The sequence below is a fragment of the Salmo salar genome, chromosome 14 (assembly GCF_965601325.2).
Source record: "Salmo salar chromosome 14, fSalSal1, whole genome shotgun sequence".
Lineage (NCBI taxonomy): Eukaryota > Metazoa > Chordata > Actinopteri > Salmoniformes > Salmonidae > Salmo > Salmo salar.
The window spans coordinates 32,263,287-32,395,468 of record NC_138304.1 but is presented as its reverse complement, the minus strand read 5'-3'; the positions used below and the strand labels follow the sequence as shown (position 1 = coordinate 32,395,468).

At 43.3% G+C, this 132,182-nt stretch overlaps 3 protein-coding genes across 5 annotated transcripts in view; 1 reads left to right on the top strand and 2 right to left on the bottom strand.

Annotated features, from left to right (window-relative positions):
- Positions 1-549, bottom strand: part of dhx30 (DEAH (Asp-Glu-Ala-His) box helicase 30) — an 11,112-nt gene extending 10,563 nt beyond the window's left edge. Inside the window, exons 1-2 of the mRNA XM_014140179.3 lie at positions 343-549; positions 1-86 (exon numbers count right to left, since the gene is read on the bottom strand). The exon at positions 1-86 is cut by the window's left edge and continues 42 nt beyond it. Coding sequence (XP_013995654.2) covers positions 1-86; positions 343-511 — 255 coding nt within the window. The 5' untranslated portion in view covers positions 512-549. The remainder of the gene's footprint in view (positions 87-342) is intronic.
- A 10,124-nt stretch (positions 550-10,673) lies between these two features.
- On the bottom strand, positions 10,674-32,718 carry wrnip1 (WRN helicase interacting protein 1). 2 transcript variants are annotated; one of them, XM_014140181.3, is made up of 7 exons: positions 31,815-32,714; positions 21,252-21,446; positions 18,826-19,076; positions 16,513-16,736; positions 12,585-12,740; positions 12,145-12,224; positions 10,674-11,886 (listed from the first exon to the last, which is right to left on the bottom strand). In XM_014140181.3, exons 1-7 carry the CDS (start codon positions 32,457-32,459, stop codon positions 11,605-11,607), a joined length of 1,833 nt encoding a protein of 610 aa, XP_013995656.3. In that variant the 5' UTR covers positions 32,460-32,714; the 3' UTR covers positions 10,674-11,604. The 2 variants fall into 2 exon arrangements, with proteins under 2 accessions (XP_013995656.3, XP_013995657.3); XM_014140182.3 differs by having other exon boundaries at positions 11,634-11,886; positions 12,589-12,740; positions 31,815-32,718.
- A 25,008-nt stretch (positions 32,719-57,726) lies between these two features.
- On the top strand, positions 57,727-80,042 carry mylk4a (myosin light chain kinase family, member 4a). Of its 2 annotated transcripts, none has more exons than XM_014140184.3 (14): positions 57,727-59,429; positions 63,151-63,244; positions 63,742-64,303; positions 65,969-66,348; positions 66,897-67,002; positions 67,843-67,936; positions 68,334-68,443; positions 69,598-69,739; positions 69,915-69,985; positions 70,126-70,254; positions 70,578-70,730; positions 72,977-73,055; positions 73,226-73,283; positions 73,594-80,042. In XM_014140184.3, exons 1-13 carry the CDS (start codon positions 58,833-58,835, stop codon positions 73,280-73,282), a joined length of 2,574 nt encoding a protein of 857 aa, XP_013995659.1. In that variant the 5' UTR covers positions 57,727-58,832; the 3' UTR covers position 73,283; positions 73,594-80,042. The 2 variants fall into 2 exon arrangements, with proteins under 2 accessions (XP_013995659.1, XP_082817028.1); XM_082960902.1 differs by lacking the exon at positions 57,727-59,429 and adding an exon at positions 59,468-62,966.
- Positions 80,043-132,182: the final 52,140 nt, after the last annotated feature.

The following is a 132,182-nucleotide window of genomic DNA, read 5'->3' as shown; positions in this document are numbered from 1 at the left end:
GGAGAGGTCAGACACCCCAAGCGACCGGGATATGGTGGTAAACAGCAGGTTCTTCGGTTCAGGGAACTCTTTCAGCAGCTCACTACCTGATATGATGAAAGACGGAGGTCAACTACTCAGCTAGCTATCTTGATAACTTAGCAAGATATCATTGTCATACAACTTCAAATAGAGACATGTAGATAACTAGCTAATGACAATGTAAGCAACTTTTCGGTCAATAAGCTACCTAGCTAGCTAGCTTTTAATGACGATTACTCCTGAACGCATGTCTCAAGGTGCTTTGCTCCGGCTTGGACCTGGCACCAGAGTCGACTCAATTCAACAGCATTTCTCACTCACCCCGTCTTGTCTGGCCCGCTGACGCTGCAGTGTCCTGATAGCTCTTGGCTTTTGTCTTGTACCACCGGACCCGATTGTAATTTTGTCCAATTGTGTTCCCTGTATCCAAAGATTTCCCAAGGTTACACAACGCTCTGAGTCGCACGAGTACTGAACCAGGCAGCGCCATGTTTAAAATACAAACGCCGGCTGCTTCGCACTTCCTTAGTGACAACACGAAATAGGTAATGACACGTGCATACACTGCCACCAATCGGCGTGGAGTGGAAAGGTGCCACTCCACAATACGTTACTGCTGTAAAGTGGCATTTTACAAACAAAAAAGAATCATTAAGAAAGTACAGTTAGTTTCTATTCATTCATTAACTCATTCATTTATTTGACCAGACAAGTTCTTAGAAGACCCCCTTAAAACTACTTGTCTATAATAGGCCTTAAATGACCATTGTCTTAAATGCCCACATGGCAATTATTATTACAGTTAGAAAATTACTGTATGATGCCAATCAGTCTTCAATGTGATGCCACCTGTCAGAAACTGATAAGCAGCTGGAGAGTGGATGGTCTGATCCCAGCCAGGGGTGGCAGGTAGCCTAGTGGTTAGCGCATTGGGCCAGTAACCAAAAGGTTTCTAGATTGAATTCCTGAGCTGCCACAGTAAAAATCTGTCATTCTGCCCCTGAACAAGGCAGTTCCTAGGCAGCTCACTGTTCCTAGGCCATCATTGTAAATAAGAATTTGTTCTTAACTGACTTGCCTAGTTAAATAAAGGTTAAATATAAATAAAAAGGCCTAGTGATTAGAGGTTGTTGTGGGTATATAATGGTCTATGAGTTCAGACAATATACCATTGACTGATGGAACTCTCTTGTTTTGGTAGTATTAGTCACTGCAGGTGATTAAGCATTAGAAGTATATTTTTAAACTGTTCGTTCAAAAAGATGTAACAGAAAATGTAACAGAATCCGCGAGCTGACAAGGTAAAAATCTGTCATTCTGCCCCTGAACAAGGCAGTTAACCCACTGTTCCTAGGCCGTCATTGAAAATAAGAATTTGTTCTTAACTGACTTGCCTAGTTAAATAAAGGTAAAATAAAAATACACATTTTTAAAAAAGTGAAAAAAAGAGTAACTGAAATGTTAGAATCCTATGTGATTTACAAAACATGGATTTTTAGCTCATAAGATACGGAATAGTGGAGTGTCTCATTACCTAAGCAAAATCTATTTGTGTGATGCTCTTTTTGAAAGACCACTTACTGCCAGTCGATATTGTAGTCTCAGGCTGTGGCATTATGTTTGTGGGAGGGGGGACAAACTGAAATGGTCTACCCACACAGACAGTGTGGTGAAGAAGGTGCAACAGTGCCTCTTCAACCTCAGGAGGCTGAAGAAATTTGGCTCGTCACCTAAAACCCACAAACTTCTACAGATGCACAATTGAGAGCAACCTGTCAGGCTGTATCACTGCCTGGTACAGCAACTGCACCGCCCACAACCATAGGGCTCTCTAGAGGGTGGTGTGGTCTGCACAACGCATCACCGGTGGCAAACTACCTGCCCTCCAGGACACCTACAGCATCCGATGTCACAGGAAGGCCAAAAAGATCATCAAGGACAACAACCACCCAAGCCACTGCCTGTTCACCCCGTTACCATCCAGAAGGCGAGGTCAGTACAGTTGCATGAAAGCTGGGACCGAGAGACTGAAAAACAGCTTCTATCTCAAGGTCAACAGACTGCTAAACAGCCATCAGTAACACAGAGAGGCTGCTGCCTACATACAGACTTGAAATCATTGGATCACTAGTCACTATATTAATGCCACTTTAATAATGATGTTTACATATCTTGCACTACTTATCCCTGATGTATATACTGTATTTTATACCATCTATTGCATTTCGTCTATGACGGTTGGTCTTGGCCCATCCATGTATTTATATGTACATATTCTTTTCCATCCCTTTACTTAGATTTGTGTGTATTAGGTAGTTGTTGTGAAATTGTTAGATTCCTTGTTAGATATTACTGCACGGTCGGAACTAGAAGCACAAGCATTTCACTACACTTGCATTAACATCTGCTAACCATATGTATGTGACCAATCAAATTTGATTTGGATTTGATTTGAAGTGCTGTACTTATCAGAGCTCAGGATAAGACCCAGATGCAGACAGCTAGAATTACAGATGTTTATTGACCAAATAGGGGGCTGGCAAAAGACAGGTCAAGGGCAGGCAGAGGTCTGTAATCCAGGGCAGAGTCAGTAAGGTACAGAACGTCAGGCAGGCTCCGGGTCAGGGCAGGCAGAGGTTCGTAACTGGGTCTGAGTCAGGCAGGTACAGAACAGCAGGTAGCTTCGGGGTCAGGGCAGGAAAACTGGTTAGAACCGGGGAAACTAGGAAACTTGAGAAAACAGGAAGACGGGAAAGCATGCCGCTAAGACCTGACAAGACGAACTTGCAACAGACAAACAGAGAATACAGGTATAAATGCACAGGGGATAATGGGGAAGATGGGCGACATCTGGAGGGGGGTGGAGACAAGCACAAATACAGGGTAAACCAATCAGGGTGTGACAGTACTTGTTGAACGTCATTCCCTATAAGTGTGCTGAAAGTCTGTTGTCAATTTGTTTAATGTAAAATAGCATTGTATATGGCCAAACATAATTTTTTCCAAACGTTTTCTAAGGGTTGGTAACAGGATGATTGGTCAGCTATTTCAAATCAAATCAAATCAAACATTATTTGCCACATGTGCCGAATACAACAAGTGTAGACTTTACCGTGAAATGCTTACTTACAATCCCTTAACCAACAGTGCAGTTCAAGAAGAATAAAATATTTACCAAATAGGCTAAAATAAAAAAGTAATAATAAAAGTAACACAAGAAGAATAACAATAACGAGGCAATATACAGGGGGCACCGGTACCGAGTCAGTGTGCAGGGGTACAGGCTAGTTGAGGTTATATGTACATGTAGGTGGGGGCGAAGTGACTATGCATAGGTAACAAACAAACGAGTAGCAGCAGTGTACAAAAGGGAGGGGGGTCAATGTATATTGTCCGGTGGCAATTTTTATGAATGGTTCAGCAGTTTAATGGCTTGGGGATAGAAGCTGTTGAGGAGCCTTTTGGTCTTAGAGTTGACGCTCCGGTACTGCATGCCGTGCGGTAGCAGAGAAAACAGTCTATAACTTGGGTGACTGGAGTCTCTGACAATTTTATGGGCTTTCCTCTGACACCGCCTATTATATAGGTCCTGGATGGCAGGAAGCTTGGCCCCAGTGATGTACTGGGCCATTCGCTCTACCCTCTGTAGCACCTTACGGTCAGATGCCGAGCAGTTGCCATACCAAGCGGTGATGCAACTGGTCAGAATGCTCTCAATGGTGCAACTGTAGAACCTTTTGAGGACCTGAGGACCCATGCCGAATCTTTTCAGTCTCCTGAAAGGAAAATATTTTGTTGTGCGCTCTTCACGACTGTCTTGGTATGTTTGGACCATGATAGTTTGTTGGTGATGTGAACACCAAGGAACTTGAAACTCTCGACACGCTCCACTACAGCCCCGCCAATGTTAATGGGGGCCTGTTCGGCCAACTTTTGCTGTAGTCCACGATCAGTTCCTATTTGAGTCAGTAAAGGGGGCTTTACTATTCTTGGGTATCAGAATTACTTTTGCTTCCCTCCAGGCCTGAGGGCACACACTTTCTAGTAGGCTTAGATTGAAGATATGGCAAATAGGAGTGACATTATCGTCCGCTATTATCCTCAGTAATTTTCCATCTAAGTTATCATACCCTGGTGGCTTGTCATTGTTGATAGAAAGCAATCATTTTTTCACCACTTCCACACATACTTTATGGAATTCAAAATTACAAGGCTTGTCTTTCATAATTTGGTCATACTTGGATGTGTAGTGTCAACATTTGTTGCTAGCATGTCATGCCTAAGTTTGCTAATCTTGCCAATGTAGTTGACATTATTAGTGGGTTTTGTGATGAATGAGCCATCTGATTCAATGAATGATGGAGCCGAGTTTGTCTTTTGCCCAAAATGTAATTTAAGGTGCTCCAAAGCTTTTTTACTATCATTCTTTATATAATTTATAGTATAGTTTCTTTTTCAGACTTATTTGCCATACCTTTTGTCTCATCCCTCTCAACCACACACATTTTCAATTCCTCATCAATCCAAGGGGATTTAACCGTTTTTACAGCCATTTTCTTAATGGGTGTATGCTTATTAGTAACTGGAATAAGCAATTTCCTAAATGTGTCAAGTGCAGCGTCTGCTTGCTCCTCATTACACAGCACAGACCAGCAAATATTATTTACATCATCAACATAGAATTCACTACAAAACTTATTGTATGACCTCTTACACACTATATTAGGCCCAGCCTTTGGAACTTTGGTTTTCCTAGATATGGCTACTATATTGTGATCACTACATCCAATGGATTTGGAGACTGCTTTAAAGCACATTTCTGCAGCATTAGTAAATATGTGATCAATACATGTTGATGATTTAATACCTGTGCTGTTTGTATCTACCCTGGTAGGTTGACTGATAACCTGAACCAGGTTGCAGGCACTGGTTACAGTTTGAAGCTTTTTCTTGAACAGGAAGCTTGATGAAAGATATTGAAATCACCCAGAATATATACCTCTCTGTTGATATCACATGTATACACACTGACCGTTAGCACTTTGTGGTCTATAGCAGCTTCCCACAATAATGGGCTTTAGGTGAGGCAGATTAACCTGTAGCCATATTACTTCAACAGTATTTAACATGAGATATTCTCTAAGCTTTACAGGAATGTAATTCTAAATATAGACCACAACACCGCCTCCATTGGCATTTCCGTCTTTTCTGAAGATATTATAACCATGTATTGCTACAGCTGTATCATCAAAGGTATTATCTAAGTGAGTTTCAGAAACAGTCAGAATAAGAATGTATTCTGTTACTAGCAAGCTGTTGACTTCATGAACCTTGTTTCTGAGGCTACATATATTAATGTGGGCTATTTTTAGCACTTTCTAGGATGCTTGATTGTTTTTATTGCTTTACTGGGAAACTTATCAGATGTATACATGCTCATGTTATTTACAGTTGAAGTCGGAAGTTTACATACACCAAATAGATTTAAACTCAGTTTTTCACTATTCCTGACATTTAATCAGAGTAAGAATTCCCTGTTTTAGGTCTGGTAGGATCACCACTTTATTTTAAGAATGTGAAATGTCAGAATAATACTAGAGAGAATGATTTATTTCAGCTTTTATTTCTTTCATCACATTCCCAGTGGGTCAGAAATGTACATACACCCAATTAGTATTTGGTAGCATTGCCTTTAAATTGTTTAACTTGGGTCAAATGTTTCGGGTAGCCTTCCACAAGCTTCCCACAATAAGTTGGGTGAATATTGGCCCATTCCTCTTGACAGAGCTGGTATAACTGAGTCAGGTTTGTAGGCCTCCTTGCTCGCACACGCCTTTTCAGTTCTGCCCACACATTATCTATAGGATTGAGGTCAGGGCTTTGTGATGGTCTCTCCAATACCTTGACTTTGTTGTCCTTAAGCCATTTTGCCACAACTTTGGAAGTATGCTTGGGGTATGTTGTCCATTTGGAAGACCCATTTGCGACCAAGCTTTATCTTCCTGACTGATGTCTTGAGATGTTGCCTCAATATATACACATAATTTTCTTTCCTCATGATGCCATCTATTTTGTGAAGTGCACCAGTCCCTCCTGCAGTAAAGCACCCCCACAACAGGATGCTGCCACCCATGTGCTTCACGGTTGGGATGGTGTTCTTCAGCTTGCAAGCATCCTCCAAACATAACGATGGTCATTATGGCTAAACAGTTCTATTTTTGTTTCATCAGACCAGAGGACATTTCTCCAAAAAGTACGATCTTTGTCCCCATGTGCAATTGCAAACTGTAGTCTGGCTTTTTTTATGCCGTTTTTGGAGCAGGGGCTTCTTCCTTGCTGAGCGGCCTTTCAGGTTATGTTGATATAGGACTTGTTTACCTGTGGACATAGATAATTTTGGACCTGTTTCCTCCAGCATCTTCACAAGGTCCTTTGCTGTATTTCTGGGATTGATTCGCTCTTTTCGCACCAAAGTACGTTAATCTCTAGGAGACAGAACGTGTCTCCTTCCTGAGCGGTATGACGGCTGCGTGGTCCCATGGGGTTTATACTTGCATACTATTGTTTGTATAGATGAACGTGGTACCGTCAGGCGTTTGGAAATTGCTCCCAAGTATGAACCAGACATGTGGAGGTCTACAGTTGTTTTTCAGAGGTCTTGGCTGATTTCTTTTGATTTTCCCATAATGTCAAGCAAAGAGGCACTGAGTTTGAAGGTAGGCCTTGAAATACATACAATTGACTCAAATGATGTCAATTAGGCTATCAGAAGCTTCTAAAAGCCATGACATAATTTTCTGGAATTTTCCAAGCTGTTTAAAGGCACAGTCAACTTAGTGTATGTAAACTTCTGACCCACTGGTATTGTGATACAGTGAATTATAAGTGAAATAATCTGTCTGTAAACAAAAATTACTTGTGTCATGCACAAAGTAGATGTCCTAACCGACTTGCCAAAACTATAGTTTGTTAACAAGAAATTTGTGGAGTGGTTGAAAAATGAGTTTTAATGACTCCAATCTAACTGTATGTAAACTTCTGACTTCAACTGTATATTTGAGTTTAATATGCAGGGTGAGCTGAACACAGTGGACTTTCTACTAGGGCACACCGCCTCAGTGCCAACAGAATAACTCTGGTCATAGGCACATGATTAATGCATACAATAGCTGTAGGATCAGCAGAGGCCTTCAGGGCAGTTAGAGAGACACAAATTATGTTACTTACATTGTGTCATCCAACACCCCTGGGATAATGTACATTTGTTGAAGCATTATGACAACTCAGCGACACAATGGTAGGGATTAACTGAGTTTGTCTTGGGTCATTGATAAGTCATTATCTCAATGCAGCCTTGAAATGCGTGGAGTAGTCCAGGAGTTAAGATGATTTGGATGGACTCCGTGATTCCTGTAGACCATCTTCTGTTTCCAAAGCTGTCGAAGTTATCTATAAAAGTAATTCCAATAGAGCTACAGTAATCTTTTAGCCAGGTGTGTATTGCTAGTAACCTGTTGGATATTTCACACCTGCAGCCCAATGATTGTATAGGACCTGAAATAACTGGCAGATTTTTGGAATCCTTCAGTGCTAAAACCAGTTATTTAAAATCAATTTTCAGAAGTTTCAAGCTAGCCCTCCTGATGCCGTTTGACCCCACATGGACCACGACAGCATCAGCTCCCGGCATCTGTCGTAGAATGATCGGAAGCAGCCTTGTAATGTCCTGTACTCGTGCTCCAGGATAGCACAGGGTTTTTGCCTCGGAAACCAAGATGTTTCTTACAATAGAACTGCCGATGACGACAGCATGTTACTGTTTACAGCCATGTTTGGGTTTGCCACTTATTCTTAAGTTTCTCTGGAGTCGTTCTTCCCCACATGTGGACTTAGGCTCATCACGGATAACTGGGTCATGACAGCTTCCCACTCCATTACGTGAGTCCAGCATTAAACATGCCATTAAATTGGCTGTAGGATTTATATCAAATATAGTAACATACTAGGCATCCGAGGAGTAAACCGAAACAGATTGAACACCCATATATATCCTGGTGGTATATGAAACCCTTCCAAAGACTGTTTCCATATTGTTCTCCTAATGTTCCTGAAGGTACACTCTTGCATACCCACCAATCTCAAGGTCACAGCATAAGAAACACTAACACTGATACTCTTTCTGTACCTCAGCCAGGATGTGGCACTGTAAGACTATAGGCTTGCACGTCAAAGGGGGAAAAGCAACAAGACAGTTAGCTACACTGAACAAAAATATAAATGTAACATCCAACAATTTCAAAGATTTTATATAAGGAAATCAGTCAATTGAAATAAATTCATTAGGTCCTATCTATGGTTTGCACATGACTGGGAATACAGATATGCATCTGTTGGTCACAGATACCTTTTAAAAAAAGGTAGGGTCCTGGATCATGAAACCAGTCAGTATCTGGTGTTACTATTGCCTCATACAGTGCGACACATCTCCTTCGCATAGAGTTGATCAGGCTATTGACTGTGGACTGTGGAATGTTGTCCCACTCCTCTTCAATGGCGGTACAAAGTTGCTGGATATTGGCAGGAACTAGAACAAGCTGTTGTACAAGTCGATCCAGAGCATCCCAAACATGCTCAATGGTTGACATGTCTGGCGAGTATGCAGGCCATGGGAGAACTGGGACACGTTCAGCTTCCAGGAATTGTGAACAGATTCTTGCGACACGGGCCTGTGCATTATCATGCTGAAACATGAGGGGATGGCGGTGGATGAATGGCACGACAATGGGCCTCAGGATCTCGTCACAGTATCTCTGTGCATTCAAATTGCCATCGATAAAATGCAATTGTGTTTATTGTCCGTAGCTTATGCCTGCCCATAACATAACCCCACGGCCACGATGGGACACTCTCTTCACAACATTGACATCATCAAACCGCTCGCCCACACAACGCCATACACGCTGTCTGCCCGGTACAGTTGAAATGGGGATTCATCCGTGAAGAGCACACATCTCCAGCAGCCATCGAAGGTGAGCATTTGCCCACAGAAGTCAGCTACGACGTCGAACTGCAGTTAGGTCAAGACCCTGTTGAGGATGACGAGCAGGCAGATGATCTTCCCTGAGAAGGCTTCTGGCAATTTGTGCAGAAATTGTTTGGTTGTGCAAACCCCCAGTTTCATCAGCTGTCCGGGTGGCTGGTCTCAGACGATTCCGCAGGTGAAGAAGTGGGATGTGGCGGTCCTGGCCTGACGTGGTTACATGTGGTCTGCGGTTATGAGGCCAGTTGGACGTACTGCCAAATTCTCTAAAACGACTTTGGAGGGCAGCTTATGGTAGAAAAATGTACATTAAATTCTCTGGCAACAGCTTTGATGGACATTCCTGCATTCAGCATGCCAATTGCACACTCCCTCAAAACATATGTGGCATTGTGTTGTGTGACAAAACTGCACATTTTAGAGTGGCCTTTTATTGTCCCCAGCACCAGGTGCACCTGTGTAATGATCATGTTGTTTAATCAACTTCTTGATATGCCACACCTGGATGGATTATCTTGGCAAAGGAGAAATGCTCACTAACAGGGATGTAGACACATTTGTGCACATTTTATAGAAATACGCTTTTTGTACATATGAAACATTTCTGGGATCTTTTATTTCAGCTCATGAAACATGGGACCCAACACTTTACATGTTGCATTTATATTTTTGTTCAGTGTAGAAACTAACTATAATTCCAAATACAATATGATTTCTAGATTTCTTTCTCATCTGTGTGCTTCTATCTGTTCTGATGCAGGTTGCACATGTACAGACTGATCCTGGTAGAGCATGACATGAAGACAGAGGAAGGCTATGAGCAGTCCATCGTAGTGGAAAAGATGATCCACCATCCTGACTGGAATGATAACCGTCTTCTGTGGGTAAGAAAGAGCCATACAAGGACCCCATGATTTGCTCAGGCATACAGTATAGTGCAAACTGGTTCTATTAAAAATAGGTCTGTAAACTTTTTTAGAGACATCACCAGTGTGTCATTGGGAAGAGTAACTAACCTGAGTCACTTTCATAGACATACAGCTGAATAAGTAATGGCAGACAGTGTTAACATAATGGAGACACACGTGATCATATACAAATGTAAGCAAACTTTGAAATTGTTTAAGTCAAACATTCTAGATGTTATTATCTCAACTATTAACAATGTACAGCACATTTGTGTGATTTATGTATGCAGTAGCATCAGACATACTTCAGATTATTTTCAATGTGGCTACTTGCATCTTTCCATCTCCTCCACCCTGGTCTTCTTGTGTCTCCCCAGGGTTACTCAGGTGGGCTCCTGAACTGTCAGGGTAGAGATGGTAGGTGGTACATCCAGGGGGGTTACCAGCTTTGTGAATGGTAAAGGCTGCAACACCGCCCAAAAACCTACTGTCTTCACCCACGGTGGTTCATTCATTCCCTGGATCAGTCAGGTGAGTTATGACTCAATTTATGAGGCCTCAGGCCTAGGCTGTGTAGCTGCTGAATAAGATCACAGTTGAAATAATGGCACCTGAGACCTTGTAGGGATTAAGTGACTGTACTGTGGTTCAGCAGAACTGGTGCAACACATGGATGGTTAAGTGAGTTGGTGTAAAACAAGTGGTACTGCATGACATTACCTTTAATGTAATTATCTTTCATTTGCAGACAATGGCTCAAAATGGAAAAAACCTCCCATATACACTGAGTGTACAAAACATTAGGAACATGCTCTTTCCATGACAGACTGACCAGGTGAGACCAGGTGAAAGCTATAATCCCTTATTCATGTCACTTGTTAAATCCACTTCAATCAGTGTAGATGGAGTGGAAACAAGTTAAATAAAAAATGTTAAGCCTTGAGACAATTGAGACTGATAGATTGGGCATGTGTGCTATTCAGAGGGACCTTTGGGCAAAATAAACAATTTAAGTGCCTTTGAACGGGGTATGGTAGTAGGTGCCAGGAGCACCGGTTTGAGTCTGTCAAGAACTGCAACGCTGCGGTGTTGTTCACGCTCAACAGTTTCCTGTGTGTATCAAGAATGGTCCAGCACCCAAAGGAAATCCAGACAACTTGACAACTGTGGGAAGCATTGAAGTCAACATCACAGGGCCAGCATCCCTGTGGAATGCTTTCAACACCTTGTAGAGTCCATGCCCTTATGAATTGAGGCTGTTCTGAGGGCAAAAGGGGGTGCAACTCAATATTAGGAAGGTGTTCCTAATGTTGTGTACACTCAGTGAAAGTCCTAGATGATAAAATTAATTATAATAAAAAAGGTGCTAATTACTGTCCCTCTGTTTATTTATAACAGTCTATTGAACAAAATATATCAACATAATGGTAACAATCTACAATACAAGATTACATTTATTTAACAAAGTGATAACATCATTGAACTCAAAATTGGTCTTATGCATAAGTGTTCTATTCGTGTTAGATCCAGCAGCATTTTCAGAGGTCCTCATAGCACAAAAATTGATCTTTAGCATTATAACCCTCACAGTAACCTTGACCTCAGATGCCAGAGGTCATGGGTCAACCTCAAAGGTTATAGGTCAGAGGGGTTCCAGGTGAAGAAGTTCATTCCCCGGAGCTCCTCAGGCAGGTAGTCCTGCTCCACAGGGGCACTGAAGGCAGGGTTGTACTTGTAGCCCTGAGCGTAGCCCAGGTCCTTCATGAGCTTGGTGGGGGCGTTGCGAAGGTGCAGGGGAACAGAGGGTAGGGGGCCCTTATGGTTCCTCAGACTGGCCTTCACGTTACCGTACGCCTTGTAGATTTCTACCGACTTAGGAGCCCTGGCCAGGTACACCACACACTGAGCCAAGATCACCTGAGGGTGGGAGGGAAGGAAGGAGCGAGGGGAGGAAAGGGAGTAGAGAGAGAGAATTACCTTTATTAGTGTTTTGATATGGCCAAATATCAAAAGGCATTCCGGATACCAGGGTCAGAAAATAAGGAGTTCCTCAGGTAAAATCCAATGTCTCTCTTTATTGTATCCACAACTTAACAAAGTGCTGATATTTAACAGAGGCAGATGTAAGGACAACTCTTGGTTGCCCTTTGTGACAAGATTTAAGTCTTCTCTCACCTCACACTCTGGCATCCCGATGAAGTGGCAGGCCTGGAAGGCAGATACAGCCTGAGGAAGGGCGGAGGGATCTGCCATACCTGAACAAAAGGGACAGGACATCCAGTCAGAACACACCATAACCTTGTCTAGGCCTTTGAGTTGTAAGGGAAGACTCCTTCCATGGCTCTGACAGGTGCAGACCAACAGAAAATAGACTCCGCATACAACTGTCAGGGCCAAAAGAAGATTCCTCTGGGGTGATACCAAAGACGCTAGATCATGTTTGTTGACATAATAGTTTGGTATAGGTAATTAGTGCTTGACCAACATGTTTTTTTAAAAAGCACATCCTCCTCCTTACAGTGTTTTCTGAGGTTGCGCCAATGCAATGGTTTATGTAACTGGGTCAATAACTGATTAAAACAATGGCTTAATGTAAACAGAGACGTAGCACACACCCACGTCTTCACTAGAGAAGCGGACTAGTCTGCGAGCCACGTACAGGGGGTCCTCTCCTCCCTCCAGCATGCGGCCCAGCCAGTAGAGGGAAGCGTTCTCGTGGGAGCCCCTCATTGATTTGTGCAGCGCTGAGATGCAGTTATAGTGCTCCTCACCTTTATGTATCAAACACAACACAAAGTAGGGTTGGATGGGTGGGAAAATAACCATATAGATCTAGAGAGAAATAGAAATCCATAGAAATACACTATATACAAAAGTATGTGGACACCCCTTCAAATTAGTGGATTCGGCTATTTCAGCCACACCCGTTGCTGACATGTGTATAAAATCGAACACAAATACATGCAATCTCCATAGACAAAAATGGGCAGTAGAATGGCCTTACTGAAGAACTCAGTGACTTTCAACGTGGCACCGTCATATTAATGCCCATGATTTTGAAATGAGATGTTCGCCGAGTTGGTGTCCACATACTTTTGGTCATGTAGTGTACATATAATACACAACACAAGACAAAAGGAGGGGAGGGAAGGAGTTAAGGTGGGGATGAAGAAAAATAAGGGATCCATAAAGATATAAATAATACTAATGACTGTCTTGTTTTAGTTACACTAACTCCAAGGCCATATGATGTTTCTTATAATGTTTCTCCTTGGACTGGCAGGCCTGGGTTCAAATACTATTATGAGTTTTCTGGGCACAATGTAAACAATGAAATAGTCCTAAAAGTACAAACCTTTGCCCCACCTGGCGAAATTCAATCAAATGCTCAAAGTAGCCTATTTGTAAGAACAAAAAAAAAAGTACTTTTTTCTGATCCCTAGTGATTTATGGGAGGGGTGTGTGTTGCCAGGCTGTCCCTACGGTTTTCCATCCATCTCCCTCCAGTCCACACCCATTCCATCCATCTGAATCAGAGATAGTTGCTACTCAGTGACATGAGGCCTAAATTGGCCAGAGCTTCACTGGCGGCTTTCCAAGGCAAAGAACAATACACAAACGTTACTGGTTAACTGTGGAGGGCTTAGAAACAAATCCAGACCAATGCCTGCTTGACACAAGTCATTTGTTTATAATTTCATAGATAAAAAAAAAAAAAGCTTAATCAAAATATCTTTCACACTAACAAAACTTAAAAGAGCAGCATCAGATTCAGTTCACACAACAGAATAGTGATGGAAGTCTACATGTCATCTCTTGTGGACAGATTCTCATGAACATGAAACAACGAGAATCTGTCAAGGCTCACGTAGAATGTGACCACAAGCAGCAGTAGTTCCTGGTTTGGGGTTTTCGGCATTGATTATTTCGAGAAATCAGGATTGGGCAAAGGCTTAGGTGGGTTGTCAAGCCTGTGTGAGGATAATAATGGTTTCCACCAGATTTGGCGAGTGAGGAGACTTTGCTTCCTTCCTTTACACAAAAGGTAATCACAATTGTTATCGGCATTCCCTTCCAAATGTAAAACAGGAAATGACAAACTTTTGCGAAATAATTTTACTTCCGGGTAACTGAGATTAGTTTACATGCAATGACGTGAATGAATTTCATCACTGTTTTTTAATGACAAAACATCAAATAGAGTAAATGTAGAGTTAGGCCTGTAGCTGGTAAAACCATCTACCCTGGATGTCTAGCTAGTTGACATAACAGTTAAGAGGCTGCTGAGCTGGGTCTAGGCTATACTTCTGTTGCTGCTGTATAGTTGATGTACATTAATCATTTCTGGGGCATCTTCAGAGGAAATTCTGGTTAGATTTTAATTTGGCTAGCTCCTTTAACCCCATAGGCTTAATTAGGTTCTGGATTCTTTTCGGAGGCCCCCGTCTCCCCAGACCAATTAACCCACCATTGCGGTGATGTTCTAGCCTGGTCCTGTCTGTTTGACTCGTCTTAGCATCATTGTATGGCATGACAATGACCATATGAGTTGGCAAGACAGCACTAAACCGGTCTGGGACAAGGCTAGTGAGGGTCTATCCCTTGCTTCCAGTGGGCCCCATGGCGTGGCAATGTCCTATTATGAGACAGCCGTCCTAATTTGAACCAATGTCTCATTTGTCACTCAGGTGGTCCCTCTTTCACCTCTCTCCACGATGGATAACTCCTCCACCTCAACGCTCCATATCCCAGTCCACCTCCTGAGGCATTGGCCCACCTCCTGAGGCATTGGCCCACCTCCTGAGGCATTGGCCCACCTCCTGAGGCATTGGCCCACCTCCTGAGGCATTGGCCCACCTCCTGAGGCATTGGCCCACCTCCTGAGGCATTGGCCCACCTCCTGAGGCATTGGCCCACCTCCTGAGGCATTATTGTGTTGCCATAGCTATTTTGGATAAGGCTTGGAGGCCTCTGATAAGAGAATTATCTAATAAAGGTAAATTAATCAATAAACCATGATGAATTATTAGTCATACAGCATGTGTAATGAATAATCAATGTAATGATCAATGTAGGGATCGATTAGTCTGATTAGTTCCGGAAAGTCCAGGAACCACTGGAGAGGGAAAGAAATGTGTGTATGTAATTAGTATAGAGAGCTAGAGAAGCAGATGGTCAAGGGAGTAAAACTTCAGAGAGTTCCTAACCTTGAAGGAAAGGAACAGGCTGAGCCAGAAGGTGATAAACAGTGTGAGAAGTTTATGGGGGTTGCAGGTCACCAACAGATTGTGTGTAAATGCATGTGTGTAAGTAAGCAAGAACTATATAATGACTGTTTTGTTATCCTGACGCCAGAACGTTCTCATGAATAAAGCTACAGAAACCTTTTGCAGAAAGCTGAGTCCTTGCCTAATTATTTTAACCCATTGTCTTACAAACCTTGGGCATTAGTCAAGGCGAATTGATTATTATCATCGAGATATAAAATTCTTATAACAGCCTCCTCCAGCACGGTCTATGGCATGTTTGAAGTGGTTGATCCATTTACTAGTAAAATCATGAGGAGTTTGACAGGGAAGTGTTGAGAGGGAAAATACCAGGAATTTTGAGAAGAATCCTCTACCTATCCTCCACTGAGCTTGACAGAAAAAGTAAAGCTGAGAACCAGAGGTTAAAAGAGACTGGGATCAAGTCCCTTCACCTTCACTTTTCAGACACTAATGCACATAATATAAGAGTTATGGCGGGTACTATATACTCTACGAGCACACCAAGGAGTCTATCAATCTCCTAAGTGTCCTCTGACTAACATATTCTGGATATTCATTGATTCCAGTAAGATGACACTGACAACAACCAGTCCATGCTTCTAAAGCGTCAATCAAGGGCAGTGAGCCACAATAGCACTTGGCAGGCTGGCACCACGGTGACATCACTTGTACAGTCACTGTCTGAGGGTTTTAACCTAATTAGCGCTAGCCGTCTGGCCCGAGTCAGCTAACGTAGGGCATATTGAAAGAGTCTACTGTACGTGTTAGAGGGCAAAGTGTTCTTTGGCTGGATCTGCCTGCATATCTCAGACTCAGAGCAAAGGGAAAGTTAGCTCTACCAATAGGACCAGCACATTCACCATTTCACAAGAGACCTCTGAAATACACCTAAACTATTCACAGGTCCATTCCCATGAGCTGACAGACAGACTGCTTGGGTTGTTATCTCTGGGCAGCTGCTGTGGAGCCAACCAGACAGGATCTCACCCCTCTGGAATTATCCAATTGAATCATGACAAGTAACATCATTTGTCATCTAAATATTTAAATGTCTGTCAGTCCAGTGGGGGGCAGTGTAACAGAACAACCTAGAAAAATGTCAAATGTCCACGGACTACAGCTGAATCAACCATGTTATGGTTCAACCATTGAGGAGCATCAAGATGATCAGTATGCTGGAGTTTCAATTTAGTGCACAGTTTTTCTCCATGCACCTGTTAGTATGATAGGTGTGCGACTCCTATACTCTTTTCTATTGAACCATTGGACTCACCTGCTTTGTCGTAGAGGATATGGGACCTCTGAAGGCCCTCCTTCACATGCTCCTCCTGCACCACAATGTCCTGTGGGGTACTGCCAGATCCTGATTGGCCAGGACGGGCTGCACCCACCCGGGCCTGGACAGCCAGCTGGAGCCCGTTGAGCCCCGCCCGGGCGTCGCCGTCACACAGGTGGGCTATGGTGTCCAGAGCCTTCTGCTCAATATACACTTTTGGTCTACAAAACATGAAAACAGAAACACATTCAATTCTAACAAATAAGAACGCGGCCCCTGGTCCCCGGGGCGATGCAAACACCCTCCACCAGCTCCAAGTGGGTCAGGACATGTAAACGTCGCGTTACCGATACCGACTCCCTTAATACTGATCCACATAACTCAAACCTAACCCACCATGCCAGGGGCTTGACATCTGAAAAACGCATCATTCTTGAGGAGAATTTCAGTTTATTGAGTGGCCTCCAGAAACCTAATCATAACAAAATCTATCCATTTGGCATCTATTCTAGTCTACATGTGTAATCCTCTATCAAGTTGTTGTATGAAGTTCATCTTTCTAATTTCTAATCATTTGAGGTACCGGTAGGGCTGTTACGGTGACCGTATTACCGCCACATGGGCGGTCATGAGTCATGAAGGCAGTCAAATTCCATTTGACCGTTTATTCACGGTAATTAGGCTTCTTCAAGCTCTGATGCTGCTGATGGTCATTAGTAGCCTACCAAACTTGCTAACCGCCTGGTACTCAGCACTCTATTGTCCATCTAATTACTCTGAGATCATTGCAAATTTTTATCAAAAATCTAATCAAACACTTCATGAGGGCCCATGAGGTCATTTTGTGCAACTTTTCTATAGGCTATGCAATTACATAAGAAAAACAGAGTGATGGCCTCTTAAAAAGAGGAGCATCCCTTCAGCTTTCTATACGCTAGGCTTACTATATTTATTTCTCAACTTTTTCTCAGCAATTGCTTCTCTTTACAACAGGAGTATAGACTAACTGGCTGGCATGAAAATGAACCAGGGGAAAAGCGTCCTCCATTTGCTATTTAAGTGCATAGATCTATCTCGAGACAGGTGCATGATAATGGTCCATTCTAAATCAAAACAAATGTCACACATATATTAAAAGAGCATTTCACTCCATGGCTTGCACCTGTACCAAGATCTGGAAGGCCAGGAAACGACTGGGGGGAAGCCAGCTTTTCATTTTCTTGTTTTCGCTTCTTTATTTGTATGTTTATTTTTTTTTAAATAAACATACAAATAAAGAAGCGAAAACCTGTACCAGATCTTGGTACAGGTGCAAGCCATGGAGTGAAATGCTCTTTGGTTGTGTACAGATCTCTACGCTCAGGTGGACCAACCCTTTCTATTACATCACATCTTTACATCCTACCTTGTTTTGATATATTCATTTTCTGTGAGTGATATAGGGCTCTGTCAAATTTATCAAACTATACATTTGTTCCAAGGAACATTTTAGATCAGACATTTTCCACACTGCATCAGCAAAAAATGTACCCTCTGTACAAATATAACATTAATGTTAACTCAATCACCACCACCACTCAATCACACCCATGTTGACCACGAAGGCTCTCTGCCATGAATCTGGTACACTGTTAAAACTGAGCCGTCACCTGCTGCCAGCAGTTAACAGCTGTCTCACTTAAACAGGCTAGGCTATACCGACACACTCCCCTCCATCTCTGTCAACAGAGAGAGAGAAATAGAGAGGAGAGAAAGGACAGAAAGGAGATAAGAGAGAGGGAGGAGAAAAATGAGACAGAGCGCGCAAGAGAGGAGAGAAAAGAGAGAAAGAGGAGAGAAAAAGAGGAGAAAAAGGAGAGAGAGAGAGCGAGCGAGAGGTTACTAGTTAATTTAACAGACAAGATCTGCTTAGAATTCCGTGGCATTATAGTATATTATTTTATAATATGAAGAATACAATTGAACAAAGCTGAATAAAATAGAAAGGATATTATCTCCAAGAGAGAAAGGAGAGCGAGCGAGTGAGAGAGAGGAGAGAAAGGAGAGAGAAAAAGAGAAAGAGGGAGGAGAAAGAGAGAGGGAGGAGAAAAAGGGAGAGAGAGAGAACACAGCTGTCTGCCTATAGTCAGCCCTGCCAGGACATAAATGACCTAAAGAAAAACATTTTAAGGCGGGCACAGAGGGGAGAGAGGACGTCCCCCTCAACCAATCAGGGTTCAGGAATCCCAGACTTAAGGATGACGTGTCTCCACAGCACATTTGGTGATAACAAGGGGCTCATTCCCAGAGGAGGGGGTATCAGCTACTTACTCTGATCCAAGCTCGGTTGGGTTTAACTCGTCTTGATCTATGCGGTCGTTGAGATCTTCTCCCAGTACACTGATCCCCAGCGTAGCGACGGCCCTGAGCAGGATCAACCCCATTGCCTCCACAGATAGCTTGTCCAGAACCAGGACCCTGCACCGGCTAAGCAGAGCCGCGTTCACCTGGAACGAAGGGTTCTCCGTGGTCGCCCCGATCAGAGTCACCGTCCCACACTCCACATGAGGGAGGAAGGTATCCTACATACAGACAGACAACAAGAGACATAGAAAGAGAGCGAAGAGAGACATGGGAGGAAAAGAGAAGAAGGTGTTGAGCATCCCAAAAGTGGTTCAATATCAAGGGTGAGTCACAGGGCTTTGATTACCTGTGCATGAAATACCATTGGCACTATCCCTCATTGTACAATGGTTTAATAGGGTAGCTGTGTAAAAACATTATAGCGTACATGGTTAAAAGACATATCTATCTCACGCATGCGCTATGATGGCTATGTTTTCCCTCTAAGCACCTCTTTAGCCCGAGCACAGTGTAGAGGGTCGGCCCTGGCTCTAACTGCCTGTTAATTGTTATCAGAATTTACACAGACAGGATAAAAGGGTCGTTCTGTGCCAGTGAGAACCATCCTTCATATTATACTACACAAAATGAAGACAGTAGCTGATAAGGATATTTATTGCTATTTTCAGAGTGATACTTGGTTACTATGTTATTGTTACTATAGTTTGTTAAACTTTGTAGGTATATTAAAACAACTGTGGCATGCTGTACGAAGCAATTATTTTGGGTCTGATTTTCTATCAACACCCATCTGTCCATTATAGTGCTGAGCGATTAGTTCTTTTTAAAGGTCGGTTCGGTTTCTGTTTTAAACATGAACTGCACCATGCATTATGTGGGTTGAATGCTGTAACAACACAGAATAAGATAATTAATACAAGCCCCATGATGGTAGTCACTGTTCATTACTGCTTATCACTTACTAACCATCATCACTCACATTACTTTAAGAAAATATTTCAGTTGTGTATAATACATTTGATGACTTTATTTCATTCCAAGTCATCATCTCATCTCTATATAGCTGCTGCCTATGCTGTCTGACAAAATCACTATCTCAGTAGTTCTTACTAAAGGTATACTTTTGACTGCTAAATACCAACTATAAATCACTTAGATCATGTATTTTCAAGTAGAGATACCTTGCGAAGCAACTACTCTCCATCTCTCTTGATCGAGCGCTCTTATGTCTCTCCGTCTCCGTATCTGCCACACACAGACCGGACAAGTAGTTGGCTCAATGCATTATGCTCATTGTAGTTAATTACCACGTTTTCTGTGCTAAACTATGTCGAATATTGGCCTGTTGGGAACTACAACTACATCGCACAGTTCAGGCTGGATCTGATTTATCTCCTGAAAAACAGAACGAAATGGAATTCATATATTTGAACCAAAGTTGGTAAATTAGTTGTCAAAAAAACAAAAATAACTGAAATTTCGGTTAATCGTTCAGCACTAGTCCATTATGTTACATTTATAACTAAATATGTTTTAGTCGATATGTACTGGTCAGGGATGTGGACCACAGATGCAGATTAAGTACAAACCATTGTTACTATTATTATTATTATTATTATTATTACAATGGTGTGTGGGTACTGTTACACAATGGTGTGTGGGTACTGTTACACAATGGTGTGTGGGTACTGTTACACAATGGTGTGTGGGTACTGTTACACAATGGTGTGTGGGTACTGTTACACAATGGTGTGTGGGTACTGTTACACAATGGTGTGTGGGTACTGTTACACAATGGTGTGGAGTTGTGAAAGAAAAGAATGGCCACTAACATTCAACATCAATCTGAGGCGTCATCTTGGCTAGTTAGGTGATATGATACCATATACTAATAGTAGATGTATACAAACAATCTCTCTCTCAAATGGCTTCAGGGAATCTGATTGCGATGCTACACTAAAAATCTATGAATCTTTCCATGAATCTGTGGTAGATACAAAGAGGGTGGATAATGGGTATTGTCTCTAAGGGAATGGAGTCTTTATTTTGGGATCATGGGATGGACATTCCTATACTAGTGTGGTTGAGACCACGCAGACAGGCTAGCATGATAGCCAATCATACGTGTACAGAGACTTCTGACAAATGTGTGGCTGTAGCTAGGCAAGGGCTACTAAATCATTTGGCCTATAACTCCATGGAGTACACTACTCGTTATGAAAAATGTGATAAGACAAATGATGAGTGAAATTAGACCTACACATTTTCATAAAAATAAATGTCATCATTGGAATTTGTATCTTGGAGTGATACCCTTTACCCGTTGTCATTACTATTGGCTGAAACCTGAGCCCAATTCTTCTTATTGGCTGGAGCACTTTGGTTGTTATTACCTGTTGTGACTTGTTGAAGCGATGGATCTCATCTATAAAGAGGATGGTCTTCCTCTTCATCAGTTTTAACTCATTCTGGGCCTGCTTAATGACCTCTCGCACCTCATTGGTGGATGTGCTGGTGGCAGAGAGAGAAACAAAGCGGGCCGTGCCCCTCTTCTTACTGCCGCTGGCTATGATGTGGGCCAGGGTGGTCTGGAAGGAAGGACAGAGATACATAAACGTAAGAGTTCATAGTGACACCATATCTAATTCTTAGAGATTCTTAGAATTGTGTTCCATCTGAAGAAAGCGAGTACCTGTGAATACTTGTCTCGTTCAAAATATGATTACTACTAATGATGAAGATAGATACATAACACGATTCCCTCTTATGTGTGGGACCTTATGTGGAAAGTATTTTTCCTCATTAAATCCTTGAGAATGCAGGCAGGCACCTAAAATCATGCATCTACTGATCCCCCTGCGTGCCACTGTCACAGCATTTTCGTCTGTATTTTATATTCCTATAATGCATTTTCCAGTCCCTATAATCCACAGATAGAACCAAGTCCCCTGGTCCCTGCCTAGAAGACAGATTCATACATCTAGCCTCCACTGTAAATCCTGGAGTCCAGCTCCATAAATCTTATGAAACCTGACCCATGACACCAGGGGGCTGACAAAGAGAGTCAGCGAGAAAGGGAAAGTGTTAAGAGGCATGGTGTTATGGTGGCCAGTCAAGTGAGAGGTAGGTGGCCATTATGGCATTAACAGTGCAGATAACGCAAGACTCCAGCCAGTCACTATACAGTATATTTACATTACATTTACATTTAAGTCATTTAGCAGACGCTCTTATCCAGAGCGACTTACAAAATGGTGCATTCACCTTATGATATCCAGTGGAACAACCACTTTACAATAGTGCATCTAAATCTTTTAAGGGGGGGGGGGGGGGGGTTAGAAGGATTACTTTATCCTATCCTAGGTATTCCTTAAAGAGGTGGGGTTTCAGGTGTCTCCGGAAGGTGGTGATTGACTCCGCTGTCCTGGCGTCGTGAGGGAGCTTGTTCCACCATTGGGGTGCCAGAGCAGCGAACAGTTTTGACTGGGCTGAGCGGGAACTGTGCTTCCTCAGAGGTAGGGGGGCCAGCAGGCCAGTGGTGGATGAACGCAGTGCCCTTGTTTGGGTGTAGGGCCTAATGTATATCTCGGCCTAATGGGAGAATTTCAAGCAGTTCCAATTATGTGACTGCCATCCATGGGCATTGCAATAATCACATTAACTCAGTCAATCGTCATCAAAAAAACTGCAGAAATGACCTTATCTTTAGGCTTAACGTTATGTAGGCACTGGGCATAGGCCCTATTGTTACACATTCCAAGGCTGCTGCAAGGTCTTCCCTGCCCACAGGGGTCTTGTGTTCTTGAGCAATGACGACCTCAGGGGGATGGTTGGTTGAAATCAATATTTGTCTGCTTTATGGATTATTTTTCAAACAAGCTGCAACTGAGCAACACTAATTGGTCTGGTCTAAAAAAAAATGACGCTGATATGAGAAGTTGTTGTTGCTGCTACCAGTCCCATTTCTTCTTCGGGGAAGTTTACCTGTGGTTGGCATCCAATAAATGTTGCATTACCGTCACCTACTAGACTAGAATACAAGTCCCTTAAACTTTGCTTAAAGAAAACATTTTTAAAATACCCTACCATCTAACACTACACTCACAAAAAAAAAAAATCTTAACATAATCACTAGTTAACTACACACGGTTGATGATATTACTAGTTTATCTAGCTTGTCCTGCGTTGCATATAATCGATGCGGTGTTAATTTATCATTGACTCATAGCCTACTTTGCCAAACGGTTATTTAACAAGCGCATTCGCGAAAAAAGCACTGTCATTGCACCAATGTGTACCTAACCATAAACATCAACGCTTTTCTTAAAATCAATACACAAGTATATATTTTTAAACCTGCATATTTATTTAATATTGCCTGCTAACATGAATTTCTTTAAACTAGGGAAATTGTGTCACTTCTCTTGCGTTCTGTGCAACAGAGTCAGGCTATATGCAGCAGTTTAGGCCGCCTGGTTCGTTGCGAACTGTGTGAAGACCAAATTCGCCAAACGGGGGATGACTTAACAAAAGCGCATTTGCGAAAAAAATCACAATCGTTGCAGGAATGTACCTAACCATAAACATCAATGCCTTTCTTAAAATCAATACACAGAAGTATATTTTTTTAAACCTGCATATTTAGTTAAAAGAAATCCAGGTTAGCAGGCAATAATAAACTAGGGAAATTGTGTCACTTCTCTTGCGTTCATTACACGCAGAGTCAGGGTATATGCAACAGTTTGGGCCGCTTGGCTCGTTGCGAACTAATTTGCCAGACTTTTACGTAATTATGACATAACACTGAAGGTTGTACAATGTAACAGGAATATTTAGACTTATGGATGCCACCCGTTAGATAAAATACGGAATGGTTCCGTATTTCACTGAAAGAATAAACGTTTTGTTTTCAAAATGATAGTTTACGGATTTGACCATATTAATGACCTAAGGCTCGTATTTCTGTGTGTTATGTTATAATTAAGTCTATGATTTGATATTTGACAGAGCAGTCTGACTGAGCGGTGGTAGGCAGCAGCAGGCTCGTAAGCATTCATTCAAACAGCACTTTCGTGCGTTTGCCAAAAGCTCTTCTCTGTGCTTCAAGCATTGAGCCGTTTGACTTCAAGCCTATCAACTCCCGAGATTCGTCAAACGGGTGATGATTTAACAAGCGCATTCGCGAAAAAAAGCACTGTCGTTGCACGTTTTCGAGCAGCTCTATGCTGTGCTTCAAGCATTGAGCTGTTTATGACTTCAAGCCTATCAACTCCCGAGATTAGGCTGGTGTAACCGATGTGAAATGGCTAGCTAGTTAGCGGGGTGCGCGCTAATAGCTTTTCAATCGGTGATGTCACTCGCTCTGAGACCTTGAAGTAGTTGTTCCCCTTGCTCTGCAAGGGCCGCGGCTTTTGTGGAGCGATGGGTAACGATGCTTCGAGGGTGGTTGTTGTCGATGTGTTCCTGGTTCGAGCCCAGGTAGGGGTCGAGGAGAGGGACGGAAGCTATACTGTCACACTGGCAATACTAAAGTGCCTATAAAAACATCCAATAGTCAAAGGTATATGAAATACAAATGGTATAGAGAAATAGTCCTATAATAACTACAACCTAAAACGTCTTACATGGGAATATTGAAGACTCATGTCAAAAGGAACAACCAGCTTTCATATGTTCTCATGTTCTGAGCAAGGAACTTAAACGTTAGCTTTTTTACATGGCACATATTGCACTTTTACTTTCTTCTCCAACACTTTGTTTGTGCATTATTTAAACCAAATTGAACATGTTTCATTATTTATTTGAGGCATTATATTAAGTTAAAATAAAAGTGTTCATTCAATATTGTTGTAATTGTCATTATTACAAATAAATAAATAAAACAATTGGCCGATTAATCGGTATCGGCCACCCACGGTACACACTATCAACAGCCATTGAAATAGCATGGCGCGAAATACAAAACAGCAACAATCTCATAATTTCATTTTCTCAAACAATCAACTATTTTACACCATTTTAAAGTTAAACTTCTCGTTAATCTAACCACATTGTCCGATTTCAAAAAGGCTTTACGCCGAAAGCATAAAATTAGATTATGTTAGGACATAAACTTCACAAGAAAAACCACACAGCCATTTTCCAAGCAAGGACATGCATCACAAAAAACAAGAATACAGCTAAAATATTAACTAACCTTTGATGATCTTCATCAGATGGCACTCATAGGACTTCATGTTACACAATACATGTATGTTTTGCTCGATAAAGTTCATATTTATATCCAAAAACCCCATTTTACATTGGCGCGTGATGTTCAGAAAATTTATTCTCACCAAAACTCCCGGTGAATGAGCACATCAATTTACAAAAATACTCATCATAAACATTGATAAAATTTACAACAGTTATTGAAAGAATTATAGATACACTACTCCTTAATGCAACCGCTGTGTCAGATTTTAAAATAGCTTTACAGAGAAAGCAAATTTTTCAATATTCTGAGCACATAGCTCAACCATCAAAGCAAGCTATACAGATACCCGCCAAGTTCTGGAGTCAACTAAACTCAGAATTAGTATTAGAAATATTCTCTTACCTTTGCTGATCTTCGTCAGAATGCACTCCCAGGACTCCTACTTCCACAAGAAATGTTATTTTTGTTCGAAATACTCCATATTTATGTCCAAATACCTCCGTTTTGTTTGTGCGTTCAGATCACTATCCAAAGGCATAACGCGCGAGCGTAAATCCAGACACGAAAAGTCAAATAGTTCCATTACCGTTCGTAGAAACATGTCAAACATTGTTTACAATCAATCCTTAGGGTCTTTTTTAACATAAAACTTCGATAATATTCCAACCGGACAATAGCGTATTCATTACAGAGGAAAAAGAAGGAGCGGCGCGCCAAGAATGCCCACGCAGTAAACAACTCACTGGTCCCAGGGAGTCCACTCATTGACTGAGCTCCTATTTTCTGCCCAGTAACAGGAGAAGGATGAAACACGTTTCTAAAGGCTGTTGACACCCAATGGAAGCCTTAGGAAGTGCAACGTGACCCCACAGACACTGTAGTTTCGATAGGGATTCAAAAGAAGAACTACAATTCTCAGATTTCCCACTTCCTGGTTGGATTATTCTCAGGTTTTTGCCTGCCATATGAGTTCTGTTATAGTCACAGACATCATTCAAACAGTTTTAGAAACTTCAGAGTGTTTTCTATCCAAATCGACTAATAATATGCAAATATTTGACTCGGCCCGAGTATTAGGCAGTTTACTCTGGGCACACCTTTCATCCGAAAATGAAAATACTGCCCCCTATACCTTAAAAAGTTAAACCAAATTGAACATGTTTCAATATTTATTTGAGGCTAAATTGATTTTATTGATGTATTATATTAAGTTAAAATAAGTGTTCATTCAGTATTGTTGTAATTGTCATTATTACAAAAAAAACAAATGTAAAAAAAAATGAATTACATTTTTTTTTTTTTAAACAAACAAAAAAATCGGTATCGGCTTTTTTTGGTCCTCCAATAAATCGGTATCGGCATTGAAAAATCATAATTGGCCAACCTCTAGTAAGAATGCTGTTCATCGATTACAGCCCAGCATTTAACACCATAGTACCCTCCAAACTCGTCGTTAAGCTCGAGACCCTGGGTCTCGACCCCGCCCTGTGCAAATGGGTCCTGGAGGTGGTCCCCAGGTGGTGAGGGTAGGTAACAACATCTCCACCCCGCTGATCCTCAACACTGGGGCCCAACAAGGATGTGTTCTTAGCCCTCTCCTGTACTCCCTGTTCACCCACGACTGCGTGGCCATGCACTCCTCAACTCAATCATCAAGTTTGCAGACGACACTAGTGGTAGGCTTGATTACCAACTACAACGAGACGGCCTACAGGGAGCAGGTGAGGGCCCTCGGAGTGTGGTGTCAGGAAAATAACCTCACACTCAACGTCAACAAAACAAAGGAGATGATCGTGGACTTCAGGAAACAGCAGAGGTGGAAAGTTTTAAGTTCCTCGGCGTACACATTACGGACAAATTGAAATGGTCCACCCACACAGACAGCGTGGTGAAGAAGGCGCAGCAGCGCCTCTTCAACCTCAGGAGGCTGAAGAAATTTGGCTTGTCACCAAAAACGCTCAAACTTTTACAGATGCACAATCGAGAGCATCCTGTCGGGCTGTATCACAGCCTGGTACGGCAACTGCTCCACCCACAACCCTAAGGCTCTCCAGAGGGTATTGAGGTCTGCACAACGCATTACCGGGGGCAAACTACCTGCCCTTCAGGACACCTACACCACCCGATGCCACAGGAAGGCCAAAAAGATCAAGGACAACAACCACCCGAGCCACTGCCTGTTCACCCCACTATCATCCAGAAGGCGAGGTCAGTACATCAAAGCGGGGACCAAGAGACTGAAAAACAGCTTCTATCTCAAGGACATCAGACTGTTAAAGGACATCAGACTGCCAAAATTGAGTGGCTGCTGCCAACATACTGACTCAACTCTAGCCACTTTAATAATGGCAAAATCGATGTAATAAATGTATCACTAGCCACTTTAAACAATGCCACTTTATATAATGTTTACATACCCTACATTACTCATCTCAAATGTATAATACTGTACTCTATATCATCTACTGCATCTTGCCTATGCCGTTTGGCCATCACTCATTCATATATTTTTATGTACATATTCTTATTCATTCCTTTACACTTGTGTTTGTATAAGGTAGTTGTTGTGAAATTGTTAGATTCCTTGTTAGATTTTACTACGGAACTAGAAGCACAAGCATTTCGCTACACTCACATTAACATCTGCTAACCATGTGTATGTGACAAATAAAATTTGAATTGATGTGTGTCTGACTCTCCTACCTTGGCCTGCTGTAACTATACAGTGGGGGAAAAAGTATTTGATCCCCTGCTGATTTTGTACGTTTGCCCACTGACAAAGAAATGATCAGTCTATAATTTTAATGGAAGGTTTATTTGAACAGTGAGAGACAGAATAACAACAAAAATATCCAGAAAAACGCATGTCAGAAATGTTATAAATTGATTTGCATTTTAACCTGTTATGGCTAGGGGGCAGTATTTTCACGGCCGGATAAAAAACGTACCCGATTTAATCTGATTATTACTCCTGCCCAGAAACTAGAATATGCATATAATTATTAGCTTTGGATAGAAAACACTCCAAAGTTTCTAAAACTGTTTGAATGGTGTCTGTGAGTATAACAGAACTCATTTGGCAGGCCAAAACCTGAGAAGATTCCTTACAGGAAGTGCCCTGTCTGACCATTTCTTGCCCTTCTTGATTATCTCTATCCATTACAGGGGATCTCTGCTGTTACGTGACACTTCCTACGGCTCCCATGGGCTCTCAGAAGGTGGCAAAAAGCTGAATCGTGGCTTTGCAGGCTCTGGCTGAAAAAAAGTAGCGCGTTTGGATAGTGGCTGGTCACAGTACTGTGAGACTCAGGCTCGTGCACGAGGGGATCCCATGCTTTATTTTCTCTCTCTTTCTACGTATACACGCTTTCCCGGTCGGAATATTATCGCTTTTTTTATGAGAAAAATGGCATAAAAATGGATTTTAAACAGCGGTTGACATGCTTCGAAGTACGGTAATGGAATATTTAGAAATCTTTTGTCACGAAATGCGTCGTGCTCGTGACCCTTATTTACACTTCGGATAGTGTCTTGAACGCACGAACAAAACGCCGCTATTTGGATATAACAATGGATTATTTTGAACCAAACCAACATTTGTTATTGAAGTAGCAGTCCTGGGAGTGCATTCTGATGAAGAACACCAAAGGTAATCAAACTTTTCTAATAGTAAATCGGAGTTTGGTCAGGGCTAAACTTGGTGGGTGTCTAAATAGCTAGCCGTGATGGCTGGGCTATCTACTTAGAATATTGCAAAATGTGCTTTCACCGAAAAGCTATTTTAAAATCGGACACCTCGATTGCACAAAGGAGTTCTGTATCTATAACTTTTAAAATAATTGTTATGTTTTTTTGTGAACGTTTATCGTGAGTATTTTAGTAAATTCACCGGAGGTTTGCGGTGGGTATGCTAGTTCTGAACGTCACATGCTAATGTAAAAAGCTGTTTTTTGATATAAATATGAACTTGATTGAACAAAACATGCATGTATTGTATAACATAATGTCCTAGGTGTGTCATCTGATGAAGATCATCAAAGGTTAGTGCTGCATTTAGCTGTGGTTTTGTTTTTTGTGACATTATATGCTAGCTTGAAAAATGGGTGTCTGATTATTTCTGGCTGGGTACTCTGCTGACATAATCTAATGTTTTGCTTTCGCTGTAAAGCCTTTTTGAAATCGGACAGTGTGGTTAGATAAAGGAGAGTCTTGTCTTTAAAATGCTGTAAAATAGTCATATGTTTGAAAAATTGAAGTTTTTGTATTTTTGAGGAATTTGTAATTCGCGCCACGCCTATCATTGGATATTGGAGCAGGTGTTCCGCTAGCGGAACGTCTAGATGTAAGATTAATGAGGGAAATAAGTATTTGACCCCCTCTCAATCAGAAAGATTTCTGGCTCCCAGGTGTCTTTTATACAGGTAACGAGCTGAGATTAGGAGCACACTCTTAAAGGGAGTGCTCCTAACCACAGCTTGTTACCTGTAAAAAAGACACCTGTCCACAGAAGCAATCAATCAATCAGATTCCAAACTCTCCACCATGGCCAAGACCAAAGAGCTCTCCAATGATGTCAGGGACAAGATTGTAGACCTACACAAGGCTGGAATGGGCTACAAGACCATCGCCAAGCAGCTTGGTGAGAAGGTGACAACATTTGGTGCGATTATTCGCAAATGGAAGAAACACAAAAGAACTGTCAATAATATCCCTCGGCCTGGGGCTCCATGCAAGATCTCACCTCGTGGAGTTGCAATGATCATGAGAACGGTGAGGAATCAGCCCAGAACTACACGGGAGGATCTTGTCAATGATCTCAAGGCAGCTGGGACCATAGTCACCAAGAAAACAATTGGTAACACACTACGCCGTGAAGGACTGAAATCCTGCAGCGCCCGCAAGGTCCCCCTGCTCAAGAAAGCACATATACATGCCCGTCTGAAGTTTGCCAATGAACATCTGAATGATTCAGAGGACAACTGGTGAAAGTGTTGTGGTCAGATGAGACCAAAATGGAGCTCTTTGACATCAACTCAACTCGCCGTGTTTGGAGGAGGAGGAATGCTGCCTATGACCCCAAGAACACCACCCCCACCATCAAACATGGAGGTGGAAACATTATGCTTTGGGGGGGTTTTTCTGCTAAGGGGACAGGACAACTTCACCGCATCAAAGGGACGATGGACAGGGCCATGTACCATCAAATCTTGGGTGAGAACCTCCTTCCCTCAGCCAGGGCATTGAAAATGGGTCGTGGATGGGTATTCCAGCATGACAATGACCCAAAACACACGGCCAAGGCAACAAAGGACTGGCTCAAGAAGAAGCACATTAAGGTCCTGGAGTGGCCTAGCCAGTCTCCAGACCTTAATCCCATAGAAAATCTGTGGAGGGAGCTGAAGGTTCGAGTTGCCAAACGTCAGCCTCGAAACCTTAATGACTTGGAGAAGATCTGCAAAGAGGAGTGGGACAAAATCCCTCCTGAGATGTGTGCAAACCTGGTGGCCAACTACAAGAAACGTCTGACCTCTGTGATTGCCAAGAAGGGTTTTGCCTCCAAGTACTAAGTCATGTTTTGCAGAGGGGTCAAATACTTATTTCCCTCATTAAAATGCAAATCATTTTATAACATTTTTGACATGCGGTTTTCTGGATTTTTTTGTTGTTATTCTGTCTCTCACTGTTCAAAAAAACTACTATTAAAATTATAGACTGATCATTTCTTTGTAAGTGGGCAAACGTACAAAATCAGCAGGGGATCAAATACTTTTTTCCCCCACTGTATGTGTGAGTGAGATGTTAGTAAAATTCCTGAACTAAGAGTTTTCATCATTCTAGATTGCAGCCGGTAGCAACATGAAGAAGCGCTGTGATGTGCGTGGACCCAAGAAGGACAGGAAGACACAGTACACATGCATCAAGTGCAAGAAATACATTTGCAACACACACACAGTAAAACTCTGTCCTTCATGTGGTGTGTAGACCAGCCTTAATTTGTGTTAAAAAAAAATCTAATTTTATTTTAAAAAGAATAATAGCGCTTTTATTGATACATTTTATCTAGCATAAGTAAATGGCAAATATTAACTATGCTGTCTATATTTATTTTACATTTAACCTTTAACTAGGCAAGTCAGTTAAGAACAAATTATAATTTCCAATGACGGTGTATTGCTTGTAATTGATACAAGTCAACATCTAAGTATTAAGTATTTTTACATTCATTGTTATTTCTGTATTGTTTACAAACCCAATAATGTTTTGGGTCCATCAGACCAGCGAACATTGGGTGAATAACAAAAACATGAACACCACACAAGGGTTAAATCTATTCAGTCCTACTTCAGGCCAACAGCCTGAAAGTATGAGCCACCACCACTTAACACACCCTGTAACTCTTCTGACATCAAACCTCGCACATCCAAATACCTCTCTGCAGCTGCCACCACAACCTCTATTTTCTGCGATTTATGTCCATCCCTGCAGGACAGTTGATAACCATTGTTATAAATGTCAAAAATACAGTCTTACTGAAACATATCACTTATTGGTTTATCCCTTTGTACTGGTACAGATCTACTACTCACACCACTCCTCTCAGGATCCCTCCCCCTTGACCCATCTTCCTCTACTTTCTTCACTGCCTCTGCATATGACAATTTCTGCTCGTCAGTCACACACTTCATCACTCACGTGTTACTTTCGTTTACAACATGGAAATACAATCTAGATGATATGTTTACAAAGTAGAACACCACACCTTCCCACATCCAGGTGGTCCCCATAGGATCAACGACGGTATCTCCTGAGAATCCAACAGCGACCTGAGAAGGGTGTGTTCTCCGACTACTTTGTTTTGGCCGAAATATTCCTCCAGCGTGGTTGGTCGCAGTTTCTCCGCCAGCGGCTTATCGATATTCAGTAGCGCGCGCACAGGCGTTGTATCACGCGGGGTCTTTATCAGTGTGTTCGATACAGGGGGGTCGATGCCAAACTGTCCCATCGCCTGACCTGCCCCCATCTCGTCCGGTGAATGACGTTTCATTCCTTTGTTGACAGCAGTGCTGGCAATCGGTTTATTCGATAAAAATGTATTTCGTTCACTTTGAAGTGGACCCTTATTTCTGTTGGTCTGAAACATACTGAAAACCGGAGAGGGCGGCGTGGTACCTTTCCTCGCCTCCGACGAGTCTGTCGTGTTGACTGTTGGACTCGACGCTTCGCTAGAAATGCGAGGTTTCTTGAGAGGTGGTCCGTTCTCGTCTTTACTGGTTGATGTCGGACAACTGTCATTATTTAACAAACATCTGTCCAGATGGGCATTGATTTCTGACGCCGCGAAATCCTTAAAACAAACGGGACATTGTACTGGCTCCGCAACGCTACCTGCAACTTCGCTCGCCATGTTTTCTTTCCCGCTAAACTTGACCTCACCACGTGACCATAACACCGAAACTTTATAAAAAAGATAATCTTTTACATTTATTGTAGCAGTTAAAAAAGATCACTTAAGATTTGTGTTCACTTGCAGCATGTGAGCCATTTCTGTCTGCCTAGGACGGGGTCAGAACTTATTTTAAGCATTATGGGATTTGTAGTTTATGGTCTGCAGATAGTGGGCTTCTGGGCTACAGTCGTTAAATCAATTAAGCCACTTCAGTTTTACAAACAAAGATGCAATGGAACAGGTGACAGATGGAATAAATTAATTCTCATTTTCTCCGTTATCCAAATCTATATCAACATCTCTTGCCAGGAGTAACATAGCCTACATACATGTCTGACTGTCTGTATTTCCTCTCTTCAGCTCAGACAAGACACCCAGCAGCCATGAGAGACAGGCACCAGAGGTCCCCCTGCAGAGGAGGACAGAGAGGGCCCACCATAGTTGGGGTCTGCCAGCGCGCTGAAAGCCAGAACAACGTAGCCAAGCTGGCCTTCTTCTACTACCTGGAGACGGCGGAGACCAGGATGGCTCATAATAATGTCTAGAACAGAGCGAATGGAATGGCATCAGCTATTTGGAATGGCATCATCTGTTTGGAATGGCATCATCTGTTTGGAATGGCATCAGCTGTTTGGATTGGCATCAGCTATTTGGAATGGCATCAGCTGTTTGGAATGGCATCAGCTGTTTGGAATGGCATCAGCTATTTGAATGGCATCAGCTATTTGGATAGCATCAGCTATTTGGAATGGCATCAGCTGTTTGAATGGCATCAGCTATTTTGAATGGCATCAGCTGTTTGGAATGGCATCAGCTATTTGAATGGCATCAGCTATTTGATACCATTCCACTGATTCTGGTCCAGCCATTACCAGGAGCCCATCCCCCCCCCCCCCCCCCCCCCCCCCCCAATTAAGGTGTCACCAACCTCCTGTGTTAGGCATATTATACACTGACTGTACAAAACATGAGTAACACCTTCCTTATATTGAGTTGCACCCCTTTTGCTCTCAGAGCAGCCTCAATTAGTTGGGGCATGGATTCTACAAGGTGTCGAAAGCATCCCACAGGGATGCTGGCCCATGTTGACTCCAATGCTTCCCACAGTTGTGTCAAGTTGGCTGGATTTCCTTTGGGTGGTGGACCATTATTGAAACACATGGGAAACTGTTGAGCGTGAAAAACCAGCAGTGTTGCAGTTCTTGACACTCAAACCGGTGTGGCTGGCATCTACTACCATACCCCGTTCAAAGGCACTTCAATCTTTTGTCTTGCCCATTCACCCTCTGAATGCCACACACACAATCCATGTCTCAATTGTAAAATCCTTCTTTTACCCTGTCTCCTCCCCTTCATCTACACAGATTTGAAGTGGATTTAACAAGTGACATCAATAAGGGATCATAGCTGTCACCTGGATTAACCTGGTCAGTATATGATATGGAAAGAGCAGGTGTTCCTAATGTTTTTTACACTCCGTGTATATGGCAGAATTTAATGCATCCTTTTCCTTTGTCACGCCTATGAAGTTTATGGTTGACTGGTACCATCTAGTGTCATAGTCCCTTCACTGCAGCAATCTACTGTGTCACCAAGAGGGGGCTTTAACACATCCCCCCCAAAAAGAACAGAACCAAGATGCAGTCAGTGTTTTAGCCACAGGGTGCCATCTCTCTCCACTTTGAAAAAGGAGCCAATAGTTTGACTCCATACTCTGCTGTACGGTTTAGTTCGGACTTGATAAGAAACCATTATGCAGTATCCCAAAATAGAATAATATACCTGTTACATAGAATGAATTTGTGCACTATACTGCATTCTATAAGTAGTCAAAGATCAGTGGTATGGTTCACAAGCTTATAGTATAAACGCATTTTCGAGCAGTTCCTCAATTTCACCAGACAGCAACAACTTGAATGAGTTTTTATTAAAAAAAAGATTTAACCTTTATTTAACCAGGTAGGCCAGTTGAGAACAAGTTCTCATATACAACTGCGACCTGGCCAAGATAAAGCAAAGCAGTGCGACAAAAACAACAACACAGAGTTACACATGGGATAAGCAAATGTACAGTCAATAACACAATAGAAAAATCTATGTACAGTGTGTGCAAATGTAGTAAGACTAGGGAGGTAAGGCAATAAATAGGCCATAGTGGCGAAATAATTACAATTTAGCATTAACACTGGAGTAATAGATGTGCAGATGATGTGCAAGTAGAGATACTGGGGTGCAAAAGAGCAACAACAAAAAAAGAACAATATGGGGATGAGGTAGTTGGGTGTGCTATTTACAGATGGGCTGCGTACAGGTACAGTGATCGGTAAGCAGCTCTGACAGCTGATGCTTAAAGTTAGTGAGGGAGATATAAGTCTCCAGCTTCAGTGATTTTTGCAGTTCGTTCAGTCATTGGCAGCAGAGAACTGGAAGGAAAGACGGCCAAAGGAGGTGTTGGCTTTGGGGATGACCAGTGAAATATACCTGCTGGAGTGTGTGCTACGGGTGGGTGTAACTTTGGTGACCAGTGAGCTGAGATAAGGCGGGGCTTTACCTAGCAAAGACTTATAGATGACCTGGAGCCAGTGGGTTTGGCGACGAATATGTAGCGAGGGCCAGCCAACGAGAGCATACAGGTCACAGTAGTGGGTAGTATATGGGGCTTTGGTGACGAAATGGATGGCACTGTGATAGACTGCATCCAATTTGCTGAGTTGATTGTTGGAGGCTACTTTGTAAATTACATCGCCAAAGTCAAGGATCGGTAGGATAGTCAGTTTTACAAGGGTATGTTTGGCATCATGAGTAAAATAGGAAGCCGATTCTAGATTTAATTTTGGATTGGAGATGCTTAATGTGAGTCTGGAAGGAGAGTTTACAGTCTAACCAGACACCTAGGTATTTGTACTTGTCCACATATTCTAAGTCAGAACCGTCCAGAGAAGTGATGCTAGGCGGGCGGCAATCGGTTGAAGAGCATGCATTTAGTTTTACTAGCATTTAAGAGCAGTTGGAGGCCACGGAAGGAGTATTTGAAGCTCATTTGGAGGTTTATTAACACGGTGTCCAAGTGCAGTTGATGGGGGTAGGCTGCTATTCACCAGACCAGTGAACTCTTTTGGCCTGTGGCGAATGCAAGGGAATCCAGGGTCCTTTCCAGACATGCCATACATTGCCACGGTTGTTTTGGTATCTCTGCTATCATGCTACCCCCCAGTGTCAGGCTGGCAGCGTTAGCCAGATGATGTGGTGCCAGCCTCCATGAACCGTGTCCTTTCACAGCCAAAATGTATCATTGTTGAGCAGCAAAGCCAACACCTCCTTTGGCCGTCTTTCCTTCCTGGGTTTTGAGGAAATCACTTTATAGAGAGATTTAACATTTTAAATACAGCTGCCTGACACTAACAGACACCCCAGGAGGGAAATAATAATAATTTATATACAGGGAATTTTGTAATGAAATGCTTAGTGTACATTACAAATTCTCAGCCATTGGTGCGTATTGAAAGCAAATCTAATGATGTGAAGAACATGAATACAGCCCAACTAAAGTCCCCTGATAATTGTTCATTGAAGTGTAAAGGTCATGGTCCAATCAAAACACGTGAATTGCAGTGTGACATTTACAACAGTTATCCAATAGCGCTAGCTATTAACACCCGGACCCAAGTCTCCAAATTTGCAGGCTAGCTACAGAACCCCAATAATCTCAGATTTGTTTACTTGTATGTCATGTTTTGCCGCAGCTCTTGTTAGTTTTACGAGTTACTGTGATGTTTGTTGACATGTTTTTATCCATTAATAATTCCCTTGCTATTATCATCACCTCTACTATGGCAACCAGTGATTTTTACCCTTGCAAACCAAGATCATTCTCATGTCTGCTGACATACTTAGCACCCAAACAGGCAACTTGTACACACATGCCAAAGAGAGCTGACTGTCTGATCAGAAAGTATACTATGGTGAAAGGGAGAGAGAGAGTGAGGGAGAAGTAGAGAGAGGCGGGGTGTCGAGAGAAGGAGAGAGAGGCGGGGTGTCGAGAGAAGTAGAGAGAGGCGGGGTGTCGAGAGAAGGAGAGAGAGGCGGGGTGTCAAGAGAAGGAGAAAGAGGCGGGTGTCGAGAGAAGGAGAGAGAGGCGGGGTGTCGAGAGAAGGAGAGAGAGCGATGGAGAGAGAGAGAGAACGACCTCTCAGCAGGTGTGTCTCTTAGACACCCTTTGCTGTCACCTGTCACTCTTTTGTCAGTGGGTCAAACCCTCCTGTCCTTTTGGCAACATGGAGCTGAAGGGTGGGGGTTGACAGAGTTGGAGCGGTGGAGCAGAGGTAACGGTGTAGTAATGTTTGGGCATTGCTAACCCTCTCTCGCTCTCTCCTAATCAGTGTACTGCTGCCATCTCGCTTAACCTTCCTCTCTGAAGCCTCTGAATTCTCTCTCTTCGAGAGGCTCCCGTTGGTCACTGAGATTAAATACAGAGTGGAGACTGGAAAGAAGAGAGTGAAGAAAGGAAAGGGTAAAAGCAGGTGGAAGTAGAGGAGTGCAGCCATGGAGAGATTCTTCAAGGGCAGGGACATTTGGCTAGTGAGCAGTATGTGTCTGATGGCTTCATACCTCTGGCACAGGCTCTGGGATTTACTCTGCTACAGGAGGACGGCTAAAGAATCCATTCCCTCTAATGTGCAGGTAGAGAAGAAGGCTTTTTGATGTCTTGTAGATAAGAGAAGTGTGGAGTCTGCTTTATGAAAGTGGTTGTTGTGAAAATGCAACTTGTTGCTATTTCACAAAGCACTGGAAAGCATGCAGCACCTGGGTCATGTGACCTACAGATGCAGGATCTTAATTTGATATCACTATTGTTCGTAAGAATTTTCCTGCGCCGCGGGAAATGTAGATGAGCTTTGTGATTTATATAAATTCACTGAAAACCCGCACTAACACACGGTTATATTAACAGTATTGTACTTTTCCCTGGTCAAATTAAAATCCTACATATTTAGGACTTTAGCTAGAAAGGCATGGCTTTGGAATGTTGCTTTTACACTGTTTCAGTTTGTTCATTTCAGCAGGGCATGCTTTTACTGTAGCTTTAAAACAGTATGAAACCCCCAACAGTTCTGGCACAGATATGATGTTCCATTGCATACATGTTTGAAGTAGAACATAGCCCACCGGTACCTGTCAGCACCATAGTAAGATATGAGAAGGCCTTAGGCATTGGAACCTTACACTTTACACGTAATATGACCACATGTTGTTTCACCAGCTTATATTTCCACTGAAAAACTTTCCAGAAATTCTGTGACAGTTGTAGATGCCCCAGCATTTCTCACTTTCAACACTAACTTAAGTGTATTAAAAATATTTAAGGGGACAAGACAAGCATGTTTTTGTATCATGTAGGCCCACACACTGAGAAGGAAACGTAATTCTGTGTCCATTAATTTTGCCCGGAATGGTAAGAGCTTCAAGTTGATATGGACCCATGATGGAATGATGTAATGGAACATGATCTGTGGTGTCCCGGCTATGTAAGATGCAACTGAAGTATATGGAGGATAGCCCCTCAACTGGCTGTAGAGTATAAGAGTTATGTCTTTGACATTATGGACATAAACATAATGGTAAATGAGGATTTGGAAGAGAAAAAGACCATTGAAAAGAGAGAAGCCTACAGTTATATCTCTGTCTCTCTCTTTCTCTCTGACAAGGCAGCTAGAGTAGTACAGTACAGTTTTGTAGTGGTTGTTAGCACCTGGTATCACGTTTAATATCAAATCACATTTTATTGGTCGCAGAGATGAACTACTAGTAGCGTCATTAGGAACGTAAAAAAATAAATAATCACAGGACACTGTGTGAGAGTACAAAGATGCCTGCTGAAATAATTCTGAAATGTTTATACAGCCATCCCTTCTGTTTATTGACGTAATGAGACACTTGGACACTTGTTGTATCCTTGTTTGCCTCCTCATCTCCTCACAGTTGTTACCATGGTAAACGCAAGGCCACAAATCAGCAGTGTGTTGTGTTCACTCCAGGAAAACAATGGAGGGGGGTTTAAAAATCACACGTGGCCATGTAGTTAGAGTGGAGCCTGTCAAATGGCAGTTGTGTGGGTATGAAGCCTTTGAGATCACCCACTTTGCATCAAACACAGTGCCGCAAACACTGGCACCCTCATAGATATCATCCTAACCAACGTGCCCTCTAAATACACCTCTGCTGTTTTCAACCAAGATCTCAGCGATCACTGCCTCATTGCCTGCACCCGTAATGGGTCAGCGGTCAAACGACCTCCACTCATCACTGTCAAACGCTCCCTGAAACATTTCAACGAGCAAGCCTTTCTAATCGACCTGGCCCTGGTATCCTGGAAGGATATTGACCTCATCCCGTCAGTAGAGGATGCCTGGTTATTTTTTAAAAATGCCTTCCTCTCCAACTTAATTAAGCATGCCCCTTTCAAGAAATTTAGAACCAGGAACAGATATAGCCCTTGGTTCTCCCCAGACCTGACTGCCCTTAACCAACACAAAAATATCCTGTGGCGTTCTGCATTAGCATCGAACTGCCCCCGCGATATGCAACTTTTTAGGGAAGTTAGAAACCAATACACACAGGCAGTTAGAAACGCCAAGGCTACAGGGTTCAATTCTTGGGCCAACTCTTTTCTCTGTATACATAAATGATGTCGCTCTTGCTGCTGGTGAATCTCTGATCCACCTCTACGCAGACGACACCATTCTGTACACTTCTGGCCCTTCTTTGGACACTGTGTTAACAACCCTCCAGACGAGCTTCAATGCCATTCAACTCTCCTTCCGTGGTCTCCAACTGCTCCTAAACACAAGTAAAACTAAATGCATGCTCTTCAACCGATCGCTGCCTGCACCTGCCCGCCTGTCCAGCATCACTTCTCTGGACGGTTCTAACTTAGAATTTGTGGACAACTACAAATACCTAGGTGTCTGGTTAGACTGTAAACTCTCCTTCCAGACTCACATCAATCATCTCCAATCCAAAGTGAAATCTCGAATTGGCTTCCTATTTCGCAACAAAGCATCCTTCACTCATGCTGCCAAACATACCCTCGTAAAACTGACCATCCTACCAATCCTCGACTTCGGCGATGTCATTTACAAAATAGCTTCCAATACCCTACTCAACAAGCTGGATGCAGTCTATCACAGTGCCATCCGTTTTGTCACCAAAGCCCCATATACTACCCACCACTGCGACCTGTACGCTCTCGATGGCTGGCCTTCGCTTCATAATCGTTGCCAAACACATTGGCTCCAGGTCATCTACAAGACCCTGCTAGGTAAAGTCCCCCCTTATCTCCGCTCACTGGTCACCATAGCAGCACCCACCTGTAGCACGCGCTCCAGCAGGTATATCTCTCTGGTCACCCCTAAAGCCAACTCCTCCTTTGGTCGTCTCTCCTTCCAGTTCTCTGCTGCCAATGACTGGAACGAACTACAAAAATCTCTGAAACTGGAAACACTTATCTCCCTCACTAGCTTTAAGCACCAGTTGTCAGAGCAGCTCACAGATCACTGCACCTGTACATAGCCCATCTATAATTTAGCCCAAACTACTACCTCTTCCCCTACTGTATCTATTTATTTTATTTATTTTGCTCCTTTGCACCATATTATTTATATTTTATCTCTGAACTTTCTTCAAACTACAAATCTACCATTCCAGTGTTTTTCTTGCTATACTTTATTTACTTTGCCACCATGGCATTTTTTTGCCTTTACCTCCCTTATCTCACATCATTTGCTCACATTGTATATAATCTTATTTTTTTTTCTTTTTTTTTTTCTACTGCATCATTGATTGTATGTTGTTTTACTCCAGGTGTAACTCTGTGTTTTTGTATGTTGTCGAACTGCTTTGCTTTATCTTGGCCAGGTCGCAATTGTAAATGAGAACTTGTTCTCAACTTGCCTACCTGGTTAAATAAAGGTGAAATAAAATAAATAAATAAAATCAGTGGGGGGAAAAAGGAAGCTGTGCTCTGAGGGGGAACCAGGAATAGAGTTTGTATTTTATTATTGCATCAGGTGTTGTGATACAGTGCAGACAGAGGAGTGTGAACTCTTGTGGCAGCAGGGAATGGGTTTCCTCTTTAATCACCCTATCATAATCACAATACCCTCTACTGCCTGGCAGTTACCATCTGTAAATAAACATTTGCATTTGTTCTTAACTGACTTGCCTAGTTAAATAATGATTACATTTTTAAAAAAAGTTAAAATGTTTTACCATCCAGCCACCAAACATAACTCTCCAGGGAATGTCATTGTATTTAGTTCCTCTGTACTGTGGAACTAAATACAATGACATTCCCTGGATAGTTATTTTGAAATGGCCAGGGTAGACATTCCTATCTTTCCTTGAAATTGGCCTATACTCCCAGATCAATCTCCCTGCTTCTCTCTGTTGTCCTAATCACGTCTCTGATACCGCTGGTAACCATCACAGCTCTACTGGCTGGGTGTATTGTGTCCTGGAACATTTTGTGCCTCAGCTAAATGTCACATTCAATTACTGAGCTCAACACATTGGACGGGGCTGATTGAATGTGTGGTAGTAGTGTTGAAGAGTAATGTGAGCCGAGAAGCCCAGCAGTGAATGGGTTTTAAGCCACCTCACTGTACAATAGGCCATTAATGTAGGAGTATGTTGGCTACTACAGAAGTCATGATACATGATTCCATAGTAATCACCAGTTGAATAGTTTTTCATTGATAAAAACATTTCATTGAAATGACGTGGAAACAACATTGATTCAACCAGTGTGTGCCCAGTGGGAGGGCTCTGTCCATGTTATGTCATTGCAGCATCTGTCTTTTGTAACTGTGTACTACATCTCATTGGTCTGTACTGTTGTGCACCGGCTGTTTTTGACAGTGTCTCACTGTGTTTCTGTAACAACAAAGGAGTAGGTGGCCTCCTTCAAAGCATTTTTTATGTAACTGAAGAAAACCAATGACAATAGATTTAGTGTAGCCTATCGTTACCCCAGAATATTATCTCATTATCAGTCTGTGTCCTATAGTATCATAAATAGTTCAGACTCTGAACTTAGATAGCATTGAGGCTCCATAATTGCACACAGGTGAAACTTCATTGTTTTCAAATAACTGCATCCACCGATTAATCATTCTTAATCTAGGCGCTGATTTAGTTGAAGTTGATCAATGATGCAGCCAATCAGTAAAGCTTCAAAGACAAGATGGAGATCTATCACCTTCTCCTGTTGCCCTCTCTGGCGTGGTATCTGGAAGATCTGCAGCACTATTAATACATGTGGCTAAGCTTCCCATATGGAACTCAGAACATCCAGTCGACTCGCTTGTTACAAATGAACAGTGTCTGCGTTTACACGGGCAGATGTATTCTGACCTTTTTTTCACTAATTGGTCAATCAGATAGGCTCTGAAAAAGATCTGATGTGAAAAGATCTGACGGGATTGGTCAAAAGACCAATTAGTGTAAAAAATATGAGAATTGGGCTGCCTGTGTAAACGCAGCCAGTACGGCGTCCTCTATGGCAGATGCTTTACATTTCAGACTGGCCACTATCTTCTAATCATGCCAGTGAGTAGTATTTCATTCATTGCGCTCTGTGCCCTTTTTTGATAGTTTGGCTGATAAACACAAAAACAGAGTTTTTCCCTATATGATCTAGCAATATTAAGACATTTGGCGTACCCTAACTTCTATTCCATCACTAATGAGGACTGCCCTGACTCATCAAAACCATATGATGTCCTTGGGCCAATCAGAAATGAGTCTCCCTTTAGGTTAGCTAAGAGCGCCACCTGCTGTCAAGTGTTAAGGAATACAGAATTTGATCAAGCAGAATGTGGCACTTCTAAATCACGACCATTTACTTTGGCATTGCATGATGAAATAGTAATGACGTCATAATAACCTCATAACACGTAATATGTCTTCTTGCACAATCAAAAAAAATTAAATGTCCTAGCAATACATATTTAGCATAAAACATAAAACGTGTTTATTGAATTTAAATTATTTATTTTACACTAAATTCTGCTCAATTTTATACTCATCTTGTCTTGGAGACACTGGCCTAGTGTTTCACCCCACTATGTTTACAGATTTTAGTCGAGAGAACGAGCGAACACTGGGGTGTCGGGAGAGGGAACAGAGGGGACGTCTCAGCTGTTAACAGGTGTTACGTTTCTTGGCTGCCAGGCACATTTCTGCCCCTTACTTTCCAAGAGACAGGAATGAGAGAGAGTCGGCAGGCTGGATGGTGTGACGGGGGGACAGGGCCATGGGAGAGGAGGGGGCTAGGTGTCCAACCACAGGCCCCCCCAGCAGGCAGCACACGACCCTGGAGCGTCCCAGGACAGTGTGTTCTGGGTGAGGGAGGCAGAGGTCCATTTATAACGGTGAAGTTTGTCGCCTTGCCAAACAAACGCCCCTCTAATACCACACAGGTCGCTAAACCACACAGTATAGAGACTGTTTATCCTGCTAAGTATAGCGCCTGGTTAAAATTAACTGTATTTATGCAGACATTAGCATTATATAGATTTAGATGCACTATTGTAAAGTGGTTGTTCCACTGGATATCATAAGGTGAATGCACCAATTTGTAAGTCGCTCTGGATAAGAGCGTCTGCTAAATGACTTAAATGTAAATGTAAATATAGATTGTGAGTGTGCATGCAGATGTGTGTGTGTGTGTGTGCCACTGCTTTCACGCTTGCCCTAGTAGTGTCATGATATAAGTGCTACAGTTCTTGCTAATACTCACTACTATTAAGGAGTGTAATGTGATTTAGCAATATCAGTTGAAAGTTCTTTCCTTTCTGCATCTAACAATAGAGACAATCTGTGTCTTTTGAGTAATTGGGATGTGAATAAGAATATGTAGGAATGACAGTTTGCCTTTGCAGATTCTATTTATGTGATAAGCCTTCAGGGTATATCTATTTACCCCAATACTGTCTTGCAGCTGACATAGAGAACTGTTTGTTCTTAGTCTGTGGACCAAGTGAATAGGTGTTCCAAATCTACAGGGTCAATCAGGACACTTGCGCACACGCTTGCGCTCACACACACTCACTCACTGACTCACTCACACACACACACACGCAAACACACACAAGCACACACACCCTTGTGTGCTTGTGTTGTAAATGCTCCCCACATAGCTCCTACATTTGGCAGACATTGAGAAGGTGGGGCGGGACTTGAGTTTGGGCTCTCTGACGGCTATTTCTCTAGTTTCAATGTAAAGTGTCAGTGAGATGAACTTGATCTCTGGTTTATGTAATCAGCCCCACTACTGAAGCCTGTTACTCCTCCAGCCCTCACCCACAGTTAAATGGCCTTACAGTGCCCCTGGCCTAGAGTGATATGAAGCGCTATTACTGTGAAGCCATATTGACTTTAGGGGTAGATCTGAACACTGTTCTCCATATCTGGGAAAGCTTTCACAGTTTTTCTCAGTGTTTTGTGGTGCGCTACTTCGAGATGCAGTTTATCTCATGCTCCTCCTAGACCTGTATTGGAGGACAGACATATTTGGGTAAATAATATCCACTGTATATTCTTCAGAGCTCTATATTCTCAGATGTACTATTGAGTGCCACTGTTGATCAACCACAGTGTTAAATTTAATTAGTCAGTAGTGTGAGTATTTGAATATCCGAAGTTGATTTATGAGCAATGTGTGTGCTGTGCAATAATCCTCTGAGGGAGCCTTGACTTTCCTTTCCCCTTGCTCACTTGCCGGCCAGCTCAATGGAAATGTTTTACTCCATGAAAGTGTTGCATGCGTAAGGTAAGGTAACCCTCTATGCTTCTCAAAGTGACACTAGCTGAGCCGAATGACCTACATTGTCGAAATTCATCTGTTGGCGTCCAAGGACAGGTGCGAGTCCTGCAAATGCGAGGCCGGCTAATCTGGATGTCTCCTTAGCTGTATCATTTCTGAATCTAGGACGGGCTTGGAGGGCATTAGTTGGCACACGTGTTAATGATACAACAATCATTTAAAGTGTCCTCTTTGTTGAATTGAAGTTGCATGGTTAAAAATATATTATCTATCTACCACTGAACAAAACTATAACTATAAATTCACCATGTTGTGCACAAATTTGCTTACATCCCTTTTAGTGAGCATTTCTCCTTTGCCAAGATAATCCATCCACCTGACAGGTGTGGCATATCAAGAAGCTGATTAAACAGCATGATCATTACACAGGTGCACCTTCTGCTGAGAACAACACAATTCCATAGATGTCTAACGTCATTTTAGAGAATTTGGCACGTCCAACCGGCCTCACAAACACAGACCACGTGTATGGCGTCGTGTGGGTGAGCGGTTTCCTGATGTCAGCATTGTGAACAGAGTGCCCAATGGGGGTTAGGGTATGGGCAGGCATAAGCTACGGACAATGAACACAACTGCATCACCTTATGTTTCAGCATGATAATGTCACATGTCGAAAGGATCTGTGCACAATTCTTGGAAGCTGAAAATGTCCCAGTTCTTCCATGGCCTGCATACTCAACAGACGTCACCCATTGAGAATGTTAGGGATGCTCTGGATCGACGTGTACAACAACGTGTTCCACTTCCCGCCAATATCCAGCAACTTCGCACAGCCATTGAAGAGGAGTGGGACAACATTCCACAGGCCACACTCAATAGCCTGATCAACTCTATGCGAAGGAGATGTCGTGCTGCATGAGGCAAAAGGTGGTCACACCAGATACTGACTGGTTTCATGATCCAGGACCCTACCTTTTTTAAAAGGTATCTGTGACCAACAGATGCATATCTGTATTCCCAGTCATGTGAAATCCATAGATTAGGGCCTAATGAATTTATTTCAATTGACTGATTTCCTTATTTGTTTTATTTTTGTATTTTTTTATTTAACCTTTATTTAAATAGGCAACTCAGTTCTTATCACTAAATTCTTATTTACAATGACGGCCTACCAAAAGGCAAAAGGCCTCCTGTGGGGACGGGGGCCTGGGATAAAAAATAAAAAATAAATACAACATAAATATAAGACAAAACACACATCACAACAAGAGAGACAGAACACCACATAAAGAGAGACCTAAGACAACAACATAGCAAGGCAGCAACACATGACAACACAGCAAGGTAGCAACACAACAACAACATGGTAGAAACACAACATGGTACAAACATTATTGGTCACAGACAATAGCACAAAGGGCAAGAAGGTAGAGACAACGATACATCACACAAAGCAGCCACAACTGTCAGTAAGAGTGTCCATGATTGAGTCTTTGAATGAAGAGATTGAGATAAAACTGTCCTGTTTGAGTGTTTGTTGCAGCTCGTTTCAGTCAATAGCTGCAGCGAACTGAAAAGACGAGCGACCCAGGGATGTGTGTGCTTTGGGGACCTTTAACAGAATGTGACTGGCAGAACGGGTGTTGTATGTGGAGGATGAGGGCTGCAGTAGATATCTCAGATGGGGGGAGTGAGGCCTAAGAGGGTTTTATAAATAAGCATCAACCAGTGGGTCTTGCGACGGGTATACAGAGATGACCAGTTTACAGAGGAGTATAGAGTGCAGTGATGTGTCCTATAAGGAGCATTGGTGGCAAATCTGATGGCCGAATGGTAAAGAACATCTAGCCGCTCGAGAGCACCCTTACCTGCCGATCTATAAATTATGTCTCCATAATCTAGCATGGGTAGGATGGTCATCTGAATCAGGGTTAGTTTGGCAGCTGGGGTGAAAGGGGAACGATTACGATAGAGGAAACCAAGTCTAGATTTAACTTTCGCCTGCAGCTTTGATATGTGCTGAGAGAAGTACAGTGCACCGTCTAGCCATACTCCCAAGTACTTCAATGACGTGACTACCTCAAGCTCTAAACCCTCAGAGGTAGTAATAACACCTGTGGGAAGAGGGGCATTCTTCTTACCAAACCACATGACCTTTGATTTGGAGGTGTTCAGAACAAGGTTAAGGGTAGAGAAAGATGGTTGGACACTAAGAAAGCTTTGTTGTCGAGCATTTAACACAAAATCCAGGGAGGGGCCAGCTGAGTATAATACTGTATCATCTGCATATAAATGGATGAGAGAGCTTCCTACTGCCTGAGCTATGTTGTTGATGTAAATTGAGAAAAGCGTGGGGCCTAGGATCGAGCCTTGGAGTACTCCTTTGGTGACAGGCAGTGGCTGAGACAGCAGATGTTCTGACTTTATACACTACACTCTTTGAGAGAGGTAGTTAGCAAACCAGGCCAAAGAACCCTCAGAGACACCAATACTCCTTAGCCGGCCCACAAGAATGGAATGGTCTACCGTATCAAAAGCTTTGGCCAAGTCAATAAAAATAGCAGCACAATATTGCTTAACGTCACGACTTCCGCCGAAGTTGGTCCGTCTCCTTGCTCGGGCGGTGTTCGGCAGTCGACGTCACCGGCCTTCTAGCCATCGCCGATCCACTAATTTTCCATTTGTTTTGTCTTTGTTTTACACACCTGGTTCTAATTCCCCAATTACTTGTTCATTATTTAACCCTCTGTTCCCCCATGGTTTTTGTGAGTGATTGTTTGTATGTATACGGTCCGTTATTGTGGGCTAGTTTATTGTGTTGTGTTTATTGATTCCTTGAGTAAATTACGTTCCTTACTCATATCTGCTGTCCCTACGCCTGACGCCTCCACACCAGCTACACACAGGCCGGTTACACTTAGAATCAAGGGCAATGGTGACATCATTGAGGACCTTTTAAGGTTGCAGTGACACATCCATAACCTGAGCTGAAACCAGATTGCATACCCGAGAGAATACTATAGACATCAAGAAAGCCAGTCAGTTGATTATTGACAAGTTTTTTCAACACTTTTGATAAACGGGGCAAAATAGAATTAGGTCTATAACAGGTAGGATCAGCTTGATCTCTCCCTTAACATAAAGGACAAACCGTGGCTGCCTTCCAAGCAATGGGAACCTCCCCAGAAAGGAGAAACAGGTAAAAAAAAAGGTTGGAGATAGGCTTGACGATGATAGGGGCAGCAACCTTAAAGAGGAAAGGGTCTAAACCATCTGATCCAGATGTTTTTTGGGGGTCAAGTTTAAGGAGCTCCTTTAGCAGCTCGGACTCAGTGACTGCCTGCAGGAAGAAACTTTGTAGCTGTGCAGGGGAAAAAGAGAGAGAATCATCGGTGATAGTCCCATTAGAAGGGGTGGGAGATGAGGAAATGTTGGACGGGCAAGGAGGCATGGCTGAGTCAAATAGGAATCCTGACTTAATGAAAAGGTGATTAAAGTGCCCAGCCATGTGCTTCTTGTCAATAAAAACCACATCCTCAACATTAAGGAACATGGTCAGCTGTGAGGAGGAGGGTTTATTCGCCAGATCTTTAACCGTTTTCCAGAACTTCTTGGGGTTAGACCCACAGAGAGAGAACTACTCCTTAAAGTTACAAACTTTAGCCTTCCGGATAGCCTGAGTGCACTTATTTCTCATTTGCCTGAACGATAGCCAGTCAGCCTGAGTATGCGTGTGCCGAGCCTTTCGCCAAATTAAATTCTTGAGGTGGAGTAACTCTGCAAGATCACTGTCGAACCAGGGGCTGAACCTGTTTTTAATTGTAATTTTCTTTATGGGGGCATGTTTGTTAACAATACCACAGAAAATATAAAAAAAAGAAGGTCCAAGTATCTTCAACAGAGATCAAGCTGATTCTGTACCATTTCACAGAGGCCAGTTCATGAAGGAAGGCTTGCTCATTAAAGTTTTTTAGCAAGCGTCTATGACAAATCAGGAAATGTCGTTTCAATAAGCAGCCATTACAGACACGGGCTGTAAAACAGTGATCGCTAAGGTCATTACAGAAAACACCAGACTGATATCTATTAGGATTATTTGTGAGAATAACATCGAGGAGAGTAGCCTTTTATGGGTGTTTGGAGTCATACTTTGTGGGATTGGTAATAATCTGAGAAAGATTTAGGGAGTCCCATTGCTTTAGGACTTGGTCAGGTGGTTTAAGCATGTCCCAGTTTAGGTCTTACCTAGCAGGACAAATTCAGGCTTAGTGTAAGGGGCCAGGAGAGAGCTTAGGGCAGGTAGGGTACAGGCCGGTGCTGATGGAGGACGATAGCACCCAGCAACAGACAACAAAGAGCTTTGAAAGTTTAATGCTTAAAACCAGCAAATCAAATTGTTTGGGGACAGACTTGGTGGAGACAACCGAGCACTGAAGGTGATCCTTGGTAAAGATTACCACTCCCCCACCTTTGGAAGATCTGTCTTGACGAAAAAGGATATAACCAGAAAGGTTGACATCAGTATTCAAAACGCTCTTCCTTAACCATGTCTAAGTAATGACCAACACATCTGGATTGGAGCTGTGAACCCACACTTTCAATTGATCCATTTTTGGGAATAAGCTTCCAGTGTTAACGTGCAGAAAACCAAGGCTTTTAGGAGAGCAGAAATCAGTGAAGCAGATATCAGAGCACAAGTCAGAATTGGGGCTTACAACAGTAGATGGGCCAGGGTGTACATGCACATCAACAGTAATACAATCATTGAATGGCATAGGACAGGGGGAGCTCTGCAGTGCTGATTTATGACATCTGAATGTGCATCAGATGGCAACAATATCATATTGTACAGCTTTCTCATCAGGTAACAAGAATCCAAAGCCGGTGAGAGGTGGTTAGAATAGGATGGGAGGCCAAAAGTCAGTGTAACCAATAGTGAGTCAGAGTCCTGAGTGTGGGAACAAACATAGTCTGTCCCACGGTTGGGTAAAGAAAGTATGCAGGAGTCATGAGGCAAAATAGCAAAATGCACAAGAAAGAAAAAATATATATAACAACTTGGGACTAGTCATTGTAAGTTCAGAGTCACTCGCCCCAACAGTGCGTGTGTGCTAGAGGCGAGCGAAAGCTCGAGAGGGGTGAGTGTGGTGGAGTTACCTGTACCAGACAGGGGGAGATTCGGCCAGGGCAGACGGTGAACAGATCGCAAGGTGGAATACAAGCAGCAGTGCAGCAGGCAATGTGAGTAGGTGTCACACCCACTTGGGAGAAGCTTTTATTTCTGGAGGCAGATTTCTTGTAGAAAATGCCAGTGGATGGTCTTTGAACATCAGGAGGGGGCTTCAGAGGATGCTTCAAAGGCTCCTGCCACTTGTTGGGCCCAAAGGCCACGACACCTTTTACTTCACACATTAGTGCTAATTGAATTTGTATCTGGTCTGTCCTTGCAAGCCTGGGAGCCTTAACTCAGCATTCAGTCCCCATAAAGTCAAATATATCATTGTAATGTACTTTATTTTTCTTTTTTTTCCTTTTCTTTTTCTTCTTTGCTTTCAAAATAGCATCAGACCAAACACTACTCACACAGTTCCAGGTTGGATGGTGTCGTCAGGTATCTGCTTATATGAACTGTAACTCAGGAAAATCTTTGAAAATGTTGCATATTGCGTTCAGTATATATATGAATAACATAATATGTTTATCTATAGAGAGAGTATTTTTCCCGTAGCCATTGCCTGCAGTCAAATCGCCCTCTAGTGGCCTCATGGGTGTTATGCTTTTGATATTTTTCATAATTGATCAACATTATTTAAAAAGAAAAAATCTGAAAATCTGGTGATTCTTTGTCAAACTCTTCTGAGATGTATAAAGTGTAATATTGGGATGCAAACTTAAAATTGAATACATTTCAGCTATATGTCTGATATGGTACAGAGGTGTCTTATTTTTGTTAAGACCATAATCATGTGTGTGAGGTGTATACTTTTGTTTCAAAGTAGATTTGTTTAAGACTTACCAAGAAACACAGAATCATATCATTTGTTTTGGTACTGCTCATATGAAGCACGTTTTTGGTCACAGGTCCAGGAATGATTGAAGAATTGCAACATTTACCTGGAGATAACTCTGCAGATAGCACTACTGGGTGATTTGAAAAGTCATAGTCAATCGATCAATAATACAATAATACTTTTAGCAAAACATTTTATCTTTAATTTACAATCTGTAGAAACTATGAGAATAGAAAGGTTCAGAATTTTTGTAAAACATCGCAGCACAGTTGAAAAATATATGGCAAGTAGAAATCCAATATGGATGGTGTTAAGAGAGAGATGGGAGAGGTTGAGGGGAGCTGAAGGGTGGGACTAATAACAACAAGATAACTAATGTAAAATATACTGTGTCCGTAAAATACATATACAGTAGGTTCAGAACTTTGGTGAAACAGCACAGTTGAAAAATATATGGCAAATAGACATTTTTGGTGTGGGAAGTGTGTGTGATGGTGTGGGAAGAATCTGACTTGATGTGTTAGTCAGAGGAGAGACACAGTATTATCATGGCTGTCACCCTTCTCCAAGACTGGATGGTCTTCAGAAATAGATGGGAGGGTTTGAGGGTAGCTGAAGGATAGAAGTAAAAGCAAACAAAGGATAACTATAGTTAAATAGATTGTGTCTGTAAAATTGACAGTGCATGTCAGGGCAAAAACCAAGCCATGATGGCAAAGGAATTGTCCGTAGAGCTCCGAGACAAGATTGTGTCGAGGCACAGATCTGGAGAAGGGTACCAAAAATGTCTGCAGCATTGAAGTTCCCCAAGATCATAGTGGCCTCCAACATTCTTAAATGGAAGAAGTTTCAAGTTTCAAGGTTCTTCCTAGAGCTGGCCGCCCAGCCAGTCTGAGCAATTGGGGGAGAAGGGCCTTCGTCAGGGAGTTGACCAAGAAACTAATGGTCACTCTGACAAAGCTCCAGAGTTCCTCTGTGGAGATGGGAGAACCTTCCAGAAGGACAACCATCTCTACAGCACTCCACCAATCAGGCCTTTATGGTAGAGTGGCCAGATGGAAGCCACTTCTCAGTAAAAGGCACATGACACCATGCTTGGAGTTTTCCAAAAAACACCTAAAGGACTCTGACCATGAGAAACAAGATTCTCTGGTCTGATGAAACCAAGATTGAACTTTTTGGCCTGAATGCCAAGCGTCAAGTCTGGAGGAAACCTGGCACCATCCCTACGTTGAAGCATGGTGTTGGCAGCGTCATGCTGTGGGGAGGTTTTTCAGCGGCAGGGACTGGGAGACTAGTCAGGATCAAGGGAAAGATGACCGGAGCAAAGTACAGAGAGATCATTGATGAAAACCTGCTCCAAAGTCCTCAGGACCTCAGACTGGGGCGAAGGTTCACCTTCCAACAGGACAACGACCCTAAGCACACAGCCAAGACAACACAGGAGTGGCTTCGGGACAAATATCTGAATGTCCTTGAGTGGCCCAGCCAGAGCTAGGACTTGAACCCGGTTGAACATCTTTGGAGAGACCTGAAAATAGCTTTGCAGCAACGCTCCCCGTCCCACCTGACAGAGTTTGAAAGGATCTGCAGAGAAGAATGGGAGGAACTCCCCAAATACAGGTGTGCCATGCATCACACACAAGAATACTCTATGCTGTAATTGCTGCCAAAGGTGCTTCAACATAGTACTGTGTAAAGGGTCTGAATACTTATGTAAATGTGATATTTCAGTTTTTTGATTGTAATAAATCTGCAAAAAACTCTAAACCTGTTTTTGCTTTGTCTTTATGGCTTATTATGTGTAGATTGATGAGGGGAAAAAACTATATAAACTATTGTAGAATAAGGCTGTAACGTAACAAAATGTGGAAAAAGTCAAAGGGTGTCACGGTTGTCGTAGGAAGAGGCGGACTAAAATGCAGCGTATGTGTCCTTCCACGTTTTATTTCAGCGCGAAACCATGTGATACATAAACAATAAACTGAACTAACAAAAACAACAAACCGTGACGCAGAGGTGAAACATACACTACTCAAAGATAATCTCCCACAAACCCAGGTGGAAAAAAACCCTACCTAAGTATGATCTCCAATTAGAGACAACGAGGACCAGCTGCCTCTAATTGGAGATCATCCCAAACAAAACCAACATAGAAATACAAAACTAGAACATGAACATAGAAATACAAAACATAAAAAAACACCCCCTGTCACGCCCTGACCTATTCTACCTTAGAAGATAACATCTTACTATGGTCAGGACTTGACAAAGAGTCTGAATACTTTCCGAAGGCACTGTAAGCTGGAAGTAGAAGCCTAAGTGTTGTTGTTCATTAGTTTACTCCAATTAGGGGAGGGGGGGGGGGGGGGGGGGTAGAGTTAGTGGAAAATAAAAAAGGAAAACATATTGTAAAAATATGTATGTATATTTGTGTGTGTGTGTATATATATTTAAAAAAAAACATGTTTTTAAATTGAACCTTTATTTAACTAGGCAAGTCAGGTAAGAACAAATTCTTATTTACAATTACGGCCTACCGGGGAACAGTGGGTTAACTGCCTTGTTTAGGGGCAGAACGACAGATGTGTACCTTGTCAGCTCGGGAATTCGATCCAGCAACCTTTCGGTTACTGGCCCAACGCTCTAACCACTAGGCTACCTGCCGCCCCAACTCATATGTGTATGAGTGTATATACAGTACCAGTCAAAAGTTTGGACACACCTACTCATTCCAGGGTTTTTCTATATTTTTACTATTTTCTAACATTGTAGAATAATAGTGAAGACTTCAAAACTATGAAATAACACATATGGAATCATGTAGTAAACAAAAAAGTGTTAAACAAACCAAAATATATTTTATATTTGAGATTCTTCAAAGTAGCCACCCTTTGCCTTGATGACAGCTTTGCGCACTCTTGGCATTCTCTCAGTCAGCTACTTGAGGTAGTCAGCTGGAATTCATTTCAAGTAACAGGTTTGCCTTGTTAAAAGTTAATTTGTGGAATATCTTTCCTTCTTAATGGGTTTGAGCCAATCAGTTGTGTTGTGACAAGGTAGGGGTGGTATACAGAAGGTAGCCCTATTTGGTAAATGACCAAGTCCATATTATGGCAAGAACAGCTCAAATAAGCAAAGAGAAAAGACAGTCCATCATTACTTTAAGACATGAAAATCAGTCAATCTTGAACATTTCAAGAACTTTGAAAGTTTCTTCACTTGCAAAAATCATCAAGCACTATGATGAAACCGCCTCAGAGTTACCTCTGCTGCAGAGGATAAGTTCATTAGAGTTACCATCCTCAGATTGCAGCCAAAAAAAATGCTTCACAGAGTTCAATTATCAGACATATCTCAACATCAACTCTTCACTGTGTGAATCAGGCCTTCATGGTCAAATTGTTGCAAAGAAACCACTACTAAAAGACACCAATAATTAGAAGAGACTTGCTTGGGCCAAGAAACACTCACAATGGACATTAGACCATTGGAGATCTGTCCTTAAGTCTGATGAGTCCAAATTTGACCGCCATATCTTTGTGAGATGCAGAGTAGTTGAACGGATGATCTCTGCATCTGTGGTTCCCACCGTGAAGCATGGAGGAGGAGGAGGGATAGTGTGGGGGTGCTTTGCTGGTGAAATTGTCCGTGATTAATTTAGAATTCAAGACACTCTTTACCAGCATGGCTACCACAGCATTCTGCAGCGATAGGCCATCCCATCTGGTTTACGCTGAGTGGGACTATCATTTGTTTTTCAACAGATCACTGACCCAAAACAGACCTCCAGGCTGTGTAAGGGCTATTTAACCATGGAGAGTGATGGAGTGCTGCCTCAGATGACCTGGCCTCCACAATCACCTGACCTCAACCCAATTGAGATGGTTTGGGATAAGTTGGACCGCAGAGTGAAGGAAAGGCAGTCAACAAGTGCTCAGCATATGTGGGAACTTCTTCAAGACTGTTGGAAAAGCATTCCTCATGAAGCTGGTTGAGAGAATGCCAAGAGTGTGCAAAGCTGTCATCAAGGAAAAGGGTGGCTACTTTGAAGAATCTAAAATACAAAATATATTTGGATTTGTTTAACACTTTTTTGGTTACTACATGATTCCATATGTGTTATTTCATAGTTTTGATGTCTTCAATATTATTTTACAATGTAGAAAATAGTAAAAATAAAGACAAACCCTTGAATGAGTCGGTGTGTCCAAACTTTTGACTGGTACTGTATATATTTCAAAAGATATACACTGCTCAAAAAAATAAAGGGAACACTAAAATAACACATCCTAGATCTGAATGAAGGAAATAATCTTATTAAATACTTTTTTCTTTACATGGTTGAATGTGCTGACAACAAAATCACACAAAAATAATCAATGGAAATCGAATTTATCAACCCATGGAGGTCTGGATTTGGAGTCACACTCAAAATTAAAGTGGAAAACAACACTACAGGCTGATCCAACTTTGATGTAATGTCCTTAAAACAAGTCTTACTGAGGCTCAGTAGTGTGTGTGGCCTCCACGTGCCTGTATGACCTCCCTACAACGCCTGGGCATGCTCCTGATGAGGTGGCGGATGGTCTCCTGAGGGATCTCCTCCCAGACCTGGACTAAAGCATCCGCCAACTCCTGGACAGTCTGTGGTGCAACGTGGCGTTGGTGGATGGAGCGAGACATGATGTCCCAGATGTGCTCAATTGGATTCCGGTCTGGGGAACGGGCGGGCCAGTCCACAGCATCAATGCCTTCCTCTTGCAGGAACTGCTGACACACTCCAGCCACATGAGGTCTAGCATTGTCTTGCATTAGGAGGAACCCAGGGCCAACCGCACCAGCACATGGTCTCACAAGGGGTCTGAGGATCTCATCTCGGTACCTAATGGCAGTCAGGCTACCTCTGGCGAGCACATGGCTACCTCTGGCGGGCACTGTGCGGCCCCCCAAAGAAATGCCACCCCACACCATGACTGACCCACCGCCAAACCGGTCATGCTGGAGGATGTTGCAGGCAGCAGAACGTTCTCCACGGCGTCTCCAGACTCTGTCACGTCTGTCACATGTGCTCAGTGTGAACCTGCTTTCATCTGTGAAGAGCACAGGGCGCCAGTGGCGAATTTGCCAATCTTGGTGTTCTCTGGCAAATGCCAAACGTCCTGCACGGTGTTGGGCTGTAAGCACAACCCCCACCTGTGGACGTCGGGCCCTCATACCACCCTCATGGAGTCTGTTTCTGACCGTTTGAGCAGACACATGCACATTTGTGGCCTGCTGGAGGTCATTTTGCAGGGCTCTGGCAGTGCTCCTCCTGCTCCTCCTTGCACAAAGGCGGAGGTAGCGGTCTTGCTGCTGGGTTGTTGCCCTCCTACGGCCTCCTCCACGTCTCCTGATGTACTGGCCTGTCTCCTGGTAGCGCCTCCATGCTCTGGACACTACGCTGACAGATACAGCAAACCTTCTTGCCACAGCTCGCATTGATGTGCCATCCTGGATGAGCTGCACTACCTGAGCCACTTGTGTGGGTTGTAGACGCCGTCTCATGCTACCACTAGAGTGAAAGCACCACCAGCATTCAAAAGTGACCAAAACATCAGCCAGGAAGCATAGGAACTGAGAAGTGGTCTGTGGTCACCACCTGCAGAACCACTCCTTTATTGGGGGTGTCTTGCTCATTGCCTATAATTTCCACCTGTTGTCTATTCCATTTGCACAACAGCATGTGAAATTTATTGTCAATCAGTGTTGCTTCCTAAGTGGACAGTTTGATTTCACAGAAGTGTGATTGACTTGGAGTTACATTGTGTTGTTTAAGTGTTCCCTTTTCTTTTTTGAGCAGTATATATGGAGGATTGGATATGATCCAGACAATTATATTGGTGGAAGCTACAATCTATCTGCAATATTATAGCTGATATACCCCATACATTTTTTTATAATTAAATAAACACTCTGTGACCCTGATTTAGCCCAGTGCAGTAAAAGGTTAAATGTATGCCTTTTGTATTATAGTTTATGACAGTTTTGTATGCTAACATATTCTGTGTACAGTACATGACAAAATGTATCCAAAAAGGCTTTGGAAAACCCTTTTCTGCAAACATCTAGGCCAAACTAAATGATACTATTCCCTTTTTCAGGTTCAATAAGCAGTGATTGTGACTTTGTATTGATGACGTGCATATGTCTGTTTTTACATTTTCTTTCCGTTGATGCAAAGTACATACCGTATATCCCAGATGGACCACTTCATCAAGCATGTTTTGATAGGTTTATAGGGTACACTGTTGAGGGGTCCAATTACCAGGCCCTATGTTAAAATGTATCCTTAACTGTCTTATCTCTGTATGAGTAGGCTAAGTGTGTGTGATGGTGTGGGAAGGATCTGACTTGATGTGTTAGTCAGAGGAGAGACACAGTGTTATCATGGCTGTCACCCTTCTCCTATTTAAGCACAGAGGCTAAAGACCTTAAGCTCTTTCTCAGCCAGGGGACTACAGGCTACAATCTGAACCTTTTTCTTGCTCCCTCACTGGGTGGGCGCTAGTTATTGCCGTTTTGCAGCCAGCAAAGAGCTTTCCGTAGCAATATACAGTGCATATTCAGACCCCTTGTCTTTTTTCACATTTTGTTACGTTACAGCCTTATTCTAAAATGTATGAAATATTTTTTTCCCTCATCAGGTAGCCTCGTGGTTAGAGCATTGGGCCAATAACTGAAAGGTTCCTGGATAAAATCCCTGAGCTGACAAGGTAAAAATCTATCGTTCTGCCCCTGAACAAGGCCGTTAACCCACTGTTCCCCCATAGGCCGTCATTGTAAATAAGAATGTGTTCTTAATTGACTTGCCTAGTTAAATAAAAGTAAAACATTTTTAAAATAAATCAATCTTTACACAATAACTTTTTGTAATTTTTGCAAATGTATCATTATTTTTTTTAACCCTATTTACATAAGTATTCAGACCCTTTGCTATGAGACTTGAAATTGAGCTCAGGTGCATCCTTTTTCCATTGATCATCCTTGAGAGCACACAGCCAAGACAACACAGGAGTGGCTACGGGAAAAGTCTCTGAATGTCCTTGATTGGCCCAGCCAGAGCCCGGACTTGAACCCAATCAAACATCTCTGGAGAGACCTGAAATAGCTGTGGAGAGACGCTCCCCATCCAACCTGACAGAGCTTGAGAGGATCTGCAGAGAATGGGAGAAACTCTCCAAATACAGCTGTGCCAGGCTTGTAGCATCATACCCAAGAAGGCTAGAGGCTGTAATCGCTGCCAAAGGTGCTTCAACAAAGCTCTGAGTTATAAATTTTCTATGCATTTGCAAAAATTTATAAAAACTGTTTTTGCTTTGTCATTATGGGGTATTGTGTGTAGATTAAGGAACTTAAAAAAATCTATTTTAGAATAAGGCTGTAACGTAATAAAATGTGGAAAAAGTCTGAATACTTTCTGAATGCTCTGTACGACTGATTGTCTTACATACTGAGACTCAATACTCACATGCAGTTATTTCCCTGATGTTATCACAATCATACTTTTTCCAGCCTCTTGTAAACACTGCGAAGCTGTTAATTACTATGCCAGTCATTAATAAGGATCTAATTTAAAAAAGTTCCCTTTTTGCAAACACAGCTGTTCTGTGTGAGTGGCACTTTTGACATGATTGTTGGATATTTTGAGTTGACGTAAAAATGTCCCTGACCACTTATAAATAAAACATGTCAGTGACCCCCCTCTCCATCTGTAAGCACCTGTTCAGGCTAATCATGGTGAAACCACCAAGTGAGACTGAAAAGTCTATAACCATTTACATGCAAATAAAGTAAAAAACTTAACAAAGTGTCTAGCGTTGTTCCAGACAACTTTCCACTCTGCCTCAGAGAGAGAAACTGTGTACACTGGCCATTTTGACACTTGGCAGGTGGGCCAGAGACTGGCTACGGTGGTGGGCTTAACATTTAAAGGCGCTCAGATGTCTGACAGCCCCTCCAGAGCCAAACTGCTGCCCCTCACGGCCTCTCACAGCCCCCCGCCCCCCTGGCCGGTCCCCTGCTGACGTTGGCTGTGCCGTTTACATTTAGGTAGACAGGCTTATTCCATTCTTAATACCACCTCCAGTAAGAAGAGCAGAGGTGTCAAGCAGTAGGTGAGAGACAAGGACAATCTCACGACTGGATGACTGTTAAGTCAGAATTCTAAAGGTGTTTCCACGAGTTACACTGACAGTTACTGGCTGTATGTTTTTACTCTTTATGGATTTGAATTTAGTTAGTTTGATTTTCTTAATTTTTGCTGTTGATAAATTTGCGTTTTATTCACATATCCGTCGTTAAATCAGCTTGTCTGTACAGTTGAAGAGGAGCACATAGGGATAAGGCTGGCTGCGTTTTTCAAAAAAGTTGTCCCATCTGTCACTCGGACGTTGGTCATCAACCTTTCTGTGACCCTTTTTCTGTCTCGATTGGGTATCCTAACGGGATTCGGTCATGAGTTCAAAGATAGTGAACTCTAACTCAACCCCTGGAAAGCCAAGCACAATGGATAACCTAACTGACTGCACTGGTGCCGGCTTGGACCTCATTCAGAATCGCATTGAGTCTCTGAGCAGTAAGATGGACAGGCTCATCAACATCCAGGAGAAGGTCCTCAATCGGCTGGACGGAATAACCCAGGACATCGATGGTATCGAGAGGGACGTGGAAACTCTGAAGGTGGACAACGAGGAGATCCATATACCTGCAAGAGCCCTAACTCTTCCCCTGGCTCAAACCCAGGGTACAGGTGTGGTGGGCGAGGTGAGAGAGATGTGTCATGAGATGAGCTCCATCATGATGGCGTTGGACCAGCGCTCAGAGAAGCAGGCTGAGAAGCTGGACGGGATGGAGAATCTGGTCCTCAGCATCCAGCAGGTCATCAGATTCATCGGGGAGACGGTGAAGAGCTCCCGGGTTATGGAGATGATGTTTATGCGTCCTGCAGCACGCAAGGCCTCCAAGTCCAAAGACAGTAAGGGCAAGGTGGACGTTAAGAGGCAATCATCTGCAGAAAAGAGCGAGAGCTCAATTACTAAGAAGACCGACAAGGTGAGACTGGAAGCTCAAACTGCACTAACCAAAGAGGTGTGTTTGTGCAGGTCTATGTAGACTTTATTAAGGGTTCTTTATTAAGCCACTTTATGAACTCTTTACTCAACAACACTCTGGATTATGTTCATGTGAATGTAATAATAAAACACTTGTGTTCAGGTGTTAATTTAGAATGGATTGATGTTATGGATGTTTTGATGGGCAACGTAGGTTAGATGAATTGCTAGGTTCACTGTTTCCTCATGCTCCTGCAAATTACATGTCCTTCAAAAATGTGCACATTGTATTCAGGCTCGGAGATAAGGTGCTCCATGTTTCCATGTTTGGTTTTGATTTGGTTTAGTTTTATGACGTTGGCACTGCAGAGGAAAATGATCAGAGCAGCAAAGCTGGCTAGTCAAGTGGAGATCTGTTTCCTAAGGAAGGATTGTGGCTTGGCTCATGCTATTTTTCCTCATGAAGTGGTAGAAGATGTGTCAAAGCAATATGACTTTGGGACATAGCGATCTCCACTGCTTGTATAGTGCCATGCAGAGCACGCCATATTGTATGGAAGGAGCCAAAGCTTTGACACTTATACCCAGTGTTGAAATTGGTGGGGAACATTCCACCACCTCATGATCAAGTACAGTGGTATATGAAAAACAACATCTGTTTACAATGCTCAACAAAAAGGACTCAAATTTGCCCCCACCTTTCACCACTTACAGTAATACACTTATTTCCCTGCTCATACTGTACATTAGCCTACATTCTACCATACATTGTCCCACATTCTCTTCTACATTCCTCTTTGGCCTATAATGTGGCCACTGGCATCTGGGGTGCTGAGGGTAAGAACACCCTGGAGGGGGGGTTCTCCCCCCTCTCTCTTTCTCTCTGTCACTCTCACTATCTCTGTCTCTCCCTCTCTTGTTTTCTGTATGTCTTTCTCTCTATTGCAGTATCTCTCTCTCACCCTCTCAGTCCTGTAGTGGCATGTTGTGAAGTCCCAGCGTGGATATACTGTAGACGTACTATGGTTTCAGTGATGTGTATTGAGTTCTGTTACCTATATGTGCATTACAATTCAGAGCATCCCCCATGTACATTATTTACATCCATTGTTTCAGATAAAGCTATTCATAACTCTTTATTAGCAATCCAGCCATGGTAACTGTGTCAAACAGCCATTGATTTAAAGGGTCTAGTAAATGATTGTTCTTCACACTGCGTGCTACATTTGAGGCTGGCACAGAGGCTGGAACAGAGGCTGGCACAGAGAATGGCACAGAGAATGGCACAGAGGCTGGAACAGAGGCTGGCACAGAGGCTGGCACTGCTTCAGATGTGTGTGGCTCAAAATAAGCAGGAGATGATTGACCTGTATAGGACAGTGTGTTTTTAATGGTGGAGTGGTTGTACCCTGAAGATGCTTTATTCAGGTGATCGGTCTTACTTGGGATGGAGGATTGGGCCAGTAAAATAAAATATCTTAATTAATTTGAACAGTTTCTCACAGAAGTTAAATAATCCTGCAGCAACAGGAATGTAAATTATTATGTGGATTATAATTCAAGGACATTTTTGTAGGGGTTGAGTCTGAAATTCTAAAGTGGAAATTAAAAACATTTTAAGCCTAATTAAACCTTGCATGTACTATACATTTGCACTTCTTGCTACGCAGGAAAGTTCTCTGTGACAACAGAGTGATCAAATTAAGATATTACATCAGTATGTACTGGCAAGCATGTGAAACTAGTTAACGACTCAATGATCTTAGGGAAGTAACTAGAAGCATTTGGTACTGGACTGATTAGGTTACAGAAAGAGAATAATTTGAATCATAATGTCAACTGTCCAGTGTACTGGGTTAAGTAGTCCAAGCACAATGAGCAGCACTGTTAATGTTGTAGAAGGTTAACTTAAACCGAAATCCTCTAGGCTTAAGTCCCAGTCACTTCCTTCCAAGTTCAACAAGCACTTCAAGTTGTTGATTCAATGTGACCAGCAGTAACACACTGAGAGTGGTCTTAGACACAGAGACACTGAAGGTCAATGGCTAGTACTGTTTGGTATTAAAGCCTTAAGCGGGACTTATATGTACCTCAAAGCCAGTTATCATCCCTTTCCATTACTGGCATTAGTGTGGATGCCAGATTGGTATCTGTTTTCATGCCCAGGGTCTATTACCTGCAAGCAGAGACCAACTCATATAGATGGTGAATGAGATACATTGTAGTGTAAGAGTTTCCACATGTCATGGTGTATAGTAGTGTAGAGTATGTGTACTAGGAAATTAGGAAAGCGGTTCTGTAAATAGGTACTGGTGCAGTATCTGATAATTGTAATGTATTCAGACCATTATTTGGTGAGTTATAAGAGTCCATAAGAGCTTATTCATATTTCAACACAGTTCTAGCACAAAACCTCAAACTACGATACAGACTTGACATTTTCAGCTTGATTTGAGGTTAGAACTCGAACAGCAACTAAGTGGTCATATAAGTCCACACGTAAGGGCGTACATACCTCTGTGATTGTCTATTGGCTACTGTATGACTCAGATCACCAGGAATTCTCGTTGTCGTCAGAGCTCTCGGCAGGCGGTGGCTCCAGCCTCCGGCCGTCTCCATTCACCTCTAAGGTGTGAGATGACTGTCTACCACAGACATTTGTCAATGTGGTCCCCCACACACACACCACACAAACCACACACATATCGTACCACTGTAGAAATCCCCATCCTCAAAATATCTCCTCTGCCTTACTACTGAGCAGTGCTTACCTCACAACCAATAACACATCTTCAGACATTTTTTAAGATGTTGACCTGCTCATTAAAGGACTGGAGTGTTTACTATAGTACTGGGTAGCCCCTCGGGTTCGAAGTCTGTTTGAGAAGACTTGTTTAGTTGGTTGCGGGCAATTTCTCCGCTCAGGGTCAGTATTGCATTCCATCGCTCACTGTGACAAGTGATAAACTATAAATTCACAGCCTCGCACATATGTACCAACCTATCTATACATCTGCTGTGGACAATCAACATCATGCTTTGACTGAAACAAGTTTGGCTTTGTAGTTTGTATTAATACAGTACCAGGATGCTAACTTGAATAAAACAACTAATCAGGCTAGGCTATATGTTTTGATGGTTACATTAATGCTTCTTTCATCTTCAACATCACATTCAGTCATTCATTTTATTAATTTCACATATTGTAACAAGTGTTTTCATTTTTCATACTGTCAAATGGTCAAGATCATTTGTAACCTACCTCTCTCACTATCACTCACCTTCCTCCTTACCCTCTCTAACAGTGTCATAATCCATCTCATGTTGCGTACCATTCACCATTGTCCAACTAGCATTGCGATGTCTGTCTCCTTAACAGAAAACTACCTCTACTAAAGCCACTAAAGGGACTCAAGGGATGATAACCACTAAATGTGAACCCAAACCTAGTCGACCGGAGACTACTCACAGTCACAAGACAACAAAGCTCCATGGACCAAAGCATTTTCTCACAATCCGCAAACTCTGCGGAAACTTTGTACGTGTAAACTTGCTCACAGAAAACATGTTTATCATGAAGTTTCTGTGCAGTAAATATTGTAATGACATAGCGGTAGCGGTTTCAGGGAAATATACATATTTTACCTAGTTTTGAAGAATGTTGAAATGTAGACCAAATGCAGAACGTGATGATCTTATCTTTCGTTCTTCCCTTCCTTTAGTCAAAAGATCACAAGGGGAAGGATGGGAAGGAGAAGTCGAGTCTGAGCACAAAGGGTCTGAAAACACAGAAGAAGAAACCCCCAGATACAGCAGGTGTTCACATCACAGTACATTAAAATGTGTCAACAATAGCTCACACCTATACAACACACCCACAGTGACCTTTACCAGTCAAAACAAACTAACTCACACACAGCAGCACTCACAACATGTAACATGTGAGATGTAAACAACATGTGTTCTGAAAGCTTAGAGAGTGGGAGAATAAAATAGTATCATTCAAAGAAGTCTATCTTGGAGCCACACAAAAGGTAACCAACCGGCTAGTCACAACAGTCTTCCTGTCAGACGTAAACAACAGTATTGCACTAACAAGTACATCATGAAACCAAAACATCAAAGAGAATAAAAAAGATCAGACTGACACTTCAGACAACCACCTGCCATCATCTTAGGAGGATACTAGGAGTGTGTTGACATTCTGAGATATTGTGCAATCATCTGATTATAGTTACTAAAGTGAAAATCATGCAGGTGGTTGAATTAATTATAACTGTATCCCCTTGGCCATTCTGTTTGTTCCAATGCAGACACCATCTCCCTGAGGAAGCAGGTGTTGCTGCTAAAGGAGGTTCAGAAGCTCAACAGGGAGAATGCAGAGAGATCATCATCAGGTCACCAGCAGCAGCTTACCCCTGATGACGTCTTGGACCTGGAGGCTGGATCTGGAAGGGCCTCAGAGGAGTTGGGGTCATCACAGACTGGGTCCCTCAGCCCGAACCTGCTTGACTTGATCCTCGAGGGCCCCAAGGCCCCTGTGACCGAAGAGGTGTCATTATCTGAGAAGGAGAGGGAGGCAGCAGGAGATGGTCTAAAAGTGGAGGAGAGGAAGGAGGAAGAGGAGGCCATAAAAAAACAAGAGAAGGAAGACCACCTCATTGAATCCAAGTTCAAGGAAGAGGAGCGAGAGGAAGAGCTGTTGAAAATCACAGAGCAGCCTGAGGAGGTTAGAGGAGCAGAGGAGAGAGAGGGGAACAAAAAGGAGGAGGACAGTGCAGGCCCATCAGAAGTTGCTGATATGTCAGTTAAGGATCTCCCTTCTCTCCCACCCTCCCCTGAAGCTCCAGGAGAGACTGGCTCTATTCCAGAGAGGTAGAGTATCCCATCTACCCTCCTCAATCCCTTCCTATTTATTTTATTTTATGTATTTCTTTGTTTTGTTCTCTGTCTCTCACTCTCTGTTCCTCTCATTCTCTCTCTTTATTTCTCTATCTACTTCAGTACCATTCACTCTGTGATCCCTGTCTTTCAAATACACACACTAATTTCTAAAATAAACTTTTCAGGAACATGTCTTTCAAAGATAATTCGTAAAAATCCAAATAACTTCATAGATCTTCATTGTAAAGGGTGTAAACACTGTTTCCCATGCTTGTTCAATGAACCATAAACAATTAATGAACACACACCTGTGGAGACACTAACAGCTTACAGACGGTAGGCAATTAAGGCCACAGTTATGAAAACTTAGGACACTAAAGAGGCCTTTCTACTGACTCTGAAAAACACCAAAAGAAAGATGCCCAGGGTCCCTGCTCATCTGTGTGAACGTGCCTTAGGCATGCTGCAAGGAGGCATGAGGACTGCAGATGTGGCCAGGGGAAACATTGCAATGTCAATACTGTGAGACACCTAAGACAGCACTACAGGGAGACAGGATGACCAGCTGATCGTTCTCGCAGTGGCAGACCACATGTAACAACACCTGCACAGGATCGGAACACCCAAACATCACACCTGCAGGACAGGTTCAGGATGGCAACAACAACTGCCCGAGTTATACCAGGAACACAGAATCCCTCCATCAGTGCTCAGACTGTCCACAATAGGCTGAGAGAGGCTAGACTGGGCGCTTGTAGGCCTGTTGTAAGGCAGGTCCTCACCAGACATCACTGGCAACAAAGTCGCCTATGGGCACAAACCCACCGTCGCTGCACCAGACAGGACTGGCAAAAAGTGCTCTTCATTGATGAGTCGCGGTTTTGTCTCACCAGGGGGGGATGGTCGGATTTGCGTTTATTGTCAAAGGAATGAGCGTTACACCAAGGCCTGTACTCTGGAGCGGGATCAATTTGGAGGTGGAGGGTCCGTCATGGTCTGGGGCGGTGTGTCACAGTATCATCGGACTGAGCTTGTTGTCATTGCAGGCAATCTCAACGCTGTGCGTTACAGGGAAGACATCCTCCTCCCTTATGTGGTACCCTTCCTGCAGGCTCATCCTGACATGACCCTCCAGCATGACAATGCCACCAGCCATACTGCTCGTTCTGTGCGTGATTTCCTGCAAGACAGGAAGGTCAGTGTTCTGCCATGGCCAGCGACGAGCCCGGATTTCAATCCCATTGAGCACGTCTGGGACTTGTTGGATCGAAGGATGAGGGCAAGGGCCATTCCCCCCAGAATTGTCTGAGAACTTGCAGGTGCCTTGGTGGAAGAGTGTGGTAACATCTCACAGCAAGAACTGGCAAATCTGGTGCAGTCCATGAGGAGGTGATGCACTGCAGTACTTAATGCAGCTGGTGGCCACACCAGATACTGACTGTTACTTTTGATTTTGACCCCCCCTTTGTTCAGGGACACATTATTCAATTTCTGTTAGTCACATGTCTGTGGAACTTGTTCAGTTTATGTCTCAGTGGTTGAATCTTGTTATGTTCATACAAATATTTACACATGATAAGTTTGCTGAAAATAAACGCAGTTGACAGTGAGAGGACATTTCTTTTTTTTTGCTGAGTTTATGTTTGTCTGTTCCAGTTGTGAAGTCCACAACAAAAGTGTCTCCTCTCAGTTTCTGGAGGCAGCAGAACAGGACCAGATGGAAGAGGGCAGCACCAGCAGTAAGCGTCGGGTGACGGAGGAAGACCTGGGAGTGCTGGGAGTGGAGGACCACAAGAAGAGTCGGGTGGAGGGAGGAGCAGGCGAGGAATATGTGAGGCAGGGGGAGAAGGAGCAGGGGGAGAGGCAGGAGGAGGTAGAGGACGGAGAAAGACCAGATGATGAGGACGAGGGATGGGGCATCTTCAAGGCAGATGGGGTGGATATCCGTGTGGAGCTAAAGGAGAGGATGGAAAAAGAGAAGAAGCCAGATCAGTCTACAGAAGTCAGGCAGTCTACTGGGGAACAGTTCTTCATTGGTGAGGACCAGCATTTTTATTGGGTACTGTGGCTTTAAGTCTGGGGGAAAGGTGAAAAGTACTGAGGGAGGAACTTGAAATGCGCATGCTCAACTCAACGATTCCATAAATTACACATTAATCTCAGTGGAAAACTGGAGATACGCAAACAAATATTAGGATTTGGGCCTGATATGAAGTCCAATAGATTTTTGATATGGTGGCTATTCTTTCTCTTTTTGTAGAAAATATTCATAATCTTATTGAATTAGGGTATAAAAAGCATGCTTTCTAGGAGTAACAAAGTACGAGAGTACTGTAGTCTGCATAACCAACATTGTATCTCCTTTCTCATGTTTACCACAGTGTGTTAGTTAGCACAGGATGATAACTTGATTATGAGGTACCATTACTAGAGCCATGTGCTAACTGATTAACAATACAGCTTCTATTTCCCCTCCATGCTACTGTCTGCCAGGGCTCACTTGAAAAATAGATGTCAATCTCTATGTGACTTCCATGGTTAAATGGTTAAAAATGAAATAATGTTGTATCATATCTCCTTTAAGATAAAAGCTCTCCACCTCCGGCTCCATTTAACCATCGGATAGTGTCAGCCAAACCGAACCAGATCAGCAACTTCTACACCATCAACAGAGCAGAGGTTCTCGGAGGGTAAGTGTACCTATCCTGTTCCTAGTGATACATAATGATTTGAACCACAAGGTAAAGTTTGAAATGACTTTTCAACTGTTTAACTTCAAATTCAAGAACAATTGTATCCATCCGCAATAACAGGATTGTGAGGTTCCAAAGAGTAACATAAAATAGTGCCTGCTTAAGCCGATCGCTCCCCAGAGAGAACAGGCCATCAACGACTCCTCTCCGTCGAGCTCTTTTCTACATTGTACTGAGTTATTATAAATTTGTCAATTATTAGTCGATTCTCCATTGTCTTTTGGAACCAAACCCACAGAACAAATTATATCTGACCTAAATCATAGACAGAGAGGAACAGAGGTCCTCAACAATGTTGAGTTGCGTAACCGTACCCTCCTCTCCTCTCCTCTCCCCTGGTTCATAACTCCAGAGTCAGGGCAGTTATTTTTACTGAAGGCCTTTGGGGTATGTGAAATCATACCCCCACTGCCAGCTGTGAGCTAATCGCTAAGTGTTAATCCACATTTTCAAAGAGAGGGCCCTTACTCTCATTTAATGAAATAAAGGAGAAATGAACAATACAATACCTTCACAAAGTGATATTACTTTCCTGTATTGGAAGAGAACTGATTTTGTATCCGAGGACATACTGATGAAATAGTTTTGATAGTTCAAGTAGTTCATCTTCATTCAGGGGACATATTATCTGGATGAGTAACATTATAGGATTTGTGACTTACAGGTGATCGTTTTGCCAACTCTTAGTCAGAGGGAGAGGGAGTAAGGTTACGTTATAAAAAAGAAAATGATTCAGAAACTGAAGACACCTTACTTATTTTTCCGTCTCTCTCTTAGGGGTCGTTTTGGCCAGGTGCACAAATGCATGGAAAACTCCTCGGGTCTCACCCTGGCTGCCAAGATCATCAAAGCCCGGAGTCAGAAAGAGAAGGTACTAATTCTTAATGAGTAAATGTACTTGGAATATAAACTGAATAAACTTGTTAAGGTTTAAAAATGTATCTTCGAAGGCTATGTGCATTTTGCATGCATATAAAAACCTCTACACACCTTGCAGCTTCCTTGAAAAATTAAGTTATTTTGAAATACTTTTTGAGTGCGAACTTCCGGTATTTAAAAAAAATCAAAATGTGGAATTAGACATCTGAACATAACACTCTAAAAACCTTTTCACTCTACAGAAGTGGATGGATGGGGAATATGTTTCTTACTCATTTTCTGATAAATTTAAAATTTGACCCAGAAAAGAGGAGCGGTACACTGCTTGCTAGCTGCAAGCGAACATCTGACACCTCTCATTGTGTGGTTGGTGTGTGTTTGGCATGTAGGAGGTGGTGAAGAATGAGATCACGGTCATGAACCAGCTGGACCATGCCAACCTGATCCAGCTCTACGCTGCCTACGAGTCCAGGAATGACATCATCCTGGTGCTGGAATAGTACGTTCCCTCCACAGAACTAAATAAAACATATCAGCATTATATTGTACACTATATATACAAAAGTACCTGCCCCAATCTATAGTGCCAACTGTAAAGTTTGGTGGAGGAGGAATAATGGTCTGGGGCTAGATAGCTGCATTTGCTAGCTAAGTAAGTGAAGCTTAAAGTGCTTGTCCTTCATTTTGGAAGAAATTGTTTTGTTAAAAACTGTTCAACTATTCCCTTTCTCTCTCTTTGAGTCAACTACTCACCACATTTTATACACTGCAGTGCTAGCTAGCTGTAGCTTATGCTTTCAGTACTAGATGCAAGAGCTCTGATAGGCTGGAGGACGTCCTCCGGAAGTAGTTAGTGTGTAAGTCTATGGAAGGGGGTGAGAACCATCAGCCTCCTAGGTTTTGTATTGAAGTCAATGTACCCAGAGGAGGACGGAAGCTAGCTGTCCTCTGGCTACACCATGGTGCTACCCTACAGAGTGCTGTTGAGGCTACTGTAGACCTTGGCAAAGTAGTGTTTTAATCAGTTATTTGGTCATGTGATTATATTTAGTATAGTTTTATCTAAAAATAATAACTATTTAAATGTTTTACAATTACATTTTTTATGAAATTCACTGAGGAGGATGGTCCTCCCCTTCCTCCTCTGAAGAGCCTCCACTGGTGGAAAGCCTTCCCACGAGAGTGGAGGCTGTTATAGCAGCAATGGAGGGACCAACTCCATATTAATGCCCATGATTTTGGAATGAGATCTTCGACAAGCAGGTGTCAACATACTTTTTGTCATGTAGTGTATGTCTATGGTTCTCTGCCTCGATGTCTGTTCCACAATGTTTTCTCAACCCAAATCTTTAAGCTTAAATTCATTTGACATCATTTTTATGCCACGATGACACAGTAGATAGAGAATACATGATAGGTCAGTGCACTGTCTTGTAATATCTTTAAGTCAATGGATTTTAAGGAAACTTGAATGAAATTAAATGACAGTGAATGTGTTCAGGAAAGTACAGCAGCATTTTGAGTCTACTGATTCAGACCATGGTACATACAGGCTTTACTTCCTAGCAACCCCAAGCTCAAGTCCTGTTTTTGGCCAATTTGCTTTATACGTTTCTGCAGCATCCTAATGTGTTTTTGTGTGTGTGATTGTAGTGTGGATGGAGGGGAGCTCTTTGACAGAATCATCGATGAGAACTACACTCTGATGGAGCTGGACACGGTGCTGTTCATCAGGCAGATCTGTGAGGGCCTGCAGCACATGCACAAGATGTACATCCTCCATCTGGACCTCAAGGTAGACTACCACACTGTGTTTGATATATATACGTATGTGTTCAGATCAGTGTTAATGTGCCAGAGTTCATTGTTTTCCATAGCCACTGATGTTATTGATAGCATATCAGATTGTACACAACAGGTAACAATGGTTTCTATATACTTCTGTCTTGCTATTGTTTCACCTTTTTCAGCCAGAGAATATTCTATGTGTGAGCAGAGTCACGAATAAAATTAAGATCATCGACTTTGGACTTGCCAGAAAGTAGGTTTCATATTCACATGAATCGTCCATTTGAATTAGCATAATTGTATATCATATATGATGTATCAATGCATGCAGCATTAAACTATTGTATTTGTATTGATAGATTTCCAATAAAAATAAACATGTATTCCCCCTAGATACAAGCCCAGAGAGAAGTTACGAATAAATTTCGGCACCCCAGAGTTCCTGGCCCCAGAAGTTGTCAACTACGACTTTGTGTCATTCAACACCGACATGTGGAGCCTGGGAGTCATTACATATATGCTGTAAGTACACATTCACACTCATTTATTTATTTAACCTTAATTTAACTAGCTAAGACAGTTATGAACAAATTCTTATTTACAATGACGGCCTACCCTTGCCAAACCCTAACCCGGAAGACGCTGGGCCAATTGTGCGCTGCCCTATGGGACTCCCAATCATGGCCGGTGGTGATACAGCCTGGAATTGAACCAGGGTCTGAAGTGATGCCTCTAGCACTGAGATGCAGTGACTTTAGATCGCTGCGCCACTCGGGAGCCAAAACATGTACGCGTGTACACACACACACACACAAACAATAAAGACTCTTCCTTTTCTTCCACAGGCTAAGCGGTCTGTGTCCCTTCCTAGGTGACGATGACAATGAGACTTTGAATAACATTCTGGCCTGCCAGTGGAACTTTGAAGAGGCAGAATTTACAGACATCTCAGAGGAGGCCAAAGACTTCATCTCCAAACTCCTCATCATCAATAAAAGGTATCATACATCTGTTTGATTTCACAATACTGTGCATTCGGAAAGTCTTCATGCCCCTTGACTTTTTCCACATTTTGTTACGTTACAGCCTTATTCTAAAACAGTTAAAATTGTTTTTCCCCCCATCAATCTACACACAATACCCCATCATGACAAAACAAAAACAGTTTTTTTTTTACATTTTTGCTAATGTATTAAAAATAAAAAAACATATATCACATTGAATGGAGCTGAAGGTTGGGACTAATAACAACAAATAATAACAAGATAACTAATGTAATACATACTGTGTCCGTAAAACGTATATGGGTTAAGAACTTTTGTGAAAGAGCACAGTTTGAAAGATATGGCAAATAGAAATCAAACCGGATGGACATCAGAAATAAATGGGAGAGGTTGAGGGTAGAGGAAAGACAGGAGTAAAAACAAACAAAATAGAACTATTGTAAAATAGACTGTGTCCATAAAATGTATAAGCTGGAAGTAGAAGCCTAAGCATTGTTGTTTACTAGTTTACTCCAATTAGAGGTAGGGTTAGAAACTAATATATATATATACACACACACACACAGTACCAGTCAAAAGTGTGGACACACCTATTTGAGTACATTTACATTTTAGTCATTTAGCAGACACTCTTATCCAGAGCCACTTACAGTAGTGAATGCATACATTTCATACATTTTTTTTACGTACTGGTCCCCCGTGGGAATCGAACCCACAACCCTGGTGTTGCAAACACCATGCTCTACCAACTGAGCCACACGAGACAAGTAGATGTGTCCAAACTTTTGACTGGTACTGTGTATGTGTGAATATATATATATGTATATATACAAAACAGTATATGGGGGATTGGAAGTGATGCAGACAATTACATAGATGCAAGCTACAATCGATCTGCAATATTAAAGCTGATCTATCCCCTAAAAAACATATATATAAAAATTCAAATGTTTAATCACATTTACATAAGTATTCAGACCCATTACTCAGTACTTTGTTGACGCACCTTTGGCAGCGATTACAGCCTCGAGTCTTCTTGGGTATGAAGCTACAAGCTTGGCACATCTGTGTTTGGGGATTTTCTCCCATTCTTCTCTGCAGATCCTCTCAAGCTCTGTCAGGTTGGATGGGGAGTGTCGCTGCACTGCTATTTTAAGGTCTCTCCAGAGATGTTTGATCGGGTTCAAGTCCGGCCTCTGGCTGAGCCACTCAAGGACAATCAGAGATTTGTCCCGATGCCATTCCTGCGTTGCCTTAGCTGTGTGCTTAGGGTCATTGTCCTGTTGGAAGGTGAACCTTCGCCCCAGTCTGAAGTCCTGAGCACTCTGGAGAAGGTTTTTATAAGCGGCTGTCATGTGCCTTTTACTGAGGAGTGGCTTCCGTCTGGCCACTCTACCATAAAGGGCTGATTGCAGAGATGGTTGTCTTTCTGGAAGGTTCTCCCATTGCCACAGAGGAACTCTGCAGCTCTGTCAGAGTGGCCATCGGGTTCTTGCTCACCTCCCTGACCAAGGCCCTTCTCCCCCGATTGCTCAGTTTGGCGGGGTGGCCAGCTCTTGGAAGAGCCTTGGTGGTTCCAAACTTCTTCCATTTAAGAATGATGGAGGTCACTGTGGTCTTGGGGACCTTCAATGCTGCAGAAATCTTTCAGTACCCTTCCCCAGATCTTTGCCTCAACACAATCCTGTCTCGGAGCTCTACGGACAATTCCTTTGACCTCATGGCTTGGTTTTTGCTCTGACATGCACTGTCAGCTGCGTCTTTATATAGACATGTATGTACATTTCCAAATCATGTTCAATCAATTTAAATTTACCACAGGTGGACTCTAATCAAGTTGTAGAAACATCTCAAGGATGATCAATGGAAACAGGATGCACCTGAGCTCAATTTCGAGTCTCATAGCAAAGGGTCTGGATATTTATGTAAGTAAGGTGTTCTGTTTTTTCATTTTAAAACATTTGCCAAAATCTCGACAAAACCTGTTTTCACTTTGTCATTATGGGGTATTGTTTGTAGATTGATGAGGAAAACAATTATTTAATATATTTTAGAACAAGACTGTAATGTAACAAAATGTGGAAAAAGTCAAGGGGTCTGAATACTTTCTTGAGGCACAGTATATTGCACCACGTATACTGTATATTTTGCAATAAAAATCCAAAATAAATTTTTCTTCTATGACATTTTACATCTGTTTGTACATATCTCACTGTGTGTTTGTGTGTGTTTTTCTGCAGTTGGAGGATAGGTGCCTCTGAAGCGTTGAGACATCCTTGGCTCTCTGACGCAGTCCTCCATCATCGTCTTCATGAAAAGGTACAGGGCACCCACTCACTTCTTATAGAGAAGATAGGATGCTATCACAGTTCTTATGTTGTTGCTACCATATTATGAAGTGGTGTAGTTCAACTGATTGGTTTGCTCTCGTTTGGAAGTTTTTTTTTATTGTTATTGACTTAACTTTGTGTTTTGCCTCTGTTTTACAGAAGAACATGTGTAACCGCTCACGCAGATCTTCATGCGTACCCACCACAGATAGTTGAGGTAAGTTTCTAACCCTTCCTCATAAAACCTCACACATTTTCTCCACTAAGACAGAGTCCTACTGCATATTTGAACATTTGTGCAAATACCTCATATAATCAAAGGGGATGTTTTACCTAAAAAATAGTGTTATATCCCACGTTAGGATTCAGCTCTCAATCTCAACAAAACAGTAATGTCCTCCTGGAGACCACCAGGTGTCGGCTCGTTTCAATTTTTGCCCATGAGAAGAAAGTCAGATCAGATTTAGCCCAGAAATGTTGACATTGTTGAAACTGAACTGTTTCCTATCCCGTTATGTTTTGAGCAGCATGATGACTTGACGGAGCCAGCGGTGACTACTTGGACCAAGCCTGATGTACACCTGTAGAACTACCAGAGCTTACCTGTATGAACACATTTAAACTGTTAAAACCCCGTAGGTGGAGGAGTGTGTCATGTGGTATTGCAAAACCAAGAGACAGACAAGGCAGTTCAGCACTCAGAGGATTTACTAACTGGTAAAAAAATAAGACCAATAATCAAAATCAACAGCTGGCCCTTGATGGCAATAACTGAATGTAATCGTATTCTTCCCCAGTGATTTATTTTCTCCCAGGGCAGAGAGAGCTTCTAACCGTCGTCATTGGGTGCTGACTGGTCCAATGGTTAGGCGTGTCCTCCTCACTGCCCTCTCTCTCCCTCTCTGAACACCACTACCTCTCCGTGTTCTGCCGCCCTAATTGCAGCCAGTGGTTCAAGATGTGCAGCTGCAGTCAATTAAGTCTCTGTGGAGAGATGCCACACCTTATAATGAGTTGTTTATCCACCAAGTGGGGCCAAAAGCCGGCCTTTCCCACCCCTAAACCCCTTGGATGCTCACACACCGCCCACCCCTGCTTCAACTCGTGGTTTGTACAGGCCAATGCCCCGATAGAGTCAACTCTTGGCCAGGCATCTAATCCAAGGCCATGGAGGTACACACCTGGACCTCCAGGGTCATACAACAAAGGTTGATGTTCGTCATCTCCATGGTTCACCCTCTTCATGGGTCAGGTTCTCGGCCACCTTCTGGGGCACACACGATAACTGGTTATTGAGAGAGGGAAGGTTCTCACCTCCATGCGTCTGTGCCTCCTCACCAGCTTTCCCGTTCTCCTTTGAATGACAACACGTGTCCCTCTTAACCGGCTCGCCTTTTTCCACTTGGGCCTCAGGGTTTCTGCAAAGTCTTGGGTTATCATCACAGAAATGTTCAGAAATGTTTGTTTTACCTCAGTTTTACCTCAAGCCCCTTTTCTTTCACAGAGCCTTTCTTTTGGTCACCTCCAGTCCTTCTTGCAAAACCATGCTTCTTCAACATTTTCAGAATAGAGCACCCCGACAGCATGCCACCTGCTTCAGCTCTGGTCAAAGGACATTTGAAGGTCCATGCCAGGAGTTTGAGGTTTCTCCATTTCTGAACATCCCTTTTCATTGTCACTTTCATTGGTCATACTCACCACCACGTCTTGGACCTTTACCTCATGGGCCTGGGGCTCGCTGTCCCCTGGTGGTGTACCTGATGGTATTTGACCAGTTTCTGTGGAGTTGTAAGACTCTCCCTGAGGCCCCCTGGTAACCAAGAGCTTGGCAAAGTCTTGGGTTACCATATAACCATCATCCATCTTAACGAACTTGCCTGACCATGGTAGGCCCTCTGACTCCCAGGCCCACTTTCCAACTCTCCACCACTCCTGGGGAGACACAGTAACATAGTTGGTTTGTCAGGCTTACCCATGTCTTGTAGCTCTTCCATTCCCATTTGACTGGGTGGATGACTGGCAGAGCTCCATTGCCTCCTTGGCCTCTTCCTGTCTTTAATGGGGATTCTTATTCTCTGGCTGTGCCTTTTTCTTCTGCGTCGTCTCAGAGGTTTGACCTGAGGGTGAGCCAGTTGCCTCAACCGACCTGTTGGGTTCTTTGTCTCACTGCCTTCTGTGCAAGTGCTCCACCTGCTGGCAGTTCTGTCTTCTGGGTTTTGGAAAGAATACTCACGTCAACCATGGTTAGACTCTTCAGACTTTTTAAACCTCTCCACTTCTGAATGACAATCCAACCTTCCTTCAGACCTCTTAACTCATGACGAAACTTCACTCACCAGAGTATTGGGCTGCTTCCCTCTTGGCTGGTAGTGCCCTTCTACAGGCTCACCCCAGTCCCCGATGGGGTCTCCCCACCAGTTTTGGATTTTTGGAGCACTGGAACTTTCCCTGGTCTCTGCTGGATCCTTTGGACCGCCATCTCCCTGTCACCACTTCACCATCAGGGGACCTTGAAACCTCTTCTGGGGAAAACAAAGTGGGAGAGTCATCAGCGGAATGTATTTGGACTGACATTCTTGTTGGCGTGGTTGTCCTGGGAACCCTCTGTGTAACCATGCTCCGGTCCAGGTTTTCTTTTTTGGGGTTCCTTTAATCTTCTCTGGCCATGGGTTCTGGAAATACAGACTGTTTTCTCTTTGGTCAAGGGGCTGTTCAGTGGTGTGGGTAAACAACTCACACGAAGGAGCAAACATGTCCCCTGAAATGGGGAGTGGGGTTTGATCCCACCAGAGCGCAGTCTCCGCCCCGAGTCCTAGGACTTGCCTCAGCAGATGGCTGTGTTGCTGCTTTTCACGCAGTTGCACCTCAAGGCTACTTAGCCTCTCCTGCTCCTCTTTAAGCAACCAGGAGTCCTGCTCCCACTTGGTCCTCAAGGCCATATTAGATGTCTCCAGCCTGTGAACGACATCCTGCATTTTCTGAACCTCATTGCATTTTCCACTTATGATTGCAATTCAGAGGCTTTACCTGCCAGGGACATCTTCTCCTCCATCAATGCCACCATTCTCTGCTTGGCTTCCATCGCTGACTTCTTTGCCATCTCTTCATTACTTTTCAATTCACTTATGAGGCTCTTCACTGCCTCCTGCTCAAGCCTTCTTGCTGCCTGCTCCGCTTCCAGGCCTGCACATTGTTCCTCTTCATTGCTTCTCAATTACCTGCTCGGTCTGCTTGCTCTTACTGCTTGTCCAGCACCTTTGTGGAAAGCCCTGTTCCTTTTGAACTGGGGTGCAGCTTTTCTTCCAACAGGGCCAACATCTCATCCTGGGCTTCCCCTTGTCGCTCTGCCCTCTGCCGGCAGATCTCTAAATTCTGGGCGCTGGTTACCTGCTCCCTGTGCTCCTTTTCTGCACACTCGTGAGCTACCTCAGAGACCTCCAGGACCCTCTTCAGCTGCTGCATTCCTGCCTCTAATTCTTCTCGCCTGAGCTTTTCCTCTGAGCCGAGCATTACTTTTCATGAGCTTTTCGGCTTGCTCATTGGCAGCGTGAACTGCCTCTTTAAGATCAATGTTCTCGATTCAGAACAGTGACCTCTTCTTCCCAGTCACTACAACATCCTGGAACTTAGTCTTTACCTTCTCACCTCTTCCCCTTGGTCCCTGCACTTCTCCTGCAGGCTGAGGACCATACTTGATTCTCTTTCAGTTGACTTGTCAGCCAGGTTACCCTCTTCTTGTTGCTGAAAGTCTCCTCTTGCAAGGTGGCCAGCTGCCTTGACTTCTCATGGAGCCGTTTGAGGCCATGATGCTCTTCTTGTAGGACGGCGCACAGGCACCCCAGACGCTCCTTCAGGGCCTCTTTGCTGGTCCTCTCTTCTTCAAACTGCCTCTTGAAGGCTTCCTTGGCCTGGTCAGCATCTAGTAGGGAGGCCCTCGTGCCCGTGCTGCCCATGCTCTGCTAACAGGCATCTGCTCACTTCTTCCTTTGCCTTCCCCCTTGAAGTATCAGCTGGCACTTCTTTGTTACGGCCACAGGTGGCGGTACTTACGTCTGGCTGAGCACTGTTCAATCTTCTAGCAAAATGTTTCATGTCACTGATAGCTGCAGTGATTTCTGGATCCACAAGCAGACCCTTTATTTAACTAGGCAAGTCAGTTAGGAACAAATTCTTATTTAGAATGATTTCCTACCCCGGCCAAACCCAGACGACGCTGGGCCAATTGTGTACCGCCCTATGGGACTCCCAATCACAGGCAGATGTGATACAGCATGGATTTGAACCAGGGACTCTAGTGATGCCTCTTGCATTGAGATGCAGTGCCTTAGACCGCTGCGCCACCTGGGAGCCAAGAGTTCTTTATAGCCGGTGAGAAACTCAAGACTACCTTCAGAGCTCTTACATTTTAGTGCTCCCTTGTGTGGTGCTTTGTCCCCTCCGTCACCAACCACTTCAAGGTTGAGGGACTTTACATCCACTCTTCTGCCAGCAGCATTTTCTCTTGTAAAAACCGACTTAAAAAACCCTGTCCTCTCAGCCTACAGGGCACCATAACTTGTCTAGCTGGTTGTCTCAGGTTGCACTACCACACGGGGATACCCACATTCTCCACCAGTGTAACAACTCCGTAGGTGGAGGAGTGTGTCACATGTGTGGTAGTGCAAAACCAAGAGACAGACAAGGCAATTCAGCACTCAAAGAGGATTTATTAAATAAATAAAGGGTTCACAGGTAGCTTGGGGAATCTTCATGTCCCAAAAGAATGTTCTCACAAAGAAATGAGGCCAATAATCAAAATCAACAACTGGCCCTTATGTCAGCAACTGAACATAAACGTAAGTCACTGGGGAAGATAATCTTTTACCCCAGGGCAGAGAGAACATCAAACCTTCGGCATTGGGTGCAAACTGGTCCAATATTTGCGATAAAACTTTGGTGTGTCCTCCTCACGGCTCTCTCTCCCTCTCTGAATGCCGCTGCCTCCCCGTGTTCTGCCGCCCTAATTGCAGCCAGCTGTACAAGATGTTCAGCTGCAGTCAATTAAGTCTCTGTGGAGAGATTCCACACCTTGTAATGAGTTGTTTAGCCACCAGGTGGGGCCAAAAGCTGGCCTTTCCCACCCCTACACACCTCGGATGCTCACAAAACCTACACCTATTGAACTACACCTGTAGAACTACCAGAGCTGTGTGATGAATGGACAATACACGTTACCTTACTTTTACAAAGTAAAAGTACTATTCCCACAGTTTAGTGTGAAAGCGTAGAGCCCTTCAAGACTGGAGGGTGTAGTGAAAGATATTTTGCTAGATATGTGAATTTAATCTACAATGCAAGACAGTATAACATAACACCAACACCTAACTGCCCTGATCTTGTAAATACTTTGGGGATTTTGTCAGACAAACTAGCTGAACTTTATCCGAAGTGTGTTTGTTTCCCTGCTCATACAGTTTTACTGCTCTCTTCCTTCATGTGTGAATCCATTTTGATTCACACATCAGTTATCCACAATGCACCTCAAAGTATATGCTGTGATGTGATCTCTTTTTCATTTCATTTTCTGCTAATGTAAAAGGGTTCCATGTTGAGTACTGTACCCCACTTTTCCTCCGAATGTGAGTGTATTCATGCAAACCGAGGGATTATCCCATTTAACTTTTTATTTTATTTCACCTTAATTTTGACTGATTTTGACTTTAACTTGACTGATAGATAGACCAATGTCATATGTTTGTTGTTTGTTTTGTGTTCTCGTGACATTTGGTGTAAATAGATAAAATATGCAGATGTTTGCTTAAACCCTTTAATGCGGACCTGGAGTACTTAACACTTTTTCAGTGGCATTAGTCTGGGAAGGCATGGTTATCCTGTTTTCATTTTCTTAAAATCATTTGATCTGTTCTTTTAATTGCTGTTGATATATTCTATATTGTATTTTTGGAAAAGCTGTGCTTTCTCTAAAGAAAGAGTTGTACGAATGGAAATGGTTGTGAACAATGTTTTGTAACAAGATGATTGGCAAAGTAAAAAAATGCCTCCCAGAATCAGGGTCTGCATCTAAGGGTTAAGTTTCAGAGACAGCTCGTTTTGATTTCACAATTCACACACACACACACACACACACACACACACACACACACACACACACACACACACACAAGCAATTGGTGTGGTCTGTTTTCAAGCTCTAGTATGTCCACTTTATAGTGTTATTTATTTAAATCAGAATAATTCATCAAACTAATCATAGCATTGAAGGAAAAATACCATGTTAGAAGTTACATGTTCTTATGTCTATAGTCATGTCCTACAATATACTTGTTCATGTGTGTATTAAAAATACATTTTTACTTTAAATTAAAATAATCCAAGTCTTATCAGTTTTTTCTTTGTTTTAATTGGAAACCTTTGTTTAAGATTAAGCAGGTCATTTTTATTTGGCCTTTTTTGTTAATTTTATTTAATGAAAGCATGTTTTTGGCTTGCATGTGCTCAGTAAAACCAATATAGTACATATATGACACATGATACAACATTATTTCAATGTGTAGGGTTGTGCTTAAATGTTTGCATTGTTAATATTGTTGTTTGTTAATGCTTGTCTGCATGTTATCATATTGTAATTAAATAAAAACGACTTTATTACCTTCCATGAAGGTTGTCTATTGGAAAGTATAATACCTATTAGAATGACATATTGTTAGTATTTGAATGTTTTAAACTTTTTATCATTTCCTCTATGGTATATATATTTTCTCAGGTTTACAGTTGTATAGACAGTGAAATTGCTTTCTCTTGTCCATTGAACATTGATCATCATTGTTTTGAAGGTCAGAGTAGAATAGATTCTGTAAAAAACTTTTCTATAAAAAACAATGTCCTTTTTCTGATCCAAGCATTTTGAATTGGATATGCATTTGGGAGTGTTGTCGCATTAAAAATGAAATAAATATTACAGAGAAGGGAAAAACACCTTTATTATCACAAGTGTCTTTTCATTGAAATTATCTGTAAAGCAAAATTGTGCTGTATTGCCAATGTTAAATTAGAATACATCTTTAGATCTAAATTCCGTCACTCAGTGTTGGTGGTTTCCTGACTGTGGCTCCTGTAGCTCAAGGCTCAACCAATCCCTATAGGTTTCTGATAATGTTGCCCATATGTCCAGCGCAGGGCAGTGAAACTAGGAAAGAAATCAGTATCCAACTCACAATTTCAATATATACTGAACAAAAATATAAAAGCAACATGCAACAATTTCAACGATTTTACTGAGTTACATGTCAAATGAGGAAATCAATCAATTGAAATAAATTAATTAGGCCCTAATCTACGGATTTCCCAAGATTTGGCAGGGGCACAGCCATGGGTGGGCTTGGGAGGGCATAGGCCTACCCACTTGGGAGCCAGGCCCAGCCAATCAGAATGAGTTTTACCCCAATAAAGGGCTTTATTACAGACAGAAACGATGGCGCCGGAGGGGAGGGCTGTCGTCTTATCGGCTCTTAACCGACCATGCTATTTTGTTAGTTTTTTGCGTTGTTCATAACTTGATTTGTACATAATGTTGCTGCTACCATTTCTTATGCCTGAAAAGAGCTTCTGGACATCAGAACTGTGATTGCTCACCTCAAACTGGACGAAGAGTTCTTCAATGAGTCGGACGGGAGGGATATACTACTACAGACACCCGACCAGGCCCAGATCCCCGTGATTTGCTGGAGAAGGAAACTGAGATTTAGTGGAAAAAGATCAGGGTTCCTTGCGAGGATCAGGCAACGAGTGAAAGCACGTATATACTACCAACGGGACATTAAAATCGTATGTTTCACCGAGTTGTGGCTGAACGACGACATTAAGAACATACAGATGGCGGGTTATACACTCCATCGGCAGGACAGAACAGCAGCCTCTGGTAAGACACGATGTGGGGGCCTATGCATATATGTGAACAACAGCTGGTGGACGATATCTAAGGAAGTCTCAAGGTTTTTCTCGCCTGAGGTAGAGTATCTCATGATAAGCTATAGACCACTCTATCTACCTAGAGAGTTTTCATCTGTATTTGTTATAGCTGTCTACATACCACCACAGACCGATGCTGGTACTAAAACCGAGCTCAATAAGCTGTATACCGCCATAAGCAAACAGGAAAACGCTCATCCAGAGGCGACGTTCCTAGTGGCTGGGGACTTTAATGCAGGGAAACTTAAATCAGTTTTACCTCATTTCTATCAGCATGTTAAATGTGCAACCAGAATGAAAAACAATTCTAGACCACCTGTACTCCACACACAGAGACGCGTAAAAATCTCTCCCTCGTCCTCCATTTGGCAAATCTGACCATAATTCTATCCTCTTGATTCCTGCTTACGAGCATAAATGAAAGCAGGAAGAACCAGTGACTCGGCCTAAAAAAAAATGGTCAGGTGAAGTAGATGCTAAACTACAGGACTCCTTTGCTAGCACAGACTGGAATATGTTACGGGATTCTTCCGATGGCATTGAGGAGTACACCACATCAGTCACTGGCTTTATCAATAAGGTCATTGAGGACGTTCTCCCCACAGTGACTGTACATACCCCAACCAGAAGCCATGGATTACAGGCAACATTCGCACTCAGCTAAAGGGTAGAGCTGCCGCTTTCAAGGAGTGGGACTCTAACCCGGAAGCTTATAATTAATCTCGCTATGCCCTCCAAAGAAACATCAAACAGGCAAAGTGTCAATACAGGACTAAGATCAAATCGTACAACACCGAATCCGATGCTCGTCGGATGTGGCAGGGCTTGCAAACTATTACAGACTACAAAGGGAAGCACAGCAGAGAGCTGCTGAGTGACACGAGCCTACCAGACGAGCTAAATTACTTCTATGCTCGCTTCGAGGCAAGTAACACTGAAACATGCATGAGAGCACCAGATGTTCCGGATAACTGTTTGATCAGGCGCTCTGCAGCCGATGTGAGTAAGACCTTCAAACAGGTTAACATTCACAAGGCCGCAGGGCCAGAGGGATTACCAGGACATGTACTCCGAGCGTGCGCTGACCAACTGGCAAGTGTCTTCACTGACATTTTTCATCTCTCCCTGTCCGAGTCTGTAATACTGACATGTTTCAAGCAAACCACCAAAGTCCCTGTGCCCAAGAACACTAAGGTAACCTGCCTAAATGACTACCAACCCATAGCACTCACATCTGTAGCCATGAAATGCTTTGAAAGGCTAGTCATGGCTCACATCAACACCATTATCCCAGAAACACTAGACCCACTCCAATTTGCATACCGCACCAACAGATCCACAGATGATGCAATCTCTATTGCACTCCACACTGCCCTTTCACATCTGGACAAAAGGAACACCTATGTGAGAATGCTATTAATTGACTACGGCTTAGTGTTCAACACCATAGTGCCCTCAAAGCTCATCACTAAGCTAAGGACCCTGGACTAAACACCTCCCTTTGCAACTGGATCCTGGACTTCCTGACGGGCCGCCCCCAGGTGGTAAGGGTAGGTAATAACACCTCTGCCACGCTGATCCTCAACACGGGGGCACCACAGGGGTGCGTGCTCAGCACAACTCCTGTACTCCCTGTTCACTCATGACTGCACGGACAGGCACGACTCCAACACCATCATTAAGTTTGCATATGACACAACAGTGGTAGGCCTGATCACCGACAACGATGAGACAGCCTATAGGGAGGAGGTCAGAAATCTGACCATGTGGTGCAAGGACAACAACCTCTCCCTCAACGTGATCAAGATAAAGGAGATAATTGTGGACTACAGGAAAAGGAGGACCGAGCACGCCCCCATTCTCATTGACGGGGCTGTAGTGGAGCAGGTTGAGAGTTTCAAGTTCCCTGGTGTCCACATCAGCAACAAACTAACATGGTCCAAGCACACCAAGACAGTCGTGAAGAGGGCACGAGAAAACCTATTCCCCCCAGGAGACTGAAAAGATTTGGCATAGGTCCTCAAATCCATAAAAGGTTTTACAGCTGCACCATCGAGAGCATCCTGACTGGTTGCATCACTGCCTGGTATGGCAAATGCTCGGCCTCCGACAGCAAGGCACTACAGAGGGTAATACATATGGTCCAGTACATCACCGGGGCCAAGCTTCCTGCCATTAAGGACCTCTATACCAGGCGGTGTCAGAGGAAGGCCCCTAAAAATTGTCAAGGACTCCAGCCACCCTAGTTATAGACTGTTCTCTCTGCTACTGCACGGCAATCAGTACTGGAGCGCCAAGTCTAGGTCCAAGAGGCTCCTAAATAGCTTCTACCCACAAGCCATAAGACTCCTGAACAGCTAATCAAATTGCTACCCAGACTATTTGCAGACCAACGCTTTACATGTTGCATTTATATTTTTGTTCGGTATCCCTCAAATTCAAATCTGGACATGGAAGTCACTTCCACTGCTTTTTAAAATTATTCCCCTCTAATCAAGCACTGATTAGGCCTGGGACACCAGGTAAGTGCAATTAATTATCAGATAAAACAGAAAACCAGCAGTACTTTGGACCTCGTAGGGTAAGATTTGAATACCCCTTATTTAGACCATTGAAATGGTACAGCATAGGCCTACTCTGTCATGCTCATCAGGCTCTCATCAACAAAAGCAATCTTGAAAAGTTGCAGCAGGTACCTTAAAATCCAGGTCTGATGGTATAGGTTTGTTTACCCATTAGGGTCTCCTTTGTTTAATGGGTTTTCAATAGACATTTCTTCATGGCATGGCTATCGTTGCTATAGCATGTATCATATATCAAAGGCAACAATATGCCTTCATTCTTTAGTTCAGATTATGCGGCTAGGATTGCTATTTGGCTACAATTACATTCCATTGTGTGGTAACACTTTATAATAACTTTCATGAATAAGCATTAACAAATTATATATAAACCATTAATAAACACTGTAGATATTTTATTATTTATAAGGAATTAACATGCATGCAAGCGCACACACACACACACACACACACACACACACACACACACACACACAGATTAAAGCATAGAAGATTCCTGGAGCCTAATTAAAAGCAACTGAGGAAGCCACTGTGTGATACAGTTTGTTCACCTGAAAAAATAAACAGAGGACTAGAGTGTGTGGGGTGGGGTGGTGGAAGGGGTTTAGTTGAGCTATGCTGGGAAAATGCGGGAATCAGGGATTTTTAACAGGGGTCAGAGGAAGGGCTTAGAAACACAGAATGAACAGAAAGAGAGAGGGAAAGAGAAAGAGAGGTGTGTGTGTGTGTGTGTGTGTGTGTGTGTGTGTGTGTGTGTGTGTGTGTGTGTGTGTGTGTGTGTGTGTGTGTGTGTGTGTGTGTGTGTGTGAACGCACCAGGACAGGAATTTGTGTTGTAAACGTCCACTTGATGTTTTATTTTCAGTACAGTTCTAGCCTTTTAAATATGTATGGTAATGTTTTTACTGTAATGAAAAACACACACACAAGGGTGTGTGCATGCGTGTGTGTGTGACTATACAGCCTACAGAAATTGCCTCTAGGTTGGTCTGGAGGTCAAAGGAGTTCTTATGGTATCTCAGATCTCCTTTCCCGATCGGCTGCTACTTAATCTAATCCACATAACTACCTTATCCCCTCCGTCTAGTTTTGCTATCTCTCCCTCTCCATTTTCCCACAATCAGGATTTAAATTGAGCTTATAACAACCGTGCCTCTGTAGGGCTAGACTTGGCACTTAGATCAGTGTTATGTGCTATGCTCTTCGTCTCGGCCGGCCTGTAACACACAAGTAGACTTAATCAAAGGACAACAATCAACCCTGTCCGCTCCAACACTTAGCCTGCTAGCCCGGCCAGCTCTGATTGGCTCGTCGGTCCCGATGATGTCATGAGAAACATGATTGAATCAAGCGGACAGCCAAGGCGAGAGAAACGTTAGCGTCTAGTTAACTGGGGCTGTGTTCAATTGTTGTTATTAATTGATTAGTCTGGTCTGGCCTGTGTTTATACTTCCTGTATGAGGCATTCCCAAGGCTGGCTGCTGTCTGGACAGTGGGAAATATGCTGATAATGGCAACCGTTGTTGGATTCATACTCTGGTAGCTAAGAAAGAAAAGGTAGAGCCTTTTGTTATTGGTTATTGTCACGCCCTGACCATAGAGAGCCCTTGGTTCTCTATGGTATAGTTTGTCAGGGCGTGACTAGGGGGTGTTCTAGGTTTATTATTTCTATGTTGGTGTGCTTGGTATGGTTCCCAATTAGAGGCAGCTGGTAATCGTTACCTCTAATTGGGGATCATATTTAGGTAGCCGTTTTTCCACCTGTGTTTGTGGGATATTGTTTTGAGTTAAGTGCATGTAGCACCTCTGATGTCATGGTTCGTTGATTGTTTTCTTGTTTTGTTTGGAAGTTCGCACTAAATAAAGATGTGGAACTTTAATCACGCTGCGCCTTGGTCAGTCTCTCCACACAATCGTGACAGAATATCCCACCAAACCAGGACCAAGCAGCGTGCCCAGGAGGAGAAGGTATCTTGGGCTTGGGAGGAGATCAAGGAGGAGAAGATATCCTGGACATGGGAGGAAATCATGGAGGGACACGAAAGCCTTCCTTGGAAGCAGACGAGGGGAGATAAGGGAGGACGGCGACGACGCCGGGGTTCGCGGCCACAGGAAACCCCAAGATTTTTTTTTGGGGGGGGGCACATGGAGCTGGCGACTGAGCAGTGGGAAGAGCCAGAGACCACCTGGGAGGAGATAGAGAGGTGGTCAGTCGACCCAAGGAGAGTACCAGAGCCCGCCTGGGATTCGATGGAACAGTGCAAGGAGGGATACCGGAGAATGAAGTTGGCTAGGAGTATGCGGCAACGCAGGCATTTTGAGGAACATGTCATCAGTCCGGTGAAACCTGGGCCGGCTCCACGTATCTGGCCTCCAGTGCGCCTCCCCAGTCCGGTACGTCCTGTGTCTCCTCCTTGCACTCTCCCTGAAGTGCGTATTTCCAGTCTGGTACGTCCTGTGCCTGCTCCTTGCACTCGCCCTGAAGTGTGTGTCACCAGTTCGGTACCACCTGTGCCGGCTCCACGCACTAGGCCTCCAGTGCGCTTTCCCAGTCCGGTACGTCCTGTGCCTGCTCCTCGCACTCGCCCTGAAGTGCGTCTCCCCAGTCCGGTGCGTCCTGTGCCAGCTCCCCGCACTCGCCCTAAGGTGCATGTCACCAGTCCGGTGCCACCTGTGCCGACTCCACCCGCCAGGCCCCCAGTGCGCCTCCCCAGTCCGGTACGTCCGGTACCAGCTCCCCGCACTCGCCCTGAAGTGCGTGTCACCAGTCCGGTGCCACCTGTACCGGCTTCACGCACTAGGCCTCCAGTGCGCATTCACAGTCCAGAGCTTCCGGCGACGGTTCCCAGTCCAGAGCTTCCGGTGACGGTTCCCAGTCCAGAGCTTCCGGCGACGGTTCCAAGTCCTGAGCTTCCGGCGACGGTTCCCAGTCCGGAGCTTCCGGCAACGGTTCCCAGTCCGGAGCTTCCGGCGATGGTTCCCAGTCCGGAACCTCCTGCAACGGTCCACAGTCCGGAACCTCCTGCGACGGTCCACGGTCCGGAACCTCCTGCGATGGTCCACAGTCCGGAACCTCCTGCGACGGTCAACGGTCCGGAGAGTCCAGGCACGGCGTCCAACCCACCTCCAAGGCTGGAGCCTTCCTCTGTGCCAGTGGCCAGTCCAGGCACGGCGTTCAGCCCAGCGCCATGGCCAGATCCGGGGTCTGGGTGGGGGCTACGACCTTCACCGGAGCCGCCACCGACACTAATCACCCCCCCTACCCTCCCCAGTTGGTTTCAAGTTTTGCGGCCAGAGTCCGCACCTTTGGGGATGGTACTGTCACGCCCTGACCATAGAGAGCCCTTGGTTCTCTATGGTATAGTTGGTCAGGGCGTGGCTAGGGGGTGTTCTAGGTTTATTATTTAAATGTTGGTGTGCTTCGTATGGTTCCCAATTAGAGGCAGCTGGTAATCGTTACCTCTAATTGGGGATCATATTTAGGTAGCAGTTTTTCCACCTGTGTTTGTGGGATTTTGTTTTGAGTTAAGTGCATGTAGCACCTCTGATGTCACGGTTAGTTGATTGTTTTCTTGTTTTGTTTGGAAGTTCGCACTAAATAAAGATGTGGAACTTTAATCACGCTGCGCCTTGGTCCGTCTCTCCACACAATCGTGACAGTTATATAGTAGTTATTGTTATCATCTGAATGTAGTCTGTATTCTTAGCCATATTTTTTGTTGTGTTTGAATATCAGTGCCTTGACATTGGGTGCGTTTCTCTGCCCAGGCGTTGCTGACACATGCCAGATCTTACAACACCTGGATAGGTATTTTCCACCGTATCAGCTAACCACATCATATGATGTAGCAATCTGGTACCCGACAGCACAGTCGATGATGTGGCACCCAACCATTGGTTGATGCATGCAATGTCTGAGCAGGGGACTGCGACCATTGTAGCGATGTTATGCTGCGTTCAAGACAACTCCGAACTCCGAAAACTCATTGTAGAACGATAAGGTATGAGTTTCCCACTTGGAAAGTATCAGAATCAACCAACAGGAAGCTCTACTCAAAAAAACATATGCAAAAAAGCATACCTGCTGCTAGCTACCTGCTAGCCTAGCTACCTTCTACCTAGCCCCTAGTGGCGACCATCTTTGCCATTCATCCAGTGTGAATTTTCCTACCAAGACAGAGCGAGGCCCTCAGGTAAGGTTGGTCTTCCCAGTATGACTGCTCTCTCTCCAGAACCATAACATTAGATAGTTTTCCCTTTCCAAGGATGATAAATTGTGATAATGACTTGGAAACAAGTACTGCCTGATTGAAATCAAAGACACGATCATAGGTATAATTTAACAAATATCAATATATATCTTATTTTCTTCCCCTCTAGCTGACAACTGAAAACCTAATTTAACTCATTTTCATATTTGTTGATTATTTCACCACAAGACAGAGGGGGTTCAGAATGAGTTCAGATATGCAAACCAGAACGAATCCGATCAGGATAATAGGTCATATTACTTTGAACATGCAGTCATTTGGATAAACAGGTGAAACTGATTTCTGTCCAGGTTTTTTTGTTCTAGTTGCATTTGAGAGCCTGAGGGCTGGGAGCAAGCTAAACAGAGAGTTCTGTGTGACAGGCTCAAGAAGCCCTAGATCCCTGGTCCAAGGCCCAGCTTGGGATGGTGAGAAATTCAATTTAAGACTGAGGAGAAAAAAGCCCCCCGCTCCCGCCCCAGAAATTCCCCTCTCCTCCACTCTCCCCCACCCCTTCGTCCCCTCCATCCCTCCATCCACATCTCCAGGGGCGATGTGGAGGAGCCAAACCAGAACCAGATGTGCTTATTGGGCCTAAAGATAACAAATAGTGCCTGAGTTCCTGTCAGTTACAGACCACCGGAGCAAAGACACAAAGAGTGAAACAAGCAGCTTTACTTACATGATGTATGCCTCTTTGTCATTGTTTGTTAAATAAGAAATGTCTTCCTGTGAATAAGTCTGAATATCTTCACTGGAGCAGAGTGAGGGAGGGGGTATAATATAAGTGGCTCATTCTGTCCAATCCCCTGATCTCCTGGTGGGTGTTGGGGGCCAGCTCCCCAGAACTGCTGTGGGGTAGCGTGTGTGTGTTTGTAGACTGGTTGCTGTTTGAAGAGGCTGGAGGGGGTTTGTTATGTCAGGGCAGGGGATGGTGGTGGTGAGGGTGCAGGTTGAAGGTGGAGGTGGAGGGGAGGCACTGGGAGGCCCAAGTGCCATCTTGGCTCTGAGAAAGCAGGCTGTCAGCAGTGACCCAAGGCCCCTGGGTGGTACGGTCCACAGTCTGTCAGCCAATATGCCTGTACCACCCGCCCACACACACACAGAGGAAAGATAGGGAGTGGAGGAAAGGGCAGAGGGAGGGGAAAGGTGAAGAGAGAGAAGGAAAATGGGAGAGATAAAGATATGGAGGGAATGAGAGAGAGGAGAGAAAGAGTCTCAACCCACACAGCCTTCCCACGGATATGCTAAGTGTCCTTTGTAACAGGAGTTTCCTGTACGTAATTAAACAATATTGTCTCTCTTCATAAGGGAGGAGAGACTGGGAGGCCAGGGCGGGTTGAATGTGAGTGGGAAGAATCTCTTTACCTCCCCCTGTTCAGTTCATAGAAGAGCCCTGGAGGTAGCCCCCAACGTTTGTCCAAGCAAGAGTCTTTCTCTCTCTCAATTCAATTCAATTTCAATTTAATGGGCTTTATTGGCATGGGAAACATATGTTTACATTGCCAAAGCAAGTGAAATACACAAGAAAACATGAACAGTAAACTCATTACACTCACAAAAGTTCCAAAAGAATAAAGACATTTCAAATGGCATATTATGTCTATATACAGTGTTGTAATGATGTGCAAATAGTTAAAGTACAAAAGTGAAAATAAATAAACATAAATATAGATTGTATTTACAATGGTGTTTGTTCTTCACTGGTTGCCATTTTCTTGTGGCAACAGGTCACAAATCTTGCTGCTGTGATTGTTCACTGTGGTATTTCACCCAATAGATATGGGAGTTTATCAAAATTTGATTTGTTTTTGAATTCTTTGTGGGTCTGTGTAATCTGAGGGAAATATGTGTATCTAATATGGTCATACATTTGGCAGGAGGTTAGGAAGTGCAATTCAGTTTCCACCTCATTTGGTGGGCAGTGTGAACATAGCCTGTCTTCTCTTGAGAGCCAGGTCTGCCTTCGGTGGCCTTTCTCAACAGCAAGGCTATGCTCACTGAGTCTGTACAGTCGTGGCCAAAAGCTTTAAAGACACAAATATTAATTTTCACAAAGTCTGCTACCTCAGTTTGTATGATGGCAATTTGCATATACTCCAGAATGTTATGAAGAGTGATCAGATGAATTGCAAAGTCCCTCATTGCCATGCAAATGAACTGAATCTCAACAACATAAAAAATCCACGGCATTTCAGCCCTGCCACAAAAGGACCAGCTGACATCATGTCAGTGATTCTCTCGTTAACCTCCCTGGGCGAGGTGGGACGCTTGCGTGGCGCGAAATACAAATACCTCAAAAATGCTATAACTTCAATTTCTCAAACATATGACTATTTTACACCATTTTAAAGACAAGACTCTCATTAATCTAACCACATTGTCCGATTTCAAAAAGGCTTTACAGCGAAAGCAAAACATTAGATTATGTCAGGAGAGTACCCTGCCAAAAATAATCACACAGCCATTTTCAAAGCAAGCATATATGTTACAAAAACCAAAACCACAGCTAAATGCAGCACTAACCTTTGATGATCTTCATCAGATGACACTCCTAGGACATTATGTTAGACAATACATGCATGTTTTGTTCAATGAAGTTCATATTTATATCAAAAACAAGCTTTTTACATTAGCATGTGATGTTCAGAACTAGCATACCCACCGCAAACTTCCGGTGAATTTACTAAATTACTCACGATAAACGCTCACAAAATACATAACAATTATTTTAAGAATTATAGATATAGAACTCCTTTATGCAATCGCGGTGTGAGATTTTAAAATAGCTTTTCGGGGAAAGCACATTTTGCAATATTCTGAGTACATAGCCCGGCCATCACGGCTAGCTATTTTGACACCCACCAAGTTTGGGGCTCACCAAACTCAGAATTACTATTAGAAAAATTGGATTACCTTTGCTGTTCTTCGTCAGAATGCACTCCCAGGACTTCTACTTCAACAACAAATGTTGTTTTGGTTCCAAATAATCCATAGTTATATTCAAATAGCTCCGTTTTGTTCGTGCGTTCAGGTCACTATCCGAAAGGTGACGCGCGAGCGCATTTCGTGACAAAAAAAATCTAAATATTCCATTACCGTACTTTGAAGCATGTCAAACGCTGTTTAAAATACATTTTTATGCTATTTTTCTTGTAAAATAGCAATAATATTCCAACCGGGCGACATTGTATTCATTCAAAGGCTGAAAGAATAAAATTGAGCATTCTCATGAACGCGCATCTCCAGTGTCACTGTCCCCAGGCTGACCACTCACAAATTCTCCTGCTGTTCTTCGCCCAGAGACAGCAGACACCACATTACACTTTCTGGCGGCTTTAGAGAGCCAATGGAAGCCTTAGATGTCACGTTACAGCAGAGAGGCTGTATTTTTGATAGAGATGCAACAGAAGGACAACAAATTGTCAGACAGGGCACTTCCTGTATGGAATCTTCTCAGGTTTTGGCCTGCCATATGAGTTCTGTTATACTCACAGACACCATTCAAACAGTTTTAGAAACTTTAGAGTGTTTTCTATCAAAATCTACTAATTATATGCATAGTCTCGTTTTTGGGCAAGAGTAGTAACCAGTTTAAATCGGGTACGTTTTTTATCCGGCCGTGCAAATACTAGCCCCAACAGGTTAACACAGGTGTGAGTGTTGACGAGGACAAGGCTGGAGATCACTCTGTCATGCTGATTGAGTTTGAATAACAGACTGGAAGCTTCAAAAAGAGGGTGGTGCTTGGAATCATTGTTCTTCCTCTGTCAACCATGGGTCAACCATGGTTGCCTGCAAGGAAACACGTGCCGTCATCATTGCTTTGCACAAAAAGAGCTTCACAGGCAAGGATATTGCTGCCAGTAAGATCGCACCTAAATCAACCATTTATCGGATCATCAAGAAATTCAAGGGGAGTGGTTCAATTGTTGTGAAGAAGGCTTCAGGGTGCCCAAGAAAGTCCAGCAAGCGCCAGGACCATCTCCTAAAGTTGATTCAGCTGCGGGATCGGGGCACCACCAGTACAGAGCTTGCTCAGGAATGGCAGCAGGCAGGTGTGAGTGCATCTGCATGCACAGTGAGGCAAAGACTTTTGGAGGATGGCCTGGTGTCAAGAAGGGCAGCAAAGAAGCCACTTCTCTCCAGGAAAACATCAGGGACAGACTGATATTCTGCAAAAGGTACAGGGTTGGACTGCTGAGGACTGGGGTAAAGTAATTTTCTCTGATGAATCCCCTTTCTGATTGTTTGGGGCATCCGGAAAAAAGCTTGTCCGGAGAAGACAAGGTGAGCGCTACCATTAGTCCTGTGTCATGCCAACAGTAAAGCATCCTGAGACCATTAATGTGTGGGGTTGCTTGTCAGTCAAGGGAGTGGGCTCACTCACAATTTTGCCTAAGAACACAGCCATGAATAAAGAATGGTACCAACACATCCTCTGAGAGCAACTTCTCCCAACCATCCAGGAACAGTTTGGTGACGAACAATGCATTTTCCAGCATGATGGAGCACCTTGCAATAAGGCAAAAGTGATAACTAAGTGGCTCGGGGAACAAAACATCAATATTTTGGGTCCATGGCCAGGAAACACCCCAGACCTTAATCCCATTGACAACTTGTGGTCAATCCTCAAAAGGCGGGTGGACAAACAAAAACCCACAAATTCTGACAAACTCCACGCATTGATTATGCAAGAATGGGCTGCCATCAGTCAGGATGTGGCCCAAAAGTTAATTGACAGCATGCCAGGGCGGATTGCAGAGGTCTTGAAAAAGAAGGGTCAACACTGCAAATATTGACTCGTTGCATCAACTTCATGTAATTGTCAATAAAAGCATTTGACACTTCTAAAATGCTTGTAATTATACTTCAGTATTCCATAGTAACATCTGACAAAAATATCTAAAGACACTGAAGCAGCAAACTTTGTGGAAATTAATATTTGTGTCATTCCCAAAACTTTTGGCCACGACTGTACATAGTCAAAGATTATCTTAATATTGGGTCAGTCACAGTTGTCAGGTATTCTGCCTCTGTGTACTATCTGTTTAGTGCCAAATAGAATTCTAGTTTGCTCAGGGTTTTTTAAAATTCTTTCAAATGTGTCAAGTAATTATCTTTTGTTTTCTCATGATTTGGTTGGGTCTAATAGTGTTCCTGTCCTTGGGCTCTGTGGGGTCTGTGTTTGTGAACAGAGATTCAGGGACATTTCTCTGTACTTTGTTATGGAAGGTTTGGGAATCGCTTCCTTTTAGATGGTTGTAGAATTTGGTTGTAGAATTTAACGGTTTTTTTTCTGTATTTTGATAATTAGCGGGTATCGGCCTAATTCTGCTCTGCATGCATTATTTGGTGTTTTACGTTGTACACTGAGGATATTTTAACAGAATTCTGCTTGCAGAGTCTCAATTTGGAGTTTGTCCCATTTTGTGAATTCTTGGTTGGTGAGCGGACCCCAGACCTCACAACCATAAAGGGCAACAGATTCTATAACTGAATTAAGTATTTTTAGCCAGATCCTAAGTGGTATGTCAAATTTTCTGTTCCTTTTGATGGCATAGGAGGCCCTTCTTGCCTTATCTCTCAGATCGTTCACGGCTTTGTGGAAGTTACCTGTGGCGCTGATGTTTAGGCCGAGGTATATAGTTTTTTTTGTGTGCTCTAGGGCAATTGTGTCTAGATGGAATTTGTATTTGTGGTTCTGGCAACTGGACCTTTGTTGGAAAACCGTTATTTTTGTCTTACTGAGATTTACAGTCAGGGCCCAGGTCTGACAGAATCTGTGCACAATATCTAGGTGCTGCTGTAGACCCTCCTTAGTTGGGGACAAAAGCACCAGATCATCAGCAAACATTTGATTTCCAGTAGGATGTTCTAGTGCCCTTGCCAATTCCTTATATATATATATATACACAGTGGGGAGAACAAGTATTTGACACACTGCCGATTTTGCAGGTTTTCCTACATACAATGCATGTAGAGGTCTGTAATTTTTATCATAGGTACACTTGAACTGTGAGAGACGGAATCTAAAACAAAAATCCAGAAAATCACATTGTATGATTTTTAAGTAATTCATTTGCATTTTATTGCATGACATAAGTAGTTGATACATCAGAAAAGCAGAACTTAATATTTTGTACAGAAACCTTTGTTTTCAATTACAGAGAGCATTGACCAGGTTTGCACACACTGCAGCAGGGATTTTGGCCCACTCCTCCATACAGACCTTCTCCAGATCCTTCAGGTTTTGGGGCTGTCACTGGGCAATACGGACTTTCAGCTCCCTCCAAAGATTGTCTATTGGGTTCAGGTCTGGAGACTGGCTAGGCCACTCCAGGACCTTGAGATGCTTCTTACGGAGCCACTCCTTAGTTGCCCTGGCTGTGTGTTTCGGGTCGTTGTCATGCTGGAAGACCCAGCCACGACCCATCTTCAATGCTCTTACTGAGGGAAGGAGGTTGTTGGCCAAGATCTCGCGATACATGGCCCCATCCATCCTCCCCTCAATACGGTGCAGTCGTCCTGTCCCCTTTGCAGAAAAGCATCCCCAAAGAATGATGTTTCCACTTCCATGCTTCACGGTTGGGATGGTGTTCTTGGGGTTGTACTCATCCTTCACAAATATGATGACTTGCAACTTGACTTTGACTTTAACACCAATGACTCGTGACTTGACTTGGACTTGAGCCTTATGACCCGACCTGACTTGATACCCTCCCCAAGCCCAAATATAAAAAATAATGCTATTAAAAAAAGTGTGCAGCGCATCAACTCTTCATTTAACGGATTACAGTTTAAATTAGACAGCAGCCAATCAAATTGTGCCAGCTGAGAAATAGTTGTGCGTGGCAGTGCAGAGGAACGTCAGCGGGTGATAGAGTCTTGGAAAGATGATACCCAAAATTATTAGTTTCGGATATAAAGACGACGCTGTATCAACAAAAAATGGATTGCAACTTACAAAACATGCGGGAAGAAAATTACAGATGGAGGCGCAACAATTTCCAACTTTGTTCGGCATTTGAAGCTGCACGAAGAACGGTAAGTCGTGGCTAATATAGCCGACAGCGTTATATTTTATTACTTTACTAGTGTATCATGTAGGCTAATGTAACGTTAAATCAATGAGCCTCCACACAGTCAGTCAGTGCGGGAACGTGATCATTGCACCCAAGATTGAGTTACAACTGGCTAGGCAGTTGGTAGCCTAAATCCTGCCTGATGTTACTGCTGTTCCTAGAACCATTGACATACGTTAGCCTACTGTAACCACACACAGAGTGTGTGTGTGTGTGTGTGTGTGTGTGTGTGTGTGTGTGTGTGTGTTAAGGTTGGGCGATGGTGTACACGCCTACATTGCCCGATTGCGCCCCATAGCCATCTTCGATAGTCGATCACTATTGGGGAGTGGGGCGGGGGTCTTTCTCATGGCTACCCATGTATTTCCATGGAAATATAACGTTTATTTGGAAAGTAATAAATATATAGATATTTTTAAAAGCATTCATGATTTGCGTAAATGTAATATACTAACTATTACTCTTGTTAAAAATATGAAATGGTATTACATTTGGTGAAGAGCACTTTATGACTTGTTTAGGACTCAAAACTCAAAGTTTAGGACTTGAGACTTGACTTTATACTTGACGGTATTGACTTGACTTGACTTGAGACTTGAATGCTAAGAATTGAGACTTACTTGTGACTTGTAAAACAATGACTTGGTCCCACCTCTACCATCAACCCCACAGGCCTTTTTGGGTTGGAGGGTTTTTATTTTGTCTTGTAGTTCATTCAATGTAATTGGAGAATACAGTGGGATTTGGTAGTCTTTAATAGTTGATTCTAAGTTTTGTATTTGATCATGTATATGTTTTTGCTGTTTACGTCTCCGTTTTGGATAGATAACTCTTCGTGTTGTTGTTTGTTTAGAGTTTTCCAATTTTCCCAGAAGTGGTTAGTTCTATGGATTCCTCAATTACATTGAGCTGGTTTCTGATGTGCTGTTCCTTCTTTTTTCGTAGTCTATTTCTGTATTGTTTTAGTGATTCACCATAGTAAAGGCGTAGGCTCAGGTTTTCTGGGTCTCTATGTTTTTGGTGGATATGTTTCTCAATTTCTTTCTTAGGCTTTTGAATTCTTCATCAAACCATTTGTCATTGTTGGTCATTTTCTTATGTTGTCTCCTTGAAATTTTTTGATTTAATAGGGAAGCTGAGAGGTCAAATATACTGTTTCGGTTGTCTACTGACAAGTTTACACCTTCACTATTACTGTGAAACATGTTGTCCAGGAAATTGTCGAGAAGGGATTGAATTTGTTCTTTCCTAATTGATTGTTGGTATATTTCCACACTACTTTCCTTCCATCTATGGCATTTTTTAATATTATTCAGTTGCTTTGGCTTTGATGCCTCATGATTGAGAATAGCTCTGTTCAAGTAGAGTGAGATTTTGCTGTGATCTGATAGGAATGTCAGTGGACTGACTGAATGCTCTCAGAGACTTGAAGCCTACCATTGACTATGTACATACCCAGCATCTGACAGAGCTGCAGGAGTTGTGACCCATTTTTGTTCGTTATGTTGTCGTAGTTGTGTCAAGGGGGGCATATGGGGAGGGAATGCTGTCTCCTCCAGGTAGGTGTTTGTCCACCTGTGTGCTGAGGGTGTCAGGTTATTGTCCAGTTCTGACATTTATGTCGCCACAGACTAGTACATGTCCCTGGGCCTGGAAATTGTTGATCTCCCCATCTAGGATGGACAAGCTGTCATCTTTAAAGTATGGGGATTCTATTGGGAGGATATAGGTAGCAAACATGAGGACATTTTTCTCTGTTGACATAATTTCCTTATTCATTTCTAGCCAGATGTAAAATGTTCATGTTTTGACTAATTTAATAGAGTGGGTCAAGTCTGCTCTATACCAAATTAGCATACCCCCTGAGTCTCTTTCCTGTTTCACACCTGTCAGTTTGGTGGATGGAACTACCAGCTTTCTGTAACCTAGAGGGCACCCCGTGGGTCCATCTCCTCTATACCATGTTTCTTGTAGGATGACAATGTCTGCATTTCCTATTTATTTGATGAAGTCTGGGTTCCTGCTCTTTAGGCCAAATGCAGATGACGTCAGACCTTGTATATTCCAGGATGAGATAGTAAAAGCTTTGTTTTCCATTGTGTCTAGTGTTGTTTTTGTGTGGTTTAGGCCCAGACCATCACAGTAGGTGCGAGCAGAGCATGTTGAGCATCTGATACATACCTCTTAGATCACAGGATGGGGCTTGGCGTGTGTAATAGTGGGGGTTTGGCCTGTTGCTCTGCTGACGGGCATATGTCCTGCTGTCATGTTGAGGTCCTTGCCGCAGGAGTGGGGGGCATGTGGTGGGCAGAAGGGGTATAGGTCTGATATGGGAGGGACCTATATAGGGTGTTGCCAGGGTTTGCTTGGGTTGGTCTTAGCTAGTTGGGGTGTGGCTGGTGATGCTGTGGTCTGGGTGTAAGTCCTCTTAGCGTCGGTTCAGGTCCTTCAGGAGGGGGTCTTGCAGGTCTGGAAGGGTGTCTCGCTGGTCTGGGCGGGGTGTCCGTTGCTCTATTGCTCCTGTGTGAGGTGCTGGGGCTACGGTTGAGGGTGATGTGCTTCAGGATCACTCTCTCTCTTTCTGTCTCTCTCTCTGTCTCCTTCTCTGTCTCCTTCTCCTATGTTCTTGCTCTCGCTCTCTTTCTACCCCCCTCTCTCTGTCTCTCTCTCTCTTTCTCTGTATGTGTGTCTGTCTCTCTCTCTCTTTCTCTCTGCTCTGTTCTCAGGGCCCCAAGGAAGGTGGTTCTGATTTGCGTGGTGTGGGGGGAGCAGGAACAGACAGAACAGCGTTTATGTTCAGTTAATGGCAGTACACGTGTCATCACGTCCAGCGCTGGCTACACGCTGGGTGACTGATCTGTTTTTAACATTGCTGAGGTTTGCCACCAATGAGACAGCACTGTCCAATTATCCCTTTCAGACCACAACCTCATTTATCACCTTTCACCTGGATATCTCCCAGTGACAATGTCTGCTCTGTTGTAGCATGGTGTTCTAATAAAGATATCAATGTTTGAATTATGGCATTCTATACATTGCTCAGTGAATTGAGATACTGCATGACAGCAGAGTTAAAATTAGGCCAACCTTTGAACTTGGAATGATTGCTGTTGATTATATTTGTTTAACCATCATTAGCAAGATGGATTTTTTTTAAATCATACTTTACCCATACCCTCAAAAATCTGCAATGTTGTTAGTACATGGCGTTACTTTTATGTATGAGCAAGCCGCCTTTCAAGAATGGTTGAAACATGACATGAAATGAAAACATCCGCCTCCTTCCACCCACACACAGATTGATTTGCATTCCTAGGGGAAACACAGTGGCTTGCTGTGTCCAGTGTTTTCAGAGCACTAATCAAATGGTCGAGCCAAGGTTCCCTTTAATGATCTGGGAGGGTCGCTGCTTCTGGGTCACTCACCGTTGTGGCTCCATATCATCTCTAAGCTGGGCTCTACCTCTTGTTAGCGGCTCCTTTCAATGTTTACCCGTCCCCCTGTCTAACCCCTAGGCCTGCACAGGGTCTCTGTTCTGCCAGCCATGTTGAGAGGCCTCTGGGCAGCACGACAGAAGGGAGAGCTGGTTCCATCCATCATGGGCTGTTATGTGGGCTGAGGTTCAGTCATTGGTCTGGTCTGCTCTGTTATGGGTCTGGTTGCTTCATCAAAAGAGACCAGGCTGCAGGATGCTAGTGGAGGCCAATCCTCAAACTCAAGGCAGTCCAGAGAATTATGTGTATGTCAAATCAAATTTGAATTGGTCGCATTCACATATTTAGCATATTTATTACGGGTGTAGCGAAATGCTTGTAATATGTGTGTTCGTGTGTGTGTATTCAGCTCAGAACTATTGAACCAGACATATAAAGTAGACATCTCTCATCTCTCTGACCTCCTACCCATGCCCACTTATCCTGGCCACGAACATACCCCTCTCTTGTGTTTGGTAGAATCACACACACACACACACACACACGCTACATAAATACAGTACATATACATACATCTCTCTGCTATATCCTCCCATCCCACCCACGGAGTCTGTTCTCCCTCCCAGTGCTGAGTGATCAATGAGCTGAAGCCCTCTGCTGCCGGGACCATAAGTACGGAGGGAAAAAACCTCTAGCTCCAGCCTGTTTTCTGTCTGCATGACTCACAAAAACATCTCCCCCAGCCAACACAAACACCATATACTGTAAGGCACCCAATGGCAAGCCCAAGCCGACTGGCCTGACCGGCCGTTGCTATTGTGCCGTTAAAGGTTTCCCACGAAAAAAGTCAGACAGGAGAGGAGGGTCCAAATTTCTAGACAGACAGACGGACAGACAGACAGGAGACATGATGATTGATATTCCTTTCATACACAGACCAATATCACACTATTTTACCATGCCTGCTTTTTATACCAGCTTTTTTCTGAAAGGGGTTGGGGGTAAAAAACATGGAAAATTGAAAACCACGAATACCTAATTCACATAGGATTTACCGTATGTTGCTTGAAAAAAATGATTGAGCAATGTTCATGGTCCCCTTTCAAATTCTTGTCGGCATTCACCTTTTATATCGCCATTACTTTTTTCAGGAAAGAGCAAGAGACATTCAACTTTGACCCTGTTGCTGTGATTGTTGTCATGGAAACCTGAGTGACAACAAGCTCTTGACAGACAGAAAATTCCTCTTACAGAAGTACAGCCATGCTTTCATTTCTTCACATTCACAACAGTAAGTTAGCAGCTCGCCATACTTGTAAATCATTACCTGTTATGTTGAATAAAAAGTTGTCCACAGTTAAACTCAAAATGTTGCCAGATATATTCTGGTAATTATATGATCTGGCTAGCAAACTAACGTTAGCAAGAACAAGCTAGACAGTTGAATGTTTAGAAAGTTGTTTTTAGTTGTCTTGCTTGTTAGATTGAAATATCCTTAATATATTTTTAAAGAGGAAATGCCACCTCAGCATTAGGGCTAAATTTATATTAAGCCGTAGGCAGAACTTTACCCGAAATGATTACTAGGTTGTTTGCCGGAAATAAAAGTTTTGGCTTTGCTACTGACAATAACTTTTAGATATAAAGAAAAGGCGGAAAATAGTTGGAGGTATGGTAAAGTAAGCAGAAAAACATCTTAGTATGAAAGGGATGATGTAGCCAAGACCACAAAATGTAAAATCCTTAAAAGTTGCTACGAGAAACATGCACCACTATGTCAACATAGTTCAGTGCTTATTATCGGATGTATGATTCAGATTATGAATAATCATATTTTTGGGGGTAAATGTATTTTATAACATAAGGAATGAAATTTCATTCCCTGAAATGTATTCGCCCACTTCTGGTAGAGTGGGTGGACACCCTACCCTGTAACCAAAATACAGGTATCGAGTATGTGTGAATGGTTCTCTGCTTTTTTTGCAGTAAAATGTATTAACACTTCCATTGTTTAACATCTCACTAATTTGAAATACAAACAGCCCCCATGGTTTAACAAGACCCCCCACCCCTCCCAATTTGCCAGTTACCCACTGATATGCAAGAAAGTGGTAAATAAGGGTCTGTTTGAAAGGGGGTCATATAAACATAGCCTTATATTTTTCACAGGTAATATACAACATCTTCTGTCTGAAATGGGTATGAGACAAGTTGAGACAAGGTCAGAGTGAAAATGGGTTGAGGTGGTGGAGAGATGTAACGTCAGAGATCACTGGTTTTAATTGGTTTTACCTCAGACCACTTTATCCATTGTTGGCACTGCGGCCTTAAAACGCCATCGTGATATCTCACTGGAAGGAAACCTTTTGCACCGCAGTCCACAGCTTTTGTTACTAAAGCACTGTACCCTGAAATTCTATTGGGGAGCCAAACAACCTTATTTTTTTGTGTTCCAGATGCCAGACAGAATATCGAAAGTTTACCATGTTGGATGTGATTGGTCTATTTGTAGTGATGGACACACACACACACACACACACACACACACACACACACACACACACACACACACACACACACACACACACACACACACACTGTGGGTAGAGGGGATAGTGTGGGTCATGGGAAAGGGAAAGGGGGATACCTACGGAAGTAAGTTGTACAACTGAATGCATTCAACTGAAATGTGTCATCCGCATTTAACACCCAACTCCTCTGAATCAGAGAGGTGCGGAGAACTGCCTTAATCGACATCCACGTCATCAGTGCCCGGGGAACAGTGGGTTAACTGCCTTGCTCAGGGGCAGAACAACAGATTTTACTTTGTCAGCTCGTGGATTGGGCTCTTGGGTGGGATCACTGATCTTTGGCCATACCCTCCTGTCAGAGTGAAAGCAGGTTCACAATGCATAGCTGGTCTTTTCTTGGATTGGCATTTCTGGTCAGACCAGGGTCCACCCTCCTTTTATACAAGGAAAACAGGAAAAGAGCCACACAGTTCTGTGGTTCATTCTTTCGACCATATTCACTTGACCACACAGAGGCAGCCTGTGTGAGAGAGACATTTATGTGTTGTGTGTGTGTGTGTGGCAGAACAGACATAAAGATGCAGTGTTCTGTGTGTCTGTTCTGTGGCAGTTTTAGATGATGATCTTACTGTTATTTATACATAATGGGGATGAGGGGTTTAGTACTGTTGGGAAATACTGTTTTTATTACTACGTGCTAGTGGTGTGTGAGTCAGCTGTTTGTTCACCCGCAATTGCTAATAACCCATTTGCAACCGCCCTACTATAGGCTTATGTGATAAAGTGAAAATCTAACCCGTCTTCTATGTTGACATAGAAGACCAAATGAACCCTTGTTCACCAGAATAATGTAATTCTAAAAAACATTTAATGTCAGAATAATGTCAAATCCATAGAATGCGCATACCAGCTGGCTGGTGTTTACAGACATTCAATCTCTCCCTATCCCAGTCAGCTGTCCCCACATGCTTCAAGATTGCTACTATTGTTCCTGTACCCAAGAAAGCAAAGGTAACTGAACTAAATGACTATCGCCCCGTAGCACTCACTTCTGTCCTCATGAAGTTCTTTGAGAGACGAGTCAAGGATCATATCACCTGTCACCCTAGACCCACTTCAATTTTCTTACCGCCATTGCACCGCACACTGCACACTGCCCTATCCCATCTGGACAAGAGGAATACCTATGTAAGAATTCTGTTCATTGACTATAGCTCAGCATTCAACATCAAAGTACCCTCCAAACTCATCATTAAGCTTGAGGCCCTGGGTCTGCATTACTCATCTCATATGTATATAGTGTATTCTAACCTATTATTTTCTATACTATTCTATCTTAGTCTATGCCGCTCTTAATAATTCCATTCCTTTACTTAGATTTGAGTATTGGGTATATGTTGTGAAATTGTTAGATAATACTTGTTAGATATTACTGCACTGTCGGAGATAGAAACACAAGCATTTCGCTACACCCGCAATAACATCTGCTAAACACTTGTATGTCAAATCAAATTGTATTAGTCATATGCGCCGAATACAACAGATGTAAACCTTACAGTGAAATGCTTACTTACAAGCCCTTAACCAACAATGCAGTTTTAAGAAACATTTCTGTTAAGTAAAAAATAGATAAAACACTTAAAATAACAAATTATTAAGGGCAGCAGTAAAATAACAGTGGCGAGGCTATATACAGGGGGTACCGGTACAGAGTCAATGTGCGGGGGCACAGGTTAGTTAAGGTAATTGAGGTAATATGTACATGTAGTTAGAGCTAAAGTGACTATGCATAGATAATAAACAGAGAGTAGCAGCAGCGTAAAGGGGGGGGGGGGGGGGGGACAATGCAAATAGTCTGGATAGCCATTTGATTAGCTGTTCAGGAGTCTTATGGCTTGGGGGTAGAAGATGTTAAGAAACCTTTTGGAAGCGAGACTTGGCACTCCGGTACTGCTTGCCATGCGGTACCAGAGAGAACAGTCTATGACTAGGGTGGCTGGAATCTTTGACAATTTTTATGGCCTTCCTCTGACACCGTCTGGTATAAAGGTCCTGGATGGCAGGAAACTTGGCCCCAGTGATGTACTGGGCTGTATGCAGTATCCTCTGTAGTCTACCCTCTGTAGTGCCTTGCGGTCGGAGGCCAAGCAGTTGCCATACCAGGGAGTGATGCAACCAGTCAGGATGCTCTCGATGGTGCAGCTGTAGAACTTTTGGAGGATCTGAGCACCCATGCCAAATATTTTCAGTCTCCTGAGGGTGAATAGGCTTTGTCGTGCCCTCTTCACGAGTGTCTTGGTGTGTTTGTACTATGATAGTTTGTTGGTGATGTGGACACCAAGGAACTTGACGCTCTCAACCTGCTCCTCTACAGCTCCGTCAATGTGAATGGGGGCGTGGTGATGATCACTGAGCTGTAGTAAATGAATAGCATTCTCACATAGGTGTTTGTCCAGATGGGAAAGGGCACGTTGGAGTGCAATAGAGATTGCGTCATCTGTGGATCTGTTGCCACTGCTCCAAAACCGGCATAAAAAAGCCAGACTACGGTTTGCAACTGCACATGGGGACAAAGATTGTACTTTTTGGAGAAATGTCTCTGGTCTGATGAAACAAAAATAGAACTGTTTGGCCATAATGACCATCGTTTTGTTTGGAGGAAAAAGGGGGAGACTTGCAAGCCGAAGAACACCATCCCAACCATGAAGCACGGGGGTGGCAGCATCATGTTGTGGGGTTGCTTTGCTGCAGGAGGGACTGGTGCACTTCACAAAACAGATGGCATCATGAGGAGGAAAATTATGTGGATATATTGAAGCAACATCTCAAGACATCAGTCAGGAAGTTAAAGCTTGGTCGCAAATGGGTCTTCCAAATGGACAATGACCTCAAGCATACTTCCAAAGTTGTGGCAAAATGGCTTAAGGACAACAAGGTTAAGGTATTGGAGTGGCCATCCCAAGCCCTGACCTTAATCCTGTAGAAAATGTGTTGGCAGAACTGAAAAAGTGTGTGCGAGCAAGGAGGCCTACAAACCTGACTCAGTTACACCAGCTCTGTCAGAAGGAATGGGCCAAAATTCACCCAACTTATTGTGGGAAGTTTGTGGAAGGCTACCTGAAATGTTTGACCCAAGTTAAACAATTTAATGGCAATGCTAGCAAATACTAATTGAGTGTATGTAAACTTCTGACCCACTGGGATTGTGATGAAAGAAATAAAAGCTGATATAAATCATTCTCTCTACTATTATTCTGACATTTCACATTCTTAAAATAAAGTGGTGATCCTAACTGACCTAAGACCGGGAATTTTTACTAGGATTAAATGTCAGAATTGTGGAAAACTGAGTTTAAATGTATTTGGCTAAGGTGTATGTAAACTTTCGATTTCAACTGTAGCACCTCTATAGACAGTCCCTAACTGCACATTCACATTCTCCCAAGATGCTGAAAGAAATAAATCACATTCTCCACTTGTCACGTTGGTATAAAGGGATCGGGAGACAGGCGCAGGAATGCATAATAGGGGTTTTTATTGACCCAAATACAGCGTGCCGTGTAAAGGCACAGGTACGAAGACCAAACTAACATGTATACAAAACACAGGGTTGAAACCCAAACAAAAGAGCGAAGAGTACCTCGAATAAATACACCGGGGCGAGACCCGTAACATACACGCACACAATGATTCTACACAGGACGAGACCCATAATCATCTACGCAATAGAAACGGCACGAAAGCCAAAACACAGCACAGGTACTCACACGACCAACGGACATTGTAACAATAACCGACAGGACAATGGTGAACAAAGGGCACACTTATACAATTACTAATCAATGGGAATAGGGACCAGGTGTGCGTAATGACAGTTCCGGAGGGATCCGTGACACCACTCCTGTTCCCGAGTCAAAATTGTGCCTCTATTTGGTGAATAATTTTACTGCAAGAAATGCTTAGTTCTGCAGGAGTTAATATCAGAACCTTCTAAAGCAGTGGGCTAAATCAGGGTCACTCAGAGTGTTTCTTGGTAGTCTTAAACAAATCTCTTAAAAAAGAAGACACCTGTACCATGTCAGATATTGAGTTGAAATTATTCAATTTTGAGTTTGCATCCCAATATCACACTTCATACACATCACAGAAACTGAAATATAACAAAACCACTTCACCAAATCTTTCCCAATTTCTCAGGTTTTCTCTCATTGAATGAAACTCTGATATTGTCCTTTTTGCATTTGTGGACTGGATCATCGTTACCTTTTTCTGCCCATTCCCAAATGCATTTGGCGATTGGCATGTAGGCTAGGCTATTTGGTGTGCATACAGTTTATGCTTATGCAATACTGCCAGATAGCCTAAAATATTGAAAGAAAACCTCAATGTAGCATATAGATATTAATTGCACAAGAACTATGCATTTCTGGATTTTTTAAGGTATCATTTTCTCTTTATTCAACCTGCCCGCGACCCAACCGCTCTTCATCCACACAATATTTAATGACCCTAAACCCGCCTGCCCCTGACTGCAGGTTATGAGTCAACCCGTGCATCACTACTAAGTGCCTTATGCATGACAGCTGTTGTAATCTACCTGCATGACCTTTTCTTTCCCCCTGTGACATGAAAATGTAACATAAATACACTATTTGTTGTTTATTTTAATTATTAGATCTGAATAAAATTAGGCCTATTTAGTGCTATTTTAATAGAGGGTCCTATTAAACTGCTTATTTATAATGATTAAATACCGGTGTTGGAGAAGATACTCTGAAAATATAGTTTAGCAAGCGATGTCATGTCCTGGCCAGTAAAAGGGGTTATTTGTCATTGTAGTTGGTCAGGGCGTGGTTTGGTATTGTGGGTTTAGGTTCTAGTTTTCTTATTTCTATGTTTATCTAGCTTTTCTAGTTCTATGTGAGTTTTGTTAATGACCTCCAATTAGAGGCAGCTGGCTGTTGTCTCTAATTGGAGGCCATATTTAGTTGTTTGTTTTCACTGGGTTTTGTGGGTGGTCGTTTCTAGTATAGTCTATGCACCTTACTGGACTGTTTTCGTTGTTTGTTTTGTATTGATTAAGTGTTTTCTTTAATAAAGAAGAGGATGAGCACTTTACCCACTGCGTTTTGGTCCCCCTTCAACGAAGAGTGTTACAGAACCACCCACCAAAGAAGGACCAAGCAGCGGAGGAAGGAGCAGCAAGAGAGCTATTTGGAGTCCTGGACATGGGAGGAGATCCTGGATGGTGAAGGACCATGGAGGCAGGCTGGGGAGTACCAGCACCCGAAGGAGGAGCTGGAAGAAGCAAAGAGGGAACGACGGAGGTATGAGGCATTATATCCTCCATTTCAGGAGGTGAGGAGGCAGCCCCCAAAAATGTTTTTTGGGGGGGGCATACGGGGAGTTGGGCTGAGTCAGGGGGGAGCCCTGACCTAACTTCCCGGGCGTACAGGGGAGAGCCGTGGAGCAAAGAGGAGCCAGTCAAGGAATCAAGCGAGGAGCTTGACGTGAGATTCCGGAGAGAGGTACTGGCGGAAAGGGCACGAAGGAGCACCTATGCTTACTATGGGGAGCGACGGAGCAAGCAAGCACCATGTTATGTGGAGATTCGCACGGTATCGCCAGTGCGCAGCTACAGCCCGGTGCACTTGGTGAAAGCTCCTCACAGGTGACATGCTAGAGCCAGCATCGAGCCAGGACCGGTGATGCAAGTTGCAAGCATCAGATCGCTGGTGAGGGTTCATGGCCCAGTGTATCCTGTTACTGCTCCTCGTACTCTTCCTCCAGTGCGTCTGCCCAGACCAGTACTTCCTGTTCCTGCTCTCCGCACTAGTCTTGAGGTGCGTGTTACTAGTCTGGCGCCTCCAAAGCCAGGCCCACGCATCAGGCCTTCAGTGCGCCTGCCCAGCCCAGTACGTCCTGTTCCTGCTCCTCGCACTAGCCCTGTGGTGCGTGTTACTAGTCTGGCGCCTCCAAAGCCAGTCCCACGCATCAGGCCTCCAGTGCGCAGTCCCAGTCCAGAGCTTCCGGCGACAGTCCCCCGTCCAGAGCTTCCGGCGACAGTCCCCCGTCCAGAGCTTCCGGCGACGGCTTACAGTCCGGAACCGACAGACGGCCTACAGTCCGGAACCGGCAGAGACGGCCTACAGTCCGGAACCGACAGAGACGGCCTACAGTCCGGAACCGGCAGAGACGGCCTACAGTCCGGAGCCGGCAGAGACGGCCTACAGTCCGGAGCCTCCATCGACGCCTCTCAGCCCGGGGCCTCCAGCGATGCCGTGCAGCCCAGATTCTGCTGAACGGGAGCTATGGCCAGAGCCAGAGCCACCTCCATGGTGGGAGGATTGGGAAGGGGGGGTGAAGCACAGGAACCGTCATTGACGGTGGCCACCCTCCCTTTAGGTTTGGGGTTGTTTTTGTGGGTTTTGTTTTGAGGTGCATTCAGGGTCTACACCTTTGGGGGAGGTACTGTCACGTCCTGGCCAGTAAAAGGGGTTATTTGTCATTGTAGTTGGCCAGGGCGTGGCAGGGGGTGTTTGTTTTGTGTGGTTGGGTATTGTAGGTTTAGGTTCTAGTGTTCTTATTTCTATGTTTATCTAGCTTTTCTAGTTCTATGTGAGTTTTGTCAATGACGTCCAATTAGAGGCAGCTGGTTGTTGTTGTCTCTAATTGGAGGCCATATTTAGTTGTTTGTTTTCACTGGGTTTTGTGGGTGGTCGTTTCTAGTATAGTCTATGCACCTTACTGGACTGTTTTCGTTGTTTGTTTTGTATTGATTAAGTGTTTTCTTTAATAAAGAAGAGGATGAGCACTTTACCCGCTGCGTTTTGGTCTCTCTTCAACGACGAGTGTTACAAGCGACCAATTACTTCACAATGAAATACGTTAAGCTACACTAAAGCTACCTTTAACAAAACATTTTTTTTACTTAACTAAAGATACTTTAAAAAAGTAGTTAGCTACATTAAAACTACTTTGTGAAAAACTGTCATATCTAAATAAAAAATGTCATAAAATACAAATTGCAAGAACAAATCACTCTGGAGTCAGATGTTAACAGAAGATGTAATTTAGCCTATTAAACCAAACAATTATGTTTCAAGTGAGATTTAGGCAGGTCTGATGCTGAAAAAGACAATTGTTGCCTACTTCACCCATATTTCATTTTATGTAAAAAAAAGAGCAGTGTGCTGTTCCAATAGCTACACCACTACATGGGAACAATGTATTTAACTACTGAAAACACTACCTATGTCACGTCCTGACCAGTATAAGGGGTTATTATTGTAGTTTGGTCAGGGCGTGGCAGGGGTGTGTTTGTTTTGTGTTGTCGGGGTTTTGGGTATTGTTCTATGTTTTGTATTTCTATGTTTTTTTCTATGTTGTGTATTTCTTTGTGTTGGCCTGGTATGGCTCTCAATCAGGGACAGCTGTACATCGTTGTTGCTGATTGGGAGCCATACTTAGGTAGCCCTTTTTTCCACCTGTCTTTTGTGGGAAGTTGTTTTTGCACTGCTGTATTTTAGCCTGCAAAACTGTTTAGCTGTCGTTCGTTTTTTCGTTTTCTTGTTTTTTTTGTAGTGTTCTAAATAAAGTAAATATGAGCATTCACATACCCGCTGCATTTTGGTCTACTCACTACGACGGCCGTGACAGAACTTCCCACCACAAACGGACCAAGCAGCGGGGTAAGGAGCTGGAGAGGAGCTATCTGGAGTCGTGGACTTGGGAGGAGATCCTAGCCGGAGAGGGACCATGGAGGAAGGCTGGAGAGGACCGGGAGTGTTATGCTGGAACACGGCTGGCATGGAAGCCTGAGAGGCAGCCCCAAACATTTTTTTGGGGGGGGCACACGGGTAGTTTGGCTGGGCCAGGGTTGAGCCCCAAGCCAACTCCCCATGCTTACAGGTGGCAGCGTGGTACTGGTCAGGCCCCGTGCTATGGGGTGATGCGCACGGCGTCAAGGCTGAGCATCCACAGGCCGGTGTGCTCGGTGCCAGCGTCCCGCATTTGCCGGGGGGAAGCGGGCACCCAGCCAGTACGGGTTGTGCCAGTCCTGCGCACGAGACTGCCAGTGTGCCTCCACGGCCCAGTGTATCCTGTTCCCGGTCCCCACACTAGCCCTGAGGTGCGTGTCTCCAGTCTGGCGCCTCCAAAGCCAGCACCACGCACCAGGCCTCCAGTGCTTCAGCCCAGTCCAGTACGTCCTGTTCCCGCTCCTCGCACTAGCCTTGGGGTGCGTCTCCAGTCTGGTACCTCCAGTACCAGCCCCACGCACCAGGCCTCCAGTGCATCAGCCCAGTCCAGTTCGTCCTGCTCCTGCTCCTCGCACTAGCCCTGTGGTGCGTGAAAATAGTCTGGCGCCTCCTAAGCCAGCCCCACGCATCAGGCCTTCAGTGCGCAGCTCCAGTCCAGAGCTTCCGACGACAGTTCCCCGTCCAGAGCTTCCGGTGACAGTTCCGTCTAGAGCTTCCGGCGACAGTTCCCCGTCTAGAGCTTCTGGCGACAGTTCCCCATCCAGTGCGTCCAGGGACGGCCCACAGTCCGGAGCCGGCAGAGACGGCCCACAGTCCGGAGCCTGCAAAGACGGCCCACGGTCTGGAGCAGTCAGAGACGGCCCACGGTCCAGAGACGGCCCACAGTCCGGAGCCGACAGAGACGGTCCGGAGCCGACAGAGACGGTCCGGAGCCGACAGAGACGGTCCGGAGCCGACAGAGACGGCCCACGGTCCAGAACCGGCGCAGCCAGAGTCGCCCTCCGGTCCGGAACCGGCGCAGCCAGAGTCACCCTCCGGTCCAGAACCGGCGCAGCCAGAGTCGCCCTCCGGTCCGGAACCGGCGCAGCCAGAGTCGCCCTCCGGTCCGGAGCTTCCAGAATCGCCCTCCGGTCCGGAGCTTCCAGAGTCGCGCTTCAGCTCGAGGTCTCCAGCGACGCGCCTTAGCCCTGAGCCTTCAGCGGGGGTGGACAGGTTAGGTTGGGGACTAAGGCCGGAGCCTGAGCCACCTCCGTGGTAGGAGGATTGGGGAGGGGGGGGGGTGTTGCACAAGAACCGTCGGTGACGGTGGCCACCCTCCCTTCCCTCCCCTGTAGTTTTGGGATTTTTTGTTGTGGGTTATTGTTTTGTAAGTTTTTGTTTCAGGTGCATCCGAGGTCTGCACCTTTGGGGGGGGGGGGGGGGGGTTACTGTCACGTCCTGACCAGAATAAGGGGTTATTTGTTATTGTAGTTTGGTCAGGGCGTGGCAGGGGTGTGTTTGTTTTGTGGTGTCGGGGTTTTGGGTATTGTTCTATGTTTTTTCTATGTTGTGTATTTCTTTGTGTTGGGCTGGTATGGCTCTCAATCAGGGAGCTGGAGAGGAGCTATCTGGAGTCGTGGACTTGGGAGGAGATCCTAGCCGGAGAGGGACCATGGAGGAAGGCTACTCACTACGACGGCTGTGACAACCTAGATTTGAATTTATTTAAACTACCACCAAGCTACTACAAAATGTAGTTTAATTACTACTTGAAATATACTGAACAAAAATATAAATGCAACATGTAAAGTGTTGGTCCCATGGTTCATGAGCTGAAATAAAAGATCCCAGAAATGTTCCATTATTTCTCACACATTTGGTGCACAAATTTGTTTACATCCCAGTAAGTGAGCATTTCTCCTTTGTCAAGATAATCCATCCACCTGACAGGTGTGGCATATCAGCATGATCATTACACAGGTGCACCTTGTGCTGGGGACAATAAAAGGCCGCTCTAAAATGTGCAGTTTTGTCACACAACCCAATGCCACAGATGTCTCAAGTTTTGAGGGAGGGTGCAATTGGCATGCTGACCACAGGAATGTCCACCAGACCTGTTGCCAGAGAATTTAATGTTAATTTCTCTACCATAAGCCGCCTCCAATGTCATTTTAGAGAATTTGGCAGTATGTCCAACCGGTCTCACAACCGCAGACCACGTGTAACCATGCCAGCCCAGGACCTCCACATCTGGCTTCTTCACTTGCAATACCATCTGAGACCAGCCACCCGGAGAGCTGATAAAACTGAGGAGTATTTCTGTCTGTAATAAAGCCCTTTTGTGGGGAAAAACTCATTCTGATTGGCTGGGCCTGGTCCCTAGTAGGTGGGCCTAGGCCCTCCCAAGCCCACCCATGGTTGCACCCCTGCCATTCATGTGAAATCCATAGATTCGGGCATAATGTATTTATTTCAATTTACTGATTTCCTTGAATGAACTGTAACTCAATATAATTGTTGAAATTGTTACATCCTTGTATTCATATATTTAGTAATAACAGTAAATACATTTTATTAAAATTACCTATAATCATCTATAAATCATAAACTACAGGTGTTACACGTATCTTACATAATTATATGCTTAATAAACCATGCAATTGTGTTTAAGACCATTTTATAAGCAGTTTATAAGAAAGTATTCCTTAATGCCATTCCGCCATGTCAAAATTACAAATCATTAATTGTTGGTAGTTTGAAAATGTCAAACAAGTTGGAACACACGGCAGTGCATGTGTGTGTGTTGTGGGCTTGGAGGTACACCACGCGGCCCGTGGGAGAGGAGGAAGAGAAGCCGTAGCACTGAGGTAGAAGTGAGGAACAATGCCCCACACACATTCTGATCCTGTGGCTGTCACACTCAGTCACCCTACACACACACTTGTGAGTCAGGAGACACAATTCCCCCCTTCTCCCACTGTTCCAGGTTTTGTTTCAGGCTCTGTTACTGGCTGCGCTTGTCTCTTTGGCTCAAATGCTTTTCTTTCCCTGAAAAGTATCTTGTTTATTTTTAAGTAGCTTTTTAAAATGTCATGTGTCCCCCTAATTTGTCAGAGTCGGGGTGAAAGCATCCAGGCTGCGTAGAGGACAACCACAATGACAAGTAAAAGTAGTAGAAGCTTCCTGTCTGGAATCTCAGGATATTTGGAGAGTCAAGAATGGAATGTTGAATATTCTCAGAACATCAACAATGGGAATACAGTCCACTTGTACAGACAGTACAGACCACTTTGGGACACTTTCTGAGTCAGTTGGTGCGAACACAAGCAGGATTTGTAAGTTGGAAAACAAGCTCCAGCTGCTTCTGACCATGCTCTCCCCTCCTGTGGCACATCAGGACCTGCGGGCCCACGCAGTGGTGCACAAATCAGCAGAGAGGGGAACATTTCTGCTGATTACCTCTCTCTCGCTCTTGCTCTCTCTCTCTCCCTCTCTGAAACCCACTTGACAGAAACTCAGCAGAAATGAGTGCAGAGTTAAGGGCTAATAGGCTAGGGGCTAATGTACCCACACCTGTATCCCTCCCTCAAACCCCTTATCCCCCTGCAACCTTCCATCCACCATCCCTGTCTGTTTGGATATCTGGCTCCTCTTCCTAAAACTAGCTACAAACACCCTGATATCCAGGACAGCTCATTCCAATACAAAAAGCTTAACACCCCCCTATTCTAGCAGCACTATTCAATCGTCAGTTGAGAATAGAATGTTCTGGCAATGAATCGTTGTGAGGAAAGTCCTCAACATTTTCATGCTTTGTTTGCTTTGCCCAGACCAGGGCTGTTTTCTTTGATGAGTCCTTGACAGACTGACCCCAGTAGAACTCTTTTCACTGCAGAAGACTGAAATGCAGACTCAGAAGACTGAAATGCAGACTCAGAAGACTGAAATGCAGACTCAGAAGACTGAAATGCAGACTCAGAAGACTAAACTGGAGCTTTGCTGCTGTCAGGAGTTCAACAATGTAAAGAGGTACCAGGACCACCCATGACTTCGGCCATATAGGCAAAAATAGATCGGCTGCGATGGAGCTAGCTGTGGTCCCATTTGCGGTAGCTCACTGAACAAACACACTAAAATGCTGACAGACTGAGAAGGGAACACACAACACTGCTACTCTTACTTCTACCAGCAGAGGGCGACAAAAGCTCTGGAAAAATAACAGCCAACATGACCTCCTGTTTTCCCCTAGTGTCAAACATAACATCTTCAATTACATTCATAACTAAAGAGGAAATTTAAGCAGGGAGTTATGAACACTTTCTGCCAACCAAGCAGAGAGCTGTAATAAAATTTTATGGGAGAGGCCGGGGATAAAAACTTCTCATATTGAAGGATTGTGTGAGAGAGAACCACTAAATGTTAGATTGACAGGAAAGTGGCATATCTTTCAATAATTGAATTGTTAACTTTTGTCTTGGCTTTCAACAATAAATTCCAGAACTGGCCATTGTGTGTTTGCCACGTGATGAAGACAATGACCCATAGTGAAGCCGTATAGTTCTACCAAGAGGTCACCCCACCACATGCTCTACTCCCATACAATCCCCAATGTTTTATGGACGTCAGGGACTGGTCTTAGTTTAATCATACCTTTCCTTCCTCCCTGGTCCTCGCCCCGGTCCAAAACGTAAAACAACCTCACCACTAAGCGACCATCAGCGCCACTCCTCCGCCCACTCCGGCACCTCTCCCTGCCATTCCCATGGCGACGGCAGCTAAACCGGCCAATCCCACGCAGCTGTTAGGACCTTGGCGGTCTTGAGTGACTCCGAGGTGGCATGGCCGCAGGGCTGCACAGAGTAAACAGGACGCTGGGGGATGGAGGGATGGATGGATGAGAGTGTGGAGTCAGCAGCCTGCCAGGGGTATAGAGGAAAGACGGCAAAGCCCACAGATTCAGTGCTCACAAACAGAGAGGGCCGCACTGAGCTTAGTGAGGAGGAGAGGAGAAGGCTTTGGCCTGAGATGGTTGAAGGGGGAGGCAGTCTCAGTCTTAGTGCTGGGGAATTGACTCCAGAAGAGGTACAGTACATTACACTGTATCATGGTGTAAAATTTAGTGTGTTTGAATGACTGATCAATAAATGTATTTCTAGCTAATTGTGTGTTGGGTTCCTTCAGGGGTGCACATACTGTACCATGTAATAGTGACATACACTTGCCAAACCCAAGACTGAAATGAAAAACCTTTTTCTCATTACTGTCCCCTAAATGATGTAGATACAGTATATCAGATTAGACCAACTAACTGGAATCCTAGAATACTATTTTGTGTCCAGGATCCTCCAGGGTTAGATAGTAAAATGACAGGACCGTTTAGCATCTATGTCATTTTTTTGATATCACACTGTCCTCCACCACCAAATAAAATACACTTTATAGATAATCTATAAAGAAGTCATGAATTCACCAATTCTCCAGCCTAGAGGGACTGGTTGAAGAGAATGAGTAGCCGGTATTTACATGTTAAACACACCGCCTGTTTCCAATAATATGACCCACACGGGTGACGACAGGTTGAAAAGTGATTTACCAGAGCAGACTTTTATTACAAATCTTTTTTTGCACCCTTCCCTATGCTGCTTTAAGGCATCTATCCTGGCTGTTCCAGGCTGGTGCTGGAGTCCTATACTAAATAGACCTGTTGGCTTCCGACTGATTTCTCTCTGACACCAGTGATAGAGATAGATGAGGTGGAATGAGATGGAGGATTAGGACTAAAACTATCCCTGGGATGAAGTGCTTGTAAACTGGTTTATAAAATCATTGGGGTCAGTTTAGTTTAGCCTAACTGACTTTAGGTGATTATAATGATTTCTCATAACATTCAGTACTTAGTCATACCTGACTTGCCTAGTTAAATAAAGGTTAAATAAAAAAAAGACATGTTTTGTTTTTGGAGCGGAAGGGGGGCGGGGTTAACACTTAACATTAACAATGTATACTTCAATTGATTTATAAAGGGGTTTCTGGGTAATTTATCAACTATAAATGATTTGTTTATAGATAATTTAGACTGTAAAAAAACGTTGGTTAAAATAACCTATTTATAAACCACATTATAAAAGTATTTTGAAGTATACTTTATTGTCGTGTTATCCTTTTAGTAGCTAACTCTAAGACGAATGATGTGGTTTCAAAGCAAATAATCTCTTATTGCACAGTACCACAAATTGGTGATAACTCAGAAAACACAAGAATAAAACAGTTATAAAATGTATAATAGATATTAATGAAAAAACAAAAGAAGACAACCAAATCACAATTCGACAGAGCAGCGCATGACAGCAAAACCGTTTCTTCTCAGTTTTAATGTCCTTCGATCAACCATTTTCCACCAGTGGTTTTTCATTATTTTCTTCCAGAATCCACATCCAAAGCAGTGTACTTACTCTCTGTTTTGATAGATTTTGAACCAGTCATTTGGCTTTTGTCTCTGTGTTTAATACGCCAAGGGGAGAGACGAGAGAAGGAACCAGTTCAACCAGGAAATAAAGACATACTCCATACGTCTGTAATATCCAGCCTGATGAACTAATGACACACCTGTCTTTCTAGTCCAGCTGGAGTGAGAAATACACCACCACGGGGGTTGCCTGTGTGCTGCTCTTCCAATAGGCAGTTGAACTAGAAGACATAGACACATAATGTAAACTGTTTCAGTGGACACTACCTTGTAAAGAAAACATCTGATGTATATTTAACATGTGTAAAGTACAGTTATGCTATTAAAAACCAGGAGAGAGTTGTTTGATTAACCGAAAGTGAATCGGTTGATTCATTAATTACTTATATATTTTACCTCAGTGTACCTCAGTGTAGAAAGTACAGTAAGCTATTATAAATGAATCAGGAGAGAGTTACTGTAGTTGTGTGAGTGTTTCATAGAAAAGTTTAAAGGATGGATGGAGAAACGATCCGTTCGAGTTCATCTGAAATCGATCTTATTTCACCCGGACATGTGCTTCCCCTTTCCAGGATTACTGATGCGTGTAATATAAGGCACACTGTTAGAGGGGCTTCCTCTGAACTCTACAGCCCCAGAAACAGCCTGTAATATGATGGGAATGCTTTTAGGAATTCCATATTTCAGTCAAGGGCAGAGAACCGTAGCAGGAAATGTAGACAGGTAGAGGGGCCAGGAGATCTGGGGATTACAGTGTGGCTACAGTATATCAGTGTATATCAGCTACAGTATATCAGTGTGGCTGATATCCTCTCAGAAATGAGAGGGATTCATATTCTTAGTAATACTTATATTATCAGTAGTAATATAATATAGGCTTGTATGTGATCTATGGCATTATTGTCCATAATAAAAAGTTGTTCAAAAGGGGTATTTATTGAGATAAAAAAACGAACTGGATTAAAAAGCATGTAATAAAATTATTGGTAACACTTTACAATAGGTTACATGAATTATATGTAGCTATTGATTTTATTTGATTAATACTTGATGCTAAATTTAGACAAGCAGAAAGGGAAAAGGGATACCTAGACAATTACACAACTGAATTCATTCGACCAAAATGTGTCTCCCACATTTAACCCCTCTGAATCAGAAGGCTTATGCAACATGAATGGGTCTAGTTCACCTTATAGCAACTGCTCCAGATGGCTTTATGGTCCACAAGACTGCAACTGCTCCAGATGGCTTTATGGTCCACAAGACTGCATGTCTGTAACTGCTCCAGATGGCTTTATGGTCCACAAGACTGCATGTCTGCAACTGCTCCAGATGGCTTTATGGTCCACACGACTGCATGTCTGTAACTGCTCCAGATGGCTTTATGGTCCACAAGACTGCATGTCTGCAACTGCTCCAGATGGCTTTATGGTCCACAAGACTGCATGTCTGCAACTGCTCCAGATGGCTTTATGGTCCACAAGACTGCATGTCTGTAACTGCTCCAGATGGCTTTATGGTCCACAAGACTGCATGTCTGTAACTGCTCCAGATGGCTTTATGGTCCACAAGACTGCATGTCTGTAACTGCTCCAGATGGCTTTATGGTCCACAAGACTGCATGTCTGTAACTGCTCCAGATGGCTTTATGGTCCACAAGACTGCATGTCTGTAACTGCTCCAGATGGCTTTATGGTCCACAAGACTGCATGTCTGCAACTGCTCCAGATGGCTTTATGGTCCACAAGACTGCATGTCTGCAACTGCTCCAGATGGCTTTATGGTCCACAAGACTGCATGTCTGTAACTGCTCCAGATGGCTTTATGGTCCACAAGACTGCATGTCTGTAACTGCTCCAGATGGCTTTATGGTCCACAAGACTGCATGTCTGTAACTGCTCCAGATGGCTTTATGGTCCACAAGACTGCATGTCTGTAACTGCTCCAGATGGCTTTATGGTCCACAAGACTGCATGTCTGCAACTGCTCCAGATGGCTTTATGGTCCACAAGACTGCATGTCTGCAACTGCTCCAGATGGCTTTATGGTCCACAAGACTGCATGTCTGTAACTGCTCCAGATGGCTTTATGGTCCACAAGACTGCATGTCTGTAACTGCTCCAGATGGCTTTATGGTCCACAAGACTGCATGTCTGTAACTGCTCCAGATGGCTTTATGGTCCACAAGACTGCATGTCTGCAACTGCTCCAGATGGCTTTATGGTCCACAAGACTGCATGTCTGCAACTGCTCCAGATGGCTTTATGGTCCACAAGACTGCATGTCTGTAACTGCTCCAGATGGCTTTATGGTCCACAAGACTGCATGTCTGTAACTGCTCCAGATGGCTTTATGGTCCACAAGACTGCATGTCTGTAACTGCTCCAGATGGCTTTATGGTCCACAAGACTGCATGTCTGTAACTGCTCCAGATGGCTTTATGGTCCACAAGACTGCATGTCTGTAACTGCTCCAGATGGCTTTATGGTCCACAAGACTGCATGTCTGCAACTGCTCCAGATGGCTTTATGGTCCACAAGACTGCATGTCTGCAACTGCTCCAGATGGCTTTATGGTCCACAAGACTGCATGTCTGTAACTGCTCCAGATGGCTTTATGGTCCACAAGACTGCATGTCTGTAACTGCTCCAGATGGCTTTATGGTCCACAAGACTGCATGTCTGTAACTGCTCCAGATGGCTTTATGGTCCACAAGACTGCATGTCTGTAACTGCTCCAGATGGCTTTATGGTCCACAAGACTGCATGTCTGTAACTGCTCCAGATGGCTTTATGGTCCACAAGACTGCATGTCTGTAACTGCTCCAGATGGCTTTATGGTCCACAAGACTGCATGTCTGCAACTGCTCCAGATGGCTTTATGGTCCACAAGACTGCATGTCTGCAACTGCTCCAGATGGCTTTATGGTCCACAAGACTGCATGTCTGTAACTGCTCCAGATGGCTTTATGGTCCACAAGACTGCATGTCTGTAACTGCTCCAGATGGCTTTATGGTCCACAAGACTGCATGTCTGTAACTGCTCCAGATGGCTTTATGGTCCACAAGACTGCATGTCTGTAAGTGGGGAGAGCTTTAGGTTTGCATAATCACTAACAGTCCAGTTAGGGAGCATAATTAACATAATGGATGCAAGCGTCATTAAGATTGTGATTTGGGCAATCTATTTAATGAAACAGTGCTCTGGCTTGTGTCCAGTGGGTTTATGACTCTGGAGAGGTGATGGTGGGGTAATTCAGAAGACACTGACTTGGATAGCATAGAAAAGGTAGGCCTTCCTACCTACATCAATGGTATTGATACGTGCTGGGTTTATTGTCTTTAAAACAAATTATACACTGAGATACTTTTCCCCTTAGGGCCACCGTACTGACCACTGGATCTGATTAGTCTAATAAGTCAACTTTGATCCCCCCGTAAATACTATAACATGTTTCAACTGAATTGATCTCCATTATGCACAGTGTGCAACAATCACTGATAGCGGTACGTATTCCGATAATAAGCACAGACATCCAACCACTGTTCCAGATAAGCATGCAGTTGCATTTAAGGTGTGTTAGTACCTTCTGTCGAGATAATTTCCAGTTAACAATTGTCTTTGCATCATTCATTTGTCTCAGGAAAGAGGAAGGAGAGGAGGGGTTGGTGGGGTGAGGGGAGTAGGGTTGAGAGCCAGGGAAAATTAACAGCTGTGTTTCATAGGAGAAAGAGCAGAATTTGAAGCATGCCTGATTAGAGAGCACATCAATTACTTCTCTTTCTGGTGTGTGGGGTCTATGCTGGACTGGCCCCTGGTGTGCATGCTGAAGCAGTGAGCATGAAATGACTCTAAATTGGCCGTGTTTGCCCTCAGAGGAGCGCTCTTTTAGATGCTATCCCGGTCCCACAGGGAGGTGGTCCACAGGGTCATTGCTTATTCAATTAGTCCTGAACCCACGGCTCCACAGCTCCCCAAACTGGCTCCAAACTGAACAGAACAGGGGAGGGGGAGGGGAGGGGAGGCCGGGAAAGAGTGTGAGAGAGAGGAGAGATAGTGTGGAGAAATTGGCGGGTTGGGAAGTGGTGGGTGGGCAGTTTGAAAATTATGTTCAGTGTGGTTTTATTTATATTTTTACTAAAGAGCGATGAGTGAACAGAGGAGCCGAGAGCAGAGGGAATGCTGGGGATGTGTATAACTAAGCTGGTATTACCTACAAACTACAGAGAAAACATACTTTTTTTCTGGCAATGATTTAGGTCAACGACTTGATAATATTTACTAGAGTCTTCTGTATATCATGCCATTGTCATACACTGCAGAAGTGGATTTGAGCTATGTGTTATTGTCTCATATCAGTCATTACCCAGTGCAGGTTGGGCCTGTAACCAGAGGGTGGCGCTTTGATGACACATGCTAACTGGCTGTTTATGACTTCAAAGCCCAGATGATGAGAGGTGCACTGATTCCAAGAACCAAAACATTATTCTTCCTTCTGCGAAGTCCACCAGATTATAAAGAACACGTGAAGACAATTATATAATTATATACACCGACATTGCAGTTTACAATATTCGTCATCTGTGATTCAGAATTAGAAGTTTTAAATGCAGTAATCCCATTTATACTGTACCCCTGAGAATCTAATATAGTTTGGTTAGAGAGGTTTCCAGAGAGTAACATTTTTTCTCAGGGGAAGTTCTCGACTTCACCCTGAATCACCAAATAGGATGTGAATAGCAAGATATAAAAACAATGCTTTCCCATCCCACCTCAGCCAACAGCCTGTCTCAGCCTGGATGTCATTGCCAAAGGTCTGCTCTTTCGCTGCCTGTAGGAAAAAGATGAATATTCTTGTGCAACGGACGGTGAATTTATAGACATTGACACTTAGACTAAACAAGGTGGAGGTGATGACAGGGTCTGTAGAATCTGACCGTAGATGGTCATGGTTCGTCCTGCCTGCCACCGGTCTATGTCACTGTATGGGTAAATAAATGCCTATGGCCGTGGCATTCTGGCTGTCCTGTGCCACGTATACCGACCTCTGCTATAGCACAAAATGTGTTACTCTATGTAGGAATGAAGATACACCTGTTGATGACGGCTACGATTTTACGCCACTATGTCCCTCTCTCAAATACCTGTGCCCCCCCTCAGTTTCTACCTTATCATGTGACTGATGATGCATTTCTTGTCCAAGGGGTGCTGAGTAATGTTTCGTGGACAGACGCACGTACAGTAAATGGCATCGTAGCGCCTGTCAATAAACTGAGATGCGACGACTAACAAGGAACTTTGTTCTGGTACTCAGATTTTTCGTCACGATTTCGCAGGTGCTCGCATCTTTAGAATTTCGGGAAGCGGGGGGAACATTTGGCCCGAAGACTTGCCTGAAACTTGCATAGACATGAGGGTAAAGTTGCCGCCCTGTTTCCACTCTTCATTCTAATATATTTTCTAACGCATCTGCCCACAGAACAGTGCAGTTAAAATTCATTAAAAAAAAAAGTATAATCAGTGTTATATCCTGATAGTTGTTGGTTGAAAATACAATTTTCACAGGACCTTCTAATCAGAATGTTTGCCTGGGTGGGAGTTTCGGCTTGCCTGGTAGGCAAGTTGAGAACAAGTTCTCATTTACAACTGCGACCTGGCCAAGATAAAGCAAAGCACTTTGACACATACATCAACACAGAGTTACACATGGAGTAAAACAAACATACAGTCAATAATACAGTACAAAAACAAGTCTATATACAATGTGAGCAAATGAGGTGAGATAAGGGAGGTAAAGGCAATAAAAAGGCCACGATGTCGAAGTAAATACAATATAGCAATTAAAACACTGGAATGGTAGATTTGCAGTGGATGAATGTGCAAAGTAGAAATACTAAATACTTAATAGACCAATAACAGCTAATTTTACGTTTTCCCTTCTGCACTCAGACCACTCCCTGACATTCATAGCAAAAGTTTTGCTTGAGAAATAGTTTTTTGCTAAAAAGCAATTTTTGTCAATTTTAATGGAAAACTATTACAGTAGGTACTTAATAGATGGGTTAGTTGACAACGTCACGGAAACTATGCACACATTTCAATGGGGCAGAAGTCTGTACAAATAGCTAGCAACAATGAAAAGTATTAATAGGATCATCATCTAGTTGGCCTTCTCATAACTCTTACTGTCATAAAATAAGTCGTACTCATCCTTAAAAATGTCATACTGGAGAGAAGAGGACCAAAACGCAGCAGGTATGTGCAGGCTCATCTTGACTTTTATTAACTATCAAAAATGAACACCCAAAATAACAAAGCACTCACGAGAATGAACAAACAACCCACAGTCTGGCAAAGCATAGGCTCAACACAGAACAATTCCCCACAACCCCAAAGACAAACACACACACCTATATAGGACTTCCAATCAAAGGCAACTATACACACCTGCCTTCAATTGGAAGTCCCAATCATCCACCCAACATTTAACCAACACAAACATGCCACGTCCTGACCCCAAAACTAAAACACTAGCTCCATCTGCTGGTCAGGACGTGACACTTACAGAATTTCCACGGGGACGGGATATTGGACATTTTATCAAAGTTTACTGGAGGATAATTTATTTTTTATCTCAAGACAAAATCATTTAGAACTGAATTTTTCCAGTGCAATAAAGGTTCAGCAAATCCCCTTATTGTTTGGAATACCTTTAAATGTACCTTCAGAGTTCGTTCAATTCAATATTCATCAATAATAAAAAGCAGTTTCTGTCTAAAGAGACAAGACTAACACGGGAAATACATTAACTAATAGTACAGGTAGATTGCAATAAAAATGATACTACAGGGATACAAAATAAGTTAGAGGAAAAACAAAAAGAACTGGAGGAACTTCTTCAATAGCGATCTAATGTAATCTATTACAGAAATAAAGCAAACTGGATGGAATATGGAGAAAAATGCACCAAATTCTTCCTGAATCTCCAACACAGGAACGCTACCAAAAATAATTTGTAGAAATAATTTGTCATCTATGATTCTCCAAATTATATTTTAAAAGAGTAAGATAAATATTTTCCTTCTCATCTTCACCGTCTGAGTGACGATTACTGTAATTAATTATTTCTAAATAATAAAAAATAGGAAAATTAACAAATGTACAAATGATCAGTTCGAAGGACAAATTACAGAGGAAGAACTTTCTGAGGCTATTATATACTTTTATATACTTTTTTATAAGCTCCATTGTTAGATTGTTTTAACTACTCCTATAGAAATGGTAGTCTGTCAGGTACTCAGCAGGAAGGTCTGATTTCTCTATTATTAAAACAAGACCCAGATGGCAAATATAAAGACCCGGTCTAAAAAACTGGAGGCCCCTTACACTTCAATGTTGTGATGCAAAAATACTAGCGAAATGCATAGCACTCAGAATTAAACGTTTTTTACCAGGTATTGTTCATCCTGATCAGACAGGTTTTTTACATGGATGATAACATTGGAGATAATATATGACAACTACTAAAAATAATAGAACATGAAACATCTAAGAAGCCAGGCCTGGTATTTATAGCGGATTTTGAAAATACCTTTGATAAAGTAAGACTGGATTTTATTTATAAATGCCTGGATTTTTTCAATTTTGTAAAATGGGTAAAAGTCATGTATAGCAACCCCAGGTTTAAAATAGTAAATAGCGGCTATTTCTCTGAGAGTTTTGAATTGTCAAGAGGAGTTAAAGAAGGATGTCTGCTGTCACCATAAATATTCGTTATGGCCATCGAAATGCTAGCTATTAAAATCAAATCCAATAACAACATTAGAGGATTAGAAATCCAAGGCTTAATAACAAAGGTGTCCATGTGTGCCGATGACTCAAGTTTTATGTTAAGTCCGCAAGCTAGATCCCTGCAATGTCTCATTGAAGATCTAAATAACTTTTCTGTACTCTCTGGACTAAAACCTAATTATGATAAGTGACAATATTACATTTTGGATCTTTCAAAAATACTTTTACATTACCCTGCAGTTTACCTATAAAATGGGCATACTTGGTATTCATATCACAATATATATAAATGAGCACTCCACAATGAATTTTAATTGAAAACTTAAAAAATATACAAGATCCTGCAACCATGGAGAGGTAAATACCTGTCTATTTATGGAAATATTGGCCTGATTAACTCCTTAGTCATATCTCAGTTTACTTACTTATGGCGTTGCCTACTTCTGATGATTCATTTTTCAAATCATATGAGCAAAAAGATTTAGCTTTATCTGGGATGCTAAACCAGACAAAATAAAGCATGCCTATCTATATAATGAATAGGTTGGGTTGAGATGATTAAATATAAAAGCACTGAACCTCTATGTCACATTCGTCGTAGGAAGGAGACCAAAGCGCAGCGTGGATATCGTTCCACATCTTTTATTTTAATGTGAAACTTTGCAAAACAAACAATAAACTACAAACGAAACACAAACCGTGACGAAAGAGGTGCAACATGCACTAACTCAAAATAATCTCCCACAAACATAGGTGGGAAAAACAACTACTTAAATATGATCCCCAATTAGAGACAACGATGACCAGCTGCCTCTAATTGGGGATCATACAAAAATCCCAACATAGAAAAAATAAACTAGAACCAAAACAACATAGAACTAAATAAACTAGATAAACAACCCCCAGTCATGCCCTGACCTACTCTACCATAGAAAATAAGAGCTCTCTATGGTCAGGACGTGACACTCTAAAAGCTTTGCTTATCCAAAGGTTTTACTTGAACCCTAAATGCTTCTCAAGTAGATTACTAAGAAAAACTCATCCATTGTTTAAAAATTGCCTTTTTGCCTTTGTGTAGATTGCCATGTCTCATTTTCGATTAATAGAAAAATATTTTATTTCAAAGTATTGTACAGAATTGTTGCCACCAACAAAATGTTGAATATTTGGCGTGTACATTCATTGCTGCTCTGCAGACTTTGATACAGGATACAGAATCAATAGACCATTTATTTTTGTACTGCCCTCAGGTAGCCTGTCTCTGGTCTCAGGCTCAGGAATGGCTGAAAATGCAGAACATTGATCTAAAATTGACCCTATAAATAGTTTTGTTGGGAGATCTGGAGAGACCTGGTCAGTCAATGACTAATGTATTAATACTCTTAGTAAAAGTATTTATCTTCAACTCGCAATCTGTGTAGTATTTTCGATTAGATAGATTCAAATTGTATGTTAAACATCACAGCATAGTTGAAAGATACTGTTGAAGTCGGAAGTTTACATACACCTTAGCCAAGTAGATTTAAACTCAGTTTTCCACAATTCCTGACATTTAATCCAAGTAAAAAATCCCTATTTTAGGTCAGTTAGGATCACCACTTTATTTTAAGAATGTGAAATATCTGGAAAAATAGCAGAGAGAATGATTTATTTCAGCTTTTATTTATTTCAGCACATTCCCAGTGGGTCAGAAGTTTACATACATTCAATTAGTATTTGGTAGCATTGCCTTTAAATTGTTTAACTTGGGTGAAATGTTTCGGGGGTAGCCTTCCACAAGCTTCCACAATAAGTTGGGTGAATTTTGGCTCATTCCTCCTGACAGAGCTGGTGTAACTGAGTCAGGTTTGTAGACCTCCTTGCTCACACACACTTTTTCAGTTCTGCCCACAAATTGTCTATAGGATTCAGGTCAGGGCTTTGTGATGGCCACTCCAATACCTTGACTTTGTTGTCCTTAAGCCATTTTGCCACAACTTTGGAAGTATGCTTGAGGTCATTGTTCATTTGGAAGACCCATTTGCGACCAAGCTTTAACTTCCTGACTGATGTCTTGAGATGTTGCTTCAATATATCCACATAATTTTCCTGCCTCATGACGCCATCTATTTTGTGAAGTGCACCAGTCCCTCCTGCAGCAATGCACCCCCACAACAGGATGCTGCCACACCCGTTCTTCACGGTTGGGATGGTGTTCTTCGGCTTGCAAGCCTCCCCCTTTTCCTTCAAACATAATGATGGTCATTATGGCCAAACAGTTCTATTTTTGTTTCATCAGACCAGAGGACATTTCTCCAAAAAGTACGATCTTTGTCCCCATGTGCAGTTGCAAACCGTAGTCTGGCTTTTTTATGGCGGTTTTGGAGCAATGGCTTCTTCCTTGCTGAGCGGCCTTTCAGGTTATGTTGATATAGGACTCGTTTTAATGTGGACATACAGTGGGGGAAAAAAGTATTTGATACTCTGCTGATTTTGTACGTTTGCCCACTGACAAAGAAATGATCAGTCTATAATTTCAATGGTAGGTTTATTTGAACAGTGAGAGACAGAGTAACAACAAAAAAATCCAGAAAAACATGTCAAAAATGTTATAAAATGATTTGCATTTTAATGAGGGAAATAAGTATTTGACCCCTCTGCAAAACATGACATAGTACCTGGTGGCAAAACCCTTGTTGGCAATCACAGAGGTCAGATGTTTCTTGTAGGTGGCCACCAGGTTTGCACACATCTCAGGAGAGATTTTGTCCCACTCGTCTTTGCAGATCTTCTCCAAGTCATTAAGGTTTTGCGGCTGACGTTTGGCAACTCGAACCTTCAGCTCCCTCCACATATTTTCTATGGGATTAAGGTCTGGAGACTGGCTAGGCCACTCCAGGACCTTAATGTGCTTCTTCTTGAGCCACTCCTTTGTTGCCTTGGCCGTGTGTTTTGGGTCATTGTCATGCTGGAATACCCATCCACGACCCATTTTCAATGCCCTGGCTGAGGGAAGGATGTTCTCACCCAAGATTTGACGGCACATGGCCCCATCCATCGTCCCTTTGATTGCGGTGAAGTTGTCCTGTCCCCTTAGCAGAAAAAGACCCCCAAAGCATAATGTTTCCACCTCCATGTTTGATGGTGGAGATGGTGTTCTTGGGGTCATAGGCAGCATTCCTCCTCCCCAAACACGGCGAGTTGAGTTGATGCCAAAAAGCTCCATTTTGGTCTCATCTGACCACAACACTTTCACCAGTTGTCCTCTGAATCATTCAGATGTTCATTAGCAAACTTCAGACGGGCATGTATATGTATTCTTGAGCAGGGGTACCTTGCGGGCGCTGCAGGATTTCAGTCCTTCACGGTGTAGTGTGTTACCAATTATTTTCTTGGTGACTATGGTCCCAGCTGCCTTGAGATCATTGACAAGATCCTCCTGTGTAGTTCTGGGCTGATTCCTCATCGTTCTCATGATCATTGCAACACCACGAGGTGAGATCTTGCATGGAGCCCCAGGCCGAGGGATATTGACAGTTCTTTTGTGTTTCTTCCATTTGCGAATAATCACACCAAATGTTGTCACCTTCTCACCAAGCTGCCTGGCGATGGTCTTGTAGCACATTCCAGCCTTGTGTAGGTCTACAATCTTGTCCTTGACATCCTTGGAGAGTTCTTTGGTCTTGGCCATGGTGGAGAGTTTGGAATCTGATTGATTGATTGCTTCTGTGGACAGGTGACTTTTTTACAGGTAACAAGCTGCTGTTAGGAGCACTCCCTTTAAGAGTGTGCTCCTAATCTCAGCTCGTTACCTGTATAAAAGACACCTGGGAGCCAGAAATCTTTCTGATTGAGAGGGGGTCAAATACTTATTTCCCTCATTAAAATGCAAATCAATTTATTACATTTTTGACATGCGTTTTTCTGGATATTTTTGTTGTTATTCTGTCTCTCACTGTTCAAATAAACCTACCATTAAAATGATAGACTGATCCTTTCTTTATCAGTGGGCAAATGTACAAAATCATCAGGGATCAAATACTTTTTTCACTCACTGTAGAGACATTTACATTTTAGTCATTTAGCAGACGCTCTTATCCAGAGCGACTTACTGTAGTGAATGCATACATTTCATTAAAAAAAAAATCCGTACTGGTCCCCCGTGCGAATCGAACCCACAACCCTGGCGTTGCAAACACCATGCTCTACCAACTGATACTTTTGTACCTGTTTCCTCCAGCATCTTCACAAGGGGAGATTGATTCTCACTTTTCGCACCAAAGTACGTTAATCTCTAGGAGACAAAACGTGTCTCCTTCCTGAGCGGTATGACGGCTGTGTGGTCCCATGGTGTTTATACTTGCGTTCTATTGTTTGTACAAATGAACGTTGCACCTTCAGGCATTTGGAACTTGCTCCCAAGGATGAACCAGACTTGTGGAGGTCTACAATTTTCTTCTGTAGTCTTGGCTGATTTCTTTTGATTTTCCCATGATGTCAAGCAAAGAGGCACTGAGTTTGAAGGTAGGCCTTGACATCCACAGGTACACCTCCAATTGACTCAAATGATGTCAATTAGCCTATCAGAAGCTTCTAAAGCCATGACATAATTTTCAGTAATTTTCCAAGCTGTTTAAAGGCACAGTCAACTTAGTGTAAGTAAACTTCTGACCCACTGGAATTGTGATACAGTGAATGATACGTGAAATAATCTGTCTGTAAACAATTGTTGGAAAAATTACTTGTGTCATGCACAAAGTAGATCTCCTAACCGACTTGCCAAAAGTATAGTTTGTTAACAACAGATTTCTTGAGTGGATGAATAACGAGTTTTAATGACTCCAACCTAAGTGCATGTAAACTTCCGACTTTAACTGTATGGTGCGTAGAAATTCGAAGAGGGTGGCCAGCAGAGATAGGTGGGATGGGCTGAGGGAAGCTAAGGGTTTGGATGTGGAATTGGAGACAAGTGGGAGTGAAGTTGCTGGGCGGGGGATAAAATTACAGTCAAAGATAAAAGTAAAAAAATAAAGTCACAATAAAAAAAAACAAGAAGTACGTTTGAAGGACACTGAGGGGCAGTGTTTTTACAGCTAATACCTGTTTGCCTGAGGCTGATGCCGTGCAGTTGTTTGTACACATGCATATACGCACACTCTCATTCAAATGCACACATGTGCACATACACGGACACACACACACATACACACATGTAAATAGTGCCATATATGCACTCAAACATATTCAGTTGGCCTTGCTGTTATGATTTCTGTTGTCCTTGATGTCTTTTTTTTTGTTGCATTTTTGTTGCATTTGTTGCATTTGTTGTTTTCAGTTTTTTCCTTTGTCTTTGTCTTTTTTCTCTTTTGTTCATTTTGTTACTTGTTGGTGCATTGGGGGACGGCGGCGTCTCGGATGGTTAATGGGCAGCTCTTGGGGAACTGTGGGGGGTTCTTGTAGGGCTGGTGGCCTGGTGGTTGGGATTGTGGGCCGGTGGCTGATAGATCGCTGGTTCGGGTCCTCATTTTTGACCTTGTGGCAGATCTGTCGGCGTGCCCTTGAGCAGGACATTGACCCTGGTTGCTTCTGTGGGTCGCTCTGGATGGGAGTCTGTTAGATGACTAATGTGATGTAGTTGTTGAGTGGCTTCACTGCAAGTAGATTGTATGTTTAAATATTCAATAATAAAAAATAACAATGACAAGAAACTGCCATGTGGGGAATCGAAAGTGACTCGTTTCAACTAGTTTCATCTTGTTCTTGATACCATGTCTTGTTTTAAGATGTTTTGACTGATTTCATGTCAATGCTAATATGTCTAAAATTCGCTAGCTAGCTAACCAACAACTGGAACGATGTATTTGAGAGACAACAAGTGCTCATTGTGCAAATGTATGTATGTTTTCAATAAAAATTGGCGACGATATATAGTTTACATGTTATCAACATTCTAAGCCAACCCTGTTTGTTTTGCCCCATAGTTGCACACGCGTCGGTTTGGTTGCTAAACAACTGACCCGTCTATTGTTACCCAGAAGTGATTTGACATTGATATAAAAACGGCTGCATTGGGCCTTTAATGAAGCATCTGATGCAATTATGCAAGATTTTTGTTCTGTGTTTCCAAGATTAGGTGCAGTGACAGGCAGAGGGCATCTGTTTATTTTCCCAAGCATTTGAGTCCATCAAGAAACAGTGATGTCTAGCTCTAGACTCATTCTATGGTAAATTCTCAAAAGTACGAGACAATGAGTCAAAACCCTGCGTGCGTCTGCTCTGTTTTTAATAATATTCTATTTTCATCACTGCAAGTGTCTGGGAAAACAAGAGCTTCGAAAATCAAAAATCCACTTTGGGTTACATTAACCTGCCTGCACTGTAGAACACTGTACTTTCTATGGGAAAATCAAGGGAAAATGTTGAGCTGTTACTTTGCTGCAAGCAGCTGAATCATCTGAATAAGAAGACTAGAGAAACCCCATCAGAATGAAGTACAAATGACTGTGGTCCAGGAGAGCCAAGTTTGAGGTTTCATTCAGTGGGGGAGGCCAGAGTCCAGCCAAGCAGCCAGACTGTGTCAGAGGCAGACTGGGCAGTCCAGAATGCAGTACTTACCGGAAATCATGGCAGTTATGATTGAGTTCCTGTTGTTGACAGCTTTTTTCCAGTAGAGCAGGTTTCTGCCAGGATTCTTTTTTTTCTCTGGCAGCAGTTAGAACACAGAGCACAGAGCGACCACTGTGGACGCCGTTTAGTAGTGTGCTGTGGGCCACGAGAGCACTGGGCTTCGCACCAATACTCTCAACCCCAATGTTATATAGTATTCTTTACTGAACAGGGTTCATATCATATTTTGTCTCTAACAGTTCTGTGGTAAATCAGTCTTGTTTGCTGCTAAGGTTCTGTGACATCTGTGAACACGGCATCATTCACATCACAAGTTCCATCACATTCCCTTTTAGTACAAACAGGGGAAACATCTCCCTTTGGCCCCACCAGCTGTACTCTGAGGATCTCTACAGTAGAGCCTACCAGCTGTACTCTGAGGATCTCTACAGTAGAGCCTACCAGCTGTACTCTGAGGATCTCTACAGTAGAGCCTACCAGCTGTACTCTGAGGATCTCTACAGTAGAGCCTACCAGCTGTACTCGTGAGGATCTCTACAGTAGAGCCTACCAGCTGTACTCTGAGGATCTCTACAGTAGAGCCCCACCAGCTGTACTCTGAGGACCTCTACAGTAGAGCCTACCAGCTGTACTCTGAGGATCTCTACAGTAGAGCCTACCAGCTGTACTCTGAGGACCTCTACAGTAGAGCCCCACCAGCTGTACTCTGAGGATCTCTTCAGTAGAGCCCCACCAGCTGTACTCTGAGGGCCTCTACAGTAGAGCCCAACCAGCTGTACTCTGAGGATCTCTACAGTAGAGCCTACCAGCTGTACTCTGAGGAGCTCTACAGTAGAGCCTACCAGCTGTACTCTGAGGATCTCTACAGTAGAGCCTACCAGCTGTACTCGTGAGGATCTCTACAGTAGAGCCTACCAGCTGTACTCTGAGGACCTCTACAGTAGAGCCCCACCAGCTGTACTCTGAGGACCTCTACAGTAGAGCCTACCAGCTGTACTCTGAGGATCTCTACAGTAGAGCCTACCAGCTGTACTCTGAGGATCTCTACAGTAGAGCCTACCAGCTGTACTCTGAGGATCTCTACAGTAGAGCCTACCAGCTGTACACGTGAGGATCTCTACAGTAGAGCCTACCAGCTGTACTCTGAGGACCTCTACAGTAGAGCCCCACCAGCTGTACTCTGAGGACCTCTACAGTAGAGCCCCACCAGCTGTACTCTGAGGACCTCTACAGTAGAGCCCAACCAGCTGTACTCTGAGGACCTCTACAGTAGAGCCCCACCAGCTGTACTCTGAGGATCTCTTCAGTAGAGCCCCACCAGCTGTACTCTGAGGATCCCTGGATCACTACAGTAGAGCCCTCCTGATTGTACCGGATCCTGAAGGCCTTGCAGTACTATATGAGGAGATCTCCCTACGCCCTGCTAGCCCCTGCTGGCCCCTGCTGTGGCTTCTGTTCACAGTGGAGCTGGCCGGCCGCAGAGCCCAGAGGATAGTAAATCATCCAATAGAGATGGAAACATTGCAGTTGGGAGGAGGAAGGCGAACTATGTGGGATGGGAGCGGGGGGTTAGAGGGTGAGAGGTACTCTACTGTAGTAGGCCTATGCTGTTGGCTACTCTCCCAGCCACATACACACACACAGTCCAGCCGGTGCTGGTGCCTGAAATGAAATGTGTGTGTGTGTGTGTGTGTGTGTGTGTGTTTGTGTGTGTGTGTGTGTGTGTGTGTGTGTGTGTGTGTGTGTGTGTGTGTGTGTGTGTGTGTGTGTGTGTGTGTGTGTGTGTGTGTGTGTGTGTGTGTGTGTGTGTGTGTGTGTGTGTGTGTTTGTGTGTGTACGCCAATGGCCTGAAAGTTGTGTTTGTTGTACCGTCTGTTGTAGCTAGCACTAGCTGTTGCCGTCTGGGTATAGTCCTCTGGTCACAGCTGCACAGAAGTGTGTGTGGCCCTCCCTGCCAGAAATAATAATAATAATAAAACAAAGAGGCCCTTCCATAAACTGTACTCCCTCCTCTCCTGAGATGAATTCTGTGGAGAAATTATATTTCAAGTTCTGAAAAAGTTTAGATAAGTAGCAGTTTTTTTCTTCAGAATGTCACTTTCGAAAGCATCTAACATCTTTAGTCCATTTGTTGGGACCCCTGGGGGTTTGTTGGAACCCTGTTGGGACCCCTGGGGGTTTGTTGGGACCCCTGGGGGTTTGAGCTGAAATGCAATGCATCTTATTTTTTGGCCTGTTCAAGCTGGGTGGGAGGAGGCTACATATGCAATGAAAAAAAAATGAGTCTGTTTTTGCCTAGAGACAAGAAGAGTTTCTGTACAGGGCTTCACTCCCCTGACTCAAGCTGCTCTGAGGCTGCTGACTGCCGCCCGGCCCGAGTCAAATATTGTCCCAGTAATGCTATCCCTCCTTACCACCTTCACCTTTCTCCCTTCCCCCATTTCCTCTCCGCCCACTCCCCTCTCCCCTCCCCTCAACACCCTACCAGCCTGATAATGGAACACTATAAACACCATATCTGCTCTCATTATCATCCACAGGCCAGATGGTGCACGCGTTTCTGCTTTTCAGATTAAGTATCTAGACAAACTACCCCATCCTCCCCACCCATATCCTCATCCCCTATCCCCTTCCGAACACCTTCCCGGTCCATTCCAGCGCTGTC

What these genes read in the sequence shown, in the direction of transcription:
- wrnip1 (XM_014140181.3), bottom strand. Translation starts at nt 32,459, where the DNA reads ATGGCGAGCGAAGTTGCAGGTAGCGTTGCGGAGCCAGTACAATGTCCC. An exon ending in GACCACCTGGATGTGGGAAG is followed by an intron (nt 21,447 to 31,814) that starts GTGTGGTGTTCT and finishes CCTTCCTTCCAG; the next exon opens with ACCACCCTGGCCCACATCAT. An exon ending in CCAACCGAGCTTGGATCAGA is followed by an intron (nt 16,737 to 18,825) that starts GTAAGTAGCTGA and finishes CATGTTTTGTAG; the next exon opens with ACCAAAAGTGTATATTGAGC.
- mylk4a (XM_014140184.3), top strand. Translation starts at nt 58,833, where the DNA reads ATGAGTTCAAAGATAGTGAACTCTAACTCAACCCCTGGAAAGCCAAGC. An exon ending in AGAGCAGAGGTTCTCGGAGG is followed by an intron (nt 67,003 to 67,842) that starts GTAAGTGTACCT and finishes TCTCTCTCTTAG; the next exon opens with GGGTCGTTTTGGCCAGGTGC. An exon ending in CTCCTCATCATCAATAAAAG is followed by an intron (nt 70,731 to 72,976) that starts GTATCATACATC and finishes GTTTTTCTGCAG; the next exon opens with TTGGAGGATAGGTGCCTCTG.